General features: G+C 36.9%; 5 protein-coding genes across 14 annotated transcripts in view; 3 read left to right on the top strand and 2 right to left on the bottom strand.

Annotated features, from left to right (window-relative positions):
• Nucleotides 1–7504, top strand: part of LOC110457802 (spermidine synthase-like) — a 20133-nt gene extending 12629 nt beyond the window's left edge. The window contains exons 4-8 of the mRNA XM_021509222.1: nt 2022–2175; nt 2669–2752; nt 3194–3339; nt 3929–4051; nt 5101–7504. Of these exons, the coding sequence (XP_021364897.1) occupies nt 2022–2175; nt 2669–2752; nt 3194–3339; nt 3929–4051; nt 5101–5115 (522 nt within the window). The 3' untranslated portion in view covers nt 5116–7504. The remainder of the gene's footprint in view (nt 1–2021; nt 2176–2668; nt 2753–3193; nt 3340–3928; nt 4052–5100) is intronic.
• A 1770-nt stretch (nt 7505–9274) lies between these two features.
• On the bottom strand, nt 9275–26202 carry LOC110457804 (25S rRNA (cytosine-C(5))-methyltransferase nop2-like). Of its 2 annotated transcripts, none has more exons than XM_021509226.1 (18): nt 26001–26202; nt 25237–25282; nt 24671–24861; nt 23979–24079; nt 23461–23571; nt 22677–22732; nt 22474–22559; nt 21762–21855; nt 21224–21326; nt 20858–20947; nt 19808–19895; nt 19192–19332; nt 18596–18735; nt 16259–16348; nt 12498–12620; nt 11774–11871; nt 10499–10623; nt 9275–9965 (listed from the first exon to the last, which is right to left on the bottom strand). In XM_021509226.1, the coding sequence occupies exons 1-18, from the start codon at nt 26107–26109 to the stop codon at nt 9709–9711; spliced, it is 2049 nt and encodes a 682-aa protein (XP_021364901.1). In that variant the 5' UTR covers nt 26110–26202; the 3' UTR covers nt 9275–9708. The 2 variants fall into 2 exon arrangements, with proteins under 2 accessions (XP_021364901.1, XP_021364900.1); XM_021509225.1 differs by having other exon boundaries at nt 9278–9965; nt 23979–24082.
• A 6555-nt stretch (nt 26203–32757) lies between these two features.
• LOC110457801 (chromodomain-helicase-DNA-binding protein 5-like) lies at nt 32758–75170 on the top strand. 6 transcript variants are annotated; one of them, XM_021509215.1, is made up of 40 exons: nt 32758–32986; nt 34912–35001; nt 40511–40632; nt 40879–40968; nt 41320–41674; nt 42047–42183; nt 43537–43740; nt 44058–44201; nt 45073–45249; nt 45635–45754; nt 45995–46078; nt 46588–46823; nt 48391–48519; nt 49156–49267; nt 49616–49807; nt 50314–50450; nt 50903–51104; nt 51447–51568; nt 52037–52210; nt 52913–53051; nt 53489–53620; nt 53951–54068; nt 54669–54793; nt 55662–55908; nt 56089–56249; nt 56638–56923; nt 57259–57341; nt 57973–58064; nt 58454–58640; nt 59251–59625; nt 59976–60198; nt 60529–60648; nt 61394–61613; nt 62012–62144; nt 62565–62760; nt 63243–63605; nt 64886–64969; nt 68542–68634; nt 70110–70242; nt 72129–72212. In XM_021509215.1, the coding sequence occupies exons 1-39, from the start codon at nt 32920–32922 to the stop codon at nt 70238–70240; spliced, it is 6402 nt and encodes a 2133-aa protein (XP_021364890.1). In that variant the 5' UTR covers nt 32758–32919; the 3' UTR covers nt 70241–70242; nt 72129–72212. The 6 variants fall into 6 exon arrangements, with proteins under 6 accessions (XP_021364890.1, XP_021364891.1, XP_021364893.1 ...); XM_021509216.1 differs by having other exon boundaries at nt 55662–55893; XM_021509218.1 differs by lacking the exon at nt 70110–70242 and having other exon boundaries at nt 72129–75170.
• Nucleotides 75171–81278: 6108 nt separating this feature from the next.
• On the bottom strand, nt 81279–95296 carry LOC110457808. 3 transcript variants are annotated; one of them, XM_021509234.1, is made up of 9 exons: nt 94949–95296; nt 90903–91109; nt 89110–90039; nt 88829–89025; nt 88220–88387; nt 86436–86601; nt 85080–85529; nt 84184–84316; nt 81279–83487 (listed from the first exon to the last, which is right to left on the bottom strand). In XM_021509234.1, exons 2-9 carry the CDS (start codon nt 91090–91092, stop codon nt 82890–82892), a joined length of 2832 nt encoding a protein of 943 aa, XP_021364909.1. In that variant the 5' UTR covers nt 91093–91109; nt 94949–95296; the 3' UTR covers nt 81279–82889. The 3 variants fall into 3 exon arrangements, with proteins under 3 accessions (XP_021364909.1, XP_021364907.1, XP_021364908.1); XM_021509232.1 differs by having other exon boundaries at nt 88829–90039; XM_021509233.1 differs by lacking the exon at nt 94949–95296 and adding an exon at nt 94484–94608 and having other exon boundaries at nt 88829–90039.
• Nucleotides 95297–109664: 14368 nt separating this feature from the next.
• LOC110457809 (probable transporter MCH1) lies at nt 109665–119348 on the top strand. 2 transcript variants are annotated; one of them, XM_021509235.1, is made up of 4 exons: nt 109665–109885; nt 110498–110652; nt 112966–113172; nt 118174–119348. In XM_021509235.1, the coding sequence occupies exons 2-4, from the start codon at nt 110502–110504 to the stop codon at nt 119214–119216; spliced, it is 1401 nt and encodes a 466-aa protein (XP_021364910.1). In that variant the 5' UTR covers nt 109665–109885; nt 110498–110501; the 3' UTR covers nt 119217–119348. The 2 variants fall into 2 exon arrangements, with proteins under 2 accessions (XP_021364910.1, XP_021364911.1); XM_021509236.1 differs by lacking the exon at nt 109665–109885 and adding an exon at nt 109958–110117.
• The last annotated feature ends 1903 nt before the right edge of the window (nt 119349–121251 follow it).

Raw genomic sequence — 121251 nt, forward strand, 5'->3', positions numbered from 1 at the left:
GTCGTGAAACGGGATGGGTCCCCCGTGAGGATTTTCAAGTTCTGTTGACCAGCCATGTCTGGGACTTGTGAGCCCCAGGCAGGTATGTCTTCAGAAACTTGAACCGAAGCATCCTTGACCGTGACACTGTCAACCGGCGCCTTGCCTCGAGTCACTTGTGCGTAAGAGGGTGTAGCAATGTCTGCACTCCCGACTATCCTCCTGGCCTCGGGGAAAGAGACACCTCGGGTATATTTAACCCGTAATATCTCCCTCTCCTGGCTCCAGGTAGGGCAGTCGCGAGAAGAGGCAGCGTGCTTCCCCTCACAGTTGACACAGCGCAGGTTGGCGATGTCACAGTCATTTTGCTCGGTGTGACCCTCACGGCCACAATACTGGCAGATCGATTTTCGTCTACATCGCTTTTCGTGATGACCGTACTTCTGACAGTTTCGGCATCGCAATGGATTTGGGATGTAGACGGAAACGTTGTACCTCTGGTATCCGATTGTTAGTATTTGGGGTAGTGTTGGCGTTGAAAAAGTGATGATGAAGGTGTTTGTTTTGATTGTATCATTGTTTCTCCTGATCACCATCCGCCTCACCTCAGAGACCGGGACGCTCTCCTCCTGGAAATATGCCAGTATGTCTTCATCGATGTCATTGCGCAAGGCTGGGCACCTGATTACCCCTTTGCTGCAATTAAGTGATGAGTGTGGTTTCACACTGACACCGATGCCAGCAAAACTGGTTGTTCCGAGTAGGTTCATCGCCTGTTGTTGGCGATAAACCTCTATAAGGAGATCGCCCGATCCCAATGGCTTAACGGATTTCACATCCCCTGCGATTCCCTGGATGCCCTTCCTCAACAGAAGTGGAGACAACGCGGCCGTTGTTTTACCACTCTGTGTGGAGGTCACCACAAGGAATTGCGGGAATTGGGTGTTCTGTGTTGCGGTTTGGGTTCATCGTGCCTGATTTTGTTATGTCCGTCGTTTTGGTGGTTTTTATCTTTACCCATGTGTATATTTGTTTGTTTCACGATCTATGCCTCCACCCGCCACGGAGCCCAACAAGGGGACACTGGTGTGACGCGGATATCCAGAGCCAAGTGTCGGAGATACATAGAATAGTATACTCGTATGAATATACATACTATTTGAAAGAATATACTCTCGCGATTGACCCTGAGCCACCGCCTTCTTGGGAGTATGTAAACCAAGGGCTCGGCGTGCCCAGCCGATTGGTGATAGAGGGCCCATATCACCTCTCGTCTACCCAGAGTCCGAAGCCAAAGCAGTATGTTGCAGAATATCGGATCATGTCTCCTTCCTATCAAGAGTTTGACAGTGATTCCGACTCTGCTCAGCTACCAGGATCTTCTTCCCCCAGGAATACGAGATGCAACCCACGGCAAACAGGTTGGCTCAAATTGGAGCTACTGTGAAAGCCTTCTGCTACGATGACGCCCAGCGCGCCACAATCATACCCCCGAAATGATCACATACGCACTGAGCACCAACGTACCCAGCCTCGGGACGTGGACCCAGCTTTCTTGGAGGCCATGTAGATATGTGCTATAGGGGTTGATATTTAACACGACATAGTGATGCACTGTGATATGTAGATATGTGCTATAGGGGTTGAAAAATATTTTAACTGCAAGGTCAAGGTTACTATTACTAACAATAGAGCAGGGGGAGGGGGTTATGGTGAGGCACACGACTGGGCCCTTACTGACCTGTCAGTCCTCTAGTTTCTCTCCACATTGTAAAATTGTTGCTGGCTTTATTATCAATACCAACAGAAACATTACATATGTTGCCTCCTTATTATATATAAATGATGCAGATATTCTGCACCATTTCCAAGGAGATTTTTGCAGGAATTGCTACAACATTTGATTTGCTACATAGTTTCCTTTACTAGGTGGACATTGATGTATTGTACTGTACAGCAAAATGTAAATTCCTTTAATTGACCTCCTTTGTCCTCGTTGTTATAAAAGGGACATGTAAACTAATGTTTTGTTTTTGTTACAGAAAGTTATAGAAGTCTCCAAAAAGTTTTTGCCAAAGATGGCCTGTGGGTTTGATAGCCCCAAATTGAAGCTACATATAGGTGATGGGTTTGAGTACATGAAGAAGCACCAAGGGGAGTTTGATGTTATTATCACCGATTCATCTGATCCGATAGGTATAGTATTATACTGGAATGACTGTTTTTTTTTGGTTAATTTTATATTTCATTCTTTTATTTTTAAAAACCACATACCAGTAATATTGATAGGTACAGTATAAAAAGCTGTCTTGTACATTCTACTTTTCTTCATTTTTATTTTATACACATTGTACATACTGAGGATACATTCCTTTCTTTTTAATGAAAAAAATGACATATTTCTATGAATTAAATTACTATAATATTTTCAAAATATTTTGGGTTTTTTTGCATAATATTGTCGAATACAGTAAATTTCTTGTGTAATTTTATTTTGATCTAGCTATATGTAACATATAGATTTTTTAAGACTCTACATTGAAAAAGACAAGTGCTTAAGTGAAGTTTTAAAAAAGGTGTTTCAGAAGTTAACAATATTGATGGGCATGATATGTTGTGTTTAATTTGCAGTACATAAGCTTTCGTGTTATGCAAATTTTCTTTAAGTGTTATCACAATTATTTTCCAGGTCCCGCTTCAAGTTTATTTGAAAAGTCATATTATGAATTGATGAAGAAAGCATTAAATCAAACTGGAATATTGTGTTGTCAAGGTAAGTCACAAACTTTTCATCTGAATCGAATCGCTCATATCACCTGTTACTATCACCTTGAACCACCCAAAACATGTACCAGGTACTATCATTAAATTGAATCCCTCAAAACACTTACTGGTACCAGGTATTGCCATTAACCTGAACCCTTCAAGACACTTACCAGAAATAACCATCAATCTGAGCCCCCTGAAACCCCTTACCAGATATAACCATCAATTTGAGCCCCCTGAAACCCCTTCCAGATATAACCATCGACTTAACCCCTCAAAATACTTTCCAGGTATTATTGTATTACCATCATTATTACATCAGATATGGTATTTTGTCTACATTATGGACAGTGGTGGGATATATATATATGTATAAATTGTATCCTGTTATACTCCCTACTTCTCGAAGTTGTTCATTTCATATCTTTAAAATTCCTGTCTTTAATAGGCGAGTGTCTGTGGTTACATCTTGACCTCATCAAGTGTATGCAGGACTTCTGTCAAAGTCTGTACCCAGTAGTGGACTACGCCTACACCACCATCCCCACGTATCCCAGTGGTCAGATCGGCTTCATCATTTGTAGTCTTAATCCTGTAAGTATTTCACCGATCAGCTGGACTTTTTCTTCAGTCACTGGATTCCACAGATACCTATATGTCAGCATGTTACTAAAATGACTTAACTTTCTCATAAAGGGTAAAAAAAAACAGCCCAAAAGAAGCACAAGATTCAAAATTATGTAATTCAGAAAAAGAAAATGACCAAACGTACCAAAAGGGATGTTAACAAATTTGATTGTGTATTTCAATTTTGGCTCAAACTTATTTCATTGGGTATTAAGGTACTAGGTTCAGGGTATGATGATATAGTGGATGACAAGGTACGATGCTGTTATCACAGTCTAGGAGAACTGTAGATATGACAAGGAACGAAGCTGTTATCACAGTCTAGGAGAACTGTAGATATGACAAGGTACCATGCTGTTATCACAGTCTAGGAGAACTGTAGATATGTCAAGGTACGATGCTGTTATCACAGTCTAGGAGAACTGTAGATATGACAAGGTACGAAGCTGTTTACACAGTCTAGGAGAACTGTAGATATGACAAGGTACGATGCTGTTATCAAAGTCTAGGAGAACTGTAGATTTATAAAAAAGTGTAATGTGTTTGTTTTACATAGGACACATCATTTTCTGAACCACTGAGAAAATTCACAGAGGAAGAGCAAATACGATTGAAGCTGAGATATTACAACGCTGAAGTTCACAGAGGAGCATTCACACTGCCAGAGTTTGCACGCAAGGTAACACTCAAATTATGACACACACATACACCCTCAAACATAATGAACTGGGGGGGGGGTACCAAATATTTGTCTTTTCCATCAGTTTATACTTCATATTAGTAATACTTTGCTTTTAACTCCCATTTCCCAAATAATAGAAGTTCAACCGTCGTTAAATTTGATACAGTATGTGTATATATACATGTTGAGGAGTACTACACCAATGCATACAATGTAGGTCACTGTTACTATCTTGGTTTCAAATTGACGAGCTTCATCAAACTCCATGAGTCTTGTGTATTATAGCAACATGTCTTATGTAGGTCACTGGGACCTATATTTTCCACTTTGATTAGTCTTTGAATTTGGTAGATTTTACTTTCCTTCGTTTTCATTTAAGTAACTTTATCCCACTGCAGTGTGGTTTGTCCTATATACAGTAACCTCCCTTTAATTTCTGCTTGGATTTAAGTACAGCCAGGTCACTTTGTCCAGGTTGCACAATTGGTTAGAGTGATAGTATACCACACTCGTATGTCCAAGGTTAGAATCCCGGTCTGGCCCTGTTGAGATTTTACCCTCAGAATACTATTGTGGATTTATATTGTGTCTATTTCATATCTGTTATTTCTCATGAAAGTCCCGCAAGGTATGCTTTCGTTTCAGAAATCATTTATCAAAGCCATAGTCATGGCGAAAAAACCCAGATACAATACTGAGTTACAGTTTTTGACAATGGTTCAGGAATCCTAAAGTGGGAACAATTTGTAGTGAACAACCATATCTCTGTGAATAAGGCCAAGTCTGCTGGTCACTACAATGTATTAAGAATGAAATAGAAGTCAGGTGTTAAAGTATTTCCCTGTTATTGCATATTCTTGATATTCAACAATGTACCTGGTAATTGCTTTTATTTCAATTTTTAAACACAACTTCAATTGAAGATTGTATTTCACCTGGGATGAATGTTTTATGAACTTTTGGTTTAATATCAGCCCAAGCACTGATGAAACATGAAATGAGGTTGGTATATAAATTAAGTTTGTGTGATCATTTCTAATTTACAGGTTTTACGAAATTGATGATTGGTGTTAGAGCTAGTTACTGACATAACTCCATATGAGAAATGCTGGACACTGCTAGACACTGCTGGACACTGCTGGTTTCGGACATGCCACTTCCCTCAGGCTGACCAAGTCTTCATAGGACCACTGGATGTCATATACACTTAGGATCAACTTGGATATTTTTTTCAAAAAACTAAATCTTAGACAAGTAATTGTTAAAATGGATGCAGGTTATAAAGAGATATTGTTTCAGGTATGTCTTAGGGCCAGGCATGGGCTGTTCCAGAATTAGCCATAGGGGACGGGTGGCAGACATTTTCAGTGGCCCCTCCACCTAAAACATCACAAATGTGATTAAATGAAAGGAAAGATAGACAATATTTTACTGTTAAATATTGTAAGGAGAGGGGGGTTGTATTGGCTGCTCCGATTGTACTGAATATCTGTACATTAAAGTTTTAATCCTACCACCCATAATACATTAAGATTTGGTGCCTCCCAACTCCCCAACTATGATTAATTATGTAAAATCCATTATCAGACATGGTTTTTTTCTGTAGAATTATGATAGTTGTTCTCTGGATGGTATTTTCACCCTACCCATATCAGCAGGCTTACCAGCTACAATGACAAGTACTGGTAGTTGCCATGGACCCTGAATAGACGAGGTCATTAGAATATCTTCAGTCTTCATGCTATGTTCAGTACGAGGTTCTGGAATGTTTACAAATGGTCAGATTGTATATTCAACTTAAGATTAGAAGTATAGTTTTTTGTTTACTGATAATTTAAACCAGTATTTTCACATTAAACATGAACCCTGCCTATATATGTCCTAAGCAATCTTAAGGTCAGGGCCATTTCATTTTCTCCTATATATGTCCTAAGTAATCTTAAGGTCAGGGCCATTTCAATTTCTCCTATATATGTCCTAAGCAATCTTAAGGTCAGGGCCATTTCAATTCCTCCTATGATAAAAAATTGACAAATTTGTCACAGAGGTTTCACTTTCAATGAGAATTAGAGATCAGTGATTAGACAGAGCAATAAATTCTGCTGTTTGCTACGACACATTAAAAAACACATTGAAGTTGTCCTAATGGTTTTCTTTGTACAGTGTATTTAAAAATGTTATCATAGGCTTATAAACTGTCTTACCAATATAACTCAGGATTTCATGTTTAAATGTATGTAAGATGTCGTGTGAACAAGGTACATGTATTTTAGTGTTTGGAAAAGAAATTAATGGTTGATTATTCTGCTATGTATGTGATCCAAGATTATTGTGTTACATTTGTATCAATTACATATTATTTATTTCTTTGTTTTTTAAACTTCTTCACATTAACTCTCAATAAATATGAAGATTTTGAAAAATTCAAATTCATACCAAGATTTTGAGAAAATTTATAAGGTTTATATAGTGAATACGATGTTTTGATTGACCCAAAGATAATATAGTGGGTTGAAAATATTTGTATGCACAACAACTATATTGTAAAAATAAATGTTTGCTCCCTTTTCATTAAAAATTTGTGCAATTAAAATCAAATGGGTTTTTTTCTATTTTGGATTTGTTAAGTATTATTAATTTTTTGTTTCCACTCAGTGTAAACATGTGTGGGTCATGTGTATTTGAAAAATCTGCAACATAAATTGAATGTGGTCGGTAATGTGTGTACGTCTATCACATTCTACAGTAAACAACTAAGGTATATATATACATCATGTGGTATCTTACTCCTATGCTGTTTTTGTGTTGGAGTTGTCTCCCATTATTCTTAACGGCTTTTAAATACTTACAGAATTTCTTCAATGGTAGTGTTGTGAACATGTACTTGTAGAGTGGCCGAGCCGATTTCTCTGTATGCTTGGTGAGCAGGTCGTCTCGCCCGAAGGTGATGAGCTGTCGTGTGTGACAATATTGAGTGTAGTTAACACAGGGTCGAGCCACTGTACCGACATATTTTGTGTACTGTTGGTCTGATCGTAGATTACACTCCCCGTTGCAGGCAGACATTAAGATTAACATACATTTCACTTGTTTCTACAGTACCAATAATTCAGTGTTCTGTACCATATATATACCATCCGAGCCCAAATCCATATATTATATTGGGTAGAACTGTCAGAAAGGCTATACAGGGAACAGAGGACAGGTAGCATAAATCCTAACTTAATGAGGTACAGTTAAAAACAAGCATCTTTATAACATGAATCGAGGGATCCTCGAGTGATTATTAGTCCTTCCACCAGTAGATCTACCGGTATCCTATTGGTGTATTCGAGCTATATAGATAAATAAATGTTTGGTTGGTAAACTGCATATGACCTTAAAGAAAAGTACCAAAGAAAAGAAATTGTGATGAACTTGTACAAATGGACATTAAAATATTACAATGCAGATCTGTTTTTTTGTCATAGTTTCATGTTAGCAAACATTTCTTAAAACATAATATTCTTAATAAACATCTGCATTGTGGTAGTCACTTCAAAGAATGGGCAGTCTACATTCTGGACACTTCTCAGGACAGGCAGTGAACATGCTGACCACTCCCCTGGACTTGCAATTAGAATTCTAGTTACTTATAAGAATGGGTAGTTAATTAAATATAATGGTCACGTCTTTGGCAGGCAGTAAGCCCTGCTCCTTTATTACACTTGGGCCTTAACTAATTCTGTGCTTCTGGTTTTACCCTCAAAACACTTGCACTCATTGAATAAAGGAAAATCTGTTTAGGCCTTTTACAATCTTTTGAAGATATAGCCCAATTTTCCATATTGGGCTTTCCTCAAAGGATGAGGATTTTACTGGAAGTAAGTTTAGATAGGAACTACAAACAAATGAAACACCTGCTGACTGGCTGATTTAGTTGCACACGTTCTTTAGCCATATTGGACTAGTAGTGTTTTAATGAAAAGTTTAGGACAGACACTGCTAGGACACAAACTAACTGGACTTTTTGGCCAGGTGAATACAACACCAAATACAATAAACCTTGCGTAACATAATGCCCCTGGTTTCATTTGCAACCTCACTTGCTGCCAACATATTTGAAGGTCCTTTTTTGCCTTTATTAGAAACATGTCGTGAACAAGGCATCACAAGTGATACAAATCCCCTCACATTCACACTGTGAAAGTGACCTTTAATGCAGTAACCAGAAACGTACATATGGGCTGAATCCTATATCCCCTCAAACTTTCATTGCAAGGGGATAATACGTAAAAGTGAAAATGTTGGCATTATGACCCTTTAAGCCTATCACGATGTGGAAATGTTGGCATTATGACCCTTTAAGCCTAACACGATGTGGAAATGTTGGCATTATGACACTTTAAGCCTAACACGATGTGGAAATGTTGGCATTATGACCCTTTAAGCCTATCACGATGTAGAAATGTTGGCATTATGACCCTTTAAGCCTATCACAATGTGGAAATGTTGGCATTATGACCCCTTAAGCCTATCACAATGTGGAAATGTTGGCATTATGACCCTTTAAGCCTATCACGATGTGGAAATATTTGCATCATGACATCATGACCCCTTAAGCCTATCACGATGTGGAAATGTTGGCATTATGACCCTTTGAGCCTATCAGGATGTGGGAATATTTGCATTATGACCCTTTAAGACTATCACAATGTGGAAATGTTTGCATTATGACCCCTTAAGCCTATCACGATGTGGAAATATTTGCATTATGACCCTTTAAGCCTATCACGATGTGGAAATGTTGGCATTATGACCCTTTAAGCCTATCACGATGTGGAAATATTTGCATTATGACCCTTTAAGCCTATCACAATGTGGAAATATTTTGGCAATAGTTCTGAAATATCTATAATGTATGTTATCTTTAAAAAACTTCGGGTGTGGATATTTTTGTGGTAATTTACTTGATGCGAAAAATTCAAACATTTCCACACCACAAAAATTTCCACTTTTACAGTACGTCTCCCTCAATTTATAACGAAAGTGATTTTTCAATTACTGCATAAACTTTTTGATGGAAAATATGATTGCAGTATAACAAAGCTTTAGTGTATACGTACATTTATTCTACAGATCTGTGTGGTATTGTTTAAATCTCAATTGTATACAATACCAGCAACTTCGAGGTCACTGTACACATTCACAACCACTGCCAATAAATACTGCTTACATCTTCTAAAAATACAGAATTTGACATGAACACAGATTTTCCCGAATTTTTTTTAATATTTCAACAATGAATTTCAAATGAATATTAATAATAATGGTCTAAAATTCATAATTTAGACTTCAGTTTGCATGCTTATGTTGATTATAATGTAAATGAAACATTTCATAATTTCTGATCTAGTTCTATGTCACAGGCGTAATAAACATTTCATACTTTCTGATCTAGTTCTATGTCACAGGTGTAATAAACATTTCATAATTTCTGATCTCGTTCTATGTCACAGGCGTAATAAACATTTCATAATTTCTGATCTAGTTCTATGTCACGGGCGTAATAAACATTTCTGTGAAACAGAGAGATACAACATGAAATTTCACACCATTTTTTCATCGAATCCATTTCCAAGCATTACATATTCCATTGCACTAATATTGTTATTTCACTTCTTTGACTTTTCAGCAGATTTGAATTTCTTGAATTGTCCAGGTTTAAACTTCTTCTTGTTTGACTTTTTCTCTAACCACTTATTTTTCGATTTGTCCTTTTTACTTGATTTCCCCTTCTCTTCCTCATCATCACTGTCACTGTCTGTAGAGTTTTTCACATTTTTTGTTTGTTTTGTATTCTTCTCTGAACTTTTTTTATCAGTGACCTCTGAACTTTCATCCTCGGCTTCACCGTCAGCTGAAGTATTACCTGTAATACATAATAACAGAAAATTTACTATTAAAACCTAATTTCATCCTCTGTTTTATGTCGGGGTTGTCATGTTTACAGAACTCAGGTGTTCAAAGTTTCATAAACTTTCACAAAACGCAAACATTTATCTAGAAAAGGTTAAAAAAAAAAATGAAAACTAAAGTTACATATATAGGGATTCAAAATAATTATTTAACAACAAGAAACAGGAATACATTTTCAGATACTTGTCAAAATCTCATTTTAATTGAATTATTATTTTGAAACAGGCAATTTGTTTTTCATGTTTCGACTCTGCTGCATCAATGATGGGTTTCTTCATGCTAAAAACATCCTAGTACTTGTACTAAGATTCCATAATTAAACCAAAAATTAAATCTAAAGATTTGGCAAAAATTGTAATTACAGCGAAGATAGATGAAAAATATTAAGGCGAAAAAATATATGAACTAAATGATTTTTTTATATAAATCTCCTCCGACACTATACAAAAATATACTGATTGCAGTATTATGTATCACATGACTCACCTGTACCGGGAATTTTGTTTGAAAATTTCTTAAGTTTTGCCACAAAGAATCCGTCCATGTTGTGCGTGTGTGGGTAGAATCTCCTTGTCAGCTTCATATGGGGATGGTATCTGTTCTGCTGGAAACTGTTAACAAAACAATGATACAGAAAATAGGCTGGTATCATCCTTTTAAAACTGACAAGTGTAGGGAGCCACACATAAGTCAACTTGTACCATCATACAGCGGGTCAAAGATCTATTAACTGAACCTCAATTATAATGTTTTCACTCTTAGTATAAAAATATACATAATAATTATAACAACTCAAGGTTCTTATATACCGCTTTATCACAACCTAGTTCATAGGTCGTCTCAAAGCGTATCACAAATTATTATTCATGATTATAGGGCCCATGCAACCAGCATATATCTTTCTCAACTCCCTGGGGAGCATACAGCTGGTGCTGCCAATTTCAGCGCTCACAGCTAGTATCAACAATTCCAGCACTGCCCTAACACATACTCAACTACTGCTGAGTAGACTGGAACAAGCAGATTAAAGTATCTTTTTCAAAGATACAACACAGTGCCGTGACATACTCGAACCCATCGTACCACCAGACTACCTCCAAGACAGACGTAAGGGTAAGTACGTGTAGATACACAAAATGAACCACAAGACGTTGACTTCACTCGATTTTTCCACAGGGACCTGAGAATTTGTAACAGCTATATTTGGACCTAAACTAAGGTGTTCAGAGTAATTTTACATGTTTTAGAGGTTTAGATTGACTTTCGGTAAAATGACACCCCCAATGATCATATATACCATGAAGGGAGGAAAGCTCTCGATGTTGAAATGTCGAGCCCACCTAACTTTCTTGCATTAAAAACAACATTTCTATCTTTGAAAAAAAGTTAGGCTGGGTCAACATTTCGACATCGAGAGCTTTCCTCCCTTCACCGTATGTATGATCATTGGGGGTGTCATTTTACCGAAAGTCAATCTAAACCCCTAAAACATGTAAAATTACTCAGAACACCTTAGCTAAGGTCCAAATATAGCTGTAACAAACTTTTAGGTCCTTGTGGATTTTTTGTGTGGTTTCTGCCATTTGCTGGAGAGGACTCCATGCTGAACCAAGTTAAATCAACACCTGTGCACCAGGCTCTTCATTAATGGATCAATCAACAGTAAAACATACAAATAGTGCATATTTCTGAGAGAAAATAAATGTGATATCAGCTAATGATTTCTGATACTGCACAGAAAGTTAATTAAAAAAACCTTACTTTACAAATCCTTCTCTGCCGAAGTCGAGGCCCGTCGGGACTAACTTTACATTTCGTTTTTTCAATGCATATTCAATCACCCCCTCGTTCTCTTCTGACTGTAAATGAGAAAAAATTAATGAAGAGCTTGATATTAACAATTGTTTCCTGAAAAGTAACTGAAACTTAATTCAGATTTGAGTATCATATGTATGTTTTTCCAGTTATTTTTACAATTATAACTTATCAAGGGAATTAGATGGCTTCCTTAGCGCTGCAGTGGGCTAGTTCTGAATCGAGATAAGGTGGCTCCAAGACTCTCGCACATCTATGACCAAGTATTAAACAAAGTGTAGATGAATCAAGTCATTTCAGTACATATATAACAACTAATTGTATATACGCTTACAGTGTAGCCTAATCGACATCAATTTGTGGACAATTCGTACATATTTTACAGATTTTAGTACATTCGCTTCACTGGTCATTTGTCTGATGAAGGTGACAGAGTACATACCGTACTAGTCATCGAAACGTCACATATAAACACTTTTTGGTTGTGCTACATAAATCTTTTCATAATAAATACTTACCAACCTGAAGAAAATGTTTAGAAATATACTTATTATTTTAGCTACCATAATTTCCCATAATTCGAACAGGATTGACAATATTAATTCAATTTTGTTCGAACTGACCAGATGTTAAACATATCTGTGGGTATTTTCGATGTTATTTGACGTACCAATACAGAACATGTAGAGTAAACAATGTATCCTCCTGTCTTTGATTTTGCATCACAGCAGTCAATGGCGGACAGCAACAGTTCCTTCTGTAGATGTGCACAGCGCAGGATATCCCTCTCATCCTGGGGAGGAAATATATCATGATCAGAGACGATGACAATTGGGGATGTATACTTCATTACACAGTTTACCTATATATTGTGTTAGTAGTTTTCCAATGAGATATTTTGCCATGATTACTGAAGTATCCAGACGAGCTATTCAGGTCATCTCAACTAAATATTAATAAGTACTTCATTCAAAACACAAGTTTTATCAATGCATGCATTCTGTAGTTTATAAAATAGTTATCAATTTATTGATCAAGTCCAAATATACCAAAAGTTTCTCATTGTCGAACTCTTTTTTGAATGAAGATATAAGATGTTACATTACAGTAGCTTAGCTCCTTAAGTTATATTGTTAGTACAGTAGCTTAGCTCTTTAAGTTATATTGTTAGTACAGTAGCTTAGCTCCGTAAGTTATATTGTTAGTACAGTAGCTTAGCTCCTTAAGTTATATTGTTAGTACAGTAGCTTAGCTCCTTAAGTTATATTGTTAGTAAAGTAGCTTAGCTCCGTAAGTTATATTGTGAGTACAGTAGCTTAGCTCCTTAAGTTATATTGTTAGTACAGTAGCTTAGCTCCTTAAGTTATATTGTTAGTACAGTAGCTTAGCTCCTTAAGTTATATTGTTAGTACAGTAGCTTAGCTCCTTAAGTTATATTGTTAGTACAGTAGCTTAGCTCCTTAAGTTATATTGTTAGTACAGTAGCTTAGCTCCTTAAGTTATATTGTTAGTACAGTAGCTTAGCTCCTTAAGTTATATTGTTAGTACAGTAGCTTAGCTCCTTAAGTTATATTGTTAGTACAGTAGCTTAGCTCCTTAAGTTATATTGTTAGTACAGTAGCTTAGCTCCTTAAGTTATATTGTTAGTACAGTAGCTTAGCTCCTTAAGTTATATTGTTAGTACAGTAGCTTAGCTCCTTAAGTTATATTGTTAGTACAGTAGCTTAGCTCCTTAAGTTATATTGTTAGTACAGTAGCTTAGCTCCTTAAGTTATATTGTTAGTACAGTAGCTTAGCTCCTTAAGTTATATTGTTAGTACAGTAGCTTAGCTCCTTAAGTTATATTGTTAGTACAGTAGCTTAGCTCCTTAAGTTATATTGTTAGTACAGTAGCTTAGCTCCTTAAGTTATATTGTTAGTACAGTAGCTTAGCTCCTTAAGTTATATTGTTAGTACAGTAGCTTAGCTCCTTAAGTTATATTGTTAGTACAGTAGCTTAGCTCCTTAAGTTATATTGTTAGTACAGTAGCTTAGCTCCTTAAGTTATATTGTTAGTACAGTAGCTTAGCTCCTTAAGTTATATTGTTAGTACAGTAGCTTAGCTCCTTAAGTTATATTGTTAGTACAGTAGCTTAGCTCCTTAAGTTATATTGTTAGTACAGTAGCTTAGCTCCTTAAGTTATATTGTTAGTACAGTAGCTTAGCTCCTTAAGTTATATTGTTAGTACAGTAGCTTAGCTCCTTAAGTTATATTGTTAGTACAGTAGCTTAGCTCCTTAAGTTATATTGTTAGTACAGTAGCTTAGCTCCTTAAGTTATATTGTTAGTACAGTAGCTTAGCTCCTTAAGTTATATTGTTAGTACAGTAGCTTAGCTCCTTAAGTTATATTGTTAGTACAGTAGCTTAGCTCCTTAAGTTATATTGTTAGTACAGTAGCTTAGCTCCTTAAGTTATATTGTTAGTACAGTAGCTTAGCTCCTTAAGTTATATTGTTAGTACAGTAGCTTAGCTCCTTAAGTTATATTGTTAGTACAGTAGCTTAGCTCCTTAAGTTATATTGTTAGTACAGTAGCTTAGCTCCTTAAGTTATATTGTTAGTACAGTAGCTTAGCTCCTTAAGTTATATTGTTAGTACAGTAGCTTAGCTCCTTAAGTTATATTGTTAGTACAGTAGCTTAGCTCCTTAAGTTATATTGTTAGTACAGTAGCTTAGCTCCTTAAGTTATATTGTTAGTACAGTAGCTTAGCTCCTTAAGTTATATTGTTAGTACAGTAGCTTAGCTCCTTAAGTTATATTGTTAGTACAGTAGCTTAGCTCCTTAAGTTATATTGTTAGTACAGTAGCTTAGCTCCTTAAGTTATATTGTTAGTACAGTAGCTTAGCTCCTTAAGTTATATTGTTAGTACAGTAGCTTAGCTCCTTAAGTTATATTGTTAGTACAGTAGCTTAGCTCCTTAAGTTATATTGTTAGTACAGTAGCTTAGCTCCTTAAGTTATATTGTTAGTACAGTAGCTTAGCTCCTTAAGTTATATTGTTAGTACAGTAGCTTAGCTCCTTAAGTTATATTGTTAGTACAGTAGCTTAGCTCCTTAAGTTATATTGTTAGTACAGTAGCTTAGCTCCTTAAGTTATATTGTTAGTACAGTAGCTTAGCTCCTTAAGTTATATTGTTAGTACAGTAGCTTAGCTCCTTAAGTTATATTGTTAGTACAGTAGCTTAGCTACGTCAGTGATATTGTTAGTACAGCAGCTTAGCTCCTTAAGTTATATTGTTAGTACAGTAGCTTAGCTCCGAAGTTATATTGTTAGTACAGTAGCTTAGCTCCTTAAGGTATATTGTTAGTACAGTAGCTTAGCTCCTTAAATTATATTGTTAGTACAGTAGCTTAGCTCCGTAAGGTATATTGTTAGTACAGTAGCTTAGCTCCTTAATTTATATTGTTAGTACAGTAGCTTAGCTACGTCCGTGATATTGTTAGTACAGCAGCTTAGCTCCTTGAGTTATATTGTTAGTACAGTAGCTTAGCTACATCAGTGATATTGTTAGTACAGCAGCTTAGCTACTGTACTAACAATATAACTTAAGGAGCTAAGCTACTGTACTAACAATATAACTTCGGAGCTAAGCTACTGTACTAACAATATAACTTCGGAGCTAAGCTACTGTACTAACAATATAACTTAAGGAGCTAAGCTACTGTACTAACAATACAACTTACGGAGCTAAGCTACTGTACTAACAATATAACTCAAGGAGCTAAGCTGCTGTACTAACAATATCACGGACGTAGCTAAGCTACTGTACTAACAATATAACTTAAGTTATATTGTTAGTACAGTAGCTTAGCTCCTTAAGTTATATTGTTATCTTCAATATTGAGATGACAGCAATTGCTCATCTAGATACTTTAGAAACCATGGCAAAATATTCTCATTAAAAGCAACATCGCACACATTTTCCCTTTTGGCTTCTAGACTTTCTGCACCTTGTTATAACATTTAACTCCAGAGTACCAAAGATATTTCATAGAAAATTTGGTTGGGAAAGGAGGAGGTCACACCCTCCACATAACAGCATTCACTTGTCTTCTTTTCCCCATATAGGGTATCGCATCCTCTGTTTACACAGATTTTCATCCCCTAAGTCAAATTATGCCCTAGACCAAATTCAGTTAAAATCCACTCGATTGTTGTGGACAAGTAGGGTTTTCAAGGAGATTTTGACAAACAGACAGTTGATGGACAAACAGACAACACACAATCGATACTGTGTTATAGCTAGGTTAGGCTTAAATGGCTCTTTGGGCATTATGAGCTAAAATTATTTGCAGAAAAATTGGACACACATTATGCTGGTAATTATGAGCTTATAAGATGATATACAGATTTAATCATGTGATCTTCTAACAACCAGAAGTCCTTTATTACCTTGTTCATCTTGACCTCCTCATCCTTGGAAATGACCCCTGTTCCACTGCAGGGTGCGTCCAGTAGAACCCTGTCAAACCCCTTCATAATCTACAACAGAACAGAAAACTCTCCTTATTTCTGCATGTTGGTTAGGCAATTAGGTGACAAATGTCAAACACTTAGTAAATTGTTTCCTCAAGCACCAGTGGGCACCTACACAAAACATTATTTACAAGGGAGACGACTTGTATAAGCTTAGCCTGTTGCCCAATTCCCAAACCTGATATTTTGAAGTTGACTTGATATTGTATAAAAGCTTGTTAGAGACACATTTTATCATAAGGTGTTTAACATCAAGGTGTATATGGTCTGTTAGAAGATATGTATTTTTTTGGCCCCAATCACACAATAGTCCTTTAAAAATTATAAATCTGGGCCTGGGTTTATCCTATGATGAATAGTGAATGTGATGCAATACATTACTGAAACTGTTATATTACCTGCAACTAGTGAAAACATGTTATATTACAACACAAATTGACAAGAGCTGCCCTGAGATGAACAATATCTATTTATTTTATGGCATGTGTAGAGGTCTGACAAATATTGCCCAAACAAAGCTAGTCAAACCCATACCTACTAGGCCACCTGTGTTTAAATGCTGCCAAAAGCCATCGACACGTTGAACATTACAACTGACCATCAAATAGTACCATTGACTTATATATATATATATACCGGGAATTAGGGGTGTCACGGTTAACCAAAATAGCGGTTAACCGCGGTTCAAAAGACCACGGCTCGGTTCATAATTTCCGTATTTCGGTTCGGTTCTGTATTAGTGGGTCGTAGTTGTTTGGTAGCAGAAAGGCGTGTATTATTTGTGTCATATACCGATCGATACATATCCATGACTCCATAGTCATGCACCCGCAATAATAAGTACGACTGTGTTCTTTCGGATTGTTTGAGTGGCAGCTTCGACTTGGATTTTCTCGTCACAAGCGGACTGGTGCACAAGACGGTAACTGAACACTGGATATATGTATAAACACAAATTAAACAAATCAATGTCAGCCTTTATATCTTATATAACTTGGAAATCAGCAGCTACGAACTAACTGGATTCAACACATGGGCCCAGTGCAGAAAACATGACAACACGAGGCCTTTGCCTTGAAAAAGTTTTACACAAGACTTTAACCCGATTTCGTAGCGGTATATATATATGTATATTATGTACGATATGGGCGGACATTGATGAGTTAGATCCCGTAAAGTACACCAATTTAATATTGTTTTTATTATTTTATGATTCTAGACAGATTGTCAAAAAGTAAGGTGCATGAGCAAAATGCATTCATGCATAATAAACAAGAGGTAGGTTAGCACTGGCAACTTAGTAAAAATGGAGACTTAAATGTTTGCAGGCCATGATATAATAAAGGAAAGAACATGATTGTCCAGTAAGTACATAGATTGTGCAATGGAGACCAAGATATTTGCATGATATAATGAAGGAAATATATATTACATAGATGTTTCAATAAGTCAACTTAAGATGGGACAGTTGTGGACATCGAAATACCTAATACAAGTGACAGATTCTTCGTGTTAGTATCTTTATACTCAATACCCTCAGATGAGGATTAGTAGACAATTGTATATTACTGTTTTAAGTGTGTACATAATGAAGTTTGTTTACGTATTCTACTTGTGATTGTGTATATGAAATACATAATTACAAAGTTGCCTGAACCAAAATAACCGAAAACTGACAATAAAAATGATAACCGAACCGAACCAAAAAATTCCTTAACCGTGACACCCCTAGCCGGTATATATATTCAATTTTGCAAATCAAATTGGCTCTTGACCATTACCATTGGCCACACAATGTTACGAAATTGACTGTTGACTTATGACAACTGATTGTTACCATTGACGACCATCAGTTAATTCATTAGCGGTTGATTGTAACCATTGACAAGTGACTATTGCCATGGCTGTCACTAGTAAGATATGATGGTTACAATAATGGACAACTAACGTTTACCATTGACTTTTGATAGTAAACATTGACATCAAATTGTTATCATCGACATCATTGTTACCATAAAACTCTGTATACCTGGAGACTTTGGCCCAGTCCAACTTTTACTCTTCACCGGTAAAATTTATATATGTCCTCCCAGTGTTAATTTTGCATTTTGCATGTGATCACTTATATGGAATGCTGTGTCCTAAATATAAATACTAAGGTATTCCCTGTCATCATAAATCTGCCAGTTTTACAGAAAGTGAAAGTTAAACCTCAGTGAGGATATCTTGGTATACAAGTTATTAGACAGATACCTTAGGGAACACCCGTCCATCGTGATGACACACAATAGTGTTGGTGATTCCCATTCTGTGAGTGTTTCCCACGATGGCCTTCGCCCGGTCTGCATTGGCATCATTGGCAAATATTGTCCCAGTATTCTTCATTAGGGCAGCTGTACAAACGTTTAAATGATTTTATAAATACATGTTTATTAGTTTTGTGAGAAATTTACTTCCAAAGTTTTTTCTTCTAAACAGGGAGGAAGCAGGCATTAGTTACTGAAATTAAGAGATCTTGAAGAGAGTGAAAATATTTTTAACTTTTAAAATTGTGAAAGATACCCTGAAAATGTCAAGAATGAACATATTTCAGGTTCCCTTGACAAACAACGTTCAGGTAGTGATGTTCCTCGAAATATATTTGTATTAGAAAACCTCAACTTCATTCGGAATTTTCAAGTAAATTTGCATCCTACATAGATTTTTTATAATGTTTCATAAAAAAATCCCAGTATTAATGCATACTGTCACAAAATACAAGCAAATTATCTAGATTCATATTTGTCACTGAGTGACATACTCACATAAATCTTTTAATTTATTTTCACACATAGTATTAAAGAATTTACCAATGTAGGTGGTCTTTCCCCCTGGAGCTGAGGCCATGTCCAGTATCCTCTCATTCTCCTGTGGGGCAAGAGCCATGACAGGTAGGAAACTGGATCCCCCCTGAAGGATGTAGTGTCCAGCCAAGTACTCTGGTGTTGCTCCTAAACATAGCAGATCATATACATAACAATGGTTACTAATTGTAAATAGCATTTACCTCCCTTAATATGTTTTTTCCTACTTGTTTTATTGAGGTCGAGATTAATGTCCATTTGAGGTGTAAATGGAAATGATTTAGAAAATCGAATTCACAGAATTTTAACACCATCCTGTTTTATTTAATGACTTGATCTTCAATCACTCATTTCAAATATTAAAGAGAAATGTTACACCATAGTAAATCAACATCATTATTCTGTCCTCGCCCTCATTTTGTTTGCCATTGTTGTTAAGTTAAAATTTAAGGGAAGCACATTGAACTTAGCCTGAGTAATAATGGGTAATGATTTGCAGATATATCCATAAGCTCAATGCGCTTGTGAAATGTAAGACATTAGAGGAACATAGATGTTAGGTATTGCCTATGGATTTGTTTTATCACAATACATCATATCTAGTACTGTACAGTTTCCTTACCTAGTGGTACTTGTGTGTCGAATACAATCAATCCAACCTTCGACCATTTACCAATGGGATCAAGGTTAACTCCCCTGTTGATCAGAGCCTGTAAATCAATAACAAGAATTCAACACTGAGCAAAACAGAATGTAAAACAACAGAACCGCCAGGGGCAGCATATCCTCCTCCCCAAAGAGACTAAGATCAGGATTTGCTATTAACCCATCATGGATTTACGTTCAAGAAGGGCACAAATCTATACAATCTTCTATGTGGACATTCTATTCATTCTCTGCATATGAAATACAATTTGTACAATCGTTACACTAAAGACAGGTGGAGCATAATGGGAATTCATTCCCAAGTTATTATAAGGACAAACACAACAAACCAAAATTTTATTTTTAGCAGCAATGACCTTGACTTCTGGCAGACCACAACCAAAATCATTATGGTTTTGACAACCCACCCACCAAGTTTGAAATTTTTATAATCATCCGTTTTCAAGTTATCATCTGGATGAGCAGAATTCCATTTTTAGCAATACTGAACTTGACCTCTTGACACATAATGCCCAAAACCATGAACTTTGTATGATCACTCTTTCTCAAGTTATCATATGGACAGGCAGAATTCTTTTTTTATAGCCACAATGACCTTACGTCTGTTGCACCATGCCAAAATTCAATCGAGTTCTTCACGTTCATTTGGGCAATACATATGTCAAGTTTGAACTTAGTATGATAATTCATCCTCAAGTTATCATCCAAACACAACTAATCAAGCAATATCCTTTTTTAGCAATGGTGACCTTTAACTCTAGCGGACCATGTTTTTTTGTATTCTCTAGGGCAACCAGCACACCAAGTGCATGACCAGTTTCTCTCAAGTTATCATCCAGACATGCACTAAGGAAAACCAGACGGAAGGACGGGCACTTCGAGCGATGGCTTTATCCCCCCTGTATATTTTTACATTTTTCAATGTTGCACCAATTTGTTTTTTTCTACATAAATGGAAAAAGATTGTGCTGTATTTTAAGCTGAGTAGATTAAATTTGATCCTCACCTGTGCGAGATCTCGCCTGCGAGTCTTTAGTGTATTGGTTCTGATTGTCACTGGCCGAGGAACTTCATTTGCCTCGAGAAACTCTTGAATCTGAAAGATGAAATGTAACGATTTCCTGGTAAGTGTCTGTATAAGATATCATTTAACACACTGATAATCCTAATGTATTACCTACATTTTTATCAGTGGGACAGTCTTTAAGATGTTGCATATGCAATGAATAACTTGAACTCGAGAAAATATAGTAATTCCGAGTATTTCAAAAAGGTTAAACCAGGATGAGGACATTTGGTGAATGTTGGATAACTAGAAAATGTCTGTAAGACATGCTCATGGCTGATGGAAGAAATTATTTGTGTTACTCACCTCTAGGGGAAACAGACTCATAATTTTTTCCATGAGAAAGTCGTTATAGCTGTAGTATGTACAGAAGTCAGACCTCAGCTGACGGACATAGTCCTGGCGACTCCTGTAATCATCAGATGGTAAACTAAGAATGTGTTTTAGACTGGAATGCTACTGTCATCATGTAAAACCAATTTCATTGTTTGACAATTTACTGTGAATTCAATAGCAATGAGAACTTGGACCCTTGTACCTTAACGAAATAAACACATACTTAGTTTGTTGAGAACTTAAAATTTTAAAGACAATTTCATTTCTCCCTACCTTAAAGATTTTGTCAATCTTGGATTCTCTAACACAAATCTAATTCCCTACCTTCATGGTTTGTGATATTTTTTTATTTCCCTATCTTTAACACTTGTTGTGTTTTTAATGTCATGAGTGATAGAGACTATTTTGATTTCTGTATCTTAAAGGCTTGTGGTGTTTCAAATTCCAAGAGACCATTTTGATTTTGTTTTCTTCTCTGCTTGTGGTGTTTGTAAGAATACTTCCCTACCTTCCAGGCTCGCGTCGTTCTTTGAAGTCTGCCAGAACATGCATCACTTCCTTGATCCTCTGTTGTACCATTGTTATATCTGGTGGCTGGGCAGGTACTCAGGGGTCAAGGTCAAACAGTCTAGTATTACAGATATCATTAGTGACTTGATCGTTATAGAACTGTTTGATTTCATACTTTGTAATGGTCTATCAACACAACCCAGTCATACAATAAACTGGACAATGGATACCAATGGGTTTTCTACTTAAATTTTCCCATAGGCTGTTCCTTCATGAACTAGGGAAATGTAGCATTATTTTCACTGAAGTTGGAAAATATTCCTCGACTGTTCTTTATTTTGCGAAAATACACCACTTTTCTGCTAGGGGAAGTAGCCTGTAATTGGATGTCAATCCAGGCGTGAAAAATCACTGGATACCCATGACATGTTTCCTGATTCCAAGCATAATATTCTGTTTGTAATAACGTTGACTTTAGACTCAGGGCCCCGAGTTGTCATAGTACTGAACACATGTGTTAAATGACAATTTGACTGAAATGACAGTAGATAGGTGACTAACAGCTTCTATTTATAGCAACACTGAACCTAATCTTGGTTTAAAAACTCTGAAATCCAAACTGGTTCCGGATATTAAAGTTCTGATATCTGAGAAAATTTTCATCAAAATCTTTTTAAATACCGGGTAGTTGTCTATAAAACAAAGGATATCTTCCTTTTCCACCTCCTGGCCACTGGGTAACGTGTACTTCTCCATGTCCATGATGTTGGTCTGGAGTTCAGCTTCTGCTAATTTTCTGTGCAAAACAAAGATAGGTAACGGAATAAAAAGAATTATTGTCTTTCTTAATGGGATTTTGAAGTACAATCAGATTTAGAGGTGATCACATGATCATTTCCGTATCCTTCCTTACTTGTTTTTCTCTCTCTTCTTTTCCAGCTTCTTTGCTTCCTTTTCTACAGGTAATAACTGAAATGACACAATATCAAAGTATAATAAAGATAGTCACTACTTACCAGTGAAATTGTCCTATCAATATCTTTTAATTTAATTTGGGTGCATGGGGGCTTTACTCTATCACTTGTTTTTCATTGGATTGAAATTTCCCACTCAAGGGGTAAAACCAAGACTTGCTGAGGATTTTGAACCCAAGTTATGTACCCAAGGACAGGATATTCTATCCTACATAAATACATTTGATACAGTTCTTTTCTTACATCGCTTACCAATTTTTTAATACATATATGCGAAGACACTATCTTGCAGAAAAATATCTACTTTTTCATCCAATTAAGTAAATTATCAATAGTGAATACCACTTGAAAGAGCACAACACAGTTTGGTTTATACAGAATATATAACCTTAAGATTATAAATACTCTTAAAATATTTCCATGTCCTTCACCATTTCTGATAATTGTACAGGAATCAAACTCCTGTGATTCCATACTCAAAACAAGGAGGCACCTAGAAATACCCGTTATTATTTATATACCTTAAGAGCTTCGTAAATATTGTATTTCATATGATCTCAAATGTGATAAGTGACTTCAGGGTTATCAGCAGTCAACTTGATCTGTGGTTTTCATTTTTGCCTTGGGTCTGAATTATTGTACTGTGTTCATTTTATCTCGCATCTAAGAAAACCTCCCTTTATTGAGATGTCAAACATCCTATGCTATGTTGATTCAACTTACATCTTCATCCCCACTTTCCTCACTGTCATCTTCATCCTCCTCCTCATCATCTGATAATCCCACATCATCAAAGTCATCTCCAGCCACCCCATCACTTTCTCCATCATCTGACTAATAAACAGAAAGAATTTTAATTTATATTACAAGGTATAATATAAATAATCAAACACACACACAAATTTCCATATGTTTTTTTGCCTGATTGCATCTCATAAATGTTAACTATAATTAAAAGTCATCGTTGTCATCTGTGATTGTTTTGCTCAGTTTTACAGACAAATTCAGGCTGTTTCCCCTAGCTAAAAAGTGCCTGATTTTCCCATAATGACCCAAAACTAAGGAATATATTCTCAATTTCAATATAAATAATGCTATATTTTCCCAATTTATAAAAGAACAGGCTGTTGTAAAATTAAGGTTACAAAAACAATGGTCATGGTGATAGCTCTTTATGATAAATAGGTCCGACTAACTGCACCTTGACCTTTAAGTATTTATGAAGTAAAAGAATGAGATACCTCATCAGAATCCATCAATGGTTGCTTAGATGACGGTTTTAACCATGCCTTGTTTTCATCCGAGTACCCTTTGACAGGTTTTGTTTCCTCCTCATCGCTGTCTTCTAAAAAAGATACAAAGCATATCAGAACCTAATGACAACTGGGGGTACTTTACAGATTTATGGCTAAGCAGAATTTGAAGTCCAGTGCCAATATAATAAAACCATTCTCATACTCAAACTGAGATTCTGAGCTTAAGGTCAAGTCCACTTCCTTTTCCCAGTTATAAATTATCCAAGCAGTATTTTCTAATCATACAAAATGTTTGTTGAGATTAAATGGTAAATACCCTTTGTATACATGTCTATTAATGTTATTTTTCACTGTTATATGATTTCAGCAACTTACACTTGCAGTTAGTTTGAGCACAGAATATAGACTCGAGCATGAGAGTGGTTTCATAAACACAGGTACAGAATTAATTGTAAACTAAATGATAAATAACATTTTACGATTACAATACATTGTCCAAAATTTATACTAAAACAAATACTTGCAATCACAAACAATTTTTCATTTCAAACTACATGTGCAACTGTTTTGAAATATGTTAGATTAAGCACTGTGTATTTCCCAAATACTACCCAAGCTACCTGGGACTAAGTCTTCACAATAATCATTAATACTCTTTTAAAACTTCACTTAATTACCTTCATCCTCCTCATCATCATCACTTTCTTCCTCACTTTCTTCCACCTTCCTTTTCTTGCTGACGACAGGAGCCCTCGCAAACTTTCCAGGCTTCTGGCTTTCTTTTTTCGTTTTCTGTTGCAATTTTTCTTCTTTCTTCTTTTTCTTTATTTCCATCTTTTCTTCTTTTTTCTGTATTCGTTTCTTTACTCTGTGATATAATAAAATCACAACCAAAGTTGCCAAAATATACAACATATATTTATACCATGTGTTTAGCTGGTATTCACATTTTATGATTTTCAATATTATTGAAAATGAAACTTCTACTGTTTACCAGGAAATGTTTACCCAGTCAAACGTTCGCCCTCCGCCAGTAAAATCCATATTCATCCAGTGTTAATTTCGCTCCTTCACATTTAGTTACTATGTTTATGATGCTGTTCACTAATACTCGGTGTAATGATAAATCTGCCCTAACTACCAAGGACGAAAAAAGACAAAATTTAAACTGCATGGTTTAATGAAAAGTATGACATAAATACAATCCACAGCCCTATTGAATGTAATGATAAAAGTAACATACCGCGTTTTCTGTCTGCTTGACAGCTTCTTTTCTGAATCATCATCTTCTGAAAATATAAAGCACAACACAGCGTGTGTACACAGTACAATGCCATTGATCTCAAAAAAGAACTTGGTGAATCTCTAAGATATATTATTATTTATTAATTATCTCGAATGAATGATGTCATTTTATGCTCCTAATCTTTAACTGCTAAGAAAAACCCCATGTAATATGTTAGTATATGGCATATATGACTTCATAAAAAAAAATCTTATGATCTCTTTCATGGCCCAAGTGAATGCTACGAACCGAAATATTATCTATTGTTCATTCATATACCTAGGTAACTGTAAATGTAACCCTCAATCATAAAGGATGAAATTGTAAGAGTCAATTGCAAGAAGCCATTGCACAATATCTGCAGGCTGAATTGAAAAAAATCAATTTATTCATTTGCTCACTCCGTTTGCGGTAGACTTTCTTATTTTCATGTACTTCATCTACGTGTGTAATGGATTTTGTTCTTTATGAGTTTTAAATTAATGCATCGAAAGAAATTTTGTTTACAACAGCTGTACAACCCTGTCTGACAAAATTCCTATTTCATTCCTTCCAACCATCAGAGATATATACCTCATCGTGGCAACGAAGATTGAAATTCGATGACATATATATGACTATGAACTGACAGTAGGCAATAATTAGGACTACATATAATACCATGATACATTTCGACCACACTGATATCTAACTTTGGCTGATGCCTGTGATCTGCAGCTTACCTGTGTTAGCATTTTTTAAAGCATTTGGAATCTGCGGTGGCTTCTGCTTCTTTGTCTTTCGGCCAGGCCCTGATTTTACCAAGTTAGTCGGGTCCCTTTTCCTCCCCATCGTTATTTACGCCAGCAGTATTCAGAAATGTGATTAAATCTATCCGTCTTTCCACACTTCCAACACGTGTTGGCAAAAACAGCTACCGAAAAGTGTTACACTTCCGGTGTAATGTCGTAAAATATAGAAACCATTAAGGATCCATGTACAAATGTATTTATTTATAAAAAAAAATGAATTTGCTTTCATGGCTTGATAATAGCTTTGATGAATAATTTCTTCTTTCTGTTTTATCTGTCGTATTTATTGCTCTGAAATATAATGGTGTATGTTTTATGTAACCCAAATAAAAATTCTTTGAATTTCATCTTTTTCTTCCGTACGTACGTGGAGTGAACTGAAAAGAGTTAAGGCAGAAAAGGTTTATCTTGACAGAATTTCACCAATATCGACACACATACCATTTTCAAATCGCACGAGTGGGTGAGAAAACGTGAAGCATAATGTACAGTTATATGAAGAAAAAGCATGGAAAGAGAGAATGAGTGGTGACCGCGATTTCTGCAGATTTATAATTGTTCATGATAATTTGGCTCCTCATATATTGTGGAAATTGTTAATGAAATTTCCTCAAAACAGAGAAGCCATACGTAGTATAATGAAATTGATTGTGTCTCTAAGACATTCAGAACAAGAGGCCCATGGGCCTTAACGGTCACCTGATATATTTATACAGAGAGTTGATTTTGTTTTTAACATGAACAGAAATATTATTCAAAGTGACAAAAAACAATAAAACCACCTTATTCAATATCTAGCATACAGATTTCAGACTAAAAAGTATTTGAAACTAGCACCTCTGATTCTAAACAAGGAAAATGAAGAAATTTTAGCACATTGACTCGTTTGAGCCCCACCCTACAGCCCTTGGGAATAGGGCTGGCTCAAAATTTTCAAAGTATCAAACTGTCAACTCAAGGTTATAATTCCAATCAAGTTATTAACATGTAATATTCAAAGAATCATTTGCCATTATAAACCATAATAAATTTTGCCCCCCCCCCCCCCTTCCCCGGGGGGTAAACGTGAGACCCTAGGGTCATAAACCTTAAGACCCTTCCATATATGAAGAGTATTTGATTCTCCCATATCTGGGTCTTGAGAAGAAGATTTTTGAAATTTTAGTCAATTTGATCCTTTTTGGCCCCGCCCCTCAGGCCCCGAGGGGCTTGGGACTAAACCGGCAACTATTTTTGTTGACCTTTGTCCATGAAAGGTCCCTGCAAAATTTCATTAAAATTGGTTCAGGGGTTTTGGGGAAGAAGTCGAAAATGTAAATTGTTTACGGACGCACGACGGACGACGAACGACGACGGACAAAAGGCGATCGCAATAGGGCACATGAGACTTTGTCTCAGGTGACCTAAACAACTGAATTATGCCATAAATGTGGACACATGTATAACGATATATATACCCACATAGTTTTACAATGTGATTGTACAGAAGACTTACGAGATCAGTTATGGTGTCAAGTCATTAATGCATGTGAACTTATGTTTAGCGTATTTCCGACCTCCCTTGGGGCACCATATATGAATCAACAGCTACTATACAAAGCACAAAACTATTTGGCAAATCAATTGTTATTTCGTACATCGTTAATACCTAAGTGTCCATTCGACTAAAGCGTAGCCGAATCGACTTGTCGATTTCGTTGTCAATTCGGACATTTTTTAACACCTTAGCGTTCATCGTGTTGCTTGTCATTTGTCTCATGAACGTGCTAGTAGTGCATCATTCTGGTAACCAGATGGGATTTTCTTGGCTGGAAACTCCCAACATTGTATTTTGTTCCCATTTCCCCCGATTATCAAATATCAACAGTATCTATTTAACTATTAAATGTGTGACATACAATTGCAGCCCTATGTCTTGTTGCATATTGTTCAAAGTGGCATCTTTGTTGAGTTGTGAAAAAAAAGAAAACACAAAAAGTACGTCGCAAATCCAAGTGAGGTAGGCTATAGATATTTTTCGAAACAGAGACTGCTGTTAATTTGTATTTTTAAATGTTGGTCACGTTTAGGTCGAAGCACGCTCATCCGTCAGAGATGTACAGTTATTGTTAATAACTGAGCCAAGGAGCGTGAAGCGTTGTGTGCCGCATCAGTACCGATCGTTCTCGGTCAGTCATCCTGATGGCGTCATACTTATTATTACGTCAAAACAATCGCAGCCCAAACAGATATAGACACCCTTTGCTCGATCATGACACTCTAGTCAATGGGATAAGCATCATGAATGTAATTGCACACAAAAGGCGAGTTTTACCTACTAAACGAGATCTCGTATATTGCAGAACATTGGACAAGCCGGTTTTGATAGAAAACAAACAATAAATGTAAATTAATAAGTGCGTTCTTTATTTAGTAGTTCTCGTTTCTGCTCCAGAAACTTATATGCAGAAACGTTACGTTATTCCTTGCCATAGTAAAAGCATTAAAACTCGTTCAAAACCACTAGGAGCTTCTAACTGGTGGAAATAAATCTGATTTTAACAAGTAATTTCATATTGAGAACTAGTAACTATATTTAGATATGGAAATACTTATCTGAAAAAAAACCTCTCTAATGAAGTTTCCAATCGTCTACAATATCTTACCCTGATCTAGTGGTTGATGTTCTATTTGAACTTAACACAGTAAAATCACCAGAAACATCTTAAGCTATTCCTAGTGGACAAAGGCAAATCCAATGAATGGTAGTTCAACATTATATTTACCATTTTGGGATTATTCCAAGCTCATAGATAAATAAAAAATATTTTTCCCAAATCAAGATTTATCCAAAGTTAGCATTTGTATCGTTTATACTTGTTCAAAATGAACAGAAGAACCATCTGTCCATGCAGGGCGAGTCAGTGGTACCTACCACGGGGACCTGAGCATTTGTTACAGCTATATTTGGACCTAAACTAAATCGATCTAAACCTCCCAAACGTGTAAAATTACTCTCAACACCTTAGTTTAGGTCCAAATATAGCTGTAACAAATTCCCATGGCCCAGTGGTACCAACGTCACCCATTATGACGTCATAATAGCGATGACGTCAATAATTAGGTCATAGCATTCCTAACTCCCTCCATGGCCAACTACGTGTAATTTGGAGAGAATAAGTTTCAAATTATGCTCGAGGTGTACATCCTTAGTATTTTCGGGACCTCCACCATCCTCGGAATTCCAGGGCTGACATTCACTTGCGTTATGTTGCGTAAGTGAGCGAAACTCGTGGAATTTCCATGATGGATATTAACTAGAAACGGACGTAGATGTGTACATATTACTTGTTTTACACAAAACAAATTCTATTCCGGAGCATGACGTGAAGTTTTATGGACATGCTAGTATGTTACTGCCAGTAGGTTAATTATAGTCGAAGTGGAGGGATAGCTTCAGCGAAACCATTGGATTTCGTAGAGGCCAGTCGATGTGTCAACCAATGTTTTCTGTTTTTTTCTCTCCAAAATGCTTTTGTCCAAAACTGAGGGTGTATGTCTGCATTAGGAGCATATTGAATTTCCTACATTAATACTGAAACTTCCTAAATATTTTTTACACAGTGATGACTCGCAATATATGCCTCTCTTCCTGCTCTTCCATTGTTAATTTTACTTTAAATACAAACATACCAGGTTTGACATCAATGATACCGATGGTGATTCCGAAATAAGCTCTACCGAGCACACGCCACCCATCCCTTCAACCAGCACGCGCGTGGCATCTTTCGGATGTTCAGTTCCAAGGACAAGGTCATAAAAGGAGGTCAAAGTTCAAATAACTGTTTCTTCACTTGTCGGGACTTCTTCAGTGTCAGCATCACTATAAGGTAACAAATGTCTGCCTTGGTTATATCTACTTCGACAGTAAATAAAAACCTCGCAGACTATGTAGACGGTGTTATTCATGATGTTTAATGTGATGTTAAAGACTGTTTCCCTATAGTTATTGTAATTCCTACTCCCGTTATAGCATGACTCTATATAGGAGGCAACAAGTGATCTTAAATTTAGCTGTCTTAATTTTTAGAAGAAGTGATTTTCCGTTTGCGATACATATCTTCATTTATCAATGGTTTATTCTCTAAGGGGGATTACATATGATGTACATTAACGGTATTTATCCTGCAATAAGCCCATGTCTGATAATAAACTCCCCATATCAAAGATAGTTCAGTAGACAGTCCACCTCCTACTTTGAGTTAGAGTTTATGCGGTGACTTCCTGAGCTAATTACAGGATATCATGTATATCCAGACAATAAATACAATATGTGTATCCGGACTATCAATACAGTATATATCCGGACTATAAATACAGTATATATCCAGACTATAAATACAGTATATATCCCGACTATAAATACAGTATATATATCCGGACTATAAATACAGTATATATCCGGACTATAAATACAGTATATATCCAGACTATAAATACAGTATATAGCCGGACTATAAATTCAGTGTATATCCGGACTATCAATACAGTATATATCCGGACTATAAATAAAGTATATATCCAGACTATAAATACAGTATATAGCCGGACTATAAATTCAGTGTATATCCGGACTATCAATACAGTATATATCCGGACTACCAGACTATAAATACAGTATATTATAAATACAGTATATATCCAGACTATAAATACAATATGTGTATCCGGACTATCAATACAATATGTGTATCCGGACTATCAATACAGTATATACTCGGACTATAAATACAGTATATATCCAGACTATAAATACAGTATATAGCCGGACTATAAATACAGTATATAGCCGGACTATAAATACAGTATATATCCCGACTATAAATACAGTATATATATCCGGACTATAAATAGTATATAGCCGGACTATAAATAGTATATATCCGGACTATAAATACAGTATTTATCCAGACTATAAATACAGTATATATCCAGACTATAAATACAGTATATAGCCGGACTATAAATACAGTATATATCCGGACTATAAATACAGTATTTATCCAGACTATAAATGCAGTATATATCCGAACTATACATACAGTATATATCCGGACTATAAATACGATGTATATCCGGATTATAAATACAGTATATATCCGGACTGTAAATACAGTATATATCCGGACTATAAATACAGTATTTATCCAGACTATAAATACAGTATACATCCGAACTATACATACAGTATATATCCGGACTATAAATACGATATATATCCGGATTATAAATACAGTATATATCCGGACTGTAAATACAGTATATATCCGGACTATAAATACAGAATGTATATCCAGATTATAGCCCTTGAATCTCGTCGATGATTGTGACTCTTGCTTTTTTTGTCACAATTTTGTTTTGATGAAAGGAAACAAAATCACACGGTCGTTATCCATGAAATATGAAGAAAAAAAAAACAAGGACATTTTAAAGTAAATAGCATGTAAATGATATTGGTAATGACCTTTTCCAATCTATGTTTTCGCTCTTTTTACAAACGTCAAATGTAACATAAGAAATGATTCATTGATTAACGCTTCGCCTGTCGCCGACACCGGCTCATGAAACTGTTCAAAGACAAGTTCTTGTACTGTAAAGGGTGTGAAAATGGAGTCAAGTCCTTATTTATTCGAAATATAATTTAGATTTGAAATTAGCATGGATCGGTACGCTTAGTGTTAGCGGGAAAATGGGTACACGAAAGAGGTAGAAATTTTGAACTGTTACAAAGTAAAGACCGTGAAATAGAGTGGGTGGTCGAATGGCGCAGTCGGGATATATATATAGCGCACTGGCCTTTAATTCAGCAAGACGGCCGGGGTTCGATTCCCCCATCAGACGTGAAAACGCTTGGGGTCACTTGCCTGACCACACGGGTCTTTCCGGGAACTCCGGTTTCCTCCCACACTAAGACCCCCTGCGCGCTACCATCCGTGCCAACAAGAGTGAAAAGATGATAGAACTTATTTTGCAATTGTTGTAAAATAAAGTTACATTTCAAAAATGTTTTTTTTACGGCCCGCTGTATTCTCCTCAAGAAGTACTCCACACCGAGATTTTTGTCCTATAATTTGTATAATGGGAATTGTCTTATTCGATCGATTATAAAGAAGGACTTTTGTGACTTTATTGTTATATATTCAGTATAATATGTTACGTATGTTTTGTTGCCGGACGTACGTTTAGTCTGGTTACAAAGGAGCACGTGATATTTACTAAGTGATGTGTCGTGTGAATCTAAATAAAACATATCTGACAAGTGTAGATTACATATTGATATAGATTAATCAATACGTGTATCACGAATTTAGGTAAGAGCGCTTAGTGCATATATAACATAGATATCGTTCGTATACTTAAATTATGCATGATTTATGGATTCAACTTAAATTGAACGTAGCATATGATTCCAGAAGTTTATTGAAAATTTGCAAGAAAATTAATTTAACCTAATTGGTATTATGTAACGGGCACCTGTTGTTCTCAAAACTGCCAATAAGAAGAGCTAAAACAGGTAGTAAGTAGTTCACAATATGTAACTAAATTAATGACAAAAAAATGCAGTTTGGTCACGTGATAGGTTATAAGCCAAAAATCGGAAATTATGGGATGTATCGCCAATCAGTGACGTCACACTGCGCATGATCAACCCGGGCACCAAATCGCTCGAGCGACGCAGGGGCAAGGGATAGAGCCGCTAACCCATGTGTACCCCGATGCTTTATATTGTACACATCAAGAAATAGTGCTGACAGGATTTGCTATATTTGTTCCAGAGGAGTTATATTAATCATCACTGACATCGACTACCATGGCTTCAGCGGGGAAAAATGACGAAAACGACGAAAGTATGGATGTCGGAGAAGAGACCGGTGAAGGTATCACTTTGTTTAATTTCCTAATTAGGCTGATGGGAGCTTTCGAATTCCCGATAGTTTGACAGTTGAAACTTGCACGATTTTAACATCTTGCACAAATCGGTGTTCATTGAACATCTAATTAGCGATAAATCTTAACTTCACGTCGACACAACACTGTTTGTATCGGATACAGGAGATGTTTTCAAACCACGAGTCGAGCGGAATTCCCTTTGCCTACGTCTTTGTTCATTTGCATACAGGATACGAAAATCCTGTGTATTTACGTTTTAGAAGGGGTTTTCCCGTTCATATCACCATTTTCGAAGGCTTATAATGTTTATATGACATGAATATATGCTCAAGCGGAAAAAAATACTGTATCTTGCATTTTTGTTTGATTAAAATTCACTTCAAAATCGATGGGATAAATATCGGGATAGATATCATACTGTCTACTTGCGGTATGCGCATGCCCGGAAGACAAGTGCTCCAACTTATCAGCTGATTAACAGTTATATTTTGTTTTGTAACTGTTCAGTTGTAAGACAAGTATGACAGTTAAGATTTATCATTAAAACATATTTGTCACTTAACATCGAGTTTGATTGTTTATAACATGATACCATTACTCCTTTGTGAAATTAGATTTATATTACAGTCTACAGATAAAATTAAAGTCCATGTATTTTTTTTGACTACCTCAGCTTGACAGAAAATTTAGGCGCTAATTCTTATATTTTCCATTTTTGAATTAGTCTAGTGGCTTTTATACAAAACAGAGTACTGTTTAGCCCAGAGTTAACTGTTATATTTGATATAATTATTTTTATAAATGCAGAGTAGTTGGAATGGAATTGTGCAGTTAATCGTTCAACCATCCGTGGGAAGTTGTGATCGTTAAAGAGACATTTCTTCATAAATTGTCAAACTATAGGATATTGTGTATACTTTCCTGATTTTACTTTCAAATGCCTTCAATACATAGATCTATTTCTTAACTATAGACTCGTGCTTTGTGTGTAGAACTCCTTCGCATTGTTAGAAACTATATTTTTGGTAATGGGATTCTTCAGCTATTTGAAAATGATGTTCAGGACTCTGACTCACCTGAAAAATCCTTCAAAAATCACAGGTAGTGTAGTATTTTATTTAGTTATAAGTATCGTCTTTTGTCGAAAAATACATTATAAAGACACTAAAACAGAAATGGTCAGGAAGACAAAGGTCATTAAAAAAATCAACACGATAAACCTGATCAATTCAGGAAACACTTGTTCAGTTTTGTATGAAGTTTCCAACTAGTTATTGTATCAAATTGTGCATGTCTTGTGTGACCTCTCACAACTATAGGCTATTTTTTTTATTGGAACAATTGACACAATTTGTGTTGTTTGCATTTTTTTTAGAATCATAGTGCAAGTCCCCTCAATAAGCAAAATAAGATATTTTTTATTTACAAACTTTCACAGGATTTATTTGCCATGATTGGATATATATGTTATGAAGAAATGTCGCTTTAACAGTCATATTGATATGACATTTACCAGCCATCTTTGAAAATATCCAGGACATAATGCTTTGTAATGAAGAAAACAACAATATGGTGAAGTTTCAATATACAACCTTTAACTGATGTTTTGCAGTCTCAATACAATAATAAGGTTATAATGTCACCTGCAAAATGTCAAGTTTTTAGATTTTCAAGAGAAAATGATACCACAATTTTCAGTGATGTTGAGAGAAATGAAATGTTTCAATGTAAACATACACTATATGTTTGTACGTGTTTGTTTCTATTTTCATTCGTGCCACCTTTATCCTCTGCTGTGTTGGAATCGGCGAGTTCTTACTCTGTCCGATGTTCAAATTCACCAGACACTGTTAGATGTAAATAAGAAAATAACTATGATGAAAATATATGAAAGCTACACATTTTTCTGCAGATGAGCGGTATTCAACTCCGCAAAATGTCTCTCCTTCACCGTATTCCCCACCTGAACAGGAGGGGGCTGAGTCTAGATTGGGTACTTCCTGTAAGTACAGCCTCCCTAGCCCAGGAATGAGTGCCTCTGTCTGATGCATGCTGCAGTGTCCTTGGTTGCTGGTCATTTTTTGTTTTAATTATTATATATGGTGTAATATGGAAATACCTGTGAAAAAAGCTAATGTTTTTCATGTTTACCCGAAGAAAATTTCTAAATTATTATGGGAATTCTTGTTAGTTTTATTTCATGAAATTTCAATAATTTGAGATGTAAAGATCATATAATTTAAAGTATTAGCCCTGGAGAAAGACTTCGAAAAATTCTACTGGCATAGCTTATATCTTATTAATTAATAGTAAATATGGAAAAAAAATACTAACCTTACAATAAAGCCCTGGGCAGTGGGCTAGTGGACAATATATACCAAGGTACATGTACTTTGCCCAAATAAAGATTTATTAAGGTAACTGAGAATTAATACAATGTTTATTTAAAAAGGGGCCTGACATGCTAAATTGAATCCTAACTGTGTTTTCCAATTTCATGGGATATTTTAAAAATTTCAATGCATACATGGTTAGGCCAATTAAAAAAATATATATATACATGTGTGTTTCCTGTTTCGGCTCCAAAAAGATAGGGTAGATAGGTAGAAAAAACATTTTATTTTATTTTTTCATTTTGTTTTTCTGGTGAAGAAAATCTCCTGATTACCTCCATGATTGTTAAAGATTTGTTATTGTTTTAATAAAGTAGGAAAGGCACCAAATATATAATTTTTGATTCATGTAAAATAAATACACATTAAATGCATTCACAGTTTTTGTGTTGAGCAGGCCCAAACTACACAATGAAGTAAATTATTATTTGACCCTCCTAAATTTGTATGGAATATACCAACATAATTTACAGTAGTGCTTCCACCAGTGTTACATTTCTAAATTATCCCTACTGCTGGACACTAGTTTTAGTAATCCAGACTCCACTGATGGTCACCAGTGTTACATTCTCTTTTGTATTACTGATACTTTCTGTTCTCAATTTCCACTGCGTCCAGTTCAACTTAATTGATAAAAAAAATAAGTACCTTTATATTTACACTAATTTCAACCCAAGTTTTTTAATCTGTCATAAACTATACAAGTTTTCACTATTGTGAACTCAATCTCTCCACTTCAAACTGAATTATCTCCAACTATAAACTGTAAAACAGCACAGATGTACAAACTACAACTAAAACTACTATTACATCAATTTGTATAACTAACTTTCTATCTCTCCTCTATATCTCTTGACCTCTCAACTGGGTCTTGACTCTACCTCTGGGGAAAAATCATGTGATCACTGCACAGTGTATTATCCAGATTACAATATATATATAAATTTGTAATATGACACGCTTCAGAAAAAAATGGCGATTTCGTTATGATCTTTTTGGAATGGTAGAGGTTTATTTGCATGTTTTATTTTTAAAGAAGATTTAGGGTTCATCTCCAAATATTCAAAAATTTTCAATAAAACTAAAAGTAGATGCAACATGATCTTGATGCAAATGGTATGCAAAGTTGAAATTGGGTTCAACTTCTAGGGGTATGCTAAATAGTGTTGTTTCTCAATGGGAAGGGACTTGGGGTGCACCAATTGCAACCCTTTCGAGAATATCATGGCAATTTTTTTTATCAGTTAAAATTCTTGTCATGCCCAGGCTAATTAGCTATATGTATTGATTAAGTTCAGCATTCATTTGATGTGCAACACAGAATATGTATGTAGTTCAGCTATAAACATCTTATATAATTAAGGAAGAGCTGATCAACAGCCTAGCAGTATATGAATTGTACTTTGTACAGTATAATGCTGTATATATGCTTACAAGTAAATTGTACATCATATGAATTCTGTATTGTATATATTCATGATGCATTTAATACTCCATGGTTAGTTGGCTTTTTCAGTATAAAGTTTTCCTTTTAGTTTCTGAACAATTTTCCTTGCTTTATATTTTAGTGTGATTTGCAACTTTATCAAAGAGTTTAAATGAACTAGGGTTTTTTTCTAAGGAAAATAAGAATTTTGCATTTTCTTAGATTTATTTCAGAATTTATAACTGGAGATCTAGACTGTCAATTGGGGATGATTTTCTGGATTTGTTTGTCATTCCAATTTTGAATACTATATGAAACTGAAACTGTGTTTAACTGAAACTGTGTTTCATTCACGGAACTATTACTGTCCTGTTCAAAACCCCTCAACATATATTGATGTAAAAATATTCTGAATCAACAAGTCATAGATATGCTAAGCATACATGTGTTTATATGTATGTGCTGAGCTGTACATGTGCTTTCAGACTTTGTAGGATCATCATAGCGTTTTAAATTTTATTTTCATTTTCTAGATTTCCTGAATGTGTAGCAGGCTTTTAGCATGCATGTTGTACCTTTAATTTATTTTTGACCTATTAAAAGTATTAATACAAATCAAATGATCTATATTGATGATGGTTGCATGCAGTTTATATTTATATTGCATAATGCCTTAATTATATATGATGGTGAGCTAAACAGGGCATGGATGATGGGAGTCCTACATTTCTGTAGAAATATTTAGATTACAGGTATTGGTAACTAGGTGGTAGGCATGCACAAGAGGTGATTCAGCACTTACATTTAATAGTCCCTTCTGTGTGGAAGGCTATATCTGATGCCTTAATTATAAATTGCCTTAAAAGCTAGTGGCTTGACAGGCTTGTTTCAAATAGCTCTTAGTCAACTAATAGCTATAGGCTTATGAATATACATGAATGATTTGTAGTTCTTTTTTTTAATTATTAAAGCTGTACATTGTAGAAATGTATCAATATAGTACTGATATTCAAAAAGAAAGATGATGAATTTCTCATGCCCAATATTACATAACGGACTCCAGGTACACAATATGGATGGTGATTATAGATGTATATGGTATAAGTAGGTACTACAAGTAATCATTGGTGTTTAGATTAGAAGGGCGTTCAAGTACAAGATGAGATCAGTTTAGAAATTTAACAAAAATATTATTTTTCCACAAAAACTTTGTACATTGGTCATGCAAGTACTGTACCAGTTGGGATAATACTGCTGATAGTAGATAATACATTACGGTAAACCTTCGGTCAGTTCGAACAAAATTAAATAAATATTGATGAACCTGATCGGATTATACAAAATTATGCTTAAGAAATCAAGCGTGAGTTCGAACTTTCGGCAAAGTGTAAATCAAGTCACAAACATATCCCCGACATATTTTCTTCACCGGAGTATACCTCTATATATCCAATGTAAGGTCGATACGTAACAACGACGGCCTGGCATAGAACAATGGCACATTTATAAATGGGTAAAATGATAGTATATTATTTAATTCAATGTTAATTGATCATTAAACTTTCTTCATTTCGTGATAATTATTATCGTTATTGCGAAGCAGAGGCCAATGTATAGGCCCCTAAACAGTCAGTACACGTTTCATTTGTGACACAAAAGTTAGACTACCTAGCTTGTGTCCTGATACCTACCAAACATAGTTGAAACTTTCAAAATTACCCATCGCTAATTGGGACACCTGTGGATTTTTGGACTTTGACATGAATGCTAACACGTCACTCACAATGGCTGGGCGGCCGATCCCTACCGCGACAACGTGTCCTACCCTATAGCTACCTGGTGTGAGGGCACACATTAAAGGTAACACCTTGATTGGCAATAATTAAGGGATGTCTGGTCGCAATTAAATAATCAAAATGCTTAGTTAACACTGTATTTGACAATACACGGGCGATTCCTTAGTTTGCCGTACAGCGTGACATCAGTTCATACTGATCGCATGTTATTTATACATTGTCGGGGCCTAAGTTGCTATTGGCTGTCTCGTGCACGATGTATTTTCAAACAATGTAAAAAAATGAATCAACGCTAAAATCTGTGACATATATTTATGGTTTGTCTGTCACAGCTGTAATGCAATGCTCACACATACAACCCATTACCCTAAAAGTGTCTGTTGATCAAAGTATTGGCATTTTTCCGGGGCCGATCGATGGAGTTTGCCGAAAAAAAATCTTACTTTAAATGTGCGTTCTTCATTTGACAAGTTCGGACTATCCGAAATAGGGTCAATCAGAGTTTGAACTATCACTAGCTAGAAAATTATTGTTTTTATTGAAAAAAATAAGTGTTCGAACTATCCGCAGATTCGAACTGACCGGAGGTTTACCGTAAGTTATATAAAGTATAGGTGTGCAGGAGGGAAAAAGAAAGAGATGTCTCGGAATGCAATGTGACCTAGTTTAAGTACCTCATTATAATCTGCTAAATACTACACACAACCTATTTCCATTGGTAAGAAGATATAAAAAGATCTTTATATAATTTAGCAACTTCCCAAGGAATAACCTAACCTTGAGAATAGACATTATAGTGAGTCTTATAACCAGACAAATGATTCTGTGCTTTAAGTCCTAAAAATCAATAATTCTACATTCTGTAAAAACTGCAGGAGTAGCAGACAGAAAGAGGCCAAATCTGCAACTCTACACTGTAGATCTGGGGACTCGACTTTACAAAAGTGTGTCGCCCTCAATCAATACAGTCTGTCCCAGCATCACGCTGCCACTATAGCGTTTCTTATCATAAATCTGTAGTTAACGTATGCATGTTCCCGGTACATTGTACATTACTGTACTGAATGTGTGGCCTAGATACAGATTTTCACAGCTATCACAAAGCTGATTTATATAATACATAGTGTACATATAAATCTATATATTGGATTCAGGGTTTTGCTTGTTTAACCTAATGTTTTCTTGTTAATATAGTTCTTTTTAAAAAAAGACACTTAATAATTGGTGATATTTGGGACTTATATTCTACAAAAATCTATGATAATTATACTATTAATAATCAGAAAATGTCAAAAATCCCTTATATGTTCAGTAATGTGTTGTAATTGCATTCTTGTAACAAAATAAGGGTAAACATATCAAGGGACCCCAATTTTTTTTACAGATTTGTCTTACATTCCAATTGTGTTATCAAGTAAAGGACATGTTTTGGTACTCCACTTTTGAAAAAATAGCTATGACTGACTTTGCAACTAAATTAGTTTGTGATTTAGAGTGGTCAGCAATTGCTGTACATTTTAACAAGAATGTGTTGCAGTTGTGGAAAAGTGTAGAAATGGATCGTTATAGAGATGACAGCTATAGCTATCCGCTAAATCGTCATATCAATTTATAAATATGATGTTGTCATGTAAATTTCTATTGTAAATATTCTCAGTTCAGAACTTGTTTTTAATTTTCTTTTTCTTCTTTAAGGAACATTTCTTCAGTATTATAGCCATAAAAAGGTTCTTTGTAGACCTTGAAATGATTTTACCTTCGTTGATGTTTGTAATGACACTTGGTAATAAATTCATTGTTGAGTCATTTGGTATTATAAATGTAATAGCATTATTAGAGATATGTACACTTGTAAATCCTTTGTTTTGTGATTAAGTGTTGTTTTGATATGAACAGATGATGACGTAGCAGACAGTCCAGTACCGGAGAAGAAGAGTAAAAAGAGACGATCCAAAGATCCTGCGGAGAAGAAACAGAAGCGTAAGAAGAAGAAGAAGAAATATGATGACGATGAAGAGGTAGGCAGTGTTATATCTGAACAGTGTTAGGCAGTTTGCTATATTTGATATCAGCTGAAACCTTTGAAGGTAGAATATATGTCACATAAAAAGATGAATTTAGCCTTTATTAGTACATGAAATTAGATCATCACAAGATAATGCTACGACCAGCTGGGACACACTTGACTGGTGAATCTACAGATTTGACCTTCCGCCCCTGCCACAGTGTATTGTACTAACCTCTGTCTATGTTTGACCTCACAGATGGGATTTGATGATGATGTTAGCGAGGACTACATATCACCACCCAAGAAACAAAAGAAGCCAAAATCCACACCTTCAACTACGCCAAAGGTTAGGAAAATAAATACCTTAGGGTATTCAACATGATAGATACGCAAGACATTCCCTTATTATGATATTATCACAGTCATTTTGGGTTTTAATCTAAAATGAAGTAGGCTACAACGTATTTTTTTATGAAATCCATTCAATTCTAAAAGGTACTGAAACCAACTTGGTCAACTAAATAATTTCTCTCAAATGAATAGGCTTTGTTGCATATAAACGAAAGGACTTGGTCAGTTTACCTTAAAAATGTCCTTTAGCATTTTCTGGCATTTTTTTCGTGAATTGAAATTTTTCTATTGGTATAGTCTACAATGGTGTCATAATGAATTATTCAATATTTTATCACATTTCTAGGAAAAGAAGAGCCCTTCAGATATTATTGCAGATGATCTGGGTATCAATAACATTGACATTGAATATGACGATGATGACTTCACTACCCTGAATAACTACAAGCTGTTCAAGCAGCACGTTCAGCCTCTTATACAGAAGGCAAACCCCAAGGTGCCCATGGCAAAGATGGTTACACTGATAGGGGCCAAGTGGAGGGAGTTTGCTCAACTGGTAGCAGCTCGAAACAAAACACGGGATACAGTGGGGAGTACAAGTGCAGCTCCAAAGGAGAAAGTAGCAGAACCCGTAAAGGAGAAAGAGGACAGAGAAGAGTCGGATAGAGAGGATAATGCAGACGATTCTCTGAGGGATAATGGTGAGAGTGAAAGTTCTTGTTTCCTTCGGATAAGGAGGAGAAATATTTATGAAACCTATTTAAAAGAAATCAGTGTTACATCTAATTTAATAAATTTTTGTGCATACGTATAAATAACAGGTATTTTCTAACCTTTCTGCCTTCCATATCTAAAGTTTTGAGGCTGGAATTGATGCAGAATATTTTATTTCTAACAGACTATTTTTTAATTTTCCTTATAGATACATCATTGCATTTATGTTACAAGCCAAGGTTTTCTAAACAGTCGTACACATTTTATTCTTTAATAAAAAAGGAGGAAATAATCCGAAATAATATTTTTCGTTGATATTATGCCTTACTGATGTTCAGTTTTGGTATGTCTTGTTACAGGCGACGAGGATACAGAACCTCAGGATGAGGCACCAATAGAGGAGAAGCCAAGAAAGAAATCTAAGTCAAAGAAAACAGTTGCTCCCCTCAAGATAAAAATCAACAAGAAAAAGAAAAAAGTGAAGAAGAGTGCTTCAGTTAGTGTATTGAAATAGATTAATGCTGATCTAAGAAATTAGAAAGAATGATATGTTTTCAATTTATATTGTCTGTCCCCACCGTTTTTTCTTTTCTTTCTAGAAATATATGTCTTGGTGCAAATGTATTTAAGTACAATGTAATTCCCACTATAACAATGGAGTTAAAAAGAAATATAGGAGGCTCAGCATTAAAACTTTCCCAGTAAGAAAGATAGGAGGCTCAGCATTAAGACGTTCCCAGTAAGAAATATAGAAGGCTCAGCATTAAAACTTTCTCAGTAAGAAATATAGGAGGCGCACCATTAAAACTTTCCCAGTAATAAATATAGGAGGCTCAGTATTAAAACTTTCCCAGTAAGAAGTATAGGAGGCTCAGCATTAAGACGTTCCCAGTAAGAAATATAGAAGGCTAAGCATTAAAACTTTCCCAGTAGGAAATATAGTAGGCTCAGCATTAAAACTTTCCCAGTAAGAAGTATAGGAGGCTCAGCATTAAAAATTTCCCAGTAAGAAATATAGGAGGCGCACCATTAAAACTTTCCCAGTAGGAAATATAGTAGGCTCAGCATTAAAACTTAAACAGTAAGAAATATAAGAGGCTAAGCATTAAAACTTTCCCAGTAATAAATATAGGAGGCTCAGTATTAAAACTTTCCCAGTAATAAATATAGGAGGCTCAGTATTAAAACTTTCCCAGTAATAAATATAGGAGGCTCAGTATTAAAACTTTCCCAGTAAGAAGTATAGGAGGCTCAGCATTAAGACTTTCCCAGTAAGAAATATAGGAGGCTCAGCATTAAAACTTAACCAGTAAGAAATATAGGAGGCTCAGTATTAAAACTTTCCCAGTAAGAAATATAGGAGGCTCAGCATTAAAATTTAAACAGTAAGAAATATAAGAGGCTCAGCATTAAAACTTTCCCAGTAAGAAATATAGGAGGCTCAGCATTTAGACTTTCCTATTAAGAAATATAAGAAGGCTCAGCATTAAGCCTTTCCTATTAAGAAATATAAGAGGCTCAGCATTGTAGAAGGCTTTCCAATTTGTAATTCTAAGTGACTCTATATGTTCCAGCGGTGGGTCAATAACAAACTATTTAACAAATTTAAATAACCAAGGATTCCTGAAAAAGGCTTACATATGAATTTTAGCAATCAAAATATGCTTTATTATCAATCTTGTGTGTTAAGTGCCATTAAATAATGTAATTGCTGTCAATGACGTTATATAAATGTGATGTATTGAGGTCTCTATAACATTTTCTATCAGAGGGTCATGTGCCAATAAAGGAAAAGAAATCTGGTCTGGAGTGCCATAAATATATATAGCTTTTCCTAAAAAAATTGCAGGATGAAGATGCAGCCTTCAACACAAGTGACGAGGAGTTTGAGCGTCAGCTGGAAGAGGCTTCCTTGTTGCAGGAGGCGGTCAAGGAGGCAGAGCCAGTACCAAGGCGAAAACCGAAGACCAAGAAGGGGCGCGGCAGGGGTAGTAGGAAGAAGACCAAGACTACCAACAAATTTCCCAATGATCCAGATGCAGAAGGCTACGAGGTTTGTGACACTAGGCTGCATGTGTTGTACATAAAGTGTATATTTACATTTCTCATCATTGTTTCATACATTTCTGTATTACCTTCCACTAAATAATGTAACCCTCTGTAATAATGCTAATCTCATCAAATCTTCATTTGTAAAACCCTATATTTGTGAGAAATAAACTTGCAATGACAAAATAGCACAAATTTCCTCAGAATCATCCCACTTTTATACAGTATGATTCATTTTGCACATTATCATCCTTGCTTATGGGTAATTGGAAGTCAAATTTCGCAAAGCTTTGGCATTTTTTTTATTTTTTTTTAATGCAGACTGACCACCAGGATTACTGTGAGGTTTGCCAGCAGGGAGGGGAGATAATCCTGTGTGACACATGTCCTCGAGCCTACCATCTTGTCTGTCTGGATCCAGAATTAGAGCAAGCACCTGAAGGGAAATGGAGCTGTCCTCATTGTGTAAGTTTTCCAGGGTAGGGCTGGCTTAAAAACATAAGGGGAATAATTATAATTGTGAAATAAGTATCTATAAAAACACAAGAAATTTGATTGAAATTGTTGTACGATTATACAGTTCATATATTACAGGTAACATACATTTTAAAAGTTAGTATGTTGTAACCATGGTCATAGTTATATATTCATGAATCAGAACATATCAAATTTTTACACAATATATCTTTAATTAAATGAAAACACTTTGAGTTTGACATTCATGATAAGGCTTTGTTTTAGTTTGAATTTGAGTTTGAGATTTTTAGGTCACCAGAGAGAAAGTCTCAAGTGACCTATTGTGATCGCCTTTTGTCTGGTGTCTTCCATCGTGCGTGCGAAACAATTTACATTTTCAACTTCTCCAAAAACCCTGAACCCAATTTCAATGAAATTTTGCAGAAACCTTCCATGGCCAAAGGCCAGAGGGGTGGGGCAAAAAGGGTCAAATTGACTAAAATTTCAAAAACCTTCTTCTCAAGATCCAGATATAGTAGAATCAAATATTCGTCATAGATGGAAGGGTCTTAAGGTGCTTAACCAAAATTAGCTGACTGACAGAACCACTATTTGTACATAGTACATATACTACCCAGATCTTTCACACAACTTTTGCATTACATGTAGTTCAAGTTACTTTTGTTACAAAGTGATTTCTTTTTCATTTGGCAACATCGATAACATCAGTTTTCACATAACTCAGGTGACCATTAAGGCCCATGGGCCTCTTGTTGTTGTTGTTGTTATCGTCTTAAAGTTACATTTAAAAGTGGAGTATTAAACACAATGGTTTGTAACATAACTGGAGAGTGTATATAAAATGATATGTTTGTTTCAGGAGGGTGAAGGGATAAAGGAACAGGAGGAGGATGAGCACATGGAGTTTTGTCGTGTGTGTAAGGACGGGGGCGAGCTACTCTGCTGCGACCAGTGTCCATCTGCCTACCACATGCACTGTGTGAACCCACATGTCAAGGACATTCCTGACGGTGACTGGCTGTGTCCTAGATGTTCTGTGAGTTGTTCTTCTTATTCCTCTTGTTAGTAGAAGTGAGAATTAAGTGACCGAAGTATTTCTATAAAGTACCATTGATTTATCAAAGTATTTTTATTGTATTATCCCTAATTCCACATTCTGCAGATTTTGAAAATTATATATTGTCGTATCTGTATTTTCCTAATTAGCAATCAATGTGTTTAATGCTTAATAGTAAATCAGTAATTAGTTTATCAATATAGCGATTGATGGTGGGTAAATTGCAGTTACAATGTTTTTGACATTTTAGTGACATATTTGTGATGCCTTTACTATTTTTGGTGACTTGATTATGATGTTGATATTTTTCTAGTGACTTTGAATTTCATGTTTTTGACTTACTGGTTATTGATGCCGTTTTCAGGCTCAGCCCTTGGCGGGTCATGTGGAGAAAGTACTGACCTGGCGCTGGACTGAACCGCCCGAGCAGGAGGACAAACTAGACGAGCTAGATCACACCCATGCTCATCCTCCATCCAAAAAGGTATGCTTCTGTAGTATTAACATACAAACCTTTAGATTATCAAATTTCACACGTGTGAGTCACATCTTATGGGCTGTAAGTTCTTGCCATAGCTTTAATTTAATATATATTCTTGATCTTTTGGGAAGTTAAAAAAGAGTTAGTTGCTAAGTAATTGATATGCTTGCTCATCAAAAATACCTATTGGACTGTAGAAGTCGGATGTTTTATATGTTGAACATTTTTCTCTCTTCACAACAGGCAAACATCAAGCCAACCCGGGAATTCTTTGTCAAGTTCCGCAATTTAAGTTACTGGCATTGTGATTGGATCAGCGAGTTGAGGGTAAGCTGTTATAATCATCATGCTTTCTATTTCCATAGTACATCCGCTTGGTATATTGACTGATCCTGATATATTCTGGAAGATAACAAATTTTAATTTTTCAAAAATATTTTAAACCATTTTGATTAGTTGTTGGTTTAATTTAATAACTGATACTGTATATTATAATGAATACATTTACTTTAACAAACACATATTTGCATTTTTAAAATATCAAGACATCTTTTATTACAATGGTTTCAAGTTTATATTGACTTTGGAACTACGTGCAGATATACAGCTTTTGCTGATGAAAATAAAATAGCTATACAATTCATATATCAATAAGCTAATTTGAGTTGCCTTAATTCCATTAAAGGTTCTTCAAAAAAAGAAACAACATATTAAGCTTTTCACATGATCTCATTTGCATTAATGGGTCTTGAGAAAAGAAGAAATCTTAGCTTCTCTATAGGTAAGACTTTGTATGTGTAGAGGAATCGATGAATCAATGCTTGGTCACTTCTCAGGTTGATGTGTACCACCCTGCTATGTATCGACACTACATTCGCAAGAATGACATGGACGAGCCCCCACCGCTGGAAGATGGCAGCAGTTATGGCATGAAGGATTATCACAAGATCAAGGGCAAAAGGGGTTCAGATTATAACAAGGAGAAGGATGATGGCGAAAATCTGGAGGAGCGCTTCTACAAATATGGCGTCCGCCCGGAATGGCTCGAGGTCCACCGAATCATTAACCACAAGTAAGGAGACTGCCAATAAACAATGTGTACTTGTTTGTATCTGTTTATAATCCCCTTGATCGTTGGTTACATTGTAAATTGCTAACAGTTTCAAGGTTCCATTTTTCTGTTGACTTTGTATAACTAGCTTTTATGAGTACATTATACTCTGAACAAAACTAAACAAATTTTGGATATATTGCAAGGCCTTATAACTCTCTCTCTCTGTCAGTATATTGCCAGACCCTAACAAGTCTCCCACAATATTTCACAAAAAAATCCTATGTAATGCTAAACGTTGAACAAATCAAAATAGTTCAATGTGGTTTTATTTTACTTTATACAGTGGAACCTGCTAATTATGATATTCTATTTGCCAGAGAAAAATATCAAAATAACTGATATATCATAATAACCGATCAACCTGTTTTTGATCGTTTTTATGTTGTATGAACCGGAAGTGAGATGCCCTATATTAATCAGACATAGATTGATGTGGAAACATGGAAAAATATAAATACAAACTGTATGCTGAAGCGAGGTGAAAGATTTACCTGGAGTGGACAGGTGATCACCTCGGGCGATGTACAGTTAGCCAGACCTATTGTTCAATTGTCCAGGTGTTTCACACAGACAACTTACCCGAGTTTTAAGCTCACCTGGTCAGAAGGACCATGGTGAGCTTATGCCATACCGCAGCGTCCATGTCCGTCCGTCAACTTTTCCTTTAAAACGCTACTTGTCCTGAACGGCCGAGTAGATTTTGAATAAATTTGGTCTGGAGTATCCTTAGGCCAAGGGGACTCAATTTTTTATAAATGGTGGTTGTGGCACCCCTGGGGGCAGAGGGGCGGGGCCCAATAAGGGAAATAGAGGTAAAACCTTCAAAATCCTTCTTCTCCCGTAGGGATTAAGGGATTTTATCCTAATTTAGTCTGGAGCATCCATGGGCCAAGGGGACTCAATTTTGTATAAATGGTGGGTGTGGCCCCCCTGGGTGCGGAGCCAAAAATGTTCTGAGGGGTGGGGACCAACAGGGGAAACATAGCAAATTATTCTTTAAAATCCTTCTTCTTCTGTAGGAATGAAAGGATTTTGTCCATATTTTGTGTGGAGCATCCTTGGGTAAAGGGAAACCAATTTTGTATAAACGGTGTGTCTTACCCCCCAAACTCCCCTGATGGCGGGGCCCAATAGGAGAAATAGAGGTAAAACCTTTAAAATCCGTCTTCGACCATCGGAATTAAGGGATTTTATCCGTATTTAGTCTGGAGCATCCTTGGGTCAAGTGGACTCAATTTTATATAATTGGTGGGTATGAACCCCTAGGGGCATAGGGGTTGGGCTCTGTTTGAAGTTTGTTCTTGCTATATCTCAAGTACTGGATGGATCTTTATGAAATTTCATATGGACAGCACCTACCATGGAGGGCTACATCTTTACTTCATACCAATTATTTTAAACATATTCAGGTGAGCGATAAAGGCCCTCTGGGCCTCTTGTTACCTTATAAAAATAAGGACATGTTGATTTCAAGCAGGTAAAAAACGATATTGAAAACTAATGTCATACTGTTTTGCCTGTTTAGAACATCCAAGGATAATACATGGTACCTGGTCAAATGGTCTGACCTTCCATATGATCAAGCCACCTGGGAAAGTGAAGACAGCGGTGTTGCAAACCTCCGCAAATACATTGATGAATACGAGGTCCTCAGGTATGTGCATGACCTTAAACATTTACTACCATCATCAGTGACAGCATCTGTTTCTTGCCTGGTGATCGATGATCATTTAAAGTTATGTCTGCCCTACAAAAGAAATGACAAAAAAAGTTTAAGCGCATTATCAAATTTTAATGATTTAGCACATAAATTGGAGCATTTGCAATCTATGCAAAAGATGACAATGTACAGAAACATCAGAACTTAGCACAATAGTTAACACAAAAAACAATAAAATATAACTTCCACTAAAGTATGTTTCTTTACAGAATTGTAATGTTGTGGGTTCTTTTGGATTTAATAGTCTATTGTCTGAGCTGTAACTTTTAAACTGTTGAAAAATTCTGCAGTGCACTGTATTAAGGTCACTGTGACCTTCACTTCTAGATTAAAGGTCATATAGTTGCTGAATTTGCAGTAAAATTGCTGTAACTTTCAATTGTCGGCATTAAAATTGAAGTTAGTTGCATCAATATCTTGTTTTGGAATTGGGTCCCAATTGGAAACAGCGCTATACTATGTTTTATGATATTAATATTTAGGCAGTACTGGTTCGATGATAAAAGATTTTAATTGTACATTAGCTATTATTCAAACAATGAAGACTCAAACTGTAATTTGAACAAACAGAGCTATGATGTTTGGGAATGGAGACAAGAAAGGACCAGGGAAAAAGAAGAAGAAGAGGGACAAAGAAATCGACATATCGGACAAAATGCCCCCTAGTTTCCCTACTGCAGATGTAAGTATACCACCAACATGTATTATACACCCCGCAACCAAGTGAAGCAAGTTATAAACATATTTTCAACAAGCTCTTGTTGGCCTAGATTTGAAACATGGAGGGAGGTCATAATCTCAGAAAAGACGTATTAGGTTGTATCTAGCAAAAATCATTTTAAACTCTTCAGCTGTGATGGAAAGTAAATGAGAAAGATCTGTTCAATAGTATGTGTGTCAAAATCATTACAAAAAATATTACAAATAAAACTTTAGAACGGTAATTAGTGTTTTACCGATACTTCAATAATATGGGACTAATTACTTTTTACCTGTATACTATCTCAATGATTTTCTTATTTGTGTACAGTTACGGAAGAAACTGGACAGGGATCCCCCGTACATCGTCTCCACGGGAGGTGCTCTCCATCCCTACCAGCTGGAGGGCCTGAACTGGTTACGGTACTCATGGGTGAACGGTACGGATACCATCCTCGCTGATGAGATGGGACTTGGAAAAACAATTCAGACCATCGCTTTTCTATCTTCTCTTTACAAAGAGGTATGGCCTGTTTTCAGATAAAAAGATTAACAATCCATGCCAGTTTTGTTTTGACAATCCTTTCTTTACTCTAAAACTCAGTATTCACATGATGGTCGAGTCGGTTAACAATCGACAATTCTGTGCTTCATTGGGCAGAATCCACCAAGTTTTTACCATTGTATCCAATCACAAATGAAGTCCTCAATATAAAGCGTCCATCTACAGGGAAATCACTAAAGATAATATCTTTCTGCTAAAATCTCTATACCTGTGTGTTTTAAATATAGGCAGTCTATCTTTGGATTTGATGTTCTATCTAGATGTGCTGTGCATCTTTCTGCTATAGTTTTACAGAATCTGGTACAAATTGAATTTATATTTCAAACATTATTTTGTTCATCACAGAAGTTCAGATGGAGTGAAACTTAAATGATGCGAGTAGGTTGTTACAAGTTTGATGCGAGTAGGTTGTTACAAGTTTGAAATGTTTTCTCTTCTATTATGTAACAAACTATTTTTCACAGGGACATTCCAAAGGGCCATTCCTTGTGAGCGCCCCACTATCTACCATTATCAACTGGGAGCGTGAGTTTGAGTTTTGGGCCCCAGACCTGTATGTGGTGACCTACGTGGGAGATAAGGACTGTCGTGCAGTCATCAGGTACGGCTTTTAATGCTTCATTTTTGGGAAATGGGTCTCAAACAACAACTTACTGCTAAGATGCACGATATTCGTTTTGTTTAGAGTTTAACATCCTCGCAACAGCCACGGTCATATAGTTCCATGTCCAAGCCTCAGGCAGTAATGACATCTGTCTATTGCCTTCATTTATGAGATGTAGTGTCAAGGTAACTTGAATAAGTTTGTTTATCTGCTGTTTACACCTAAGGTGAAGGTCACTTTACTATGAATAGACGAATATTGCCATCAGGGAGGAGATTCTTTTCATGTTGGGATTCCCATGAAAACTTGCACATAGGTAAAGGTACCAAGTGAGTTTGTGATTTCTTGTTTCAGCATTTAACATTTAACTAAATGTCAATATCCCTATTATTAATAAACATTTTGTCATTGCTCTAGCCTTGCTGAATATTTTGAACATTGTTTTCCAGGGAGCATGAGTTTTCATTTGAAGAAGGGGCCATACGCGGGGGAGCAAAGGCGTGTAAGATGAGGCAGGATGTGCCCGTGAAATTCCATGTGTTACTGACTTCTTACGAATTAATCAGTATTGACAATGCCACGCTGGGTTCTGTAGACTGGGCAGTACTGGTTGTGGATGAAGCTCACAGACTTAAAAACAACCAGTCAAAGGTAAAGTTCAGGAGACTACCTCCACAAATCACAACATCTATGTTGTATATATAAAAATTATATTGTACATTTTATTGTTAATTGAATTTGATGTTCAAGAATGTATTAACACAAAATTCCTATTGTACTTGTTAAAGAGTTTATTTCTGTATTAACATGATTAAAACACCTTAAGATAATCCCAGTACGATTGTGGAAGGCCTGTTATGATTGGCTTGGGTAACCCAACAAGGTTACTTGGGTCCTGAAATTTTCTGGACCTTATGACTTAAATAATTTGTAGATTCAAAACCTGAAGGACTTTCTGTTAACCATCACATGTATATCAAATGATTTCTGCAGTTTTTCCGTGTGCTGAGTAATTACAAAATTGCCTACAAGTTGCTGTTGACGGGAACACCACTCCAGAACAACCTTGAGGAGCTTTTCCATCTGTTGAACTTTCTTAGTTCGGAAAACTTCAAGTGAGTTCGCTCTCTATTTACACCTCTTAATGTTATTTTAAAAGATGGGAAAAGTAAAACAAGAATTAAGTTTGACCAGGGTTCTATTCTAGTTGATTCCAGAAAATATTGTTGAAACTTGGATATTTTGGTAACATGTTGAAGTTCGAGGAAATTATTGTAAAAATATGGAGAAATTGAAAAAAGATAAGTTTTTGTCACATTTACAATGTAGTATTTATTTAGTGGCCATCATAATTCAATATCTTATACGTAAATTACAGATACAACTGAAGTTATATTTCCTTTTCTTGCATTTTGGAATTCATCTTAGCGGAGATATATGAAAACATTAATTTTCTAAATACAGATTGGATGCATTAAGTAGACTTAACAAGGGGAGTGATAAATCCATATATGGTGTTTCTTAGTAGTTAGTGTTAGGTACTACCAGAGCTCCTATTAACAAGGCTCATCTTTGATTGACAGCCAGCTACAGAGTTTCCTGGATGAATTTGCTGACATAGCGAAGGAGGAGCAGGTTAAACGTCTTCATGACATGCTTGGGCCGCATTTGCTGCGACGACTGAAAGCGGATGTCCTGAAGGGCATGCCTACCAAGAGCGAGTTTATCGTCCGAGTCGAGCTGAGCCCAATGCAAAAGTAAAAACAGTAGCTAGACATGTCTTTTATCATTGTAAATAACAGATCGTATTAAATAGTTCCATGTCAAAACATGTGTCAAAACCAGTTTCAGATCAACTGTTATAAAATTGTCTAGGAGGGGGACATTTAAATCAATGTGCTGTTAAACATAAGGTGTCTATTAGGATGATAATCATTGACTTAGTTCAAATACAGTATACATTTTTATTAGTGTCATTGTCAGCCCCATATAGAAGAAATCCTGCCTGGTATATATATAATAAAAAATGTAGTGTAGGAGAAATTTCCAGCATAAACTTTCATACCTCCAGATTGTTGCTTTGTGATGTTTAGGACACAAAAATATCTTATCTTCTGGTTGAAGTTTTCTATCTTCATCACTCAGCAGGATCAGTTCTCTTCTTGGCTGATTTTGACAAGTCAGTATTGTGATGTAGCAGGGAATCATTGTACTTCAGACATTGGAACATGTAGGTCACCTGTATTCTTATTCTTGTTTCACAATGAGTGCCAGTTGTGCAGCCATCAAAAATGGTGATATACCTGGAGGCAAGAAATTGATGCAAGATACTCAAAAAGTTGTAACATTTTGTTACATTCGTATTGTTGCCAAACTTATCTCTGACAGCAGTGAACAGCGTCAGAAACAGTGTTTGAATACTGTAGATTTCATATACAATAATGTTTCTTTTTAAACAGGAAATATTACAAGTACATTCTGACGAGGAATTTTGATGCTCTTAACTTGAGAGGGGGTAGCCAGGTGTCGCTGCTGAACATCATGATGGATCTGAAGAAATGTTGCAACCATCCCTATCTTTTCCCTACAGCAGCAAATGTAAGTCTACCCAACAAAGCTTCAATTGAACTTTCTGATAATTATATCTTCAGTGTTTGTGTGTTCAGTCTCTATTGTCATCTAAAACTCACAAAGCTGAAAAACCAACGATGTATATATAAATCCTCTCTCATACCAGTCAAAGTTGTCTCAACTGACACTTGGTCTCATCAACATCTGTCAGGTCAGAAATATATTTGTTAAAGCAGCTTCTCAATCCTGTTCTATTCATTATTCTCAAACCGTTCTTTAGGATTTTAACCAATCAAATAACAGAAAGGTGTGAATCAACTTGTTGATTGCATTAATTTTATGATAAACCAAAACCTCTGCTGTTTTGTTGGTAGGAATAGAAATTATAAACTGGAGCAAATGGATCTATCAAATTTCTTCTTGATTCCTAGTACTTGCTAATCTGTTGATTTCTTGTCTTTCAGGAAGCACCGAAAATTGCTAATGGAATGTTCGAGGGAAATGCACTGATAAAGGCATGTGGCAAGCTGGACCTGCTCGCAAAGATGATGAGAAATTTGAACAAAAATGGACATAGGGTCTTAATATTCTCACAGGTATGAAAATGGTAGCATTAATTTCATTGAGTATTTTATGTCAAGGACTGTTCCAGAATGAACCATAGGGGAGGGGTTTGGAGGCATTTTTTCAGGTATCCCACCACCCATAGATTCTGAGAAATTATTTAATATAAGAAATGGTATGCAGATCTGGTTTTAAACCCACCACCCCTAATACATTATATACAGGTGCCTCCCACCTCATCCATACAGTAAACTATGGAACAGCCCTTAGCAGTAAAATGTAGAGATGTGCACCTGGGTTTGTCTGGAGGTTATCCTAGATTGTGTGTTAATAATTCAGCGATGTGTTGTCCTGTTTTACAGATGACAAAAATGTTGGACATTCTTGAAGATTTCCTTGAACACGAGGGCTACAAGTACGAAAGGATTGATGGCGGCATCACTGGTGCATTGCGTCAGGACGCCATCGATAGATTTAATGGTAAATTTAACCTGCTTAGATAAGTTCTTTACTGACATTGATAGATTTAATGGTAAATTTAACCTGCTTAGATAAGTTCTGTACTAACATTGATATATTTAATGGTAAATTCAACCTGCTGAAATAAGTTATTTACTGCCGAGGCTTAGTTGTTCAAAGCTTAATTAGCAGGAGCACAACTTAACAAATTTAAATCTGGAATATCTTTATAAAGATTTAATTTAAAACTTAAATTGTATGCATAGATATTCTTCATGATTATCTGAAGATAAACACTAAAGCATTGATAAATTTTCATAAATCATTAGAAAAATAGCATTTGAAATTTTGAATTAATGACTTGTTAAGTTTATCTGATTTTCAATACCTTTGCTTCAGCTCCTCAAGATATTTTGTCATGCTCCAAATTTACTCCGAAAAGTTTGTGTTTACTGTTATAAGCAAATATATATTGACAGGTTTTAGATTATAGTTAGCTAAAAAGAATTGATGGAAATGTTGCTGTCGTTCTCTTCACCCTTCAGTCTTAAACTAAAAGATAATCGATATATAAAGTTTGCAGGAGAAAATTAACATTTACGCTTGTTATTATCCTCACAGCTCCAAATGCACCTCAATTCTGTTTCCTGCTGTCGACACGTGCTGGGGGTCTTGGAATTAATTTGGCCACCGCTGATACTGTTGTCATATATGATTCTGACTGGAACCCACACAACGACATTCAGGTAAAGTTTCAATCTAATTGGACTCCCATAGTAGTTACATAATGACTGAGGAAGGTATATCAGGGTAGTTACATAATGACTGAGGAAGGTATATCAGGGTAGTTACATAATAACTTAGGAAGGTATATCGGGAAATGATTTCAAAGTGAACTCTTCATATTCATCAAATAGTAATTTTTATCACTCTGGAAATACTAGGTAAAGTAAGTTGTGTATTAAGTTCCTTTCATGATGAATTCACCCTTATGGCGGGGGACAAAATGGTGAAAAGTTAAACTGCAGTTGGCAAATACTGGTATACAGTATCGGGCTGTAAGTGTTTAGCCTTCAGTGGTGTTAAAATTCAGATATTTTAGATGTTCAGTAGACTTAACAAAAATTATTATTTACATACAGTGTAGGTGTACAGTCTTGTAATGATAAAAGTTTGAAGTATCATGTTGTACTACCAGTATAAACTCAGTAGGCATACAGTTGAGCCCACAGTAATCTTAAAATTGGCAAATTGTGTGATAGGCGTTCGCTTGAGTCCACAGTAATCTTAAAATTGGCAAATTGTGTGATAGGTGTTCGCTTTAGTCCACAGTAATCTTAAAATTGGCAAATTGTGTGATAGGCGTACGCTTGAGTCCACAGTTATCTTAAAGGTGGCAAATTGTGTGATAGGCGTACGCTTGAGTCCGCAGTTATCTTAAAGTTGGCAAATTGTGTGATAGGCGTACGCTTGAGTCCACAGTAATAATAGGATGAATGCACCATGTGGGCAGACATTCGAGCCCACAGTAAATTTGAAGTCTACATTTTGATCATGTTGGACCAGATCAGTTGAATCCATTAATAATGATAAACCTGCCATATCATATTGTAGGCATTTAGTCGTGCCCACAGGATTGGGCAGGCAAACCGTGTGTTGATCTACCGGTTCGTGACTCGAGGGTCTGTAGAGGAGAGAATTACCCAGGTGGCAAAGAAGAAGATGATGTTGACTCACTTGGTGGTGCGACCTGGACTTGGTAACAAAGGCGGCGCCATGTCGCGCCAGGAAATGGACGACATCCTCAAGTTTGGCACAGAGAAGCTATTTAAGGATGAAGAAGATGGTAAACAGCTTCTGGGTAAAAGCTAATTCTTGTCAACTTGTATCATTGAAATTGTGTCCAAAATAGGAGATTTAATGCATGCACAAAGATAATTTAAAACTACACTAGAAAGAAAGCATGAGTTTTATTTTTGGAATACGATCAAATAAAACAAAGTGATCTATAACAGAGGGTTATGATTTTACTACTTTGTAGCGGGTAAAGCAGAGGACGAGCAAAGGATCGTGTACGATGACTCGGCCATAGAACAGCTGCTGGATCGGACCCAGGAGGGTCAAGAGGAGAAGGCTATGGCCATGAATGAGTACCTCAGCTCCTTCAAGGTCGCTACTTACTCCATGAAGGAAGGTGAAGAGGTCTGTACCACAGTTTTATACACATTAATAACTGGTCAGGTTAATCTGTTGAGATTATGAATAAACCTTTAAGATATGAGGAAATATCTCTAGTTAGAAGGAAGACCCAAATTTCAGATAATCAACCTTGTTCAGCTGTGAGGTTCAGCAATAACCGGACTGCATATTTTGAAATAGAATTTTTTTTGGTCCTGATTTGTCCATCGACTTCAGACCCCAAATTCTCCATTTTACCCAGAAGTATTTTTTTATCCCAATTTTCATCTTGGGTATTTAAAACTCCTGATTTAAACCCTTAATATTTGTAACAACTAGCAACAGTATGCCTGACGTGAATATTCTGACTTTTCATAGCAATAAAATATCCTGTGTATATTCAAATCACCAGGAGGAGGAGCCAGAGACGGAGGTTCTAAAACAGGAGGCGGAGCATGCAGACCCAGCTTACTGGGAGAAGTTGCTGCGCCACCACTACGAACAGCAGCAGGAGGATCTGGCCAGGACTCTCGGCAAGGGAAAGCGTGTGCGTAAACAGGTCAACTACAACGATGCCATGACGGGCCAGGATGATGCCTGGAAAGATAACCTGTCCGACTTTGACTCAGACTTCAGTGGGCCAGGCGGTGGTGAGAATGAAGATGAAGATGATGATGATTTTGAAGATAAGGAGAGTGGTGAGTGGGAGTTCAACATGGTGTTCTCATTCATCTTTTATTGTTTTTGTTTTTTTCAAACTGTCAGTTAGGACCAAAGTAATACTTGATGGTATAATATGGCATTCTTGGAAAACCTCAGTACACTTTCAATTTTCAGGAACATTACTCATAAGTAAAAGAAATAAAGGGGAAAATAACTGCAAATTTTGAATATAATACTGAATACAAAATGTATATATCATATACATTCTTGAGACAGTGTGACTCAAAATAAGATTTTGTCTGGTTATTTGTGTTAATGGTCTAAGATAATTGCTCCTGTTTAATGAAACATGAAAATTCTATTTTATCAGCATCCAAGAGTCGTCGGAGGGAGAGGAATGACCGGGATCGCCCACTACCACCATTGTTGGCCAGGGTTAACGGTCAAATTGAGGTCAGTAGTACTCGAAACAAACCAAAATCTTGTGGGGATTGAGGTTACAGGTTTTAGTATTCAATTAAAAAATGTTTTGAATGTTTATAAGTGTTGGAAATCAATCCTGAAAAATCCTGAACTCTCAGTTTGTCCACAGTTGGTATGGAATCTAACCATGGGTGATGACTTATTGTCTTCGTCCTCTCGAAGTGGACACAGACAAAATTAGCACGGTTATTAGGAGGGTCTGTCACAAGTTCGACTGTTCCTCAAAGGCACTGTGCTACAGACATAGTTTTCAATTATTGATTTGTAGATCCCCTACTATACCTTGTCCAAACTATTAATGCATGTAATTGATAGTTATCAAATTATTTTGTCATGTAATAGATATAGATATATATTTATATATTTACATTTTTTCCTCTTTCAAATCTTTTGACAATAACAACTCGGAGTGATAAATTAAAAATATGTGCAAAGAAGGACCCTGGAAAAACAATCACCTTCAGAATTTGTTTTAAAGTAAAATGACCATTCACATGGCAGACATTATTTAGCCCCATCAATTCTGAATGGCTAGGTTTATTGGTTTGCATTGGGTGAAGGATTGAATTGATTTATTAATTACCAAAACTTAAAATTCCAGGTGCTTGGATTCAATGCCAGACAGAGGAAGGCCTTCCTGAATGCTGTAATGAGATACGGCATGCCACCACAGGATGCATTTAATTCACAGTGGTACGTAACACAACTGATCTGGGGCCTTAGTCTGACACAAAATTAATTCCTGGTTTTAGTTTTCGAATCAATTTACAAACCGCCATTAGAACTGCTGTAAAATTGTATATGTTTGCCTCGTAAAGTATGCAAATTTAGTTTGTAATGACTCCCTATCAAATGAATAGAAGACATCACAAAATATTAATTTCTAGTTTTTGTTTTTGTTTAAGAACAACACAACTCTGCACATTATTTAGTGTTGGTCCTTGTCAAGCCTATCAATTTTGAATCATTAAAATTATCCTCATGTACTTGCTCCACCTAAAGCAGGGTGTGTAGAACACTGAACTAGGTAGGTTATTGTGATTAATTTTCAGCCAATTTCTTATTTCAATTCTTTCCGTCAGGTTGGTGAGGGATCTGAGGAACAAGTCCGAGAAGGTATTTAAGGCCTATGTCTCATTGTTTATGCGCCATCTGTGTGAACCAGGAGCAGATAATGCAGAGACATTTGCGGATGGTGTTCCACGGGAGGGGTTGTCACGACAACATGTTCTCACTCGAATCGGCATCATGTCTTTAGTCAGAAAGAAGGTAAGCGATTGGTTTGACATGATTAAGAAATTAAGTCTTGTTTAAGTCTTGAAATCTGTCCATTTAAGCACAAAGTGAGAGACATGCAACAGATCAGATAAGGTAGAACGTTGGATCATTGGTATGTTCTGTTAAATGATGACAAGTGGAAGTAAAGATACAACTCTCCAATATATCTGAATTGTGAATTTATAGGATATTAAATGCTAATTAAAAGAAAACATTCACCACTACACTAGACAACTTGGATTACAGAGTACCTAATATCTTGTCCAGTAAACTAGTGTATTGGTGCCTATTGAACTATTGAAAGTGAATTCAGTGTTATCCGTGATGGTCTGTTTGCACGAATGTTTGGAATGGTCAAAGTTTCGTCATTAAACTCTATTTAAATCAGTATTTGATTTGTTTGCGTTAGTGTTATTGCTAACAAGGTTTCTAACAACCTTGCTTCAACCTATATACATTAATCAGACATAACAGTTTCTAATAAGTTAAAGGAATTGGATGTCGGGCTAGACATTACTGAAGTCCTCACCCATAAAGATTTGTTTTTGTATTGTATAAAGAAAGATGTTATTGTACATGCATCAGATGATCTGTTTTGCAGGTACAAGAATTTGAGCAAATAAATGGGGTCCACAGTATGCCATACTTGAAGGCAACAGATGCACTGGAAAAGGTAAAGTCTGCAGAAGCTATGGAGAAGATTAAGGCCACAGAAGAAAAGCTCAAGGCCGCTGATGCCGTAGAGAAGGTAAAGACAGAGGATGAAAAGGCAGTGTCACCAACCCCGGGGGCCAAAGACAAAGAAGAGGAACCAAAGGAAACAAACTTGGATGTGAAAAGTGAAGACACCAGCGCTGCTAAGGAGGAATCAACAGATAAAGAAGCAAGTGAGGGAGAGAAGAAAGAAAACGAAAAGAGTGAGGAGGAAGAAGCAGTAAACAAAGAGGAGGAAAAGAAAGGAGAAGACGAAAAGGAGGTTTGCATTTAAGTTGTTTACACCATAGCCTTGTTAATGACATGGCCTTTGTTAGAAATTTAGTGTATAGAGAAAAAATGATAAGTATTATAATATTAAAATGTGTGAAAAACTGTTCTTCCTGTGAAAAATTGGAACACAAAGATTAAGTTGTTGATTTTTATTATACAACTCCTGATTATGAGTTCACCCGACTTATTGTTGGAAGTTTCAGTGTACATATCCTTCAGAATTATTTTTATTAGAAACAGTTCTATGAATATTTTTTTTTTTATTATCGGGATGAGATTTGTATTTTTGAAAAAATGAAAATATTCTCAAAAGTATCCATTTTATGACTGAATCCACAGAAAGATGAATGTGAGGAAAAGAAAGATGCGGAATCATCAGAGGCTTCCAAGCCAGAGACAGAAGAGGAAAAGAAAGAAGAAGCTATGGAGACGGATGAAAAAGATGTAAAGAAAGAAGAAGCAATGGAAACAGAAGAAAAGAAAGATGAAGAGAAGAAGGTTGAGGAGGACGATAAGGCAGAGGAGAAGAAAAGTGAAGAAGAAAAGGAGGAGAAGAAAGAAGGTGGGCATCATTTCATGTTTTCAGTTAAATCCGTTTGAGTTTTAACAGTTGTCAATATTGAGAATGTTTACACCTGCGTTTTAACAAGTTTTGATATGTAAGTTGTTCATCAACTTATCTATTGTTTTATTTGAAAGGATGGATTTCATCAATGATCAATTTGGTTTACCTATAAAGGATTGGCTGTGGAGAATCTATGATCAGTTCTGCCTTTATGGGTCATTCCTATATAGATACAAAATTTTTCCTTCCCTTTATGATAAACAGGATTATTAGGCGTTCATTTATATATTGGGAAACATCATCAAACTTTTGTTATATTGATAACAGAGTCTTCAGAGACAAAATCCACAGAACTCAAGGAAGAGGCAAAGGATGGAGATGAGGTCAAGAAGGAGGAAGAAGTGACCAAAGAATCCAAGGAAGATGTTAAACCAGTGAAGAAGGAAGGTTAGTGTTTGTCAATACATGCTGTTATTATATTCTATGGGAAAGTCGTATGATCTTATTGGTCGAGACGCGTTGTGTTCATGTTCCATTGTCAGTGATAGAGTGCTTTACAAACAGCTGTTCAACTGTTACAGCTACCATGCTTTTACAGTTACGTATGATTTTCCACTATCAAAGCCAGAATGGTTGCAGCAACCAGCACATTTTACACCGATTGTTGGAGGGTGGACTTGTTTTCTGTTATTTTGTTGAAATTGATGTGAATGCAATATTTATTACACATTTCAAACCTTTGTTAATGTCTTTGAGTATAATGAAATAAATACTACAATCTCTGAGATCGAGACTAAGGTCACCCATACGATATAAGTGTCGCCCTCGCATTCTTTTTAGGTTACCGTTGTACTTTTTATGATTCAAGGCACTGTCAACTTCAGTGGATGTAATATTTATATACACTCGGCCTTTTGAGGCACTGCAGAATTAATTCAGGTCTTGGTAAACTTGAAGAGAAACGTCCATGTGAGGTCATGACATTATTGTACAATGTTGGTTTTGCTAGAGAAGTAAGAGTAGAGAAGTTTCTGTGCTACCTATAATATCAAATACTCAAAAATTACCATATTTTCAACATATTATGCTTGAATAATATCAAAACAAGAATAAGGATAAAGTCACAAATTCTACTGAGGAACATCTATGTCCTTAGGAGGTCAGATTAAGTAACAATGTGATAATTTTGCAGAAAAACCAGAGGAGAAACCAGAGACCAAGAAAGAGAAGCCAACTGAAGCAGAAATCAAGAAAGAGGAAACGAACCAGAAGTTCATGTTCAACATCGCAGATGGAGGATTTACTGAGCTGCATACCTTATGGACCAATGAGCAGAGAGCCTTGACTTTCGGGCGTGAGCATGAGGTCTGGCACCGTCGCCACGACTACTGGCTTCTGGCTGGCATTGTCACGTATCCTTTACAAATAAGTGTGGTTTTAATGCTCAGTTCATGGTCACACCTTTGTTAGATGTTTGAGAATAAGCCTACTACCCCACATTACCATCATGATGGGGTAGTAGGTGATTTTACCAGCACCAGTACCATGGTAAATTTAGCCAAACTTTCGTGTGAATTGGTCCCTCCATATGTTATACTTGGATGTATTGGATATTATGTTACTCTCAGAAATTGGTTATGGTCTCAGAAGACTTTGACACAACCATGTTTTACTGGGCAGTAGATTAGAAAATTAAACCTGTGAAAACGGTAGATAACCAAAACTATCATTCATGTCTACTGATGTACATTTAAAAAATGTAAAACATATCTAAGTAACAAAGGGTTTGTCCTTGACCTTTGACCTTCAGTCATGGATATGGGCGTTGGCAGGATATCCAGAATGACCCACGATTCCAGATTGTTAATGAGCCATTCCTAAGTGAGCAAGGCAAAGGCAATTTTTTGGAAATCAAGAACAAGTTCCTGGCTCGCAGGTTCAAGGTAAAATTTGTTATACATACTGTTTATAATATCTTTGAGTTTTTTTTACATGTAATATTGGAAATTTAAAAAGAAGTTTGACAAAATTTGATGACATCCTGTAATTATGTAATGATGATAAGCAAGGTATACATTAATATCATCTTCAAACAGTTTGTATACACTCTATCGATAGGCAAAACATCCGTGGTCATGTGACGTATGAAATATACAATTTTGCCACATCGTTGTACAGGTAAACAACACAGATCGCTCACTCAGTCATAGCTTGACAATGGGACAAGTCGGTCTTGAAACGTTGTAACCTGTTTAATACGTACATTGTTTGTGTATGAAGTAAAACTTTGATGTATTTATATTTTGTTGACATTGCAATTGAATCCCTGTTGAATCTTAACTCCACTGTTTCTGCTTGTTTAGCTGCTGGAGCAGGGACTGGTGATTGAGGAGCAGTTGCGACGTGCAGCGTACCTCAACCTGACTCAGGATCCTAGCCACCCAGCAATGGCGCTCAACACACGCTTCGCTGAGCTCGAATGTCTGGCTGAGAGCCACCAACATTTATCTAAAGAATCTCTGGCTGGCAATAAGCCTGCCAATGCAGTTCTCCATAAAGGTAGGCACACCACATATATGTGCTTGAATCATTAAAAGGGGAATTTTCAAGTAGAAGATGACACTTTGAAAATAAATAGATGTTGACTCGAGCAGCAGTATTTTCTCTTAAGCTATATATCCGGTTTATCTACTACCAAGTTTCATTATACTGCCAACACTTGTCCAGCAAAGTTTTGGTATGATACGGGGATTTGGTGATGCTTTGAGAGAGATGTCCTATTTAAATTGAAAGGGAACATGGAAATAAATATTGGTGGCAAGCAAGGTTGCAAATATCAAGAATTTAGTTATATAGTTTAATTTCAGGCAGTGCTTTTTACTGGAAATCTATTGTCTTAATATGTTAAACAAAGGAAAATGAAATTTGCAAGAAAGAATTGTATTTTTTTCATTAGCTCTCTGTTTCAGATTATCAATCTGTTCATTAAATATAACCTGTAACTATCGCAGTACTGACAGGGATGTTGTATCATCTTTCAGTGCTAAACCAGCTTGAAGAGTTACTAAGCGACATGAAGCAGGATGTGAGCCGTCTACCAGCAACTCTGGCAAGGATACCGCCAGTTAGCCAGCGATTGGCTATGTCTGAGCGCAGCATTCTTAGTCGATTGGTCAATCCTGGTTCCCAGGCGACATCAGCCTCTGGTAGCGGAGGAGGATCTGCCCCAGTAGTGGCTGCCAGCCCTATTGCTACGCCAACAGGAACATCTTCACCGGCCGCTATGCCGAATGTGTCCCAGGCTTCATTCCTGGGTGTTCCAGCATCTCTAGCTGGCGCCTACGCCAACTTTCCACAGGGATTCCGGCCACAGTTCGGTCTAGCTCAGTCTCCATTTGCTCCAGGTACGTAATGGGCAGTGGCCATGTCTTGTTAGACTGTTATGGGATCATATTTGCTTGGTGTAAATATGTAAAGTTTTAATCCATTGATGAACATTGACAGTCTTTGCATACTCGGGAGCTTGTTGAATCGGGGTTCTGCTGTAGTATTTTTTCTGATCAATGTATAAAAATATAATATTAGGAAACAGTTTGACATGTACAACAAAAAAGAAATATATAGAAAAAGAAAAAATATTTAAAAATATATTAAGTTTTTTTGTCACCTCATATTTTGCATTTTGCGTAGAGGAAAGAGCAGAGCTTTTAAGACCTGTGAAACATTCTGTTTTTAAGGAAAACGTTTATTCTATTGTAAAACAGCTGGGTTTTGTTAGGATTTAGTATGTTCTCTTTCCAACATCTAAATCTTACTAAAAAAAATACAGATTTTATATACCAATGTTAATTCTTCTTGTTCAAGCAGATTTATATTACATGATTAATCACTTCCCTTTGAATCAATGCCAAAAGTATTGTTTTGGCATCTGGAAAATTTCTTTACAGTATTAATCTATCTTCCTGAATCCAAAAAATCATTCTATGAGTAATTTTAAGATTCATATTTAAAACAAGATCTGATGATAAAGACATATTTATATCGAGGCAAAGCTACTGTTAATCCTGCAGGACCTGAATCTGTGATGATTATGACCATCCAGGTCAGCTAATTACCATTGCAAAAGTCCATTGGGTGTATAGCATTTAGGTTGGTTATCCCATGACTGTCCTGTTGGAGCTGATAGTTAATGCAACAGTTTATAAACTGTAATCAGACAAAGTTCATTCAGGAAGTTTAGATACATTGCAATTTAGCGTTGTTTTTATGTAGTAGAATTGTTCTACATTCTCAGCTTGTAAGGTGATGATCTTTCAAGAAAAAATATCGGGACTACTTTGGTTCCTACTGAACCAACTTGATACCTCCCCAATGAAATTCTATTTCTACTTGTACCTGGACCTGACACCTTCCCTACTTAATCTATTTCTGCTCTTGAATTTGATCCAACTTTTCCATTAAAACCTATTTCTACTTCAACCTTGACTCATGATCAGTTCCTTCCCCATTAAAACCTATTTCTTCTTCAACCTTGACTCAGTTCCTTCCCCATTAAAACCTATTTCTTCTACAACCTTGACTCCGTTCCTTCCCCATTAAAACCTGTTTTTACTGGCTACCTTTATCTACTACCTCTCGTTAACTGTTTCTACTTTTGACTTTGACCCCTACTGTTGCTTTACAGGGCCACTAGGATTTCCACTGCTCCCCAACCTTCCGGGGCAGCATGATTTAAGCACAACAATGTCGGCCATCTTGAGTCAGAGCGGTATGTCTAGGGCTATGGTTACAGAGCCTGGCCAACCTAACAGGAAAAAGCAACACAAATTGGCTCTTGGTATTGCAGCATGTGTGCGGACATTGTAATTGAATTGCTGCTTATCTACTGAATTCAGAGCCAGCATTGTTTTGGTTGCTTTAGTATAAATGTTAGTGTTGGTTGTTTGTATTTTTCTTCTGGAAAACTTGCTTCAATTATTATTCAAGACTTTTGTATGCTTTCAATTTATAGTTTTATCTAGTTACAAAAAACCACCAAAAACACCTTAGGGGAACCAAAAACACCTTAGGGGAAGGGACTTTAGAATGAATTCCTCTGCAGGGTTAAAATTTAAACCTCAACAACAACAATCACTATTGAAAATGTAGGTTGTATATGTTGAAAGTGGAATAAAAGGTTACGCCAAAATAATGTATAAACCAAATTGAATGCACTGCGTTATAATGGTAGCACTAAAATATACATTTGGTTAAATGTATTTTTTGTTGTTTTTTGGTTGGGGTGGGGTTGGGGTAAATTTGATGTTTGTTATACACAGATTGGCAAGTTCTCAGAAATGTTCACAACAGATTACCGTTTATATAAAAAATAATTCCTTTTCCTTTCTGGCTATTCCTGTTGCTTTATTCATTTCTTTTTGTTGATGCTGAAGATTCAAGATGGCTGGAACAAGGGCTTTTTTCTGTGTTTAGTTGACCGTGTCAGAGTTTGTCTCCTTTAGAATTTGCATGTTTACAGTGAAATCTCTCTAAACCAAACACAATTGAAACAAAAAAAATCTATAACAAATATTTAATTTGTAGTATATTAATTTTAACCTAGTAGCAGGTCTAGTTAGTGACTGGTGATCAATTGTAATTGAAAATTGATTAGTTTGCCGTTTCCGATTATAGATTACAAATTTCATTATTGAAATCAAATTGTCAAATGTATACAAAGTAATGTATGCATTGAAAGCCTATGTCCTTACGACTTTTACTACATGGTTGACAAAACTGCATAAAAGTTGCTTGACATCCATTCATTATATTTATTAACAGAAAAAAGGCTGTGTTATAGTTCACAACTGTCTTATGATGTAACCCTAGTGTGCCAACTTTATTGGAGCAATCAGTCCCATAACATTATTAACTGATGATGCAATCGATCATCAGTAGGTTAAATATTTCCAATTACCTATTGATTATGATTTTAAACGAACCCACCACTAGGCCTAGTTTTATGCAAGTTTCCAGATTATACAGGATCTGGTTTAGACAGCTTCCACTGGTTACAATGAGGTCCTGGTGGAGTTGCACAACCTTTACATTTTCAGCACATCTGTGTTAAATCATTTTATAATTTTTTGGTAATTAATGTCAAAAAATTTCAAAATAATAAGATACCAGTTTTGTTTTTATTTTGAATATTATACATATTTTCATTACAGAAAAAATATTTTCAGCTTTGGCCGAGAGGTTTAGCTCGTCTGCTGGCACAAAGTGCCTGTGAGCTTACGCTAAAGTACAGTGTCTGCCATCCATCCATCCTTAACTTTTCCTTTTTATGACCTACTAAATAAAAAATAACCTAAAGTCAAGAGTTTTTATGTAGTTTGCTTTGTGTAGGGTTACTATATCTGTTTAGATAAACAACTAACCCACTAAAACCTTGCTACAGAACCTTGAGGCGTGGTCCTGATATTGGCCGTGTAGCTTACTAGGGTGAAGGGCCAGCGTGTACTAGAATGTTACTGTCATCCACATCAGTCAGGTCTGCTTTGGCCTAGTGCTGGTTTCACCTCTTCACAATAGAAATACATATTGTGAAGACAGTGATGTATTATAGTTGAAATGTATACATTGAAAATAAATAGACGGCATTATTCTAAAGCTTATTTCTGTATTGAAAGCTTTGATAAATATTTTTAAGGGAGATAGCTATAAAGTATTTCTGGTATAATAGACCCTTAAATAATGAATTACCCTTCTCAAACACAACATTACACCGATGGTTCCAAAGAAGGTGAGAAAGTGTCAGCAGCCTGCTGTACTGTTAATTCTTGCACTTCAGTTCGACTACCAGACGGCGCCTCCATCTGTTCTGCAGAAGCATTAGCAATTGGTTTGGCCCTCGACCATATCGATGAACACCGCATTAAAAATGCAATCATTTGTTCAGACTCTCTATCTGTCCTACAAAGTTTACAGTTAGGAGATTCTAAAAACACACTCGTACAAAAGGTTCTTATATAATGCGGTTTATAATGGATTCCGAGCCATGTCAGCATTAAAGGCAACACATTTGTTGACAGGGAAGCAAAACAAATTGTTAAATCTCCAACAAACAAAAGTCCGAAACTTAAAACATCTGTTCCCAGTCGGAAAGATCGTAGAGAGGAAGTTGTCCTCGCTCGGCTCCGCACTGGGCACACATATCCTATACTCATTCGTACCTTTTAAAACGAGAAGATCCACCTTCATGCCACGCATGTGACACTCCATTTACAGTGGAACATTTTTTAATAGAATGTTCCGATTTTAAAAACATTTGTGATAACTACTTTCGAGTCCTGGATATGAAAACTCTTTTCATTTCCGTGGACTCGAAGGCATTATTTAACAATTTGAAAGACCTTGGTCTATTCTATAGACCAATGTCTTTTAATCCACTTTACCCTTTTTGACGCTATATATATCACATAGTCCATATCATCTATTTGTTATCGCTTTTATTATTTTATCCCCCTTTCTATTTTAATTATCTACACATACAATGCGAATGCTTTTAAAAATATACATTTTTATCTGATTTTATCTTCGCTACTCGCATGTTTGTTAAAATAAATAAACCACCACGGCCCTAAATGACCACAGCCGTTGATGGGCCATTAATTATATACACAAACAAACAAACCTTAAATATCTTAACTTAAGATCTGATATAGTTTGATAGGTTGATAGTAGATGTTTATTAATGTCGGCCAGAACAACACTCGAGATATGGAAACACTGCTGTATAACTGGCAGAGTTTTGGTATTGATTATATATGCTGCCGTGTTGGTTGGTAAATCTTGAAATGATACTGTCATTATGTATGTTATTATCAGGTATATGTCATAGGGTGAAATGGGTTTAAAGAATTTAAGTAGTATTAATGTAATCATAAATGGATGAAGTGGAGAGGATGGGAGTGTGATGAATTTGGCCTTGCAGCTGACAGATGTTTACATACATGTATTTATAAAGTATTACTGAGTGGGAGGAGAGGTACAAAATCTCGATCATTTGTAGGTGATCATTATGTTCAAAGAATTTAGAACTGTTACAATGTTGATGTTTTCACAATTACAAGTTGTGCGAGTGATTTTACCAATCTGATTAAAAAACGAAGTTAATTTATCACTTACAGCCTTAACTTCAGACATAGATTATAATGAAGGACTATATTTTAATCGGATTGTGATTTTGTAGGTCACTCTATTTACAGGTTGAGCACAGACTAGTAAAATGTATGTCTAAAGCACGTATGGGAGAACTGTTTCAGTATAAATATGTGACAGTAATATTTTCTGTTACAGGACAGATACCAGTGACCCTAACACAGAGCCTCAAACAGCTACAGTCGGGCCCACTACCTAGTCCCTCGCATCGCTCACCTGCTTCTACGCCTGGTACGTATGATTACCCGGACTTCATCACTAACTTCTAACACAGAATTTCTAAATCCTACCTCTACTTCAAAGTCACAAAGACCCAAACCTCGAAATTACAAGGACCTGCAAATACTACTTTTCAGAAAGACTCGCTTTTTCCTCTAATTGCTATATAACAGCCCAATTTTGTTCAGAATTCACAAACGCCTATTCATACTTCAAATTCACGAATATGTATTCACACCCCTACATTGTTGTGTTCACAACAGATCCACGAAGCTACATTACAGCAGCACTACAAAGTGAAATCCCTGTTGCAGTGTCCTGAACATTTCCCCGTACTACCATCCCACATCAACGTTTTGTCCTTATCTTTTAGGAAATATTTTTTTGTACACAACTCATCAAAATTGCCAATACAGGGGACGACGACAACAAACCATGCATTGCCTTTATATTTATTCACGAGTCAACAAGTTTTAAACTTATCTTTAAAGAAAAATAATGTACTGGGAAAGTTTTCGACACAGTTAAATTTTTCGCCTTTTTCGCCATCCGCAATGAGGGCAAAGTTATCATAAAAGAGAATGTAAGTAAACGGCTCACCCTACATAGCTATAGCATCTTAGGGGTGAAATTTATACTGGGTATAACTCACCCTACATAGCTATTGCATCTTAGGGGTGAAATTTATACTGGTGTAACGAATGTAAGTAAACAGCTCACCCTACATAGCTATAGCATCTTAGGGGTGAAATTTATACTGGGTATAACTCACCCTTCATAGCTATTGTATCTTAGGGGTGAAATTTATACTGGGTGTAACGAATGTAAGTAAACGGCTCAACCTACATAGCTATAGCATCTTAGGGGTGAAATTTATACTTGGTGTAACGAATGTAAGTAAATGGCTCACCCTACATAGCTTTTGTATCTTAGGGGTGAAATTTATACTGGGTATAACTCACCCTACATAGCTATAGCATCTTAGGGGTGAAATTTATACTTGGTATAACTCACCCTACATAGCTATTTTATCTTAGGGGTGAAATTTATACTGGGTGTAACGAATGTAAGTAAATGGCTCACCCTACATAGCTATAGCATCTTAGGGGTGAAATTTATACTGGGTATAACTCACCCTACATAGCTATTGTATCTTAGGGGTGAAATTTATACTGGGTGAATATTAGACTCGGCGAAAGGTTCTCAGTAAACAGAATAAAATTGGTTATTATCAGTCGCTATTGGTTTGAGAAACCCTATTTGAAGTTGCTAGTATATCGTGTTATGGGTCGGGAACTTGGTAGTTAGATATACCCTATTTAAAGTTGCTAGTATATCGTGTTATGGGTTGGGAACTTGGTAGTTAGATATACCCTATTTAAAGTTGCTAGTATATCGTGTTATGGGTCGGGAACTTGGTAGTTAGATATACCCTGTTTCAAGGTGCTGGTACATTTGTACTCAAGTGTGACTGCTTGGTTACATAGGGCCACCTCCCTTTGATCAGCCGTCTTACCTTGGTGGTCTCTCGGAGCCTTTCTCCTGGCAAGTATCCAGCGAGGCACTCTCTAAGTCAGCCATGGAGACGCTGCTTGGTCAGAGCATGCCCTCGAAATAAAGGCACGTCAACTTGTTATCTGCATGCGCTGCTGGATGTCTCCTCCTATCGATGTCTGTGTATTTCATTGCAGCGCATTTGCTACGCTCGGGGCCAGATTTTCTCAACTTTGTTATATAGTTATAAGACCATCTGGGTCATTAACTCCAATTTTTAAAAGTGTTTTTTTTGCGTAAATCTAATCTTGAATTAAAATCTTATTATTTTTTAGAGTGGATATTGGTAAATTCCATTATGAATTGCAACAGATAACCATATTTTTTTATTGAAGATATATATTTATGTATTTGATGTCTGAATTTCTTCTCAATACACATGCCACCCTAGTTGACCCTACCCCATATACTCGTATTCTTATTTTTAATTGGGGGAAGGGTAGATGAAAGAATTGTTAAGGAAAAATATAAGATTTTTGTTCATTTTGATAAAAAGTAGTTTTATCCTTTATCTTGAAAGATGTGATTTATTCTTATTTTTATAAAACTTACATTTATAAAATATCCAGTTAAGAATTTCAGCTATTTTAAAAGTAATTAGTGTTGTTTTCCTGATGAATAAGTGTCTTTAAACAATCGTCCCTGCCTTTATTTAGGCCTGAAGACATATACACCAGTACCACTAAGACTACTCAAAGACAACTGTAAATCAGTGCAGGATGTCATTGAACAACTTTTCACCTCCCAACACTAATTGATGGATCTTTGATTCATTTTCAAACCTTGATCAACTGTAGAAAAACTGTTAGTAAATACACATGATTCTATATGTGACCAGCCCTGGTTCTGTTATGCAGAACTGTTTTTAGACAAAATATGAGATATCAAACCTCATTGCTGCCGCTGTTTGCATTGAGTTACTTCCCTTGAATGGTTGTTAGTTGTGAATGAATCAGTCATACCAGCCCATCTTTTATCGTTTTGCTTCCAAATTTTAGTTTGATTTAGACTTGATTTCGTACCTTCGGTAGTGGTGTGACAAATATGATTTCCTTTGTATGGTACTGCTTGGTGTTTTTAGTTGCTTTGTTGTGACGATAATACTGAAGATATGTTGCCTCCTGCATTTTTCACAAAGTTTTGGAAGTATTTTCTGAGTTTTAATCCATCTGTTAATTTCCCTCTCACATTGGTCATCTGATTATAATCTCTAAATCATGAAAAGCAGTCGACCAATAGCCATACTGCGGTCAACTTTGAAGATGGTCTTATTGTAAGGGAGATTACTTTTGTTATTAATTTAATGGATATTAGTTTGGGATGAAATAAATTAATTTCATTAAATTAATAAATACATGTGCACTGTGACTACAAATGATCAGATTATGGAAAATTCATGTTGTTCTGATTAGCTGTTGATTAAGAACAGTCGCTCTATAGATTTTTGCTTGTTTTCATTTAAACAGATGCCTTACGTGTTGTGAATGTGTTTTGTGTCAGTCTTTGTAAAAAAGATTTTTTTTATCTTAATGCCATGTTGAAAGATAAATATATATAAATATAAAAAAAAAAAATGAAACTTGATTTGTATTCACGAAAATCAAAATGAATTGAGGAATAAAAGAGCTTTAGTTATTTTCCATTTAATAAGAGTTTTTTGGAAACTTTCAAATTTCATCAAATTCTTTTGCTATGTAAATAAATTATTATATCGTATCACCAAGAATGTATCCAAATGCAACATTGCGGTGGAACTCATTACGAAGATAAGACATGAGTATATACTGCATAATGCTGTTTAAAAGAAATAAATTACAAATGTATCGGCTAAATGAGGTTTGACATGTTTCACTGCATGTGAAAATTGATTTCAGATTTGGAACAAAATTTGATCTAATGTTGGTTGAGGTTTTAACTGTTCAAAGAAATAATATATCTTGTTCCTTTTACAGCAAGCCAAAGTAAAGTCACAGATTTATCCCAGAAGTCCGATGGTAAAGGAGGAACCGAAGCAGGAGCAAAGGTCAACGGAAAAGCAGTTATATGTATTGACGAGTGACCAGTCTTCATCGCTCCAGTTTTCATTGTAATATAACGGACAATTTGTGTTCTTCTGTAAACCAGTGGGAATGTGAAGCATTAGTATGTGTGCAGTTGTGTGCTGTTGTAAGCACTGGTGAAGTAAATGTATCTACAAGCCATATGTATATGTCTCATAGTCACTTAACTCCATTCAACCCTGAACACACATTTGAACTCTTCCAATTCAAAGGTTGGAATAGTTCATTATGGAATTTCAGGGGTGAATGAGTTAATCATCCATCATCAGCTTTTAAAGCAACTGAACTTTACTTTCTGTAGCATACATCTATTTCATGCGAGATTTTAAAATGGCAACCATCTAATCCTCATTTTGTATTATTACAAAACATAATATAAAACCAATTGTAAATTGTAACTGACTGGATTTTGTACAGGAGGGAGCACCCATCAGACCATGTTGATGATGTTAGCTGGTGCAGTTAGAGTAAGAATGTGTTAGTGTGTGTTGTGACTAGTAAGAATGTGTTAGTGTGTGTTGTGACTAGTAAGAATGTGTTAGTGTGTGTTGTGACTAGTAAGAATGTGTTAGTGTGTGTTGTGACTAGTAAGAATGTGTTAGTGTGTGTTGTGACTAGTAAGAATGTGTTAGTGTGTGTTGTGACTAGTAAGAATGTGTTAGTGTGTGTTGTGACTAGTAAGAATGTGTTAGTGTGTGTTGTGACTAGTAAGAATGTGTTAGTGTGTGTTGTGACTAGTAAGAATGTGTTAGTGTGTGTTGTGACTAGTAAGAATGTGTTAGTGTGTGTTGTGACTAAGTTAATGTAATATTACATAGTATCACTTCCCGTGACAGGGGAGGTAATCAGATTATCAAACCAACTTGCAAAGTATCATGAAATAGTCCCTGTGAATTTACTTTGACGGTTTTGTTCATGATTTTGGTAAAATATTCTTATAGCAAATACATAAACTATATACTAGTACTTATACGACTCGTTTACAAATTACCATCAAGGTGTAGTTGTTCCAAGTCTGATAGGCTACAATGAAACACCAAATTTTAATCTAGTGTGTTTTCAAAAACATTGAAATGTCAAAACTATAATTATTTATATTTTAAGTTTCAAAATTATCATGTCAAGACAAGGGAGGAACACATGAGGATTTGTTGTAAATTTTCAATTTTTCAGAAAAAAAATAAAAAATATCAAATGGTTTATAAATGTTGAGCCACGAAAGAAAATACAAGTGAATGTTTTGTGTTACATAGTAACTTGATAAATTAATTAAATATTGCAAAACTATTGACAGAATTTTATAAAGAATTACTTAATTTTATACTATTTTAACACGTTTACCCTTGACTGGTGAACTGATGTAAATGTCTTGGTGCCATATGCACCAAAAAAAATAATGTTTTTATTTGAAATGGAAATACTGACAACATTTATGATGTCAGCCAGAGTTGGTGGTGTTTTAGTTTCAATTTGATAACAAAAAAAGCATTGGAGCTGTTTTAATTTTTAGCAATCCAATGGGTTGAGCGGGTTGGACCAGAGTTTTTCGTTTATGAAGTAAGGTTTGACCTAGTAATCTGATGCTGCTTTCAGATGAGCCTTGACAAAGTCTTGCAAGGCCTGTATAAACATTTGCAGGTCCGCCAGGATGTATACCTGCAAATGTTACATTTATAAACAGACAAATTGGTTTATTCGTTTAACCGGATACGTGGAAGGGGCCTATGTTCACAGTCAGTTTAAATCTTGTTTGAAGACTGATGACTTATTTGCTCCTAAATAGTTAAAGAAGACACTGATTCAGTGATCAGATCTAGTATATGATTGTCTGTTGTTGAGGGACATGCATGTTGTGTATAGATATGCTGTATATATGTAGTGTTAAATGGTATCCTACTATTGTTTTATTGTCACACCTAGAATATAAGTGATGTATTGATTTTCGTTTGAATACTTAAGGGTCTGTTGAACAGTCCCGAGATGATGTCGTGTTTGTTGGAGCTGATGAAGTTGGTGGTAATTTGACCTATATCATTGTTTCATGTAATTGTTAGCAACACGTCACCAGTGTTGTCAAGTCATTCAGATATTTATTCATAAATGTTGTTAATATGTATTGAAATAAATATCACTGCTTTACAATGAAAGACGATGACTTGCTGGCAGCATTGTCATCAATGGTATAAATGAAATAAAAATAGAATAATGTTTATAAACTTGATTGTGACACTAGTTTGCTATTGTTTCACACTTATTGTGCATAATTAATTTTCACAGAAAAAAAACGATGGAACACTCCATTAACTTACCTTAATTTATTGTGAAGGATCTGTTGGCTGAGGCTCAGTTTATTGTGAAGGATCTGTTGGCTGAGGCTCAGTTCACTGTAAATGGTTGCTGGTGCTGAACTGATTTCAGAGGTTTTTATTAATAAAACATATGCAAAGGCTGGGAGCAGGACTTTCAAAAATGAATGATTTTGTGACATTTCTGCATCTCATCAGCATCTCATCAGCATCATATTTGATTGAATTGGTAGAAGTAATTTTAGACAGGTCTGACTTGAACGATCATGCCTAATAATATTAGGCTTGCTTGAAAATGTTATTCTAGGGATAAATTCAGTATGTCCTTTATGTCCTTTTTCTAATTTATTGACTATATAGATGATGTTTGGAGGTATAAATTAACATCATCTGGGATTAAGGACACAGACACGATGTCTGGAAGTCAGGGCAACATCGTTCCATTTTCAAGGTCATGCATATGTCAGTACTGTTTATGATTGTACATTATTTTTGTTGTTGCAGCCATATAAATAGGCTTGGCAGCCATGGATAACTAATGATATGTTACCATGTGTACATTGTCCTTAGTAACCAGTCTTTGGCCACGTTACCATGGTTACAATACTAATAAAGAGAGAAATGTTAACTTGTTGTTTGTAGTTTGTTTAGCTTCAGTTTTTAAGTTGTGTTTATACACATGTCAACCTTTTATAGAATTTAATGAAGTGACAGTGACTGTACTGTCTGATCATAAAACTATAGGCAGCTTGTGAGCTCATGTTGGGGCACATGGTCAGTCATCGACTTTGTATTTCAACATATGTTGGAGGAGGTACAATGCCAAGAATTGTTATATCTGGCATGCAACTTATTTGAGTGAAAACCTTTGAATTTGTTTAAATAAATTACCTTCACCTGTATTCAAGTTCACAGGGTTAAATGACTCAAAATAACTTCTAATAAAGCCCCAGATTCACAAGCAAATTCGTGGAATACCCCGCTTGCAGGACATTGTAAGTTGACATTATTGAGGTTAGGTTTTTAGCTCACCTGGTCCAAAGGACCATGGTGAGCTTATGCCATACCGCAGCATCCGTCGCCCGTCGTCCGTCCGTCAACTTTTCCTTTAAAACGCTACTAGTCATGAACGCCTGAGCAGAATTTGACCAAATTTGCTCAAAAGCATCCTTGGGGGAAGGGGAACAAATTTTGTATAAATGGTGGGTCGGGGGGCTGAGGGGCGGGCCCAATAGGGGAAATATAGCAAATTCTTTAAAATCCTTCTTCTTTTGTAGGAATGAAAGGATTTGTTCCATATTTGGTCTGAAGCATTCTTGGGTGAAGGGGAACCAATTTTGTATAAAACCGTAGGTCTGGCCCCCCTGGGGGCTGAGGGGCAGGGCCAAACAGGGGAAATATAACAAATTTTTTAAAATCCTTCTTCTTCTGTAGGGTCTGAAGCATCCTTGGGTGAAGGGGAACCAATTTTGTATAAACTGTGGGTCTGGCCCCCCCAGGGGCCTGAGGGGCAGGGCCCAATAGGGGAAACATAGCAAATTATTCTTTAAATCCTTCTTCTGTAGGAATGAAAGGATTTGTTCCATATTTAGTGTGGAGCATCCTTGGGTAAAGGGGAACCAATTTTGTATAAACAGTGGGTCTGGCCCCCCTGGGGGCTGAGGGGCGGGGCCCAATAGGGGAAATATAGCAATTTCTTTAAAATCCTTCTCCTTCTGTAGGAATGAAAGGATTTGTTCCATATTTGGTCTGAAGCATCCTTTGGTTTAGGGGAACCAATTTTGTTTAAACTGTGGGTCTGGCCCCCCAGGGGCCTGAGGGGCAGGGCCCAATAGGGGAAACATAGCAAATTATTCTTTAAAATCCTTCTTCTTCTGTAGGAATGAAAGGATTTGTTCCATATTTGGTCAGAAGCATCCTTGGGTGGAGGGGAACCAATTTTGTATATATCGAGGTATTGGCCCCCCAGGGGCCTGAGGGGTGGGGCCCAATAGGAGAAACATAGCAAATTATTCTTTAAATCCTTCTTCTGTAGGAATGAAAGGATTTGTTCCATATTTAGTGTGGAGCATCCTTGGGTAAAGGGGAACCAATTTTGTATAAACAGTGGGTCTGGCCCCCCTGGGGGCTGAGGGGCGGGGCCCAATAGGGGAAATATAGCAATTTCTTTAAAATACTTCTCCTTCTGTAGGAATGAAAGGATTTGTTCCATATTTGGTCTGAAGCATCCTTTGGTTTAGGGGAACCAATTTTGTTTAAACTGTGGGTCTGGCCCCCCAGGGGCCTGAGGGGCAGGGCCCAATAGGGGAAACATAGCAAATTATTCTTTAAAATCCTTCTTCTTCTGTAGGAATGAAAGGATTTGTTCCATATTTGGTCAGAAGCATCCTTGGGTGGAGGGGAACCAATTTTGTATATATCGAGGGTGTGGCCCCCCAGGGGCCTGAGGGGTGGGGCCCAATAGGAGAAACATAGCAAATTCTTTAAAATCCTTCTTCTTCTGTAGGAATGAAAGGATTTGTTCCATATTTGGTCTGAAGCATCCTTGGGTGAAGGGGAACCAATTTTGTATAAACCGTGGGTGTGGCCCCCTAGGGGCCTGAGGGGCGGGGCCCAATAGGGGAAACATAGCAAATTATTCTTTTAAAACTCTTCGTCTGTAGGAAAGAAAGGATTTGGTCCATATTTGGTGTGGAGCATCCTTGGGTAAAGGAGAACCAATTTTGTATAAATGGTGGGTGTGGCCCCCCTGGGACCTGAGGGGTGGGGCCCAATAGGGGAAATATAGGTAAAACCTTTATAATCCTTCTTCTACCATAGGGATTAAGGGATTATATCCTAATTTAGTCTGGAGCATCAATGGGCCAAGGGGACTCAATTTTGTATAAGCATGTAGTGCGTGTGGTCTCACAAGGGGCAGAAGGGCGGGGCCCAATAGGAGAAATAGAGGTAAAACCTTTAAATTCCTTCTACGACCATCGGGATTATGGGATTTTATCCATATTTGGTCTGAAGCATCCTTGGGTGAAGGGGAACCAATTTTGTATAAACCGTGGGTGTGGCCCCTGAGGGGCGGGGCCCAATAGGGGAAACATAGTAAATTATTCTTTTAAAACTCTTTGTCTGTAGGAATGAAAGGATTTGGTCCATATTTGGTGTGGAGCATCCTTGGGTAAAGGAGAACCAATTTTGTATAAATGGTGGGTGTGACCCCCCTGGGACCTGAGGGGTGGGGCAAAATAGGGGAAATATAGGTAAAACCTTTATAATCCTTCTTCTACCATAGGGATTAAGGGATTTTATCCTAATTTAGTCTGGAGCATCAATGGGCCAAGGGGACTCAATTTTGTATAAGCATGCAGTGGGTGTGGTCTCCCAAGGGGCAGAAGGGCGGGGCCCAATAGGAGAAATAGAGGTAAAACCTTTAAAATCCTTCTTCGACCATCAGGATTATGGGATTTTTTCCTTATTTAGTCTGGAGCATCCTTGGGTGAAAGGGACTCAATTTTGTATAATTGGTGGGTATGACCCCTAGGTTGCATATAGGGGTGGGGCTCTGTTTGAAGTTTGTTCTCGCTATATCTCAAATACTGGATGGATCTTTCTGAATCTTCATATGTACTTACAGCACCTACTTCAAACCAATTATTTTAAACATATTCAGGTGAGCGATACAGGCCCTCTGGGCCTCTTGTTAACATGTGCTGTTGAGACATAATGTATAGCTTGAAACTTGAAGAAAGAAAAAAGATTGATTATCCGTAACTATGCACAAATCACATCGGTTGGCAAACTTGGCATGAGTAGAATGTGCATACGGAATTTGGTTGAAACATCTGAACAATATCTACAGCAATTATCACATGAAAACAAAAGAGTGCCGGAGATGGGTGGAAAGACAGAGGAACACAAACATTGTTATCAAATTTGAAGGAATTTGGCTAATATTTACTAGAGTTATTAAGCAGAAACTGCAAAAAATGGTATTTTTTGTTAATCAAAGGACCATAACTCTGCCAAATAGAGTCCGATTAAAGTAGTTGTCAAAATTGGCTGAGCCCTTAATGTGTTGAACCCTTTTACTAAGTTTGAAGACAATCGGATAATATTTGCAAGAGTTGATGAACAGAAACGCAGCAGATAATGATGAATTTTGATATTCAAGGGGCCATAACTCCGTCAAATAAAGTCCACTGAAAGTGGTCATTGTACTTGGCCGAGCCCTTAAGGCATTTAACCCTGTGACCAAGTTTGAAGAAAATCAGTTTACATTTGTTGTAGTTATTGCGGGATTGGACAGACAGACAAACCCAAATTAATATCACCCTTTACGGTCTTTACGGTGAAAGCGGGGGATAAAAATGAAGGAGCTATCCTAGGACAGGAGTGCCGTGGCTAAATGAGGTACAGAGATTGTTCAGGCTTAATGAGGTAAAGAGATTGTTCAGGCTTAATGAGGTAAAGAGATTGTTCAAGCTCAATGAGGTAAAGAGATTGTTCAGGCTCAATGAGGTAAAGAGATTGCTCAGGATCAATGAGGTACAGAGATTGTTCAGGCTCAATGAGGTAAAGAGAGTGTTCAGGCTCAATGAGGTACAGAGATTGTTTAGGCTCAATGAGGTGAAGAGATTGTTCAGGCTCAATGAGGTAAAGAGACTGTTCAAGCTTAATGAGGTAAAGAGATCATTCAGGCTCAATGAGGTAAAGAGAGTGTTCAGGCTCAATGAGGTACAGAGATTGTTTAGGCTCAATGAGGTGAAGAGATTGTTCAGGCTTAATGAGGTAAAGAGATCGTTCAGGCTCAATGAGGTACAGAAATTGTTCAGGCTCAATGAGGTAAAGAGAGTGTTCAGGCTCAATGAGGTACAGAGATTGTTAAGGCTCAATGAGGTTGAGGTAAAGACTAGATTGTTCAAGCTTAATGAGGTAAAGAGATCATTCAGGCTCAATGAGGTACAGAGCTTGTTCAGGCTCAATGAGAGATTGTTCAACATATAGAAAGTACTTCCAAGGACACAGGTCAATGATTTTCACACAGCAAAAATTCTTTGTTACCTTATAATTACTGAGTTGCTGGGATGAAGGACTCAAAGTATGTCAAAATACAAGGATACCATACACATCAAAGGACCATAACTGATCTGCTTCCCCAATTGTAACACTCTTTCCTTGTGGTGGCGTCTCTCTAGGCACAAGTCTCGATATAACCTGATCTGTTACATCTCTCTAGGCACAAGTCTCGATATAACCTGATCTGTTACATCTCTCTAGGCACAAGTCTCGATATAACCTGATCTGTTATGTCTCTCTAGGCACAAGTCTCGATATAACCTGATCTGTTCCTCTCTCTAGGCACAAGTCTCGATATAACCTGATCTGTTACGTCTCTCTAGGCACAAGTCTCGATATAACCTGATCTGTTATGTCTCTCTAGGCACAAGTCTCGATATAACCTGATCTGTTATGTCTCTCTAGGCACAAGTCTCGATATAACCTGATCTGTTATGTCTCTCTAGGCACAAGTCTCGATATAACCTGATCTGTTATGTCTCTCTAGGCACAAGTCTCGATATAACCTGATCTGTTATGTCTCTCTAGGCACAAGTCTCGATATAACCTGATCTGTTATGTCTCTCTAGGCACAAGTCTCGATATAACCTGATCTGTTATGTCTCTCTAGGCACAAGTCTCGATATAACCTGATCTGTTATGTCTCTCTAGGCACAAGTCTCGATATAACCTGATCTGTTATGTCTCTCTAGGCACAAGTCTCGATATAACCTGATCTGTTATGTCTCTCTAGGCACAAGTCTCGATATAACCTGATCTGTTATGTCTCTCTAGGCACAAGTCTCGATATAACCTGATCTGTTATGTCTCTCTAGGCACAAGTCTCGATATAACCTGATCTGTTATGTCTCTCTAGGCACAAGTCTCGATATAACCTGATCTGTTATGTCTCTCTAGGCACAAGTCTCGATATAACCTGATCTGTTATGTCTCTCTAGGCACAAGTCTCGATATAACCTGATCTGTTATGTCTCTCTAGGCACAAGTCTCGATATAACCTGATCTGTTATGTCTCTCTAGGCACAAGTCTCGATATAACCTGATCTGTTATGTCTCTCTAGGCACAAGTCTCGATATAACCTGATCTGTTATGTCTCTCTAGGCACAAGTCTCGATATAACCTGATCTGTTATGTCTCTCTAGGCACAAGTCTCGATATAACCTGATCTGTTATGTCTCTCTAGGCACAAGTCTCGATATAACCTGATCTGTTATGTCTCTCTAGGCACAAGTCTCGATATAACCTGATCTGTTATGTCTCTCTAGGCACAAGTCTCGATATAACCTGATCTGTTATGTCTCTCTAGGCACAAGTCTCGATATAACCTGATCTGTTATGTCTCTCTAGGCACAAGTCTCGATATAACCTGATCTGTTATGTCTCTCTAGGCACAAGTCTCGATATAACCTGATCTGTTATGTCTCTCTAGGCACAAGTCTCGATATAACCTGATCTGTTACGTCTCTCTAGGCACAAGTCTCGATATAACCTGATCTGTTACGAGGACATTAAACCCTAAACATTGACATGAAGGTGCTAGGATGAGGATCTCGCTGTGTGACAGACAAAGGCAGCAAACATCCAAACCCTATTTCATGGTGGATGCATGAAATATTATAATCCATTGTTTGACATTAAAACATAATGAATTTATTAATGTTAACAAACAGCAACAATTTAATGAACAATGAACAATAACCTACAGTTATATCAATATATTAGATATTAAAAAATAAGTCTTTTATCATATCAAATCAAACATTATTATGAGTTATATATTTTACAGTAATTTATTTTAGCAAGTACTTGTAACTAGTTCAGCTGTAGATCCATGACCTTCCGCGAGACTTGTAAATAAAGTCCACTGGGCATTGTTTACAGTACATTAATATAATAAAACCAGATTTATTCCAACCCACAGGTAAATAAAATTTTACTGCGTTACATAGTATAGCAGTTAATAATTGTCTGTATGTTTCATTTCCTAATAGTTATAGGTTTCATTCAGGCATGAGGCCTGAGAGTAACGAATATTCATAGTGAAATACTCCGGCGAAAGGGGGAGAGCATAGTGATTGAATTGGTCCGTGAAAGGTAAGGAGCACAAGATTTAAGTGTGGCAGGGTGGATTAATACGTGGTTGGTTCGAATAGGACAGAAGGCATTTTAGCCTGACGCCTAAGAATACGGTTGATTTAAGTAAATTTTTGTTTGGTAAAGGTATGTTAATATCAGTATTGGATTTGTTTTCACAGATGATGAAGGATATCACAAGGTTTCCCAGAGCTTTTGTGACTTATTAAGTTTTATCTCTGGTTTTTAACCCTGGATGTCGGGGGAGATGGTTCCCTGTAATTATATAATGTAATGAATGTATCATTGTCCAGATGCCATGGAGGAGTAATAATTTGAATTTTTTGTACACAAGTGTCACAAGTGAGATATCATGCATTTTGAATAAACGTCTGCTCTATCGTGTAAGAACAGGCTACCGGCATATATGTGTTGTTTACATTGATTTGGAGGGGGGTATTGTCATGGGTGAATAGGACAGACGACACATTCCGGTCTGACTCTAGTGCTATACCTATGGTTCATAGACTCTGATGTTAAGGCAAGATCAATATTTTTTGTGTTGCTATGACTATGGTTCATTGACTTCTTTGTTGCTATGACTGGTTCAACATATTTTGGGTTTTGACTTCAGTTGAGTTTACAGGCTCCTCTGTTGCTGTTACTGATTCACTGACTTGTGTGTTACTATGACTACAGTTCAGAAAATCTTATGTTGCTATGACTGTGGTTCACTGAATTGTGTGTTACTATGACTACACTTCAGTAAATGTTACGTTGCTACGCCTGAAGATCACTGAATTGTGTTACTATGACTACAGTTCAGTAGTAACCCCTCTGTTGCTACGACTGGTTCACTGACTTGTGTGTTACTATGACTACAGTTCAGTAACGCTGTTGCTATGACTGTGGTTCACTGACTTGTGTGTTACTATGACTACAGTTCAGTAACTCCTCTGTTGCTATGACTGATTCATTGACTTGTGTGTTACTATGACTACACTTCAGTAAATGTTACGTTGCTACGCCTGAAGATCACTGAATTGTGTTACTATGACTACAGTTCAGTAACTCTGTTGCTATGACTGTGGTTCACTGACTTGTGTGTTACTATGACTACAGTTCAGTAACCCCTCTGTTGCTATGACTGTGGTTCACTGACTGGTGTGTAACGATGACTACAGTTCAGTAACTCCTCTGTTGCTATGACTGTGGTTCACTGACTGGTGTGTTACGATGACTACAGTTCAGTAACCCCTCTGTTGCTATGACTGTGGTGCACTGACTTGTGTTACTACGACTACAGTTCAGTAACTCCTCTGTTGCTATGACTGGTTCACTGACTGGTGTGTTACTATGACTACAGTTCAGCAACCCCTCTGTTGCTATGACAGGTTCACTGACTGGTGTGTAACTAATCTGTTCACTGATTATAGTGACATTGTCTGTGATGACAACCTGTTGATTGTCCTGAAGCACGACAGTGTCATCTCCTACTGTAGTGGTAACTCCCTGTTCATGATCAATTGTATGTTTTTCTGCCTTGACTAGCGAGTCAAATGTTTCTGCACATATGCCACACATGTAGATAGTATCAGTGTCTGTAGCCTGAATCACATCAACAGTCATCTCCATTGTCGTAGTCTCCTCGCTGACCTTAGGTCCTGGAGGCTTAGTGGGGCTGGTACACTGCTCCATGTGGCGCCGCAGTGACGATGACGCTGTGAATATCCTCCCACAATGTGAACATCTGTGCTTGCTAATCCCAGTGTGCATGGTCATGTGGTCTGTTAGTTTACTCCTGTATATATAAAAGAAAATCAACTACCACTATCTGAATAAAAAACACATGTAGCCAAATCTTATACCTGTAGGGGAGACCTTCATTTAAGTGAAGGGGTGACATTATATCCAATCGTAACTGCCTCAAAAAGGACACACCCTCCATTTATACAAAATCCCTATAGTTTCTACCAGATTTAAATCAAAGATATCAAGATATATTTAAGTAGGTGTGTTTAAAAAACCTCCATCCATTTTCCTATTGAGCCTTGCTCCTCTGCTCATATGGTAGCCCACCCTTCAATTTTGCAAAATTTAATTCATAAAAAGGAAATTCAAAATCCTTTTATACATACACTAGTTGCCTTTTTAAGATTTACCTCTATTTCCCACACCCTTCCATCCCTGAGGATAACCAAATAGCATACTTTTTTTCAATCCCTTGGCCCAAGAATTGTTCAAATTAGGTTGAAATCCCTCATACAAAAGGAATATTCTTATAGAAGTGTGCCTCATTTCCCTATTTTGATTCAAGGGAGTCAAAGCTGTCATTTATACAATATTGACTAACCATGCTAACGAAATGCTCCATATCAAATCAAGCCAAAATTGCTCCTGCTTTTTTGGGCAGGGATTTTAAATGAAATATTGACCAGAAGCAGGGAACTTACTATGTCATAAAAATGTTTCTTGGGGACTTATCTTTTTTTCCTACCTGAAGGAGAAACTTCGTCCGCACTGGCCGCACTTGTAGGGTTTGTCCTTTAAATGTGTCACCATGTGTCGCTTCAGTCCAATACGATGTGCAAAGGAATTACTGCACAGCATACAGGAATATGGACGGTTACCTGAAACAGGAAGTCATGAGTAGAGCAGTAAATTGGTTTACAGTATATACCCCTATAGCCAGTAACATGATGAGTAGAGCAGTAAATTGGTTAACAGTATATACTCCTATAGCCAGTAACAGGATGAGTAGAGCAGTAAATTGGTTTACAGTATATACTCCTATAGCCAGTAACAGGATGGGAAATGCAATGAAAGATGTCTGTTCACATATGAATGCTCAAATCATCTAGTGAGCTACCTAGTCTAGTTCTGTGAATTTCTCACTCATTCACGTGTTGATTCCTACAGAGAATTTAGACTATTCAATCCTGCTTAGCAATTCATGTACACATGGCTGAATTTATACAATTGTTCCACTGCAAGTGTTTTCTACACATTAATATAGAATATGACCCCCAACCCATCAGACCTTAAGTGAATACAAGTCCAACTCGCCTGATAGGTACATGTAGTCATCACATAAAGCTTCAATGTGGAAAGAAGTACTAAAGAAGTATTAAAACTATTTCGATGTTATTCAGTTGACTTGAACATCAAACATACCTCTGATAAATGATAATTATTTGAGACGTGTGAAGAATTGACAACCAACCTTTCATGAAGCCAACTTAACCTCAGTAAGATTGGAGCAAAACCAACACATCAGCAATTCAGTTTCATTTACTTTTTTTTTTTTAAATTATCCATTTGATAGAACTCGGTTCATTTTTGTTTTTTATTCCTTCAAAAAATCATAAATATTAGGACAAAATGAGGATATACCTGTATGTGTGTTGAGGTGGTCGCTCCAACTGGCCCGGTTATAAAACTGATTACCACACATTGTACATTTGTACGGTAGACGACGATCCTTCCGTTCCTTGTGAGACTCCATGTGTAACTTCATCTTGAAACGCTCCATAAACTTCCACCCACAGATTGAACATGTGTAGTTACGAACATTTGCATGTCTCTTGAGATGTGTCTGCAGATATCGACGTTCACTGAAAACTTTGTTACACATTTTACACTTGTGTTCACTGTGTCGTAAGGCGATGTGTTCCTGGAGGGAACGCCTGCTCCAGAACAGCTTGGAACACTTGTCACACAGGAATGTGTCTGGTTCCATCATAGAAATAGGGGTTAAGTTATCCAAGTCCACAGAATTACTGGTTTCTATGGCAACGTCAGGGTCAGAATCATCAGCAACCATCAAACCGGATTCTACTCCATCTTAAACAAATACATGGATGTATAAATAACAAACATGTTTGCTCTCTTTGAAAATAACACCAAAAACGGGGAAAAAAGTCTTTAACATCTTTTATTATATGACTGGTGCTAATTCCCAGCCCTGATTGTAGGAGCAACGTCATGTGACGAGTCTGTAAATATGTTACAGACCTCGTTCTATGAATAGAAAAGTGTTACAAACCTCGACCTATAAATAGAAAAGTGTTACAGACCGCTACTAAAAATAGACCTGGGTAATTTCCAAGACATTGATTAACAGCCAATTGCAATCAAATCATCTGTTCCAGACCTCGTTCTTTGAAAAGAAAAGCGTTACAGACCTCGACCTATAAATAGAAAAGTGTTGCAGACCGCTACTAAAAATAGGCCTAGGTAATTCCCCAGCCAGTCTGTAATTCTGTTACCAATCACACAGCTGAATTCAACTACAAATGAATTATCTCATCAAATTCTGAACTATGTGAATATTGATGATGTCGATTGTGCAAACAATATTTACTTGAAATTAAATATCACATGAATTGAATCTGAAATTCAATTTTTGTGTATGTTATTTTGTATTTGTTACACCTCAAGTGAATTTCTAGCTATTTGATTGGTTGGGAGAAAATTAAACAAAAATCTGTCACCCTCTGAAAATACATTGGTTTTAAGGGGCGCAGGTGATATTGCCATGAGACATTAGCAGATGGCAGTGAATATTGTCAACCCGAGAAAACCCATTGTCACCCTCGGCTTTGCCTCGGGTGACAATGGTTTTCTCGGGTTGACAATATTCACTGTCACCTGCTAATGAATGTCAAGCCAGGGATAGACCGAAACTTAAGTCCATAATTGTATAATGCATTGCACTGCCACAAATTTCTAATTACTCGAATGTCTTACTTTGTTTGAGTTGATCTTCACTAGATTCTAGAGGGGACGCAACCATGACACAGTCTGCAGGGGAGGTAACTTCAACACATTCCACTGGGGAGCTTAATGTAACACACTCCATAGGGGAAGTCACTGTAACACATTCTCTTTCCTTTTTGGCCTCCACCTGTAAATTCTGAAATGAAAGCCTACACCTCATCAGTAATCAATGGAATATTTTTCATTTATACGTTTTCCTTTTTCTCTTAAATTCTTGCTACATATCTGACATCAAGCAATGTACATTTTATGCTTTGGTGTGTGCAGAAACTTAGTAAAGCCCGGCAACATTCATAGCTTAAATAACACCGAAATGATGTTACAGTTAAAGTCGCTTTGCAATGATATATATTGTGTTTTTTCATTCATGATAAAAGAGCACAAAAGTTTGGCCAAAGATATTCCATTTAGCATGAAAATGATGAAAATAAAACAAGAGGCCTGTATCTTCTCAATAAAAGTAATTTTGCAAATATTTCAACATATTGAGGTATCTCGGCTGAAGAATGTTCCAGACTAAATAATTGAGATCACTTTATCTGTACTGAAGGAGAAATTTAAAGATTGTTCTCTGGGAACCTCTTTTGAGCCCCATCATGCTTCACTTTGGAGAGCCAGACTCTCCATTAAGCAACGTTGAGTCCTCTTGGTCCAAGGATATTTCATACTAAATTTAGTTAAGTAAGTTGTCATTTCTTTAATGGCACTCTTCGTTTTTAGGAAGAAGTTTCTTAAAGGTTTTTGCATATTTGATGCCTGTGACCTTGGAAGTAGGTTAAGGTCAATTATTTGAGGACAGTTAATACCCCCACATCACAGCATGCTACTGGCGAAATATCATCACCATATGTATCTTAGTAATTTAGAAGTCTTTCAAAGGTTATAATATATTCAACCTCTGTGACCTTCAACATAAGTCAAGGTCATCCATTTGAGAAATGTTCATAGCACTACACCCAAGGTACCTACTGGCCAAATATCATTATCTCCTGATTATTCAGAAGAAGTTATTTTTATACATTTGACCACAGTCGCTTTGAAAGTAGGTCAAGGTCATTAACTGGAGAACAACAATATAGTACTCTGTCCCATGTACAATATCTGTACTCTAGGTCCTCTGGTTATTTAGAAAAAGTTGTTCAAGGGGTTTTAACACATTTTACCCCCGTGGTCTTGAAAGAAGGCCAATGTCATTTATTTGAGCAAATGTATAGCGTTCCATGCCAAGTATCAGCACTCTGGGCCTCCTGGAAATTAAGAAGAATTTCTTTCAAGATTTTTATATACTTGACCCCTGCAACCTTGAAAGTAAGTAACGTTCATTTATTTGAGGAATTCTTATAGCACTCCGTCCCAGGTACCTACTAACCAAATATCATGGCACTAGGTCCTCAAGTTCTTAAGAAGAAGTCATTTAAAGAAAAAGTTGATGGACAACGGACGACAGATGACAAACAGACGAAGGACAGCACACCATACCATGAGCTCACAGGCACTTCATGCAAGGTGAGCTAATAAAATGATTTATCTACGGAGTAAAATTACAGTCCCTAAATTAAGTACAAACTTACTTTTGTCATACATGATACTGTAAACAAAAATGACCAGACAAGACATTTGTTATCTTTCTTTTGAGTAGGAATTTACAAATTGGAAACAGTCATTGGGATAGAGAACAGGTCCTTCTCATTTTATGGACCAGGACCTATAAAAGAGTGAAATAATTCCTAAAGGTGAAAAATTTCTCATCTTACCTCTATCATTGCGTAGGCCCGGTTCAGAGCTTTCCAGGAACCATGGACGACGATTTTCTGTTTGTCCAGCATGATGACCGTGACACCGGTCACCTTGGCCACTTCTGTGTAATCAGTTTCACTCAAATCAGGACAGAACTTGACAAGTCCAGATACCAAACCAAGGACCTAGGTTAAGCAAAGCTATGACCTTAGTATGACATTGAAACTAATTAGTAGTATACTTGCTGGACAAAAGGAAATGTTACCAGTCAACATAACCAGAGAGTTCTCAGACCTCTCTATCTATAGCGGATGTATATATTTTCATATTGTAACTTAACTTTTTTCTGTTTTTACATTCTAGACTAAAATACTTCTTCTTTCAGAGTGATGTGTATCTTATCTTTGAAATGACATTGTGATATGTATGTATGTGAACCATAGGAAATATATTGTTATGTTAATTGTTTCAATATAAAATATATATCTCTTATATCACATGAAAGGTATTGTAATATCTGCCAGTATTGCAAGAATAGCACTATACTAAGTTTATCTCAGAAGAATATTTATTCAGACCTGTCCTTTTTGCAGTTATTATCTGAACACAAGTCTGTTCCTACTTACTGGATCATCAGTGACTTCCTTGTCGATGTCTTCCTTCGAGAAATGAGACTTAATACTAACATGTTTGTCAGACAGCTGAGCCAGCTTTGCACTTTCTTCACCAAGTTGATTTGGCACACTAGGTGCTGCCTTTAAATGACCTATTGTCGTGACCCCACTGGTCATGTTACTATGAGCGGTTGTATTGACAGTTTGACCACTGGTCAAGTTACTATGAATGGTTGTATTGACAGTTTGACCACTGGTCATGTTACTATGAGCGGTTGTATTGACAGTTTGACCACTGGTCAAGTTACTATGAACGGTTGTGTTGACAGTTTGACCACTGGTGACCAACTCTTTACTGTAATTTACTAACTTAGCAGTGTTGCCCCTCACCACCATGTCCGATTGCCCGATGGACAAGAGTGAAGTGCTGGATTTGATGTCCATAGAAGTGGCTTTCTGATTTTCTCTCTGAGAATTTGAAGAACATAAAGTTTGTTGGTTGGAAGCTTTGAAACAGTCATCTTGGAGAAGTAGATCTGTGATATCGTTATCATGTTCTACGGTAACATATGTCTCATTCTCGGCTGTGACAATGTTAGTCAATTCTTGGTTCTTACCAACAGGACCAAGGGTAGATGATGGCTGGATTGGACCAAGGGTAGATGATGGCTGGATTTGTCCTAACTCTTTTACAGTAACTTCTGAAGCTTGAATTTCATCTGCAGCTAAACAATGCTCTATAACCTGTTCTAAAAGTAGGTCAGATTTGCCCTCGGCTATGATGGATTCTTGTTCTGCATGACAAACCTCTTCCATGTTTTCTGTTCCTTGTGCGAGATTCTTGGTTTCAGAAATATTACCCTTACTCTGTTGGTCAAGTTGAAATTCAGATACAGAATTTGTGTCCCCAAGTTTTTGAATTGTAATGGATTCCTTTATGTTAAGGTTATCTTGAAAATCTTGCAACCTGTCTACTTGAGGAGGACCTTTTAGCAGGGATACTAGATTTGTCTCCACTTGGTGTACAGAAATAGAATCACTGTCCCCTGTATAGGTACTAACATGTGTCTGCATGTGCCGTGACAGTTCAACTTTAAGTGTGAAATCCTGCTGACATTTTGCACACTTGTAGATTTGTTTCTTTATATGAGTGACCTGGTGTCTCCTTAGCCCGCCCAAGGTTTCGAAGAGATTTCCACAGGTATCACAGGTAATCAGCTTACCTGTACAAAACAAAAATATGTAGTCAAAGGTGTTGCTAAAACTACACTCATATCTGGCCTAGATCATGTTTGCAGATAACACCTACATTTTGACTATATTTTAAGGTTTTTATCTACAAAATATCATTCTATTGGAAACAAGAGGCCCATTGGGTTTCATTGATAGCTCACTTATTTTTCCTACTTAATTATCATTAATTTTTCTCCATTGTGACTTTGACATGGGGTCAAGGTCATTAAATTCAATACAATTGATAGCTCTCCATCCCAGAAATCTATAGGACAAATATTAGGACTCTACACAGGGAATATTTTTTTTTTCCCAATCAAGAGCCTTTTTATTGAAAATAGAGGGAAATGTCTTTGTACTTTAAATGAGCATGTTAGATGGTAAATAAGTATTGTAAGTTTCTCTTTAGTTTACTAAAATCACAACAAGAGAATATACCTCAATATTTAAACAAAAAGACTTTGTTAAAATATTGATAATGATAATACAGTCATGTCAGCATTTTGCATTTTCTTTGTTTGTTGTTAAACTTTTCAGGGAAATTTTATGAAAGAGGGGAAATCATTCCCTTAATTATAGCAGGTAAGTTACCCATTTACCATCATACAATCAACTTGGATAATAGCCTGCTACACCTCATGATTGTGTAGAAATCATTATAATAATTCAAATACACATAACTTGTACTTTGAAAGTGGATCATTTTTTTTTTATCTAAACAAACCGGATAGCCTGTTAAAAGAGTATGATTTGAGGTAAAAATTTGGTTGGTCAGGAAAGAAAAAACATTTATTTCTGGCCTAATAACATTCCACCTCTATATATATGATTACCGGTACTATATGTATCTTACTTTGTCTGTCTTTTGTGTCCTGATCTGTCCCTTTCTCTTCTCTCTGTGTAGACTGTGGACTTACAGTGGTGTCGGATCTGACAATCGTTGAACCTATTATAGCGTCTGTGTTGACATTTGACCTTGACCTCGTGTGCATACGTTGGGGTGGGAACACCTTGTGTCGAGTCTGTGGCGGCTTTGTGCTCATCTTGTCAGTTTACATTCCTGTATAACAAGACACCAAATGGGTTGCATAACATTCATAACAAAATTTCATTCAAGGACAATTCTTCTAACAATATTTGATCACCTTAACTTAGCTGCAGTGATTTCTGCTGCTATAACAATGTACTAGCCACTTTCTACCAACTTGGGAGAATTCTCAGTCTTAGAATCTGGAATGTAAGACACCATAGATAAACGGTCTATGTGATATATAGATTTCAAATTATTTCCAATCCTTTTATTGACCAGATATTTACCAAGAAATCATAATTGCATATTTAGTGCTTGTGAATATGTTATTCAGAAAATGTTTGTAATAATGTAGGAAGAAAATTGATTTTATAGACCACCATTAAGTGCTCCATCACTACAATACTTGTCACTGAATCATGGGTCTGTGAAGTTGGAACACTAGAGAATTTGCTCATTCATGATTCAGTAGAGCATCAAACAGGTAAACAGAGGTTCAGGGTTCAATCTCTAGTAGATGTATTGAAAACATAACTAGAACTGTAAACCAAATGCTAACTAAAACCCCCCTTCAAAATAAACCAGAACTGTAAGCCAAAGGCTAACCAAGGCAAAGTATTGAAATTAAAGCAATCAATAGTCCCCCACCAGTAATGGTTTCCTTATTTACTGAGCTGCACACGTATTTTAGGATATAGGTTTCAGTGACAAAGTTCATGTACTCCCCCAGCCAAAGCATATTTGCATATAATCAAATTTGGTTAGTCCAGAAAAATTAATAAAAGATAGCTATAGGCCCCAACAAACTTTCTCAAAGGTTGAGGTCAAAGACAAAAACACAGGTCACAGTGACCTACTTTTTGTATTCAACATTCCCTCATCCCATGATGTACATGCATATCAAATCTTGTTACTCCACTTTTGCCATTTTGGCTTGAATGTTGAATGTTCGCCCAGGTAAAGAAGGCAATGGGTTCTGCCCCAGGCCGGGACATATACAAAAGTCCTTAAAATGGTAGTTGTTATTCCCTGCTTAATGTTCAGCATTAAGGGGAATGGCAACAATTGGTTCACTCGTTGTCAATATAATGTGACCGGGTGGAATACTGTGCTTGGCGCCTTTGGCATGGCATTTCAGTGAGATAGCACTATAAAGTCAGCATCAGATCCGCATTTTCACAAGGAGGCAAGCACACCAATATACCCTGTCTCCTGCATACACACACGCAAGCACGCATACATTACACACATGGAGGCACGACCTTCAATAACCTTAGCTGTTAATAGGACGTTAAACAAAATTTAACCAAACTAAACCAAATCTTATTACTCCAGGTGAAATAGCATAGAAGATATGCTTAGACAAACTGTTTCAAAAGGTTGAGGTTAAAGGTCGAAGCATAGGTCGCAGTAACATACTTCTTGTAATTTGCACTTCACCATCCCAGGAAGATATTTACATCCCAAATCTGGCTACTCCAGGTGAAATAGCATAGAAGATATGCTGAGACAAACTGTTTCAAACGGTTTAGGTTAAAGGTCGAAGCATAGGTCGCAGTAACATACTTCTTGTAATTTGCACTTCACCATCCCAAGAAGATATTTGCATCCCAAATCTGGTTACTCTAGCTTACAGGTAAATAGTAAAGAAGATATGCCACAGACAAAACCTTTCAAAGGTTAAGGTCAAATTATAGGATGCAGTAACCTTCTTTAGTACTCTACAATCCGACATCCCAAGATGAACTTGCATACCAAATCAGGTTGGACCAGGTGAAAGAGTATAGAAATTATGCCCAGGACAACATTTTTCAAAGGCTGAGGTGAAAGGTCAAACAATAGGCCACAGTGACCTACTTTTTGACTTGATACCCCACAATCCCATAATGTACTTGCAAACTATAATTGTCCCCATACAGATTTTTGGCTAACTTTCGTAAAATGGAGCATATAACTCCCACATAACCTGCCAGATCAAAATTTAATCGCAGGTGCACATCAACTTCAGAGAGTGTGGATTACATCAGTGAAGTTAAATGAAATTCAGCTGTAGGAGGAGTTGTGCAGACAAAATTGCTTTCAGTGTATATCAATGAACATATTACATACGTTTTTCTGGACAGAAGTAATATGAAAAGGGGTATAACTCTTAGAAAATTTGTCCAAATTTGACAACATACGGAAGGGCACAACATCAGACATCCTCTGTACTCCAGGGGTTACGCTTTCTGCACCCCAGAATATGTCATAGCAAAATTGAAGACTCAGTGTTCACCACCTTGTGGCCGACACAATAAAATATTTGAGCACAGAGGGGTGCAGAGAGCGAAGTGAACGTAACTCCTGGAATATTGAGGCCGAACATCACATAAAAGGCAAGTTATCAAGTATGAGATACTACAGGACAGCTTTAAAAGATACACTTGACACAATATATTCTGGATGAGAAATTATACAATAAGGGGCATAACTCTAAGAAATTTTGTCCAAATTTAATGAAGAGCGCAAGTGCACAACTTTATATACCATAGGAAAGAAGTATATGCAATGCTAAATTTGAGAGAAATCCCTTCAGGAATATACTTGACACAATGGGCAGATTGGTCGAGTGGCGGCGGCCGGGGGTTGAACCCTGAAGTCGCCGTACGCATGGAATATTCAGAGAAAGGGTTTTTCTCCTGCCCACACAACTCCAACAACCCAGGTGGAATATAAAATGGTCTGGGGTGGGTGATGCGGTATCTGTGCTGTAGCATTCAAGTGAGGTGGCACTATAAATGATACCGTTGGAAGCACGGTCCTACTACAAACAGAACACAATACATCTCCAGCACATACACATAGGGAGATATTAGCCAGGTGGCATAGGACTAGTAGTTAGCGCCTGATAAGGCAGCTCCGGCGAATTCCTCAATATTGTATTGAATAATATATATATATATGCTAATTGTATTGACTATATAGAATTGTATATCTATGTACTGTAAAGGGCTTTAGAATGGCTTATGTTAGCTAGATACAGCGCTATATCAAATGTTGTATATTTATTTATTTATTAATATTCTGGATGGTCAGACATGACGATTCCAATATAACCACCTAATTTCCTTGAAGGACCTCTTCTAGCTAGGTTGATATCAATTATGTACAGTAGGGACCCAGAAAATATTTACAAAAATACTCGGCTATATTTTCAAAAGGTTGCTTTGATCCAGGGCTCGAAAATTATGGACACGTTTATTTGTCTGGAGGAGTATGACATCCTGGTAAAAAAGTAGCCACATCCTACAGACTAAGCTACGGAGAATTTTTCTACGTCATTTAGTAGAGCATAAGACTAGTAAACAGTAGGTCCCCCATGGGTTCAAATCCTAGAACTGCAGCAGCAATGTTAAAATAATTACCTCCGCTATCTACATAGATCTACAGCATAGATTTTGATGCAATCAAAAGAAAAATATTAAAAGTTTTCAGGTGGGACGCCGACGTGTTGACCGAGAGTACAGCATTAGGCCTCATTGAAAATACTGATCAGATCATAACTGCAATTTTAAAGAGGAATACATTGAAAGTTGTTTCCTTGTTGTCAGACAGGATATTGCTGACTTTAACTTAAGTGAAAATATCCGAGGGTTTCCGAATGATAAGATATTACCCGCAATATTCATCCAATTTCGTGTATTTTAGGGTATTATACAAAACAGAATTAACCCAATTAAAGTTGTTCGATTTTAGATCATTGTCGATGATTTCCAAAGAGTTCATCAGCCTCTGAGATTCAGTAAGGAGGTGGGGAAATAGTGAAGGAGAAACCGCGAAGAGGAAGGCCTGCTGTAGTTGAATTATGAATAGGGGATTTCAGTATTTACCAGACTATGCAGTATATCTCTGAGGAAACTTGACAGGGGTGGAAGTTTCTTTGCGGCTCCTTATTTTTTTTCTTATTTCACAAAGTGACCGTCGGTGACTTGCGTGCATGCGAGCTGGATCGCCTCAATGTCGAAGCGAGTAAGATCACAACGCGGTCTGTCGCGCGTTTGATAAACAACGACATCAACGCCCTCTCTGTTTCTCTCTTTAGTGGTATCCATGTGGGGACTTACTAATGATAGGACTACAAAACCATGACCGTTGTAATGAATCATGTAACAGTTATGTCTGGTAACACACTCCACAAGGACTTAATTCCTGTCCAGGAAGATGATGATGATTGATGATGATGATGATGATGGTGATGATGATGATGATGATATGATGATGATGATGATGATGACGACGACGACGACGATGAAGATGAAGATGATGAAGATGAAGATGATGATGATGATGATGATGATAATGCTAAATGATGATGATGATGATGATGATGATGATGATGATGTGTCATTTAACACGTTAACGTGAGAAACTGTAAATCGAAAAAAATTATAGAAAAATATTAATGTTTCTGATATTAATGTTTCTGATTTTCTGGTTACTGGAATATCATATTTTACTCAATAAAACAAAAGATGCATTTAGCTAGGGGGGGAAATATCATCTGCCTACCTCTTAACCATTGCTCATAAACTCAATTGAAATAAAATGAAATAGGTGAGACCTAGTCAGCGGGCACACATGAAAATACAGTTTTCTGCATAATTTAACTGTTTCATTTTATTTACAGTCGGTAAAATAGCTAGAAACCAATCCTTGTATGATTAATGGAGGTACCGTTCTATATATATATATATATATATATATAAATAGTAGGGGGTGGGGTATCTAAGGAGTCATCATCCCTCCCTAAACCCCTGCCAGCCTGTAGGATTTTCTTTCAAAATATTGGGAAGACAGGGGCAAGTTTGGCCCATAGCATTTGTTAAAATTGATGTGTATTTACACCATTCGGAAGAGAAATTCCATGCCCTTTATAAAACCATAACAGAAGGGCAAACATGCATATGTCCTATTGAAGTGTTATTTAACTCTTTACTGTCGGAAGAGTGAACGGCCTAATGTGCACCCCTTTGGGTAAGGCCCCAAATCGATATTTTAAGAAATCTGTATATCATAGCAATACGAAACTCAATGCTTGACTTATACATGTATATACCATCATGTGAAGCTGTCGTGGTAAGTTCGGCCCACATTGGAATAAGCATAAGTATGACGGCATAAATATTTCACGGCTTCCCGTGTATGGCATGGGCCGAACCTAGTGCCCCGGTGTCATGTGACGAACCTGCCCCAAATTGATATTTTAAGAAATCTGTATATCATATAGTAATACGAAACTCAATGATTGACTTTTATTTACCATCATGTGAAGCTGTCGGTTTGTTACACGTATGGCATTAATAAGTAGCATTTCGGTTTACAGAAAGTTTGCACAACCAGAAAGTGAGGTAATGATTTTTTCTACACTCCCAAAAAATATTTTTGTCCCTTTAAGTAATCTAAAATTATAGTTTGTCCGCAATTTTTTCCATAAGATCCTCAAAGTTGTAAATATTTGCTCAAGACCAAAAACGTCAGGAGTGGCCGAAGTTACCTGAGGGCCAAACTTTCCCTGGTCTCCCCTAAGTTGCCCTGGTCTCCCCTAAGTTGCCTTGGTCTCCCCTAAGTTGCCCCGGGCCCCCCTAAGTTGCCCTGGCCCCCCCTAAGTTGCCCCGGTCGCCCCTAAGTTGCCCTGGGCTCCCCTAAGTTGCCCTTGTCTCCCCTAAGTTGCCGCGGTCTCCCCTAAGTTGCCCTTGTCTCCCCTAAGTTGCCCCGGGCCCCCCTAAGTTGCCCTGGTCGCCCCTAAGTTGCCCTGGCCCCCCCTAAGTTGCCCCGGGCCCCCCTAAGTTGCCCTGGGCTCCCCTAAGTTGCCCTTGTCTCCCCTAAGTTGCCCTTGTCTCCCCTAAGTTGCCGCGGTCTCCCCTAAGTTGCCCCGGTCTCCCCTAAGTTGCCCTGGTCTCCCCTAAGTTGCCCTAACCCCATATTGAACCCTGCCGCAGTGGATCTACCCTGCTTCGTTGTTTTCAAAGCACCTCAGAAATACATGCAAATCAAGTATTGGCGTTATTAAATCACTATATATATATAACAGAAATCGCTCTGCCGTCCATATTGAGATATTTTGTACTGCAATTTAATTTTTCCTTCCACTTTCTTTTCTTAGCTGTATCTGCTATTACTCCATTCCATTTTTCAAGGGATATTTTTTTTATCGAAATATTCTGATTTGTAAATCATTCTGTTAAAAAGTGATCATGACGCTACATGCTGGGCAGTCGTACCAATTGTAATGAAGAGGGTCAGCAGAGGTTTCAAGACCCATACAACTTATCTCTTTCTTTTCTTATATGAACTGGACAACAACATGAGTGGCTTTTGAATAATTTAAGATCATACATGATGGACATTTCAGAATTTTAACTGATCTAGTGGCACTTGTTAATAGCAATGTTAAAAACATTTTTATTGATCTGTTGGATTGCCTCAAGAAATTAGAAGAAGGTGTCAAATTAGTGGCTGTATGGAGTCAAAAATAACTGTTAGCATTAACTACCGGTCTTTTTGTTTGTTTTCCTCAGATGGTATCGTAAAGTACTGATATGAGTATAAGAACGAAAATTTAAAAAATGTTGATTTACACAATTTTTTAGACTAGTGTTTGTCAATACATGCATTCAAAAGAATCAAAGGTCTTACTCAAGAATTGATGCTAATTTTAACAGCGATACATTGTATGTAAATATACAATTAGGATAATGATTACATTACGCAGTACATATTGCTTTTTCTCCAGTTTTAAGCGACAAAGAACATTCAAAGATACGAAAGTACAGAGGAATTGTTAAGTCTTGAAGAACAATTGAATATCTAATAATGAATACATTTATAAAAAAAAAATTGACCTAGAAGTAGGGGTATAATACCGGTGTCAGATCCTCCCAGATCCTCCCTATACAGATTGTAATTACAGTTGCCTCCCTTGGCCCATTGGTATCATCTACACGCACCCATATGACACGTGTATATTTAATTTTGTGTATGCTTTTTACTTGTATCAACAATCATTTGAAAATGATGTTATAAGACATTTTATAGAGGAAGTGAATCGATGGAAAATTCACAATGAAATCAGAAACGATTATATTTCAAATGTGTCTAGCTCAGAATGGAGAAGTAGGGAACTAAAAAAAAATGCGGCGCAGAAAGAGGATTAATGAAATCATTCAATCTATGCACCGGTTAGAAAGTCGCTTCATAAAACCATAACGACTATCATTTTTTATTAATTTATGTGGAGACTTTTAAGACAACAGCTCGAGTATGTATTCGTTAACCCATGTATTGTTATTAAAATGTTGACTGATTGTCTGTCTTGTCTTTATTATATTGTAAACGTGAACATTTCGTCAGTATGTATATTTAAATCATTAAATTGTGTGTAAACGAACATGCTTTTTATCAATAGTTTTATATTTTAACAAATCCAGATGACCGCTGAATGCGACATATGTAGATCAGGTGAGAGATAAAATTTACAAATGTGTGAGTTCAATCATCACCATAGCCAAAGGCTAGGACTAGTAGATACGACAATGTTTATGTTTCATAGTATGCCCAATTAAAAAACTTTTCTAATCAACAATATATACACAATATTCTATTAAACATTAATGAAAATAAGTTAAGCTTTTCATTTTTTTTTTTTTTTTTTAAATATTGACAAAAAGTAGGTTTAGGATTTGGTTTTTTAAAAATGAGAGTTGATAATGTAAAATTAAGTTTTCTTACTTTTAAAAGTTCATATAATGTCACAGATATTCATTTATAACTTCAATATGTGGAAACATTTTTAACATAGCACACATTAGAGTTTATTCAAAGAAGTACAACAAACACTAAGAATAGTTTATATAATTCAGCTAAAAGACTTTTCGTAACATAGTTTTATTCAAACTAAATCCCTTTGAGGTACTTTGTTTATACAATAGAAATAAAACTATATAACTTATAATAAAGTATCACAATTGATGTAAAAGATATAAGATTAATATTTGATGAACAGTAATAGGATTTCATAATCAGCACACACACCACTTTGTATAGTAGATGGTTCACATCTAGTTAACCTAAAGCAATTAGAAAAAATAATCATCCGTAGAAGTTATTCAACATCACACTCATAATCTATACATTTGAAGTTGATAACCTGTGGCATTTTGAAAGTTTACCTCACTAGAAGTTGTGCAACTTTACACTCGATTTGAAGTTGTTAACCTAAAGCGTTTTGAAACTTGATCCCACTAAAAGTGATGCAACTTAACACTCAGAACCTATATGATTAAACCGATCAATTTATTGAAACACCCAATTCATTAACCACTGAACAGGAATCATTCACTAAACACTAAACAGGAATCATGATATCTGAAGCTGCTCTCTGTTTTATTCCAATTCTGATGATATGTACATGAAAATGTATCAGGAAAATGGAACCTCATACTACACCTGTTTAAATAAAGCATCAATTTAATCTAAAGAAAAAAGAAATCATGCATATCCAAGGTTCCTTCTTTCAATACATTGTAAGCATAATTAAATTCTTAAAATCTCAATTCTTTCCACACCCTAAAATCAGATGGCAAGAGTATAAAAATAACAGGAGATTTAAAAAAAAAACACGCTGTTTCTATCGGAAAGCTTACAGTGTGTTTGCACTTTGATACACAGATTTTGACATGTCAGATATTACAACAGATTGTATCCGCCATACTTCATATCAGATTCGAGCAGATTATTAGTCAATGATTAAATGTGAGGATCGTATACAAACCTTTAAGGACTGGCCACAACAGGTGCATCAGACTCCAAACCATCTTGCTCTTAACGGGTTTTTCTATTCAAGACATAGTGATAAAGTCACCCTTTTCATATGCGGAGTACATTTAAGCTCATGAACAGCCTACGATTGTGTAGAAATCGAACATAAAAGGTGGTCGAAAGATTGCGTATACTTACAAATGATGATACCGTAGAGTTTATGCAGATTCATTTTTGAATAACCTCATACCATATTAAGAACATTTTAAGGACATTGGAGTAAGCCTTCCGCGATTTTTAAGGTAATCATTGTGCTTGTTTCTGCGTAGATATTACAAGGTACACCATTGCGATAATGAGTAGCTGATCGAGAGAGGTTGGTTGTACGACTGGCATGAAATAAAAACACAAGCATATAATCGAATTAGTAGTGACATTAAAAGTTCTTCGGAAAGAAAAACAATTCCCCTTTGACAATTCTCTGCTTGATTTGTTTATCATGTTTAAAGAGCACATAGGCGTTGACATTTCTGGATAATTCACGATGAAAAAATCGTATCGAGGAGAAAGCCTATGTTTTGCAATTTCATTTTTTTACAATTCAAAAGTCCAAACACACATAATTTTAAGTTAAAATGTTAACTTCGAGGGAAATCACCAGATTGAAAGAAGATGTCTTTATTTAACAATATGTGGCCTTTAATACTAACAGTAGGTGATGTAAAGATAGCGATGACTTACAATGAACTCGTCAGGTCACATAGTTGTCTAAACACCCTTAACAAAGAGTCGACATTGGGTGTGTATATATATATGGAGACTACACAAATGGCCCAATGGACTTTTAATCGTATAGTCAACGAAAATCCCTCTGACAAGCATACCACACAGTAGATTGTTGTCTAGGTATTAAACAATTCTTACCATCAAAAAGAATGGACATGATATGTACGAATGGGAGGAGGGATAAAACGAAATTGGAGGGAATAGTTTTACATAGAAATGTGTTACCTTCTTTGGTATATATAGTCTTTTAACAATGTCAGGTAACAGGGGCGGATCCAGGATTTCCTAAAAGGGGGGTCCGAGAATTTTTTTGTCAATAGTCAACTGTGTGCTGCCGAAGGATTTCCCCCCAAAAAAATGTGTTTTCTAGAACGTCTCAGAAGCGATTTCCCGTGTTCTGAGGAATGTTTTTATGTTTAATTAACAAGAAGAAAAAAACATATTTTAAGTATGGCCCAAAGATTTTTTGTGTGTACTGGAAAGAAAATTAAAGTTTCGGTTCAAATTCTCTATCAACAGCGTGTTTTAGAAGTCAGATGGAATTATTATAGGGGCAGCCTGGTGATGACAAACATTATTACCTAATCTGGCGTCCCGCCCGCAAGGGGGATACGAGAGGTCCACCGTCAAAATATAAATCTAGTCTTCAGACATTGTACGTTTGTCGTACAAAAGAACAAATAAAACCAAAACATCGTTGCTGTTTAATTAATGAGTTACTCATGGCATCACTAAGTTGCTAAACAAACGGATAAGTTCAAATCAGTGCGACACCCAAGGCCACTAGCTATATAAGTTAAGGTGGCATATAAACAACTCGGCATTCGAAAATGACAGGAAAATAATTCACTCAGCACCAGAAGCCTTTATATTTCTCCCACTTTCTCTTACCCTCGATCATTATATATTCCTCCACAATACACACACATGTGTTGATAATATCTTAGACAACCCCGACATCTACAAGCCTTTGCTACCAGGAGATAGCATAATGCTTTGATTACTCTTTGAACTCCATGGATATACAAACCACCAGGTCTGCCGAGTGCCAACCACGTTCTTTTGAAGACTAACGACATTTTAAAGTAAACGCACTACACGAACTCCTACATTACACGTACATTATAAATCTCATTTTAACACATCTTTTATTATATCTATCACTGTAACGAACTTGTGCAAATTGTTTCAATGTTTAAGAGGACACATGTCTTATTTGTTCTATTTTATTTAAGATGGCTAGTAACATTTACCGTAATTTTATTGATTTGAACAATAGTGATACGTTGTGTGTTTTATTCTATCACGATGAACTTTTATTTGATACCGCCAAAAACTGCAAAGCAATTGTAGATATGAGAAATTATATATTTTCTCGCAAATTCACACATAAGATACTTTTAAGTGCATATTATACTGACAGTTCTTCATCACTATTTGAACTTTAAATAAATAAATCGAAAGTATGTTATGCCGTTGTCATGATGTCATTTGAAAGGGAAAAACACAAGCAATGATAGCAATTCCTGCTATCTTCCCGAGACACCTGTTTCCGTAGATCAGGGAACGCAGGTATCGATCTGGTAATAAACTGGCACGCTATTGGGTTATAATTCATATCTATCCTATTAAAACGGAAGCAGATGCCACTGTGTTATACAATATAGCTATTTAGAAAAAACAAATCTAACGGCGTCGGAAAACATAACATACGGTAAGCGTTTCACGCATTCATAATTGTTTACAACTTAAGACTGAAATTCAGAATTATATGCCGTTCAGCATCCCGATGAGACCACTGACAACACTTAAGATAGATACTGGTGCACCTCAAGGACAAGACTGACATGTTAGACAAAACAGGAGCTATATATCAAATTCCGTGCAAAAATTGTCAGCAGTCATATATAGTAAAAACTGGACTGAAATTTGGTACGCGTCTGAAGGAACATAAAAAGGACGCAGAGAAAATGAGCAACATCACATTTACCAGATCCACACGCTAAACATCCGCCACACAATACACTAATCGGCATTAACAGATCACGTTAACAACCAAAATCACATCGTCGATTGTTGATTGTTAAGATAGCTGATCGGGGGCACTAAACAGAAACGAGACAAATCAAAGAAGCAATAAAAATCAGGAAAACTCTGAACATGAACAATGAGGGGGACATCTGTATGACCCGATACTGACATAACAGGGAAGGGGGTTATATCTACACCCTACCTGTAAACTATTAGATGTAGTGTGTATACGCTACCTATCGATAGGCGAAACGTCCCGGTTCGAGTGACATAAACAATATACAATTTCGTCACATCGTTGTACAGGTAAGAAATACAAATCGCTCACTCAGTCATAGCTTGCCAAAGGGACCAGTCGGTCTTATAACGTTGCGACACGTGTAATGCGTACATTGTTTGTGTAGAAAGTACAAATTTGATATCACATTTTAGGGATGTTATCTTTAATTGTATACAAATTGTCATTTTTACATGAAAAGTAAATGGTCATTTTAACAATTATAGAGGGTCTCATCATTCTTTTTGTGAATATGTGTGTGCATTTTACTATATACGTAGTAAATTCATGTCCATGTCCCATCGTGGGATCCGTAGATACTATGTCTCCACGATCATTACCATTACTGAAATATTTTATGTATCATCAACACGATTGTAAAACAACTGTATTCAAATTCACGATTTATTTAACATATAATATATAACTTGGTGCAACAGCTGTATATGAGGCATACGTATATCCTTTTTACCGGTAAAGCCCTTGGTATCTATTTAATGGCCGAAGGTTGCGAGAGAGGAATTGGATAGACTAGCCTTTACTTCTGATCCTGTCGTGCATACAAGTCCATTGCCTCAACACCAATACACCCTACGGGGATCCATGGACCCATGGATCTCTGTTTCAATCTGAAAAAAAACAGTAAAACTAGACTGAGTCTTATAGTGTATATATTGGACTTGGGGCAGGTATAAATCGCTGGGTCTCATAGGAGACAGCCGGGCCAATGGACCCTGTATGATACACCTAGGTCCCTGTGTCCTGTTGGATATGGTAGAATTGATACAGCTGGGTCCCAGGGTCCAGTACAGCTAGGTCCTGGGTCCTGTTGGACATGGTAGAATTGATACAGCTGGAACCTGGGTCCAATCAAGTTTAGTCTCTGTGTCCTGTTGGACATGGTAGAATTGATACAGCTGGGCCCCGGGGTCCAGTAAAGTTTGGTCCCTTTGTCCTGTTGGACACTGTAGAATTAATACAGCTTGGTCCTTGTGTCCTGTTGGATATGGTAGAATTAATACAGCTTGGTCCCTGGGTCCAGAACAACTTAGTTTATGGGTCCAGTACAGCTTGGTCCCTGTGTCCTGTTTGATACGGTAGATTTGATACAGCTTGGTCCCTGTGTCCAGTACAGCTTGGCCCCTGTGTCAAATACAACGTGGTCCCTGTGTTAGTACAGCTTGGTCCCTGTGTCCTGTTTGATAGAGCTTGGTCCCAGTGTCCTGTTTGATAGAGCATGGTCCCTGTGCCCTGTTTGATATGGTAGATTTGAGAGAGATTGGTCCCTGTGTCTTGTTTGATATGGTAGATTTGATAGAACTTGGTCCCTGGGTCCAGTACAACTTTGTCCATGTGTCCTGTTTGATAGAGCATGGCCCCAGTGTCCTGTGTGATAGCGCTTGGTCCCTGTGTTCTGTTTGATATGGTAGATTTGATACAGCTTGGTCCCTGGGTCCAGTACAGCTTGGTCCCTGTGTCCTGTTTGATATTGTAGATTTGATACAGCTTAGTCCTTGTGTCCTGTTGGATATGGTAGATTTGATACAGCTTGGTCCCTCTGTCTTGTTGAATATGGTAGATTTGATACAGCTTGGTCCCTGGGTCCAGTACAGCTTGGTCCCTGTGTCCTGTTTGATATTGTAGATTTGATACAGCTTAGTCCTTGTGTCCTGTTGGATATGGTAGATTTGATACAGCTTGGTCCCTCTGTCTTGTTGAATATGGTAGATTTGATACAGCTTGGTCCCTGGGTCCAGTACAGCTTGGTCCCTGTGTCCTGTTTGATATTGTAGATTTGATACAGCTTAGTCCTTGTGTCCTGTTGGATATGGTAGATTTGATACAGCTTGGTCCCTCTGTCTTGTTGAATATGGTAAATTTGATACAGCTTGGTCCCTGTGTCTTAATGGATATGGTAGATTTAATAGAGCTTGGTCCCTGTATCCTGTTGGATATGGTAGATTTGATACAGCTTGGTCCCTGGGTCCTGTTGGATATGGTAGATTTGATACATCTTGGTCCCTGGGTCCAGTACAGCTTGGTCCCTGTGTCTTGTTTGATATGGTATATTTGATACAGGTTGGTCCCTGTGTCCTGTTGGATATGGTAGATTTGATACAGCTTGGTCCCTGGGACCAGTACAGCTTGGTCCCTGTGTCTTGTTTGATATGGTAGATTTGATACAGCTAAGTCCCTGTGTCCTGTTGGATATGGTAGATTTGATACAGCTTAGTCCCTGTGTCCTGTTTGATATGGTAGATTTGATACAGCTTGGTCCCTGTGTCCTGTTGGATATATATGGTAGATTTGATAGAGTATGGTCCCTGTGTCCTGTGTGATAGAGCTTAGTCCCTGTGTCCTGTTGGATATGGTAGATTTGATAGAGCTTGGCCCCTGTGTCCTGTGTGATAGAGCTAAGTCCCTGTGTCCTGTTGGATATGGTAGATTTGATAGAGTATGGTCCCTGTGTCCTGTGTGATAGAGCTTAGTCCCTGTGTCCTGTTGGATATGGTAGTTTTGATAGAGCTTGGTCCCAGTGTTCTGTTTGATATGGTAGATTTGATAGAGCTTGGTCCCTGGGTCCAGTACAGCTTGGTCTCTGTGTCCTGTTTGATATAGAGATTTGATACAGCTTAGTCCTTGTGTCCTGTTGGATATGGTAGATTTGATACAGCTTGGTCTCTGTGTCCTGTTTGATATGGAGATTTGATACAGCTTAGTCCTTGTGTCCTGTTGGATATGGTAGATTTGATACAGCTTGGTCCCTGTGTCCTGTTTGATATGGTAGATTTGATAGAGCTTTGTCCCTGTGTCCTGTGTGATAGAGCTTGGTCCCTGGGTCTAGTACAGCTTGGTCCCTGTGTCCTGTTTAATATGGAGATTTGATACAGCTTGGTCCCTGTGTCCTGTTTGATATGGTAGATTGGATACAGCCTGGTCTCTGTGTCCTGTTTGATATGGAGATTTGATACAGCTTGGTCCCTGTGTCCTGTTTGATATGGAGATTTGATACAGCTTAGTCCTTGTGTCCTGTTGGATATGGTAGATTTGATACAGCTTGGTTCCTGTGTTCTGTTTGATATGGTAGATTTGATAGAGCTTTGTCCCTGTGTCCTGTGTGATAGAGCTTGGTCGCTGGGTCTAGTACAGCTTGGTGCCTGTGTCCTGTTTGATATGGAGATTTGATACAGATACGGTAGATTTGATACAGCTTGGTCCCTGTGTCCTGTTGGATATGGTAGATTTGATACAGCTTGGTTCCTGTGTCCTGTTTGATATGGTAGATTTGATACAGCTTGGTCCCTTTGTCCTGTTGGATATGGTAGATTTGATACAGTTTGGTCCCTGTGTCCTGTTGGAAATGGTAGATTCGATAGAGCTTTGTCCCTGTGTCCTGTGTGATAGAGCTTGGTCCCTGTGTCCTGCGTGATAGAGCTTGGCCCCTGTGTCCTGTGTGATAGAGCTTTGTTCCTGTGACCTGTTGGATATGGTAGATAAGATACAGCTTGGTCCCTGTGTCCTGTTGGATATGGTAGATTTGATGGTCCCTGTGTCCTGTTGGATATTGTAGATTTAATACATCTTGGTCCCTGTGTCCTGTTGGATATTGTAGATTTGATACATGTCCCTGGGTCCTGTTGGATATGGTAGATCTGATACATCTTAGTCCCTGTGTCCTGTTGGATATTGTAGATTTTATACAGCTTGGTCCCTGTGTCCTGTTGGATATTGTAGATTTGATACAGCTTGGTCCCTGTGTCCTGTTGGATATGGTAGATCTGATACAGCTTAGTCCCTGTGTCCTGTTGGATATTGTAGATTTGATACATCTTGGTCCCTGTGTCCTGTTGGATATTGTAGATTTGATACAGCTTGGTCCCTGTGTCCTGTTGGATATGGTAGATTTGATACATCTTGGTCCCTGTGTCCTGTTGGGTATGGTAGATGATTTGATACAGCTTGGTCCCTGTGGCCTGTTGGATATTGTAGATTTGATGCAGCTTGGTCCCTGTGTCCTGTTGGGTATGGTAGATGATTTGATACAGCTTGGTCCCTGGGTTCTGTTGGATATGGTAGATTTGATAGAGCTTGGCCCCTGTGTCCTGTGTGATAGAGCTTGGCCCGTGTGTCCTGTGTGATAGAGCTTGGTCCCTGTGTCCTGTATGATAGAGCTTGGTCCCTGTGTCCTGTTGGATATGGTAGATTTGATACAGCTTGGTCCCTGTGTCCTGTGTGATAGAGCTTGGTTCCTGTGTCCTGTGTGATAAAGCTTGGTTTCTGTGTCCTGTGTGATAGAGCTTGGTCACTGTGTCCTGTTGGATATGGTAGATTTGATATAGCTTGGTCCCTGTGTCCTGTTGGATATGGTAGATTTGATAAAGCTTAGTCCCTGTGTCCTGTCGGATATGGTAGATTTGATACAGCTTGGTCCCTCTGTCTTGTTGGATATGGTAGATTTGAAACAGCTTGGTCCATGTGTCCTGTTGGATATGGTAGATTTGATACAGCTTGGTCCCTGGGTCCAGTACAACTTGGTCCCTGGGTCTAGTACAGCTTGGTCCCTGTGTCCTGTTGGATATGGTATATTTGATACAGCTTAGTCCCTGTGTCCTGTTGGATATGGTAGATTTGATACAGCTTAGTCCCGGTGTCATGTTGGATATGGTATATTTGATACAGGTTGGTCCCTGTGTCCTGTTGGATATGGTAGAGTTGATACAGCTTGGTCCCTGTGTCCTGTTGGATATGGGATATTTGATACAGCTTAGTCCCTGTGTCCTGTTGGATATGGTAGATTTGATAGAGCTTGGTCCCTGTGTCCTGTGTGATAGAGCTTGGCCCCTGTGTCCTGTGTGATAGAGTTTGGTCCCTGTGTCCTGTGTGATAGAGCCATGTCCCTGTGTCCTGTTGGATATGGTAGATAAGCTACAGCTTGGTCCCTGTGTCCTGTTGGATATGGTAGATTTGATAGAGCTTTGTCCCTGTGTCCTGTGTGATAGAGCTTTGTCCCTGTGGCCTGTGTGATCTGTGTCCTGTTTGATATGGTAGATTTGATAGAGCTTTGTCCCTGTGTCCTGTTGGATATGGGAGATTTGATACAGCTTGGTCCCTGTGTCCTTTTGGATATGGTAGATTTGATAGAGCTTTGTCCCTGTGTCCTGTTGGATATGGGAGATTTGATACAGCTTGGTCCCTGTGTCCTGGGTGATAGAGCCATGTCCCTGTGTCCAGTTGGATATGGTAGATAAGCTACAGCTTGGTCCCTGTGTCCTGTTGGGTATGGTAGATCCCTGTGTCCTGTTGGGTATGGTAGATCCCTGTGTCCTGTTGGGTATGGTAGATCCCTGTGTCCTGTTGGGTATGGTAGATCCCTGTGTCCTGTTGGATATGGGAGATTTGATACAGCTTGGTCCCTGTGTCCTGTGTGATAGAGCTTGGTCCCTTTGTCCTGTTGGATATAGTAGATTTGATACAGCTTGGTCCCTGTGTCCTGTGTGATAGAGCTTGGTCCCTCTGTCCTGTGTGATAAAGCTTGGTTTCTGTGTTCTGTGTGATAGAGCTTGGTCACTGTGTCCTGTTGGATATGGGAGATTTGATACAGCTTGGTCCCTGTGTCCTGTGTGATAGAGCTTGGTCCCTGTGTCCTTTGTCCCTGTGGCCTGTGTGATCTGCTTAGTCCCTGTGTCCTATTGGATGTGGTAGATTTGATAGAGCTTTGTCCCTGTGTCCTGTGTGATAGAGCTTTGTCCCTGTGGCCTGTGTGATCTGTGTCCTGTTTGATATGGTAGATTTGATACAGCTTGGTCCCTCTGTCTTGTTGGATATGGTAGATTTGAAACAGCTTGGTCCATGTGTCCTGTTAGATATGATAGATTTGATAAAGCTTGGTCCCTGGGGTTCAGTAGAGTCTGGTCCCTGTGTCCTGTTGGATATGGTAGATCTGATTCAGCTTAGTCCCTGTGTCCTGTTGGATATTGTTTATTTGATACATCTTGGTCCCTGTGTCCTGTTGGATATGGTATATTTGATACAGCTTAGTCCCTGTGTCCTGTTGGGTATGGTAGATTTGATAGAGCTTGGCCCCTGTGTCCTGTGTGATACACCTAGGTCCCTGTGTCCTGTTGGATATGGTAGATTTGATAGAGCTTGGCCCCTGTGTCCTGTGTGATAGAGTTTGGTCCCTGTGTCTTGTGTGAGAAAGCTTGGTCCCCGTGTCCTGTGTGATAGAGCTTGGTCCCTGGGTCTAGACCAGCTTGGTCCCTGTGTCCTGTTTGATATGGTAGATTTGATACAGCTTGGTCCCTGTGTCCTGTTGGCTATGGTAGATCTGATACAGCTTAGTCCCTGTGTCCTGTTGGATATTGTATATTTGATACATCTTGGTCCCTGTGTCCTGTTGGATATGGTATATTTGATACAGCTTAGTCCCTGTGTCCTGTTGGATATTGTTTATTTGATACATCTTGGTCCCTGTGTTCATAATAATATCTGGACATATGTTTTCGCCTACTATTGTGTCCTGTGTGATAGAGTTTGGTCCCTGTGTCTTGTGTGATAAAGCTTGGTCCCCGTGTCCTGTGTGATAGAGCTTGGTCCCTGTGTCCTGTGTGATAGAGCTTGGTCCCTGGGGTCCAGTACAGCTTAGTCCATGTACTGTATGTTGTCAATGATTGTATATCGGTTATCTTATGGTATACCTGGACACAGGTAAATATACGTGTTGACATATCAAAGTTACTGTGTCCTGACAGTCAATTTTACTCTTACATCCTTGGATAACAGCTGGTAGTGCTTCACGAGTACATCCCGTAACAAGGCTACACAGGGATAGAACTTCACAGGGATACATCTAGTACAGCGACACAGCGCTCCTGATACAGGATTACACTCACGATATAAGGATACGGCGAACTATGTACGTACTGAGCTTGGGCTGTTTGGTAGACAATTATATTCATCACATATTTTAATGATTATTTTTCACATTTGCATTTTATGTCAATGTCATAGTCTTGACAAGGATAACAGGATTGAGCTTAAATGTAATGATTTTATATGTCTGGAAAAATCGTCACTGAAGACGCCTTTGATATGGCTAGCTGGTTTCATTACAAAATGCAGGAATAGATCCAGAAAGTGGTTGATTGGTGGGTAACTTTTTTCGCGCACACTTCATGATCAATGTTGGTTTAACTGAGTGATGTAGACGTGTGTTTCTGTTTATATCTGCTCAGGCATTTCTCCTTTGGCAATGCCTTTGTTTCGTTTCTCTCGATTTTGTTTTTAAGTGTCTCTCCCTCAGGCTTTCTTTGTTTCCAGAAGGTTGGAGACGGACCTTACCAAACCAGCCACAACTTTTGATCCGCTCAAATTTACTTGATGCACATCGAGAATAAAACTTACGGAATTGCGAAAAGGTGCTTGCTGTTGAAGTGATATTAACTAGTATTCTAATGTTACAGAAGCTTATAGATTGGTAGAACTTGAGCATATAATAACTGAAACTATTATACTTTATCCGATGCAGTACCATGGCGCCAAAGAACAACTGTGTGGACATGATCCCTCGGTACCTGACGCTCTGTGTGGGATGTCTGGGTATGATTACAGCCGGATCCATCTACGCGTTTGGAGCGTACAATGTCTCCGTCAAAAAACATTTCAATTACACCCAGTCAGAAGGTATGTTTCCTTATTTAAACTATAGAGATTGTATCTAACAATTTCACAAAAGATACTACTGTATATCGCCATCAAACAGATTTTAACTACACCCAGTCAGATAGCTGGAGTTTCCTTTGGCCAAGGCACTAGAACCACACTAGACACATGTCTATCAAAATGTCTAAGCGTGGTGTCACGGCCAGAGGAACTGCGGGCTACCATTCAGGATGTTGGTTGTTGGAAGCATAGGGTTTAACATCCTATCAACAGTTAAGGTCATTCAAAGACGTGCCTCCATGGGTGAAGTGTATGAATGCATGTGTACCGGAGGCAGGATCCGATGCCGACTTTATAGTGCTACATCATTGAAATAAATTGCCTTAGGAACACAACATAGCATTCCGCCCCGTTACATTAAACTGACAACGAGTAACCAGTTGTTGTCATTTCCCTAAATGCTGAACGTTAAAAAGGGAGTATCAACTACCAATTTTAAGGACTCGGGGACAGAGTCCATTTGCCTTCTTTCACATGGGCAAACTTCAACATCAAAGCCAAACGCGAGACATTGCCAAACAAGGCGCTAGGAAACAAAATATATAGGCAGATATAATATGACATTTATAAATAGATTGCAAATATTGCAATGGATACAGCAGGTTTGTTTTGGTCGCTTTGTGTCCCCTATTAGAGGGCACAAACGCAAATCCCCAATTCTGCAGGGGGTTCTAACATGCATCGCCTCCTACGATCATGGAATTGGTAACAGCAGGTGTATTTTTTCTCAACCCCCGACCTGTAGGGGTTAGTCAAAGGTATGTTTCCTTGTTTAAAATGTAGAAGTTTAAATCCAGTAGTTTTTACCGGAGGTATAACAGCACTCGTATATAATTGTTAACGCATATAAGTGCAATGCTTGTATCTTACTGATTAATATAAACCTAAACTTGTGATGTCTAGCAATCGCCTTTTTGTATGACTATCTTAGTGAATTGAATGTTAGTTGAAATAAAACAACATTTAAACTAAAAATGAAATTTAAACTGAAACTGTGATTTAAAACTGAAATATGAAAAAGTGTAAAACGATTCGTGTAGATTGATATGTTATATCAGTCAGCATGTTTATCTCGACATGAACGTCTATCTCACTATCTCGCCTCGTGGTATTTGTAAATGTATGTATAGGGTCACGGAGTACTGTACTCTGCTTTATCAGTATAGACATGTACATAAGGATTGAACGGTATTTTTTCCAATTTCATCCTGGTAAAGGCGCAGGCTTTATATGATATGTATTGAACAGATTTTTGTTCATACTGGCACATATATTGAAAAAATGCCTTTGAATCCATAAATAAAAGTAAACTTTCTGAAACTTAGGTGTTATTAACCCTATTAAGGATATTTCTTGATACATTCTATAATTATTGAAGTGTCTGTATCGTCAGTGCAAACAAGTTTCCTGGAAGAGCGTAACGTCAACAAAATGTTTGATTCTAACGGTTGTCTCATGTTCTTCGAGGAGAGAGGAGAAGCTTCAAAATTACGCTGATCAAATTGCATTCATAGCTCTTTATTTAAATTTAAATTGCCACTACAGATTCCTCTAACAGAGTTACCAAAAGAAATTGCGTATGAGCTATGAACTTAATTTGATTAGGGTAATTTTGAAGCGTCTCCTCCCGCCTCGAATAACATGAGACAACAGCAAAAAGCAAACATTTTGGTGACGTTACGATGTTCCAGGAATCTCGTTTGAACTGACGACACAGACATTTCAATAAGGAAAATACAAAGGCATACCTATATCAAGGTAAGTAATACTTAAGAAGGCAAATATAAGGATTGAACGGTATTTTTGGTATGAACGCAAATCGGCAACCGATTATATTTAACATGAAGTCCTAGCGATTCGCTTTCCTACCAGCATAAAATTGAAAAAAGCAACAAATGCTGTTCAATCATTATATTTAGGATATTCGCGATCTTGGTCATTCGTTGACTTTATTTACTCCATTGTATTTTGAAGAAAAAACAATCTTTTGTTTGTTTTATTAAAATTTTCGATATATATATATATTCGCAGCCATTAAGAAGAGGGTTTCAGATTGAAATACATGTGATATACATTACCTGTTTTTTCCCGTCCCGGTATCACGACTTGTTGCTTGATTAATACAACTATGACTAGACTGAGCTACAGTGGCGAAGATACTAGAGTTATGGTGGCGATAACAGGCTTTCATAGGCAAACAAGGTAGAATAGATTGATTTGCATGTGCAGTTATGCATCAATAGATAAAAGAAAAATCTGTTTCATTTTTTTCAGTCGAAATAATAGCTTCAATGAGTAACTTCGGAATATCCTTTGGTATGCCCGCCGGGTTTATGTGTGAGCGACTCGGACCCCGTTGGACGTCATTCACAGCCCTGCTATTATCCTGTGTTGGTTTCTTGTTGCTATGGAGCACAACAGAGATGGAAGATTACTACGCGCATACCACACCTCTACAATATCTCTACTTCTTCCTGGCAGGTAATCAAAACGTAGAGTCTTCTTGTCTTTATAAAATATCAAGATTTCGAAGCATTGGGGTATAATGTAAATCTGAAATAAATGAAGCTCATATAAACTTACTTTAATAAACGTGTTTGAAGAGGATCTATATTTCGTCAGAAAAGAAGTGGGTTTGACTTGAAAGTGAAATAAGTAGTGCCCCTTATCGTTTTATGGTTGTCGGGATACTGTTGTTGTTGTTGTATAAATGGGGCATGGTAAGAAATGGCATGTAAGCAAAATCAAGTATTCCCTACTTCTACTTACTACCGCAGATACATCAAGGAAATGGCCGAGCTTGGCCAGATCGAAACTTAAATAAAAACTATTAAATGACTCAAAATTGACCATAATGTAAACAAGTGTTAACAAAATGTTGTTCACGTACTGTAATTTATAGAATTTATAGAAACACCGCTGTTACTCTACCATTGATAATGTTAAATAGCCTATATGAATAGACCCAAATTACCTGCTGATATATCATATATCCTAAAACATGGCAGGTGTATATTGAATCCATGCAGGTAATATGAGTCCATACATACATAAAACATACGTTGCGAATTTCTCATACTGAATTAAAGTGTATTAATCAAATCATACTAAAAGTACCATTTCACATCAATCGGGTTATAGACGGGTTCCAAAGAGCCATTTTTGTAAACTTTTTCTTCAGATTCGTTAGTATGTTACAATGTACGGAGGTTTATGTAGTACCAACAGTAAATGGTTTTTTTTGTGACGTTTGGATGACTTTTATGAATCTTCTCCATCCTGGCTCTTTTGAGGGCGTTAAATCCCGAGCAAGAAAATATACTCTGTAACGATGATCAGACAATTGGTCCCTGAAGCTAAAATATACAATGGTGTAAATTATGTACGAGTTGGGACAATACAATCGATTCGGCTAAGTTACAATCGTTTGCACAGTTAGTTGTTTTACCAGTGAAAAAGGACGATAAAAAATCGGATTATCCGGAACGATTCAGAGGACATATCTCGGACATGGCATAACGACAGTCATCCGATCAGAAATGAAGCAGTCTCAATCCCTGAACAATAACAGGAAAAATCGTGCAATTCACTAGGATAGCTCTAAATTATTAGACAGAGAAAACAATATGTTCAAGCGAAAGATAAGGAAAGCCATCTAAGTACGCCGCAGATCTGAATCGAGGTATACGTTTTTTCAAACCCCCAAGCGGCGCTAAGCGCCTACTACAGACCAATTGTTCCAGGGGGAGTAACTCCCATGAAAGATATACATTAAAATAAAACTACTGTTTCATTAAATCCATAAAACTACCATGTAGAGGTGATTACTAATGCAACACACTGGCCTGCATCGTTCAACCAACTTGTTTTATAGTATGTGCCACGCAACGATCAGGTTTTCCTTATGAGTTTCGTATTTCTTTTGTTTATGATAGCAGTCTACAACAACCCCGGAGTAATTTTGTTTAATAATTTATAACATATATAACAAAAATATAGCAGGTAAACTTGATACACAGGGTTAGTGCAGAGGTTCATGTAAAACAATATACTGGTGATTAAATAATCTCCTTGTATTAATTATAATGATATTTATACTTAACCTTGTACTAGTATATACTAGATTGACTTTATCACTGCATTGTGTACGGCGATGAAATAGGACACTACGACTATGCATTCATACTATGAAATATATCTTATAACAAGTTTGTTTTAAAATTTCAGTATAGAAACCAATATAAGGAATTTCTTTGACAGCATTCTCTAGTAGATGACAGAGAAAATTTGTATAATTTTATACATAAGCCAAAGCTTGGGTACTGGCATTAATTTTTAAGAAATATTTCAACTATCAGTTTGTTCTCATCGAAGAGTTTTGAAAGGTCGATTGCATAATCTTTCGGTTCGTGAAGATTTCTTTTTAAATCATTTTTTTTAACTAACCGAGAGAAAAAAAAAGAAAAAAAAGATCCCATTATTGGATATATATATATACACATATCAATATATAATAAGAGTTAGTGAGTTAATAATTGTAATGACAATTGTTTTATTCTCATAAACAATACAGTGTAGAGAATACATATATATACAAATGGGTGGCAATAATACATGGTGGAACAGGATGGACATTAGTATTGTAAATTAATTATGTCATTAATATTGGTTATAAATTTAGCCAATGATGTCAATTCATGTTGTGTTACAAAATTGAATAATGTATGATATTTAAATGTGTTTGGTCTTTCATAATAATATCTGGACATATGTTTTCGCCTACTATTGAGAATTGGTTGATGTGTACATGTAAACAGATAATGAAATTCGTCGCCAATTTCTCTTAAATAACATAAACTATATAATCTATTTGTACGTGGTATATTGAACCACCTACCACTTTCAATTGGTAACTTAGTATTACATGTTCTAAACTTACAATACGCTTTGGCTAGTTTCGGAGGGAGTTCTAGTAAGTACTTTTCTAAACAAAGTTCGTACTTATATATTCTATAATTGGTTCCTTTCGGAGAAGTATACATTTCATTTCTCCAGTTTGATATACATTTTTCTTTTAGTTTATAAAATATCGTACTTTTTAGCCCATGTATACTTCGAAACTCTTGACTATTAAATATATGTATCAGACTGCATTCTTCAAAAATACTTTTCACATATTTTAGCCATGATGATTCATAATTTGATAAAATTGCTAACAGTGTAATATCGGATTGATTCACTTCGTCAAATGTAAGAAGGGAACTCATTATCTATCCGACAATAGGCAGATTATATATTACACTCACCAGCACAGACAATAGGCAGATTATATATTACACTCACCAGCACCGACAATAGGCAGATTATATATTACACTCACAAGATTATATATTACACTCACCAGCACTGACAATAGGCAGATTTTATATTACTCTCACCAGATTATATATTACACTCACCAGCACTGACAATAGGCAGATTATATATTACACTCACCAGATTATATATTACACTCACCAGATTATATATTACACTCACCAGCAGACCTCCGCGTATTAAACCATTCCTAATTCTTCACCATTGTGATGTATGTACGGACTTAACACTGTTACAATTGTACCGTGGTGAGGTTCACTGTATCTATGTTACGTTTTCACACTTAGGATTTACCCTCAGCGTTGTTTATAATCTTAATGTGATGTTGATATCGGACTGCACTTGCAGTGAAGAATCACCATTCATGTTCACTGAGCGAGGATTTATATATTCTGCCAGGGCTAGCAATATAGAAAGTCAAAGCAGAGTGATTAACTTGTTGAGTTCCTGAATTGTTCTTTAATAGTTTTTGAAAAGTAATAAACATATGCATTTGACCCATGTGTCATGCTATTTAATTCTGCTCTATACTTGACTTTTAATAGTTTTGTTAGTAAACTACTAAAAAGGTTTATGACTCGATGTTTGCAGTAATGCACTCTATATACAGGGTATTAATTGAAAGACCGTGACTGGCGCAATTTTTTGTCTAAAATGTTATCTTTACCATGGGTTCAAGCTAGGTGCATATCCGTAAGTTTTTATTGTTATTATCATTGGGGGCACTTAATCACTAACGATGATTTTACAAGTGGTGTTTAAACATAATATTAAACGTCTTTGATACTTGAAAATATTCATCAAGCTTAAAATCATCGCAACAGTACAATATGATGGATAGCCAGTGAAAAATATTTTAAACATTTATGACATTAAAGTTATTTATTGTTCAAAACTGTTTCGGGTGAAACTTGACAAAATATAATCCTTCGTTTAGCAATCATGTATATATGTACTTAAGAAATAAGGCTCGATTTCACCGAAGTCCACCTTTTTGAAACATTAGAATATAATTGATATACTTACACTGATTATTATTAATTTTTAACCTGTTTTGTTACATGAATGTTTCAGTCTAGTTCTATGAAGAAAATGAATGCGTTTTAGTAAAGATATGATTGATTGATAATTTAATAGATTGATATGAATCATGTTATGATTCACTGATGATTTTGTGTAACTCGTCTCTAATCGAATGGTTCATTTATAGTGTTGTCAAATATGTATTACTCAGTACGTATTAAGTAATTGATTTGTGTATTATTCAACGAGTTGAGACGAAAATAAATAAATTCTAAATGAGTGATCTCGGATAGACATCACACCATGTGATAATAAACAGTGTCTAGGGGTATATGACAGGTAGATAATACTTAATTAACAGCAGGGTAATATTGAGTTTACCTAAACAGTTGTAGGATCCTCAACTAGTCACCACCACACACATTATATTATAATTCAGAAAATTAGCTTAAGGTTTTTATTTATACAAAAATAGGTATGAGTTTGTTTGGAATTCTCAGTTTTGTATGCTAATCCGAAATCAATAATTTGTTCTTCTTTGGAACATAAATACGTAAAACATGTCACATTACAAAGGATTGAATGGTACGATTTTATGATAAATATTGAAATGCTTTATGTAAATAAGCGGAAACAACTAAAAATCCTGTATGTGTATACCTGTGCCAATTTTACAGGTAAATAGCGGAACCTATTACTCTGTGCTGTTCCTTTTAAAGAAGTCTATTATAAAGTCATTACCTATTTACAAAGGAATAACTATCAATTTATTGCAGTCAATTAAGTCACAAATAATAACGAAATGTTGTCAAAAGTGAGTTTGTGATGTTATATCATTAAACAGGTGCACACATATGGTTTTCTGAGATATTTGTTTAAATACAAATAACCTTAAATTAACCTCTATCTCCATTACCGATCTTACAATTAGATTTGATTACGTTTTACATGTTCAAGTCGAGGTTAACTTGTGATTTTTCTATGCAAACAATGAAATACCAGCCGGTGTCGCCCCTGCGGTGCCCGCTTAGAATAGTTGTTTGTTAAATTCAAATGAAAAACTTTAACATTTCTTTCTTACAGGTTTTGGAGCCATTTTTATGTACATGGCAAGTATGATCACCAACATAAACAACTTCCACCCGAAACACAGGGGAAAAGTGATCGGCATCTTGGATGCATCGTTTAGTGGAGGGCCAGCCCTGTTCGCATTCCTGTACGGCGAATGTTTCGCCAAAGGTCATCTCAAAGACGAGCAGAATCAGGACCTTAGGGGATATTATTTGATGAGTGCTATATGTTTTGGGGTCGTCGGTTTGTTGGGTATTATTAGCCTTAAATCGTACGACACTGATATTAGCGAATCGGATCTGAACACGCTGGTATCTAATACCAGTGTTAGTACTGAACACCAAACCAAGGATATCACTAGCATCGAAATGATAAAACGAACAGATTTTCAATTTCTTTTTTGGGGCTTTTTATTCTGTGCGGGATTACAGCTTATGTTTCAGAATAATATAGCCGTGTATCTGAAGTCGTATGATTTGGAGTCCTATACAACGCTTTTCACTACAATTAATCCTATAGCAGGCGTGGTATGTAAGTTTCTAGTAGGGTATATTTCTGACGTTGTAGTAGAAAAACTGCCTCGTGTTGGTCTTCTGCTCCTCTTCAACATCCTGCAAACTATTATCCTGACTCTTTGTATCTTCTTTTCCGATAAACTTGCCATATTGGTTGTCGCGCTTATTGGAATCGGTTTCTCCAATGGCGCCCTCTGGTGTTTAACACCTGCGATGGTCAGTGAATTTTTTGGGCTTAAGTATTTTGGACGTAACTGGGGAAGCATCATATTTGGAAATGCGTTCGGTGGCCTTGGGATACAGCAAATGTTCGGTGCCTTATACGACAACAGCATTACTGTCAAAGGACAGTCGGATTGTTTCGGTCTCCATTGCTTCACGTGGAGTTTCACAGTCGTGGCAGTGCTGAGCCTGTGTTCGTGTATATTCAATGTTGGACTGTTGCAAGGTGAATATGAAAAGCGAAAGCACTTGAAGGAAATCTCTTCAAAGGAAATGCGTTATGTTGATGCTAAAACCCAAGTTATTTCCGAATTCTAGTCATCTAATATCAAAACCGGTAAAACACTTTTTTAGCATGCAAAACACGATCAATTCCCAATTTCACATAATCATGGAGATTTGATTATCAATGTATATTATGGTGAATGCCGATACATTTTCTGTTTTTGTATCATACCAACACACTTTAAGGTGGCTCCACACATCGCCATCAGCGTCCATTTTCGTGACGTACTTCCGGAAAAAGTACAGCTCGGACTCAATTATCTTGAACGAAATGTGCATGTACACCGTGTCGTCATTTCCGTATTGCGTATCGGGCATTCAATATCGTAGTGCAAATTATATAACACCTGGGCCGTTTGCGTTTAAACGGTCAAACCGATCGGACCACTGTTGTTCGTTTATAAAATAAGGAAGGACCTAGTAATCTGATGCTGCTTTCAGGCGAGCCTTGAGAAAGCCTTGCAAGGCTTGCATACACATTTGCAGGTCCGCCAGGATTTATACCCGAAATTGTTACATTTATAAACGGTCTAACCGGTTGTTCCGCATAAACGAACAGGCCCCTGTTAAACAATAGTACACGTGCGTGCCGGTGATATGTCAACACCCGATATCGAGATTTTACCAGGAAATGTATAATCACACGTACTTCAGGAATAAAGCTTCCCAATTCATAGACATAAACAGACTCACGGGAAGACAGTGACATGAGACCAGACGACCTCAAGAAAGTCATATAGGAAACACATGGAATGCGGACGTACCAACCTCATATGTGCATATCACGTGCTTACACGAGTTCATAAGCTGAGGGAGTTTCGCCCTGTCGATTAAATCGTGTTAACAGATGTAGTCTACTTACTCTGTGAAAATAATGTTTTGTAAAATATCAAGATACCTATGAAATGCATGTGTGAGTGCACGTGAGAACGGCATACCATGCGATAGCCTCTGGTCACATATGTACCTGACATGTAATTATAAATATACCGTGAGTTAGCGGACTGTGGGATGATGTCCAAAGTGTACATGACTGAGGGTAATTTGGTTCCATCAAAGAACAATAAATTGATAATTTTGATATCATATTTTTCATTTATTTCCATCATTTTTGTTATATGTAAACAGAGACAACTGTCATTGTATAAATGTCATCCCTCTGCAAAAAGTTCCGATTTTTTTCAAGGAAAATAACTCTCACCCGGATCAAAGTGATTGTAAAATGTAAAATAAATTAATTATAAAGCCATTGTGTATATGTTGTTCAATTTCCCACTCTATATATATAGATCTTTGTGTCCTGTTTGCTTATAGCTTCAATAAAAAACACTTTGTGTAACATGTGTCACATATTTTGCGATAAATAAAATATTTGTAGGGTTAATTATAAATGCTTCTTTTCAGTTTTTTATTGTTGTTATTGTTCCGAACAATGCCACACACAAAAAAACACCCGGAAAATATTAAAAGTGGCGAAAATTCATTTTTTTGTTGTTTTTTCCAAAAAAGTCCCCAAACTATCGGAATGTTTAGATTTTCATAAAATTAACTCTACATAGTTGCATAACCTTTATTTGAAAGTTTCAACGAATTTTGCTGGTTAATTGCGAAAGTGTGGAGCCACCTTAATATGTATTCTGCCAAAATAACATTTCCTCTGGAGAACTACTTAATGTTGAGATTGTGTTATAGACAAAGATATGCAATTATATAAAAACAACAAAATAACTTAATAGAGGGCGGAGCTCTCCCTATAGGTAACACGTATGTAAGAAAAATAAAGAATATTCACAATACTTATGGAACTGAAAAACTTGTCTTAACATGGCCGCCGGTCGCACGCGCTGTAGTCTCCGCCATCTTGATCTCGATACAAGTTCTCGTTTGCCGAATCTCGAACAAACGTTACATTTTTGTAAGATTTAATTTTTTTTTTATCTAACTATAGGATACTTAAATATTTGATACTTTCCGGTTAAAGATGTAAACTCTCTTGACATAACGTTACCGGCTACATTGCTCTAGTTCTGAATGGTCGAAAAATTATTGTATCGGCAGTGTAGTCTCG

The sequence above is a fragment of the Mizuhopecten yessoensis genome, unplaced genomic scaffold (assembly GCF_002113885.1).
Source record: "Mizuhopecten yessoensis strain PY_sf001 unplaced genomic scaffold, ASM211388v2 scaffold9311, whole genome shotgun sequence".
In the NCBI taxonomy this organism is placed as follows: Eukaryota; Metazoa; Mollusca; class Bivalvia; order Pectinida; family Pectinidae; genus Mizuhopecten; species Mizuhopecten yessoensis.

Coding starts and splice junctions, on each gene's coding strand:
- LOC110457804 (XM_021509225.1), bottom strand. CDS start 26,109: ATGGGGAGGAAAAGGGACCCGACTAACTTGGTAAAATCAGGGCCTGGC. Junction 24,862..25,236: donor TCAAGCAGACAGAAAACGCG/GTATGTTACTTT, acceptor ATTATATCACAG/AGTAAAGAAACGAATACAGA. Junction 16,349..18,595: donor ATGGACGGGTGTTCCCTAAG/GTATCTGTCTAA, acceptor GTTCTGTTGTAG/ATTATGAAGGGGTTTGACAG.
- LOC110457801 (XM_021509215.1), top strand. CDS start 32,920: ATGGCTTCAGCGGGGAAAAATGACGAAAACGACGAAAGTATGGATGTC. Junction 45,250..45,634: donor GGCTGTGTCCTAGATGTTCT/GTGAGTTGTTCT, acceptor TGCCGTTTTCAG/GCTCAGCCCTTGGCGGGTCA. Junction 68,635..70,109: donor CTCACCTGCTTCTACGCCTG/GTACGTATGATT, acceptor TTGGTTACATAG/GGCCACCTCCCTTTGATCAG.
- LOC110457808 (XM_021509232.1), bottom strand. CDS start 91,092: ATGAGCACAAAGCCGCCACAGACTCGACACAAGGTGTTCCCACCCCAA. Junction 88,388..88,828: donor AGGAAGTCACTGATGATCCA/GTAAGTAGGAAC, acceptor TGCTTAACCTAG/GTCCTTGGTTTGGTATCTGG. Junction 85,530..86,435: donor TGAAGATCAACTCAAACAAA/GTAAGACATTCG, acceptor TATTTGTTTAAG/ATGGAGTAGAATCCGGTTTG.
- LOC110457809 (XM_021509235.1), top strand. CDS start 110,502: ATGGCGCCAAAGAACAACTGTGTGGACATGATCCCTCGGTACCTGACG. Junction 110,653..112,965: donor CAATTACACCCAGTCAGAAG/GTATGTTTCCTT, acceptor CATTTTTTTCAG/TCGAAATAATAGCTTCAATG. Junction 113,173..118,173: donor TCTCTACTTCTTCCTGGCAG/GTAATCAAAACG, acceptor TCTTTCTTACAG/GTTTTGGAGCCATTTTTATG.